Source organism: Scyliorhinus torazame, chromosome 1 (assembly GCF_047496885.1).
Source record: "Scyliorhinus torazame isolate Kashiwa2021f chromosome 1, sScyTor2.1, whole genome shotgun sequence".
Classification (NCBI taxonomy): domain Eukaryota; kingdom Metazoa; phylum Chordata; class Chondrichthyes; order Carcharhiniformes; family Scyliorhinidae; genus Scyliorhinus; species Scyliorhinus torazame.
Window position 1 is genome coordinate 96,824,608 of NC_092707.1, and position 103,012 is coordinate 96,927,619.

At 47.1% G+C, this 103,012-nt stretch overlaps 1 protein-coding gene across 1 annotated transcript; it reads right to left on the minus strand.

Annotated features, from left to right (window-relative positions):
* Positions 1-4,264: 4,264 nt before the first annotated feature.
* Positions 4,265-98,110, minus strand: rab35b (RAB35, member RAS oncogene family b). The gene is made up of 6 exons (XM_072498417.1): positions 97,937-98,110; positions 59,037-59,087; positions 51,556-51,679; positions 19,561-19,685; positions 4,981-5,105; positions 4,265-4,867 (listed from the first exon to the last, which is right to left on the minus strand). Exons 1-6 carry the CDS (start codon positions 97,986-97,988, stop codon positions 4,739-4,741), a joined length of 606 nt encoding a protein of 201 aa, XP_072354518.1. The 5' UTR covers positions 97,989-98,110; the 3' UTR covers positions 4,265-4,738.
* Positions 98,111-103,012: the final 4,902 nt, after the last annotated feature.

Sequence of the window (103,012 nt, forward strand, 5' to 3'; positions counted from 1 at the left end):
TTGAAAGTGAATCCGCAGAAAGCGACGGGCCCCGATGGAGACCTTGGGCGAACATTCAGAGCCTGCGCAGACCAGCTGGCGAGTGTATTCGCAGGTATCTTCACCACCTCACTCCTCCACTCGGAGGTCCCCACCTCCTTCAAGGCCACCATAATACCAGTACCAAAGAAGCCTGTCTCAACGACTACCGACCGATGGCCCTGACTTCTGTTATCATGAAATGCTTCGAGCGGCTAGTCATGAGACAAATCACTGCCCGCTTCCCAGATGGTCTTGATCCACTGTATCACCGCAACCGGTCCACTGCAGATGCTATCTCCCTGGCTCTACAATCAACACTCTAACACCTCAACAAGGACACCTATGTAAGACTGCTGTTCATCGACTACAGCTCCGCCTTCAACATCATTGTCCCAAGACTAATATCCAAACTCCGCAATCTTGAACTTGACTGCTCCCTGTGCAGCTGGATCCTCGACTTCCTTACCAACAGACCGCAATCTGTCAGGATAGGCAACAGCACCTCCTCCAAAACAGTCCTCAACACCGGAGCCCTGCAAGGATGTGTGCTCAGTCCTCTACTGAACTCCCTATACACACAACTGCGAGGCAAGATTTAACTCCAACTCAATCTATAGGTTTGCGGATGATACGACTGTGGTGGGCCGTATCTCAAACAACGACGAATCAGACTACAAGAGGGAGATAAATCACTTGGTTGCATGGTGTACCGAAAACAACCTCTCTCTAAACGTTGGAAAGACCAAGGAACTGATCATCGACTTCAGAAAGCGTAGCACGACACACACTCCCGTCTGCATCAATGGCTCCGAAGTGGAGATGGTCAATAGCTTTAAGTTCCTGGAGGTCACCAACAGACTGCCCTGGTCCACTCACATTGATGCAACAGTCAAGAAAGCCCAACAATGTCTCTACTTCCTACGGAAGCTGATGAAATTTGGCATGTCTGCATCGACTCTCAAAAACTTCTACAGATATGCGATGAGAGCATCATTATCCGGCTGCATCACAGCCTGGTATGGCAACTGCTCGGTCCAAGATCGCAAGAAACTGCAGAGTGTGGTGAACTCAGCCCAATGCATCACACAAGTTTGCCACCCCCACATTGATTCTGTGTACACCTCCCACTGCCTCAGGAAGGCAGACAGCATTATCAGAGACCCCTCCCACCCAGGCATTGCCTTTTTCCAGACCCTTCCATCAGACAGAAGGTACAGAAGTCTGAAGCTCCGCACATCCAGACATAGGAACAGCTTCTTCCCCACAGCTACAAGACTCCTCAATGACTCCCCTTCGGACTGATCAGTTCCCTGTAAGAACACTATTCACGGCGCCCTATGCTGCTCTTGCTCATGTATTTGCTTTGTTTGGCCCCTTGTTCCACACTAACCAATCACTGTTTGTCAATGTACCATTTGTCAATGTTCTTTGTTGATTATTCTTTTGTCTACTTTGTACATACTGTGTACGTTCCCTCGGCCGCAGAAAAATACTTTCACTGTACTTCGGTACATGTGACAATAAATCAAATCAATCAATCAATTGCGCACACTAGGGTCACGTATAAACCTTCTAGGAAAGTCATGATCAAATCATAGAATGACGCAGCACAGGAGCCGTTTGGCACATCATTCCTGTGCCTGCTCTTTGAAAGAGCAATCCAACTCATCCCATTCTGCTGCAATTTCTCCCATGGCCCTGCAAATCATTTCACTTCCAAGTATTTATTTAATCCAGCTTTTGAAGTTGTTGAATCTGCTTCCATCACCCTTTCACATAATGCGATCCAGATCATAACTGTGCCAATTTTATTTTTCCTTCCCTTTACCAACCCGTGCTGTGTGGTTAACCCACCCTTTTGGCACTGAAAACAATTTCCCCTTGTTTACTCTGTCAACATCCTTCGTGATGTGGAGATGCCTGCATTGGACTGGGGTGAGCACAGTAAGAAGTCTTACAACACCAGGTTAAAGTCCAACAGGTTTGTTTCAAACACTAGCTTTCGGAGCACTGCCCCTTCCTCAGGTGAATCTCCTCACCCGAGGAAGGAGCAGTGCTCCGAAAGCTAGTGTTTGAAACAAACCTGTTGGACTTTAACCTGGTGTTGTATAACATCCTTCGTGATTTTGAACACCAGTTCATCTCTCTGCTTGTAAGGAAAGCCACCCCAGACTTTTCACTATCTCCACATAATCCCAAATCATTTATCCCTGGCACTATTCTAGTAAATCCCTGCAACCTCGCTAACACCTTGGCATATTCTTCCTAAAGAAATGTGGTGCCCAGAATTGCCCACAATATCCCCAGTTGGGGAGTACAATATCTAGATTCACACATGCACAGACGTTCAAGCAGCAGGTACATTTGTACACTTGTGCATGCATCACCTGCTCCCAAGGCAAGTTAGCACCAAAAGATATAATGCAAGTTTGACACCTAAAAGCATTTGGCATACACCCATACTTGAGCATGACAGACAAAAAGGGTCTTGCGTAGATGGAAGCAACATATGCAAGAACTGTGCGCACAGAAATGAACATGTCTTACATCCAGGTGCCACATCAAGGGACACATGACAAACAGATGACATTGCAGCCTTTACCACATTTTGCAATAATTTGTTTTAATACATAATTGTCATTACGAACAGTTGCATAACCAATTGCCACAAGATTTCAGATATTTGAAGATACTTTTAAACAGAAGGGATTCCACAATATTACACCTTGCAAAGTAGGCCTTCTCTTTTGATATAACGTCTACCTTGTACACAAATAAAGAATACATTTTCTTTAAAACAGTCAGTAAATGGTAACCCTTAAAATAATAGTTATTTAAGTTACTTTTATTTAACATCCCATTAAAAAATATTGGCATCCATGATTCCCAATCAAGTACTTGCATGGTTAGATACATAGTTCTTACCCAGGGTAGAACTCCCAGTGCAGTGACCAATGAGGCTTCACTCTCCCACCAGGTTACCCTTTTATTCCCCCACAAAGACCAACTCCATGGCATTAGGTTCTTGACTTCATGACAATCAGCACTCAATTTTGGGCAGTTTTCTGCTGCAGATTCCACCCACCCAAATTGCACTTGGAGCTCTTACAACCAATGACAAACCATTTTCCCAACAGGATTGGCTATATTTCTGCACATATCAGGTGATATTTAATTGGCGTATATTTTTGGGGGAAGGGGTTTGTGGGTTTGCACATTCTTTAAGGTCTAGGATGCTAGTGCTGGGGGAAAAAGGACACTTCCATTTCAGGCACCCCATGTTAACATCAAGCAGGTACGGTATATATACTAAGGTTAGACAATGTCAAGCTCTCTATATTTCTCCCTCCAGCACTCCCAAGTCAGGGGCAGACACAGAGCAAAGCTCCCTCGACTCTGCTCCAACCTCAGCACAGCCTCTATACTTCAATATGACATTTTGTCCATTTCCCAGTCACCTTGTGACTTCTCAGGTGGTAGCTGCCAAAGTGATGAAGTGGGGCTTTCCGATTAGAAACTGGATCAAGATTGCCCAAACTCATTCCATGCAAGGTCCCTCATAGCTGGCAGTGCAGACTTCGATTTCACCCATATGGCCTAGATATAGACTCAAGTCTCAGCAGTTAAAAGACCAGTGTACAAGAGACAGAGTTATTTTTAGCCCCTCCCATATTAATATACAACAGCCCCACCCAGTAAAAGGTGCACTTTTGAACACTATGTGCTGTGGGATACAAGTTTTGTGCTATTTGCAGTGAGACCCCCGTCATTAATCAATCACCTGCCTTCCAGACTGAAGGTCTTGAGGCATTAACGCACATGATCAACGAGCTTAATAAAACACTGTTCATTCACCTTATCATTTCACACTATTTCCTTACGTGTTTTTCCCCTATATTTCCTCCCCCCCCTTTCATTATAGTACAAGGCTAATTACCATTCTACAGAAGATAAACTCGTTAACCAAAATTTCTGGACCCACTTTTGGTATAAATAGCAGAGCAGTTAATTGATGGTAAAAATTCCAAATCAAAAGGGGCGCTTGAACTCAGTTCATAAAAATGCCTAGTCCAATAGAGAGCCCCTGCCCCTTCATCTCTTCATGACAGTTAGCTTCCCTCCCCCATCGCCCCCAAACACGAACTACAAATCGGGTAATGTCAAGGGGAATCTAATACAGCAGGAACAGTGCAAAAATGGAGGGAGCAAGTGGCCTTGTGTCAACATTAGTCAGCAGCTTGATTCGAAGTTTGCTTTCTTTATCAAAAAAAAGAAAATGAAGGTTCATAATTTCTTGCCATCTGAAAGCATTAGGCGAAGCGTTGATGAAAAGGGGGTGGCGTTAGAAGCTGAAAGGTGTACATTATGTACAGGGTTTTCAAACCCTCAGGCGAGACAAGTCACTCGTTGATCTTCTCTGTACATCCACACAAATCAAAATTGGAATGAGACGATCTGATCCAATCTTGGCACTGAGCTACTTCGGCGCAGTCACTTTCATTTGGGGAAAAAAAATAAAAAAATTTGGAAGCTGAAATCTGGGAGCAACGCCACCGAGCCGGCAAGATTCCACATCTGCTGTCATACATTATCCTCCTGGGGATCCTTCCGAGGGTGGGGGTGGGATGTGTGAAAAAAATGTCCGTTTTTGACTTCATGATACACAAGTCCAAGTGAAAGGGACTGTTCATTGCAAAGAAGTCTTTTTTTTTCCTCGTTAGCAACACTTTCTCTTCTTTTTACTATTTTTGGACAGTTTGACGACATCATTCTGCTGCTGTTGCTGTTGTTTGGCTAAGTTCTCTTTCTTGGCCCGCAGAACAAGCTCTGTGATGCAGTTGAACATCTGAAAAGAAACACAGAATGTGAGCTCGACATACAGGAGCGGAACGTGACAAAGTGGCAGCAGACAAAGAGGTGGCCAACTTATTCGCCCAACCCCTGCGCTGGAAAGCCTACCTCTTCAACGTTGAGGTTCTCCTTTGCACTGGTTTCAAAAAGCTGAATGCCCATCTGTTCTGCAAATTTCTGTGCGTCATTCGTCTCCACCACTTTACGCGCTGGGTCATCGTTCTTGTTGCCGACTGAAAGGGAAGAAAAACCTTGAACATTCCAGACAAAGGGTGCAACACCAACTGAGGCTACACTGGGGGGAACATGAACAGGGGGATAAGAAACAGGAACAAAGGATGGACAAAACAGGGGTGTGGCAGGATCCCTTCCAGATGTGGAAAGGGACAGGAGCCATGTACACTCCACTGCTGTGGATATTTACACAGACAAGGCAGCCAAACCCATCCCAGAATCATGGGCTTGCTCTCAGCCAACTATTCCAGAAGGAAATCCTCGATCAGCATCCTGAGAGTACAGAATTTTTCTCATACCCTTCTAGGTGCTGTCCCAGACATCAATTTGCAGGTTGCTCTGTGGAATTTGCATGCAGACACTCAGACAGGACAGCAGCTTTTACAATGAGGAATGCTGAAACTAGCACTTCATGCCAAAGAATTTATTACACATGTCAAAATGAACAGCAAAGAATCCCATCCTCGAATGATGCTTTATAAGGAAGTTTGTCCTAATCCCCCTCAATCGGAGGGTTTTAAATTGTGCTGTCCTCATTAGGGAACCTCCAGGGGATTGAGAAATACAGGACACAGTGCAAATTACTCTGATTCACTTAAATTATTTTTGTTTTTTTTAAAACAATCTTGAGATATTTTAGACATATAGAAAAAGTGACCTTGTACAGTACAAAAAAAAAGTCAAGACACAAATTAAACATCGTGCAAACCACGGCTTTGTTCACGCAAGGACCTGCCTCAATATCCCCCTACTCTACTCTACCCCCCACCCCTGCTGAAGCATACTCCTCTGCGAAGAAGTCAATAAATGGCTGCCACCTTCGGGCGAACCCTAATCGCGAACCTCTCAAGGCGAACATGACTTTCTCTAGGCCAAGAACACTCGCCATGTCAGATAGCCATACCTCAGCCCTCGGGGGCTTTGAGGCCCTCCATGCTAACAGTATTTGTCGACGAGCTACCAGGGAAGCAAAGGCCAGAACGTCGGCCTCTCTCTCTTCCTGGACTCCCGGGTCCTCCGAAACCCCAAAGATTGCCACCTCAGGGCTCATTACCACCCCAGTTTTCAATACCCAGGACATGACATCTGCGAATCCCTGCCAATATCCCCTGAGTTTAGGGCACAACCAGAACATGTATACATGGTTAGCCGGCGCTCCGGCGCATCTAGCACACTTGTCCTCCAGCCCGAAGAATTTGCTTATCCGGGCCACTGTCATGTGGGCCCGGTGCACGACCTTAAACTGGATCAGGCGGAGCCTGGCGCATGTTGCGGTCGTGTTTACTCTGCTCAGGGCTTCTGCCCAGACACAGTCCTCCATCTCTCCCCCCCCCCCCCCCCCCCCCCCCCCCCCCCCCCCGAGCTCCTCTTCCCACTTAAGCTTCAGGTCCTCGGTCTGCATATCCTCAGCTCTCATTAGTTCCTTGTAGACATCTAAGACTCTACCCTCTCCCACCTCGCCCCATGAAACTACCCTGTCCTGCCTCCCCTTCGGCGGGAGACGTGGGAAGGACGGCACCAGTCTGCGTACAAAATCTCGCACCTGTAAGTATCTAAATTTGTTCCCCCTCACCAGCCCAAACTTCTCCTCCAGCGCCCTCATGCTCGGAAAGCTTCCTTCCAGGAACAGATCCCCCATCCTCACAATCCCCACCCTCCTCCACAGTGATAACCCCCGTCCATGTTCCCCGGGGCAAATCGGCGGTTGCCGCAGATTGGGGTCCACACCGATGCTCTTACCTCCCCTACATGCCTCCTCCACTGGCCCCAGATCCGAAGAGCCGCCACCACTATCAGGCTGGTGGAGTACCGTGCCGGCAGAAGCAGCAGAGGCGCCGTGACCAGGGCTGCTTAGCTAGTGCCCCTGCACGAAGCAGCCTCCATCCGCTCCCAAACTGACCCCGCACCCACCATCCATTTCCTTATCATCGCTATGTTGGCCGCCCGGTAATAGTTGAAGTTCGGCAATGCCAGCCCCCCTTCACTTAAATTATTTTCACTTGAGCTTACTTCAGAAGTTTCTGAAGATCAGTTGGCAGAATAAAATACCAGACGCCAAGGTGCTCACCAGAGCCGACATGCCGAGCATCCACTCCATACTGAGATAGTCACAATGGAGGTGCACTGGTCATACAGCCAGAATGCTTGACATTTGCTTACCAAAACAAATCTTCAAATGAGAGCTTTGAGGCTGGAGTGCATTTTCATTGCGGTCAGAGGAAACACTACAAGGCAGCTCTGAAGGCATCACTTAGGAGTTTGATATCGACTTACGCATCCTGGGAGAAACTCGCCCAGGATTGCTGCACCTGGCACAACCAAATAAAAAAACGGTGTGGCTTCCTTCAAAAATAATTGCATTTCAGAGACAGAGGAAATCCCTAGCCAGCAACTCATCTAAAACTTCCACAGTGTCCTGTTTTTGCAGCAGAATCCTCCGGGCACAGATTGGTTTTAGCAGTCCCCTACATACCCATGGGAACCTTACCAAACACCCCAGAATATGGGCAACTTCACCTCAAAAGGACAAGCAAGACAGAAGATAGATTTCAGAGCTCAAGGGATGGTTGACAGAGGTACTTCACATCTAAACTAATGCCCCACCCATGGCCCTTTTCTTAAAAAGAGGATAGGTCTCCACTATTGTGCATACCAGTTATTCCCATAAATAAATACAGTGGGGTAAATTCTGCAGACAGTAAAATCACAGTTTGAAAGACAAGGTAGACGATGCTTGTTGTATTTCAGACAACATAATGAGAGAATGTCAGGAAATAACTCCTGCAAGAACTATGCTGGTCCTCAGCCTTCTTCCGAGCTCTCACCCTGATGGCAAACAGTTAGTGATCAGGCTTCTGCTTAGACCCTGACTTTGGTCCTTGCATTAGCTGATAGTGTCAATTATTCTCTCTCAAGCACTTTTCCTTTTGCCTTCAAATCTACCCTTCTTCACAAAAGAAAACGTGACCCCCTCCATCTCCAACCTCCCTCGTTCCTGAAACACATTTGATTCCCCATGGATTTCTGCCTATCCAGTGCCAAAACAGTTCCTAAAGATCATAAATGACATTCTACATAACTGTACTTGTGGTAAACTATCCTTCTTTCCTGGCCTGGTTGCCTCCAATGACAGTTTAAACTTTTTTTTAAAAAAAAAAGAGTATCCAATTATTTTTGTTTTCCAATTAAGGGGCAATTTAGCGTGGCAAATAAACCTACCCTGCACATCTTTGGGTTGTGGGGGTGAGACCCACGCAGACACAGGGAGAATATGCAAACTCCACACTGACAGTGACCCGGAATCGAACCCGGGTCCTCGGCGCCGTGAGACAGCAGTGCTAACCACTGCGGCACCGTGCCGCCATCCGATGACAGTTGACCACATAATTCTCCTCCATTGCCTCTCCAGCTGGGTGGACTACACTCACCTAGTTCCATTCGTACCTATCCAGGTACAGCCAGAGAAACATCCAAAAAGGATCTATCCTTGGATTCTTCATGTTGCCCCTCGGCAACATCATATGAAGACACATTAATTTCTAGGTGACACCCAATTCTAATTCCTTATACCCAGCTCTCTCAATCCTCATTTGTCATAATGCTTGATCACCATGTAATATTGGATGAGCAATTAATTATTGGGAAGAGCAGAAGGGTGTTTGGTCCCCGTCACAAGCTCTGATCCTGAACCCCCTTTTTCTCTGGCAAGTGTCTGAAGCTAAACTAGAGTCTGCGCAACCTTGGTATCATATCTAACAAGAGCTTTCCACAACATATCTATACCATCATTAAGGCCGCCTATTTCCACCTGTCCCAACTCATTCACTGGTGAAATCCTCATCCATGCCTTTGTTCCAAATGTACTACTTGGCTGGCTGGTCTCCCAGCTACCACAAGATCAATCGGCAAACTCGCTGACCCACACTGGCTTCCAGTGCTTCTCTACTCTCTTCCAGGCCTACAATCCTCCAAGATATCTGCATTCCTCCAGTTCAGACGTCTAGTACTTTCACTATAATCATGCCGTCAGCTGCCAAGGATTGGACCACACATCTCTCCCCCCCCCCCCCCACTCTAGAATTCCCCCCCCCCCCCCCCCCACCCCCACCCCACTCTAGAATTCCCTCATTTCATCCTGCAAGATGCTCTGGAAAACCCACCTGACCTAGGTTTTCTTTTTAAATCTGCCCCAACATCTCTTGTGACTCAGGTGTCAAATCTTCTTTGATAACATCCCTGTGAAATGCCTTGAGTATTTCAAGATATACAAATGCAAGTTGTAGTTTGACCATTCTAACAGAGGATATCACCATTGCCATGTGAAGTACAAGCAATTCTTTTCATACAACACCAAGTTAAAGTCCAACAGGTTTGTTTGGAATCACTAACTTTCAGAGCGCAGCTCCTTCATCAGGTGAGTCAACCTGATGAAGGAGCAGTGCTCCAAAAGCATGTGATTCCAAATAAACCTGTTGGATTTTAACCTGGTGTTGTACGACTTCCTCCCCAAACAGGCGCCGGAATGTGGCGACTAGGGGCTTTTCACAGTAACTTCATTGAAGCCTACTCGTGACAATAAGCGATTTTCATTTCATTACTGTGCCCACCCTAGCCCAACACCGGCATCTCCACATCATCAATTCTTTTCAGTTACTCATCCCACTTGAAAAATCATGAAGATTTGCTCAGTGCTCTTGATTCTTCATTATTAATATTTTTCTCTTATCTGAAGGTTTAATTTCAATGCTGTCCTTGCATTCTGCACTGTAGAACAGGGAGTAGATTGCTCAAGTGCACTGGGATGCTGTGAAAGAAATGAGTTGAGTTACAGGAAATTCCCATGAAAGAAAAGGAAAGGCAGTCAAAGCCGGTGCTCAGGTGAATAACTAAAAAATAGAGATTAGAGAGAAAAAAAGTCCAGTGGTAAATGTCATCAGCCTAGCACAATGGAGATCAAAGCTGAATGTAAAAGGAAAGGGGAGAACTGAAAACAAAATAAGAGGGGATGAGATCAGATCAGCGAGTGGGATAAAAATATATTAGTAAAATGGTTGGTTAGCTCAGTTGGCTGAATGGCTGTTTCGTGATGCTGAGCGGCGCCAACAGCAAGGGTTCAATTCCTGTGCTGGCTGAGGTTATCTTAGAAGACCCCGCCTTGTCAACCTTGCTCCTTATCTGAGATGTGGTGATCCTCGGGTTAAACCACCAATCAGCTCTCTCAAAAATAAAAGTGGAGAGCAGCCATGGTCCTCGTAGACTACAGCAACTTTCATTTAATTTCAGCAAAAGGGTTGGCAAAGAAAGTGTAGAACTTATTAGGGATGCAAACAGACATCATCTAATAGAGATGAAGGGCAAAGCTGATGTGCTTATGGCTTAATGGAGGTGTTTATGATTCTGAAGAATATTAAGAGATGAATTGAGCAACAGAAGAGTCAGTAACCATGGAGACAGATTTAAGATAAGGCAAAAGAACAAGGTGTTTTGATCTGCAGTCCACTGCCTGCAAGAGTGGTGGAGGCAGGTTCAATAATCACTTCCAAAAGGGAGTTAGGTAAATTACTGAAGAGGAAAAAATTTGTTGGGCTGTGGGAAAAGCAGAGAAATGGAATAGCTCTTTTAAAGAGCCAGCACAGGAATGATGGGCTGAACAGCTCCTCAGTGTGGTATCTTCTATGATTCGACTTATGATATGCAAAACCTCTTTCTGGAGCAATGGCCAAGGTGGTTTTACTTGACTTTTAGTCAGGCAAGGTGAAAGCTGCTACATTTTGTGTCCAACCGGTTTTAGAATCGATTTTCAGTGCACGTGTGTGTTGGAATATTCAAACAAAAAGCCCTTCCTTCTCTTCGTTCCCATTTCTTTTATTTTGTCGTCATCATTTTGATCCATGGATGTTTAATGGACATACATTTAAGTCAAGCAGAGGATGTGAGGAACTAAAAAGTTACAATATAGTACACAGTGCGAGCTTTTGAACATTTGAACTCACACTTTCTGGCATCCAAGAGATAGAGAAAGTTTGGCTTGATTGGTTGGCTGGTGGCCAATGAATCGGCAACAGACGGTGACTTGGTCCTACCCAAGTGGAATGGTTATCAGAGAACCAAGGGAAGGACAGTCAGGTCCTGGATGCTCAAAGAAGCAGTCTCTCCCTTTCTCCAGATATGTGCATAGCTGCTGTATTTCTGAACCTACAGAGAACCTGGATGAATCCACAGTGAAAACCATTACAGACTGAAAGTAGAAACTTCTAACTGAAAGCCTAGATTGAGGGATGGTGTGCTGGAAGACATCCATCTGAAACAAAAACTATTATCCTTTACTTTCATCATTACTTTTACAACCCGTTTTCTCCCTCTGTTTTTTTTAATCGGTCTTGTGTGTTATATAAAATAAGACTTTGGGTGTTTTAAAAAAAAAAAAATTTATTCATTTCACTTGTGTTGTGACTCTGAGTCAAGTGGGACCGAAATTGACCATGCACTAGCCCAGGGGTTGTAACATAATTTGGGGGCTCGGGTCCATGATCTTTGGAATGATAAGACGGCAATGTTTGGGCTACAGTATAAATTAAAAAGAGACATCAGGTTTGTATTAACATAACAGGATGGCTCTGGAAGCTGCTAAGGTTTTGCTTCAGGTGGATGACTTGTCTTTGGTTTATTTATGAGTTTCAAAACAAAGCTTAATGAAAGGGCAGGTGAATTAAAAATAGAGGTACCAGCTAAAACTAGGACGGTAGAGGTAAGTGAAGCAATTGCTCAGTAATTACATTTGAAAGAAATGCCAGAAACACAGCTTGGGTAATGGCAACAATCAGTAGAATTATTTAAAATCCAGTTACAAATGAAACAAATGTAAATTCTGGAAAAACAGAGCTATTTAAAGATTGGTTCACTAGATTAGGGGAACTCAAAGAGAAACTGTGGCTCACAGATGCTGATGGGTTCAGGTATCTCCAGGTGTGCGGCTGGGTCAAAAAGTACTTTTCAGTATTTCCGATGAAGCAGTCTTCTACCTTGCTTGAAAGGATCCTATCCTGCTCTGGTTCAGAGATACGGTGGCATGGTAGCACAGTGGTTAGCACTGATGCTTCACAGTTCCAGGGTCCCAGGTTCGATTCCCGGCTTGGGTCACTGTCTGTGCAGAGTCTGCACGTTCGCCCCGTGTCTGTGTGGGTTTCCTCCGGGTGCTCCGGTTTCCTCCCACAAGTCCCGAAAGATGTGCTGTGAGGTCAATTAGACATTCTGAATTCTCCCTTTGTGTACCCGAACAGGCGCCGGAGTGTAACAACGCAGGGCTTTTCACAGTAACTTCATTGTAGTGTTAATGTAAGCCTACTCGTGACAAGAAAGATTATAAAAAAGATTATTGTTATAAAGGTGGCCAGCAAGTCGGGTATATACCAATGGATGATGGGGAGGAGATGGGCTCAGATGAGATTGTGAAGGCAAAGTGGACGGAGGAGATGGGGCCGCTCTTGGAGGAGGAGGTTTGGAGTGAGGCATTGAGGGGGGTTAACTCAGCCTTGTCCTGTGCAAGGCGGAGTCTCATCCAGCTGAAAGTGGTATTCCGAGCACACCGTACGAAGGCTCGATTTTTGATGATAGATGCGATAGGTGTCTGGAGGGGGGCCAGCACATTATGTGCACATGTTCTGTTCGTGCGCAAAGCTGGCGGACTACTGGAGGTCTTTTTTTTAAAGACTATGTCGGCAATCCCAGACATTGGCTTGGAGCCTTGCCCATTGGTGACGATTTTAGGGATTTTGGTTGTGCCGGAACTCCAGGCGGGGGCAGACTTCCTGGCTTTTGCCTCACTGGTGGCAAGGAGGCGGATCCTCAGAGGCTGGAGGTCGATTACATCGCCAAGCACCTCAGCGTGGCTGGGTGACTTGGGAGGTTTTACATCTCGAGACGGTTAAATTTACTGTGAGGGGGTCAGGGTGTGGGGGAGGGGACTCTTACAGTTCAATTGTTATTCTGTGTTTTTGTAGGTTTAGTATTAAAATTCTAAAATAGTTTTAATAAAAATATTTCCAAAAAGAATTTGCTACCTTCTGCGATAAGAACCCATGTTGAAGACCCAAGGGTGAAGACTGCTAGACAAGCAGCAATAACGGATGACAATTATGAGCTGATCCAGAAATTTAAACCTTTGTTCGGTCACCCCCATAATTTTGAAAAGGATAGGAAGTGGGTGATTGAAGGAAGGCAGGTAGCTAAGATAAGAAATGGAAAGCTGGAAATGCTCCAAGATTCCTTCCTCAGACCAGAAAGGAAGGTACTGAGGGTGAAGGGGAGACTCAAAGGCCTAGGTGTTACCATTGTAATCAAGTGGGACATGTTTGATCAGCATGTTAGAAGTTGTGAGGAAAGCCCATGGGACCTGTTGGGGTTCATAAGGATTCTGAAAAGGAAACCCAGATAGAGAATACGGCAGGGCAGACTAGCTCTAACTGGACTTCGAACCAGAGGTAAACACTGCTGTGGGAGCAAGTATGATGAATGAGGTGGATGAGAGATATATACACGGTTTTTGTCCAAGGGGAAGATCACCTTATTTTCCTCAACTGATGTAGCCAAACCCATAACTATTTTAAGAAACACAGGGATTTGGTTTTCCCTCCAAAGAGTTCAATGAAAGCTAAGGTATTAGTGAATGGATAAATGGAGATTATATGCCAGTTCCATTGTACAGAGTACAATTGGAGTGTTTTGTCAGGTCCTGTAGTTATCAAAGTGGTTAAGATATTACTAGTGGGCGGAGTAGACTTACTTTTGGGAATGATTTGGCAGGAGTGAAGGTTGTAGCTTCATCCACGATTAGAGAGAGTCAGAGGGAAGATAAGGAGACAGATCAGTTACAGGAACAATTTTGCGATATTTTTACATTGTGTGTGGTGACCAGGGCAGTGGCTAAACAAACTTCACCAGAGATTAAAGTCACACCAAAACCAGATGGTAGAGTAGCCAAAACTATCCTCGAGAATAAGGATAATTTTGATTAAGTGTTTGGTAAGGCTTCATTAATTGAGTCTCAGGAGGCAGATCCAGAGATTAGCACAGTCAGCTCTAATTGAGGGTGTTCCAGAGTGTTATTACATTAAGAACGGAGTTCTGATGAGGAAGTGGAGACATTCTCATCGACCTGTAGACGAGGAATGGACAGTTGTGCATCAGCCGGTAGTACCACCCAAATATCCTGGGGAAGTACTGTGGATGACACATCAGATACCAATGGCAGAACTTAGGAGAATTCAGAAAACTTGGGTATGAGTCAACAGGCATTTTTCTTGGCCAGGACTGCATAAGGATGTAGTACAACTCTGTAGAACCGGTCAGGCAATAGGTAAACCACAACAGGTGATTAAACCCACACCTTTAATACCCATACCAGTGTTTGAAGAACCATTCAGTTGGGTATTAGCAGATTGCTTCGGACCGTTGTCTAAAATGAAGGCAGGGTAACAGTACATTCTTACGGTCATGGGTAGACTACCCGATTTCCAGAAGCTATACCTTTGAGAACAGTTACAGCGGAGGTAGTAGTGGGAAGGTTTTTTTTTTAAAATTCCAATTAAGGGGCAATTTAGCGTGGCCAATCCACCTACCCTGCACATCTTGGGTTGTGGGGGTGAGACCCACGCAGACACTGGGACAGTATGCAAACTCTAGACGGACAATGACCCGGAATCGAGTCCTTGGCGCCGTGAGGCAGCAGTGCTAACCACTACGCTACCCGTTTGAGAAAAGTTGATGCAGTTTTTCCAGAATTTATGGCCTGCCCTTAGAAGTACAATCTGTCCAGGGTTCCAACTTCCATGTCTAAAATTTTCCATGACATAACTTGAAGTTCAGGTATCAAAGAATTATCAACTGTTTATCATCCACAAACTCAGGGAACTTTGGAGAGATATCATTAGGCTCGCAAAACGATAATTAGGGCCTATTTCCATGAATATCCAAGAGACTGAGACAAAGGATTGGATTTTTTATTGTTTGCCACCAGAGATTCTCAGAACAAATCTACTGGGTTTAGTCCAATTGAGTTGGTTAATGGCCATGAGAGATGGGGTCCATTAAAATTTATGATAAAGAAGTTTCTAAAACCAGATGACAAATCCTCAATATTGGGTTACATGTCCATGTTTCTGGAAAGACTCAAAGGAGCCTGTCAGGTAGCCAAAGAGCATTTAAAGGTTTCTGGGAGCCAGAATGAAACTGTGGACAGACAAACATGTCAGGTCCGGAACCTTCCAGGCTAGAGATGAGCTATTAGTATTGCTGCTGTTACAGGGTGAATCTCTGAAAGTGAAATTCAGTGGCCCCTATAAGGTGGTTATGAGGGCAAGGTAACTTAAGGTGGTTCTGAGGGCAAGGTAATTTAATTAATATTCCAGACCATAGGAAGAAAGACCGATTGTGCCATATAAACATGTTAAAGAAATATTATCGGGAAAGGGACAAGTGCATCAGGTGGTACAAGTATTGAAAGATGACAGTAATGGGAAGAAGGAGGTAGGAACAAGAGACGGACAGTACACAGAATGATCCCCTGGTAGTATGACTAACAAATACAGACATCTTAGGACAATTAGAGGCTCAGTTTGCCTATTTAGAAAATGAGGGGAAAGATCTAATAAAGATAGTGGAAAAACAGAGAGAGATTTGTCAGGCCACACCAGTGTGCCCTATGCTAACTAATCATGATGTAGACATAGAAAACTCTGAGCCAATAAAACCACATCGTTCTTGACTAAACTCACGGAGGCTGGCTCAGTGAGAGACTGAAATTTGATGCATCTTGGATATGTTGCAAAACAAGCAAAACGCTGTGGTCCACAGAACAGCAAGTGGAGTTTGGAAGTTGAGGGTCATATTAATAAAGAAACCAGTGCTGGCCACCCCAATCTTTTCCAGACATTTTAAAATGGCCGTGGATGCCAGTAGGGGGCAGTGCTACTACAAGACGCCAATGCAGGAATAGAGAGGAGAGTAGGATATTTCTCAAAAAAACGAAGTCTGTGCCAAAAAAGGTATTCCACTATTGAAAAGGAAGCCTTTGCATTGCTAATAGCCCTTCAGCACTGAAGTATATGTCAGGAATGGCAATAAACAAAGATGAGTTTATACGGACCATAGCCCACTTGCGTTTATAGAAAAGTTTAAAACCCGGAACACAAGAGTTGGGAGTTTATTATTACAACAGTTCAATGTTAAAATTGTACATATTCCCAGAAAGGATAATGTGATAGAGAATGCTTTATTACACCTTTAAGGGCTGACTAATTATCAATGCAAAGACTGGCAGGGGAACAGCCTGGGCTCGTGTGCAGTCAATTTCAGCCCCACTTGACCCGGAGTCATAACACAAGTGAATTAACTAATAATTCTTAGCAAAATACCCTTAGTCTTGGCCCTTGGCTGCACAATAATTACAGTCACCGGGTTTGTAAATATAAAAGCAATTACTTTTTATTAACAAGAACTGTAATGAAATATGCCGCAAATACAACTGATTAACTATTATCTAAATCCCCACTTTAGCACAGGAACATAGGAATTAGGAGCAGAAGTAGGCAATTCAGCCCTTCGAGCCTGCGCCAACATTCAATCAGATCATAGGTTATCTCTTCCTGGTCTCAAATCCACCTCCTTACCTGTTCCCCATTTCCCTTTAACGTGTTTTTAAAAAAATAAATCAGAAAATAATTTTTTCTTCAGAAATTACATATTTAATGACTCAGATTCCACTGCACAATGGGGCAGCCAGTTCCACAAATTCACCACCCTCTGTGAGAAGTAGTTCCTCCTCATTCAGTTCTAAAACCTACCACCTCTCAACCCATATCTGTGACCTCTCGTTCTGGATTGCCCCACAAGGGGGAACCTTTGATCAATGTTTACTTTATCAATCCATTAGTATCTTATATACTTCGGTTAGATCCCCTCTCAGCTTTCTAAACGCCAGCGAGCATAAGCCCAAACGGTTTAATCTCTCCTCGTACGTCAACCCTTTCATCCCCGGAATTAATCTGGTGAACCTCCTCTGGACTCCCATACCAGTCTCCCCGAACAGGCGCCGGAATGTGGCGACTAGGGGCTTTTCACAGTAACTTCATTTGAAGCCTACTTGTGACAATAAGCGATTTTCATTTCATTTCATTTCAATGTCATCACATCCTTCCTCAAATAAGGAGATCAAAACTGGACACGATATTCCAGGTGTGGTCTCACCAACACCCTACAATTGCAACAACACTGCTCTACTTTAAAAGGGGAAAAATGTCTTGGGTTCAGATGGTGGCTTCTAGCACCTTATTCCTCTTCATCAGTTTGAAGTTTTACTGTGATACATTCTGGTCTCGGTAGTGTCAGAAATGTAGCACTCACAGCCTTTCTGAAGAAAACACGGAGGAGAGACTGTATGTCCTTGTCCCTGTGTTTTCAGGGGTCAAACCGAGCTCCTTGGGACTCTGAAAATCATTCCACTGGGGCAGGATCCAATCACCACCCACTACCGGGCAGAGTATGGCCTTTTTGTCAATTAATCTGCCACTAGCCAATCAATCGAGCCGAGTCCCACCCCATCTCTCCATCTGGTGCCAAAGCTCCTGTTCAAACTAGCAGAGATTTCTCTCCTGCAACTTCGTAATTCCTCACTCCTCTCTGTTGCTCGACTTAAAGGCACATGTCTATTAATCATCCATGCATCAAAAATAACAGCAAAATAAAAGGGGAAATAAGGGAATAAACAGGAAGGACCCTTACAATATGAGGATGGATGAATGGATGTGTGTTTGTGATTTATGTCTCATAATGAAACATCCGTGCCCTGACGTTTCACTTCTTTTGGGAAGATAAAGGCTTTCCCTGTTGATTCCCTTATTTCCATTTCTTTTATTTTGCGATTATTATTTTGATCCATGGATGTTGAATGGGATATACCTTTAAGCCGAGCAAAGAAAGTGAGGAACTCAAAAGTTATAAAAAGTATGCTGTGCTAGCTTTTGAACAGCCGAACTCAGAATTACTGGCACGGGAGTGATTCAGTTCGTTTGATTGGCTTGTGGCCAATGAATTGGCAAAAGGCCGTATTCTGCCTGGCAACAGGCAGCAATTGGGTCCTACTCAAGTGGGATGGTTTTCAGAGAACCAAAGAAAGGACAGTCGGGTCCTGGACGCTCAAAGAAAAGGCGAGTCTCTCTCCCTCTTCAAATAGCTGCATAGCTGCTGTATTTCTGAATTTACAGAGAACCTGGATGAATCTACAGTGAAAACCATTACAGACTGAAAGCAGCAACTTCTAACTGAAAGCCTAGATTGAAGGAAGGTGTGCTGGAAGATATCCATCCAAAACAAAGACCCTGATCCTTTACTTTCATCATTATTTTTATACCCCTTTTTTCCCTCTGTTTCTCGATCTTGTGTATATAAAATACATATATATATATATATATTTAGAGGGTGGGGCGAGTTAAAGAGGGGGGTTAGGAGTTAGATAATAGTTAACCAGTTTTATTTGTTGCATTTAATTATAGTTGTTATTAATAAAATTAATTGTGTTTAAATGTACAATCCTGATGACTGTAATTAATGGGCAGCCAAAGACTTTGGGTGTTTTTCTAAGAATTGCGTGTTAATTTCAATTGTGTTAGAACTCCGGTTAAGTTGGGCTGGAATAGACCGCGTACTAGCCCAGGGGGTTGTAACAACAGTTATATGAGAAATCTGTACCTAGAGCACAATAGGTACTTGAATAGTGAAATATTTCTGTGCTAAACCCAAGGAGACCAATCGGAGGATCTCTGACACAGGTAATCCAGTGCTCACAGATTGTTACAAGTGAAATAGGACCGTTCACATGCTAGTGTGGCTTTAGGATGGAATTTAAAAAAAAACACTTTAGTCCAATGTTGGATGAATCCTAAATCGAACACGGAGATGTGTTAGGATTTGCCGATTGAACTGCATATTATTGGGAAAATGGATTTAAACTTTAGAAGTGGCTCCCTTGAGGGTTCAGGATACATTCGCACCCACAAATACAACAGAAGCTTGAAGAACCTCTATCCTAAGTAACAAAAGCTTCAAAGAACAATCAAAATGTTGCATTATTTCCTTGGCAGAAATGTTCCCTCTAGCTGCCTGTGACCCTTTGCAACACTGCATGGTACTGTGAAGACTAACTCATTTGTGCATGCCCACATCTTGAAGGGGCTCCTGGTCACCTTGGCCTAGTTTACCCTGCTCAGTAATTTCTACACCGACATCTGGCCATGCCCCCTACACAGCTCAGAGGGAAAGTTGCGTGGGAGTGAAGGGCCGCAAATTAATGAGTGGCATACCCTCACTGTGGGTGAAGCAAAATAAAAGAGGCAAGGACAGGTAAACTATCAGGCAAACCCCAGATGTTACCCTGGGGCGCAATGGCAATTTTATACATACCTAGTATCCGACACACATCATCACAGTTCTGGTTTATTTCGTGTAACCATCGCTTGACATTTACAAAGGATTCTGCGCTGGTGACATCATATACTACTATAACCCCATGAGTGCCTCTGTAATACCTGCCAAACAAGAAGAGGTAAAAGTTAGGAGGCACAGATTGCTTTTGGTATAGTCAATAGCCTATTACACTTTTAGTGGTGTACGTTTGAGAGACCATGACGCCGACACCTGCCCGTATTCCTTATGTTTATTCACAGCCAATGTGGATAGCCAACAAGTCATTGAGGGAATCAAATCTCATCTCTCAAACTTCAACCCTTTAAAGATGAACTTCCAATTGAGCACATATTCCAGATCGACACAGTGCAGTAACAAGGGAGCACTACAATGTTGGAGGCACTGTTTTTCAGATGAGATGTTAAGAGTTTGAACACATGATGTACTAATTATGTCATCGGCAGTTTGGGCAGACTAACAATCAGTCTATTCTCGCAGCCTGTGAGAAAACACCGTTCCAATAAAGTTCTTATTTGTACCTTTGTAATCTGAAAGCCTATCCTTCAACAATACCATAAAGAAACTGGCGATGAGAAATCTAGAAAAATAGTTGATCACTGCACAGGCATCTGAAAAGGATTAGGATGAAAAACTGCGCTAGACCAAAGCTGACAATGGAGGAGGCACCAAATAACAGCAGCAACCATCAAAGGAACCAAAATTTAAACAAAGATTTTGGTGAAAACAACATCAAAAGAAGCTTGCCACATGCTCTGGCTGGAAAGTCCTGGGACAGTGCTCCCTCTACTATGGGTAGCAAGTAACTTCCAACAAAAGGTTAGAACTGGGGGTGTTCCAAACTCGAAAGGGAACAGGCTATGCTCAGGGTTCTCTTGTTTGGATAGAAAAAAAAGTGAGGTATTGCTAAAAATTCAGTGGCATATTTATGCTTATGCAAGCCTTCATAAAGTAAAATGGCGGGAGTTTTCGACACGATGGAACCATATGATAAAGCACCAAGTTCTGGAGCCTATACACTGAAAGATTCAAACATTTTATCCAGGCGAAGAAAATTTTGGCAGACACAGTAGTCCCGACTTAAATGAGCATGATGGTTGGGAGGGGGTTGGGGGGGGCCTTCAACCTCCTGCGAGGTCTGGTGCAACAGAAAAAGCAGGCTCAAAAACCTATGGTGAGATTGAAATGAAAAAATGAAATGAAAATTGCTTGTCACAAGTAGGCTTCAAATGAAGTTACTGTTGTGGAGTTATTGCCACTTCTCATTTTAACCTTTGGTCATTGCAGAGCGGTTCAGATTCCATAAACGTAATCAACAAGATGGTGAATCGTTCACACAATTCATAGCTACTTTGAAGAAATTAGCTGAACACTGAATTTGGAGATAGCTTGAACAACATCACTAGAGACAGAATAGTGCGTGCGTTCAGATCTAAAATAGGCTGTTAACAGTAAACAACTTAAACCTAAAGAACATTTTAGAAGTCGCGATCTCCATGGAATTAGCAACTAAGGAAGTCCAACAATTAAGTCTGAGCATTAAAATCCACAAAATGTCGGCAGAGGCCTGAACACCCCTGACACAGGTTCAAAATTGCCATTAATGTGCAAAACCGGGCACTCAACAACGGTTTGCTGTAGTAAAGATGCAAAATGCAAGAATTGTGGTAAAATGGAGGACATTGAACCTGCTTGTTAGAGAAAGAACAAGTTTCAAACTAGAATTATAAAAAGCAAGAACCAAATACATGAAATGGAAAACTGGAAAGAGAAAAATATCCACATGATACAAGAGTCATAATCAGATGACAAACTCTCATTGAACGCGTTAGCCATTAGGGGCATCACAAACCATTACTGGGTCACTCCTTTGCTGGCAGACAACCGGTGAAAATGGAGGTGGACATTGGCACAGCCGTTTCATGGTACCAGAAACTGTTTACCAAGAGAAACTATGACCTATCGCCTTAAAACCGTCGCCGGTAACACTTAAAACATATACGGGGAAAATAGTGTTATTGAGGAGCCGCATTAATGTAAAGGTGCAGCTCAACGGACAGACTGCAGACATGTCGCTGCACATTATTAACGTTAACTATCCAGCCCTAATAGGGAGAAACTGGCAAGTGAGAATCAAGCTGAACTGGGCTGAGGCGACTCTCATGTCAGAGTCCAAAGCAAAAACTTCAAGGAACAGATAATAGCTGCTGAAAAAGCTCTAAAAGCAGCTGGGACCAAAACAAATGTGGTTCAATATCGAAAAACAAAGGATGAAAAGCTTACGGGAGATGCACATGAATGCTTTGACAAAAATGAAGGTCATATATACTGGAGAACTCAAAAGTGTTTTCAAGTTGATGGCTATTCACGTGGGCGAGAATCAAGGCTCAGGCTTGGCTCATACGAGCTGCACAGGAGGGAAGAAGTATCCATGAACAGTTTTGTTCAGTACCAGCAATAGGAGCTACTCAGATGGCATTCTGGTTATATACACCATGGCACAGAGCTGACTCATGCAGACCAGATGGTCCCAGGTTTGATTTGATCTGTGTAGAGTTCGCATCTTCACAGGGGCAGCAGTGACGGATTTGCAATCTGCATCAGTCAGTGCCCGAAGCTCAGGGTATGGGGGAGTGGGAAGTGGGTTGGGGAGGAGAAGAACCAGTCTTGGCTACTGGCAGCTTTCTTTAAAAAAAGGGCATTCAAACAAGTTGCAGAAATGGATTGATGTTAATATGCTGCTGGAAGAAATACCATTAAATTATAACTAATTGCTCAGTAAGTATTTACTGGCATCTAAATTCTAAGAACTATCAGCTATAAAACCCACAACAAATTGAGGCAGGGAATGCCTCTTTGCCACAGTTTGACTAAGGTAACGAGTCATAAGGGCAGCTGACTCCCTCACGGAATCTGGAGAAGGGGAAAGAGGGCTGTATGCTGCATAGCTTCACATCGGAACAGGAATTGGCCATTCAGCTGCTCAAGCCTTTTCCCACCATTCAAATGACACCTTATTCAAGTGTCTTAATTCCACATATCTGCCTTTCCTCTGTATCCACTAATAACTTCACCCAACATAAATCTACCTACGTCTTAAATTTCAATTAACCCCCAGCAGCTCAGCTCTTCTAGTGAATGAGCTCCACATGCCCACTACACTTTCGGACTTCATTCTCGATTAGCCTGGCTTCAATTTTAAGATTGTGACACACCAGCAGCGCAACCTGATGGCTGGGAAAAGCTGTACCTGCATTGACATTAGATATCCACAGGATACTGCTTTTTGAATGTCATTTTTAAGATATCTAGAGTTCCAGACTTGTGGATATTATCAAGTACATCAACATAGAAGTGTTAAATCATGATCTTTGTCAACAGTAAGTCAGTGAGTAGCACTCTCGGTTTGGAGTCAGAGGGCTGTGCACTCCCGACATCTCATCCCAGTGGTTTGAGCTCATAGGCCGATACTACAGTCTATACTGAGGGAGTGTCGTATTTCTAATGAGGTGATTAAACAGCCTGCCCCAAAATTTGGAGATATCCCATACTTCAAAAGGAGAGTGGCCAATATTTACGTCTTCAACCAACATCACTAAAACCGATTGTCCTACATCAGTCATTTTCAAACGGTGGGTCGTGACCCAAGGGTGGGCGCAGGCAGGTATCGGGAGGGTCGTGGGGCTGAGTGCCCCGACGGTCGCAATTGCGGGAAGTAGTGTCCAATGGCCGCAACCGGCTTTCAGGATGTTAACATTTTGTTAACAGCAAGCAAACAACAGGACTAAAGAATTTTAAAAGGATAATTTCATAATAAGGAAGAGAAGGCTAGAGACACAGGCCAGGATCTCTCAACTAAATCTGGAGAGAACTTCTCAGGAGAATCCACTCCAGGACAAAGCAGTGCTGATGTGAGCTCCAGGGCCTTTGGTGAATAGCCCATTACGAAGCTGAAATCAGGAACAAAGCAGTATAAAGATGTTTTTTTAAGGTATAGCTTTATTAATTGTGCCAATGCAAATCAGGATGCAAAGCCCATGTGCATTATATGCAGGGAAGTACTGGCAAATGAAATTTTTAAAACCTCAAAACTTCAAAGGCATTTGAAGACTAAGCATGACGAGTTTGAAGACAAACCTCTTAATTTTTTTCAACGGATGCAGTGAGAATTTAAATCGTCAGCTGAAGTCCTTAGCAGAAATGCAACATTAAATGACAAAGCAAGTGAGATCGTGAGCACCAAGCAGGCTCACCAATCACATTAAAGGTATGCAAAAATGGTGGATTGCGGAGTTCGGCTCGTGTGGGTCACGAAGGATGGCAGGTTGGTAAAAATGGTCCCGGGCAAAAAAGTTTGAAAAGCACTGTCCTACATCATCACATTGAGAAACTGCCTGCGTGCAAACAGACTGTGGCATTTCCTACATCAACAGTGACTACACTTCAAGAGTACTTCACAGGCTATAAAGTGCTGTGGTTCATCCTGAAGTTGTGAAAGGTGCTATACAAACGCACGTTCTTCTTTCTTCAGAAGTACACGCCCTTCCCTTGACTATAAACTAGAACCAAACAGAGGTCCAAGTAATAAGAAGCCAGTCACAAAGGAACAGAGGAGTGAGGATATGCCAAAATTACAGACTTTTCCACAGAGATTAAATATTAACATAAATGAGGAATATTTTTGAGAATGCAATTTTTGTTCCAATTTAAATGTCAGCCTCCTTCAATCTCGTTTCCAATTGAGCACAAGTCAAGTCTCACAAAGAAACTGAGCTCAGTGAGGAAACCACAAAGTCTGAGCGTATATTCTACATACCACAGATCTATGTCTGAACATCATTGGCACTTTCTGTGAATATAAAAATCTGTCCTTGCACCTGACCACATCCATCACTCAATGGCAGAGAGACAAAACAACAGATAACTCGCAATGCTGCAGAGGCCTCCTGTGTAACTTAATCTCTGGGCACATGGCAAGCATCTCCTCCATAAGTTAGTTCCTGATCAAGGCAGGTGCCTCAGTTATAAATTAGTTCCTGGGCACAGCGGGGATCTGCATTTCACGGTCTGCCTCACCATCAACAAGTACTGAACATCATGAAACGCAGACTGTGTTTGTGCAGTAGATAAGAATCAAATCTGCTGCAGACATTGAAGGCCAATACAGCAACACTGACATTCAAATTGGAGGATATCATAATCCTTATATACACTTTTGGTTCAACCTACTCTGGAGTGTTGTGCCTCTTTCTGGTCTCCCCACAAGGAGAGCTACAAGAAAGAATTCTATCTTAAATAATCATGGCTTGGATTATTGTATTGCAGACACCTGCAGCTGCTGTCCAATAGCAGCAATGCAAATTCACTTGGGAGTCTGCGGCCTGGATCTAGGTGGAGAAAGTGCTGGTTGGAGAAATCTAATTTAAAAAAAAAAGTTAAAGTGCCCAAATCTTTTCCCAATTAAGGGGCAATTTAGCGTGGCCAATCCACCTACCTTGCACATCTTTGGGTTGTGGGGGTGAGACTCACGCAGACATGGGGAAAATGTGCAAACGCCACACGGACGGTAACCTAGAATCGAACCAGAGACCTCGGTGCCATGAGGCAGCAGTGCTAACCACTGCACCACCGTGCCACCCTGGAGAATGCTAATTAAATGAGCTGAAAGTTATCCATAGTTGAAGAGTTCCTTAAGAAAACAATGCAGTAGTTCGCAAGGTGAAATTTTCCAAGCCATGCTTGTATAAGGAAGCTGCGCTGTAGCTGTTGAACATGGTGGTGGGTAACAAACAGTAGAGGGTCAGGGTGAAGAAATTGAGTTAGTTCTGTCCAGTCTGGTCTCAATCAAAAGGCTGAATTCGGATTTAGAAATTCCTTTAGTTTATTTCAAATAGCTTGCAAGCTTACACTCCCTCTGATGAAGGCAGGAGACCCATGTCTCTTGAAACTCCCAGAGCGAGTGAGACAAAGGGGGGCAACACATGTGGTCTCATATACATTCATGCAGTATCAAGTTCCACATACACAAATACAAGATTTCGATAGGCCCTTTCCTTGACCTGATCATACAATCTAACTGCCACTGATTCTGATAGGCTCATTACACATACCTTTCCTTCCTCTGGGCCTCTGCTTCCCAGCATCCTTTGTGGCATCCTTTGTGCAAAGAACCAGTCTCGATAGCCACCCCTCCCCCTCTCGCCATGCTTTGCCAATCTCTTTCATAGAAGGTAGTGGTAGTAGTGGTAGTAGTAGGGGACTTTAACTTTCCCAACATTGACTGGGACAGTCATAGCATTAGGGGCTTGGATGGAGGGAAATTTGTTGAGTGTATTCAGGAGGAATTTCTCATTCAGTATGTGGATGGACCGACTAGAGAGGGGGCAAAACTTGACCTCGTCTTGGGAAATAAGGAAGGGCAAGTGATAGAAGTGCTAGTGAGGGATCACTTTGGGACAAGTGACCATAATTCCATTAGTTTTAAGATAGCTATGGAGAATGATAGGTCTGGCCCAAGAGTTAAAATTCTTAATTGGGGCAAGGCCAATTTTGATGGTATCAGACAGGAACTTGCAGAGGTAGATTGGGGGAGACTATTGGCAGACAAAGGGACGGCTGGTAAATGGGAGGCTTTTAAAAATGTGTTAACCAGGGTGCAGGGTAAGCACATTCCCTTTAGAGTGAAGGGCAAGGCTGGTAGAAGTAGGGAACCCTGGATGACTCGAGATATTGAGACTCTGGTCAAAAAGAAGAAGGAGGCATATGACGTACATAAGCAACTGGGATCAAGTAGATCCCTTGAAGAGTATAGAGATTGTCGAAATAGAGTTAAGAGGGAAATCAGGAGGGCAAAAAGGGGACATGAAATTGCTTTGGCAAATAATGCAAGGGAGAATCCAAAGAGATTCTACAGATACATAAAGGGGAAAAGAGTAACTAGGGACAGAGTAGGGCCTCTTAAGGATCAACAAGGGCATTTATGTGCAGAGCCACAAGAGTTGGGTGAGATCCTGAATGAATATTTCTCATCGGTATTCACGGTGGAGAAAGGCATGGATGTTAGGAAACTAAGGGAAATAAATAGTGATGTCTTGAGAAGTGTGCATATTACAGAGGAGGAGGTGCTGGAAGTCTTAAAGCGCATCAAGGTAGATAAATCCCCGGGACCTGATGAAATGTATCCCAGGATGTTGTGGGAGGCTAGGGAGGAAATTGCGGGTCCCCTAACCGAGATATTTGAATCATCGGCAGCCACAGGTGAGGTGCCTGAAGATTGGAGAGTGGCGAATGTTGTGCCCTTGTTTAAGAAGGGCAGCAGGGAAAAGCCTGGGAACTACAGACCGGTGAGCCTAACGTCTGTAGTAGGTAAGTTGCTAGAAGGTATTCTGAGAGACAGGATCTACAAGCATTTAGAGAGGCAAGGACTGATTCGGGGCAGTCAGCATGGCTTTGTGCGTGGAAAATCATGTCTCACAAATTTGATTGAGTTTTTTGAGGGAGTGACCAAGAAGGTAGATGAGGGTAGTGCAGTAGACGTTGTCTACATGGACTTTAGCAAAGCCTTTGACAAGGTACCGCATTGTAGGTTGTTGCAGAAGGTTAAAGCTCACGGGATCCAGGGTGAGGTTGCCAATTGGATTCAAAATTGGCTGGACGACAGAAGGCAGAGGGTGGTTGTAGAGGGTTGTTTTTCAAACTGGAGGCCTGTGACCAGTGGTGTGCCTCAGGGATCGGTGCTGGGTCCACTGTTATTTGTGATTTATATTAATGATTTGGATGAGAATTTAGGAGGCATGGTTAGTAAGTTTGCAGATGACACCAAGATTGGTGGCATAGTGGATAGTGAAGAAGGTTATCTAGGATTGCAACGGGATCTTGATCAATTAGGCCAGTGGGCCGACGAATGGCAGATGGAGTTTAATTTAGATAAATGTGAGGTGATGCATTTTGGCAGATCGAATCAGGCCAGGACCTACTCAGTTAATGGTATGGCGTTGGGGAGAGTTATAGAACAAAGAGATCTAGGAGTACAGGTTCATAGCTCCTTGAAGGTGGAGTCGCAGGTGGACAGGGTGGTGAAGAAGGCATTCGGCATGCTTGGTTTCATTGGTCAGAACATTGAATATAGGAGTTGGGACGTCTTGTTGAAGTTGTACAAGACATTGGTACGGCCACACTTGGAATACTGTGTGCAGTTCTGGTCACCCTATTATAGAAAGGATATTATTAAACTAGAAAGAGTGCAGAAAAGATTTACTAGGATGTTGCCGGGACTTGATGGTTTGTGTTATAAGGAGAGGCTGGATAGACTGGGACTTTTTTCCCTGGAGCGTAGGAGGCTTAGGGGTGATCTTATAGAGGTCTATAAAATAATGAGGGGCATAGATAAGGTAGATAGTCAACATCTTTTCCCAAAGGTAGGGGAGTCTAAAACTAGAGGGCATAGGTTTAAGGTGAGAGGGGAGAGATTCAGAAGGGCCCAGAGGGGCAATTTCTTCACTCAGAGGGTAGTGAGTGTCTGGAATGGGCTGCCAGAGGTAGTAGTAGAAGCGGGTACAATTGTGTCTTTCAAAAAACATTTAGATGGTTACATGGGTAAGATGGGTATAGAGGGTTATGGGCCAAGTGCGGGCAACTGGGACTAGCTTAATGGTAAAAAACTGGGCGGCATGGACTGGTTGGGCCGAAGGGCCTGTTTCCATGCTGTAAACTTCTATGATTCTATGATTCTATAATTTACAGTGCAGAAGGAGGCCATTCGGCCCATTGAGTCTGCACCGGCTCTTGGAAAGAGCACTCTACCCAAGGTCAACACCGCCACCCTATCCCCATAACCCAGTCATCCCACCCAACACGAAGGGCAATTTTGGACACTAAGGGCAATTTATCATGGCCAATCCATCTAACCTGCACATCTTTGGACTGTGGGAGGAAACCGGAGCACCCGGAGGAAACCCACGCACACACGGGGAGGATGTGCAGACTCCGCACAGACAGTGACCCAAGCCGGAATCGAACCTGGGACCCTGGAGCTGTGAAGCAATTGTGCTAGCCACAAGGCTATAGTGCTGCCCCTTTTTTTACGCGCGGCCGAGGAACAGCCCCCTTTTGAACAATGCCCCCGTGTACCGACAGATGTGGACGCCATTGTTAAAAGGCGCTCCGATCTTCACGGCCCCCCAAGCGATCCCCAGCCCACACACACTATGAGAGGATCCCTGGCCCCTCCCAGCCCACACACTCCCAGCCTGCCAGGGCAGCACCCCACCCAAAGGGCAGGCATCTGGGGCCTCTGAACCCTTGGGAGACCCCCACGAGTACTGATTTGCCTGGTCTCCGATTGTGGGGACCAGTGCTAAACGGCACTTGCCCAAGGCCTCCGAGATCCCTGCGACCCAAATTAATGCCCATAATGCACTATTCTAACTGGTCATCCCAGTCTAATGCTCTTTTCTTTAGTTCAATTCCTCATTCTCTCCTTTTATCATTCTATGATAACTACTATGCCGCCTCCTAACCAACATTCCCTTCCGCTACCCGCCGACAATGGGACACCGGTGGCATTGTGGCAGGTGCATTGGTCTGGGTTACGCTACACCTCCGTTCCGTGCAGGTGGAGAACAGACATGTTATACTTTCTGTCACCTCTGCCACAAGGGTCTCTATCGCTAGAGAAAGGTGTGGGTAGGTATTCCCCCTAATGGTCAAAAAGTGTGCTAACAATTCGCCAGACCAACAATAGTCCTGTTGCTGTCTCGGTCCAAATTTGGAGTTTGGTTAGGCATACAACTCCCAGTGTCCATGATAAACATCCCCGGGTTAATAACCTGCATCAATGTCTGGTCTGAACGACCATCCCGCAATTCATTACATTCTGTACATAAACACCTCATCACATTTTTACAGCCACTGGCTCTCCGTCCGGGTTCCTTCTGGTTTGATGGTCGCCAGTAATGGGATGTCATCTTGGTGAGTGGTGATGGGCCGAGTCTATCGGCATCATCCGAGCCATAGTCATCTTACAACACACATTAAGGCATCCAATGATTATACAATATACAATTATAATAACAAGTATTATCAATCCATGCATCAGGTAAAACCCCATGACCAAGCTAGGAGAGCTGACTCTGAGCTGAATCCTACTGTAGGGTTTATATCCCCCTTCTGGTCGAACTGACTAGCAGCTATCCCCGATCCTTATCATGTGTGTGTATACATGTCGTGATTTGTAAACTGTGCCCGGAAATCAACTGTAAATTCATCCATCCCGCAGACCAGTGGCGATAGATTCTGCCTCAAGTCCAATCACCGTGAACCATAGCTGTCGCTGCTCAGGAAGGTAACACAATAGCTATATCCGTGTGTTCCACTACCTCCAAGGCATCTGATTACCTTGGGGTAGCAGCACCTTAAAGGCTTCCTCATGTCCCTTAGAAACAGCACACAACTCAGTCCATCAGCGACCAAAAAGGTTTTCATCCCTCACTGGTATTATTTATGATATCATGTACTATCCACTGATTGTCTTGCTTTATGAATTGCACAGGCTTCAATCAATCCTGTTTTTATTCCTGACTTCCTCACACTAACGTCCAACATTGTACTGAACCATGTCGTCTGCCAGCCCCGGTTTACATGAGACAATACTCAGTTTTCTTCAAATCCCTTTTGTCCGTTATCATTTTCCTTACAGCATGGAGTGTATACTTGCCAATATTTGTTTGTTTGTTTTTCTACTTTGCAATAACACCACTTGCACATTCAATACAGTCAACTTTTGGGGTTACAACCCAATTGAATCCATACATAATAGTCCCTAACAACTTACAGGGCATTTCGTCCGTAATAACTATTACACTCTCCAATGCAATATCGTTTGCTGCATTGGTTACAAATTTCCCACCATGGCATCAAGCTGCCAAAATTCCTAAACTATTGTCATTTAAAATGCGGGGGATCCTCGTCAGTCGCTGCTGTCTGCCAAGACACTGAATAACTCCACCGCGTAGTACATACCCCATGGAGCCCACAGATCATCCATCAGCTAACGTGCAGTTCGAGATGTCTGACCGGAGGTTTCACTATTGAGGAATAATTTGATATTTGAATTCCCTCCGTTAAATAGCCCTCAATCGTACTTATATCGATTGAAATTAGTTTTCTAATCCGCCAGACTGGCCTTTGATTTCGTCGAGACGACCTTACCTGACCATGTGTGAGTGATAAACTTCATCAGACTACGAGACAAAGGAAAACCAACATGGTCATTTTCCAGCTACTCACATCGTGGGCCCATTTCCTCTCTGTGTCCGAGATCAGTTTAATTCTAATTTCGCAGATGACCAGTGGTCGCCTGTAGAAATCCCTCCGCTGCCACCAAATGAAGAAATTGAGTTCTTTCTGTCCAGTCTGGTCTCAATCAAAAGGCCGAGTTCAGATTTAGAAATTCCTTTAGTTTATTTCAAATAGCTTGCAAGCTTACACTCCCTCTGATGAAGGCAGGAGACCCATGTCTCTTGAAACTCCCAGAGCGAGTGAGACAAAGGGGGGCAACACATGTGGTCTCATATACATTCATGCAGTATCAAGTTCCACATACACGAATACAAGATTCCGATCGGCCCTTTCCTTGACCTGATCATATAATCTAACTGCCACTGATTCCACTCATTACACATTCCTTTCCTTCCTCTGGGCCTCTGCCTCCCAGCATCCTTTGTGGCATCCTTTGTGCAAAGAACCAGTCTCGATAGCCACCCCTCCCCCTCTCGCCATGCTTTGCCCATCTCTTTGTTTATTCCCTGCAACCTGAATTAATGTCCTTAATGCACTATTCTAACTGGTCATCCCAGTCTAATGCTCTTTTCTTTAGTTTAATTCTTCAAGGGCACAGAAAGGGACGGAATTACAGATAAGCCATGATCTGACCAAATGGCAGAAAATACTCAAAGGGCTGAATGACCTACACCTGTTCCTACGTACAGAGACTGAGGGGAGGTGGGGAAAAAGAACACAGTCCGTGGAAAAGGTTGAAAACAAAATTGAAATTCGCCTATACTGTACCACCTGGTGTTTAACTTAATTGGGGGGGGGGGGGGGGGGGGGGGGGGGATGGGAGGCCTGGGAAGATCTGGGAGCACACCACAAACTCGCCCCCTTGGCAGTAAAAATGTGGAGACCAGGGAAATTAAAGACAAGGAATCACAAACTAGAATAGGGAGACAGATAATAAAAGTTGTTACGCAATGAAGGCAACCATTTACAATACCAGCAATACTCAATAGCTTACTGTTCACAATGATATGTGCTCGCCCAGCACCATGTAGTTGTCATGGACACCAATTACTCCTACTGACACTAGCAACCAGTAGGGATTTTCCCTTATTGACAACATACATCTGACGTACACCCAGGCTGAAAGAGGAAGAAAAAGACTTGCAGCGAAGGACATACACAAAAAGCATAAGCCAGCCTTGTACGTGGCTACTGATTTTCATTGATCTAGTAACCGTGGGAAAATAAAGGCAGCCAAGCTCAGGACCAGCTTGGCACAAAGCACAAAATCCACTTAATGCAGAAGGCAAGCGAACGAAAAGTGGGCACCAGAAAGTGGCTCCCTGCAACGGAGGTCACTTTGATTGTACCTACAATCTTTGGAATAAAAAAGGTTTAAATTGCTGTAATTATGTCTGAGATGCGCACCACAGATCAGCACAGGCCTTTGTCATCCTCTGCCATTGCCCTCAGCACCTCTTCCCCACAAACACAGACCCATTGGGCTGAATGATCTGCTACACGTTATATATCCGTAACAACACAACAAATCCTGCTATTGTTCAGTAGCTGATCTCACATTGTACTCGGTGGAATAACCTCCTGACCCCCATCCCTCAGGAACAACGAGAGGTTCAATTTTACAAACTGTCAGCTCTTAACTGCTTGGCAGAGGAAGGGCTGTAGCACTGGGAGCACATCTCATCTGATTTCAAAACCCACTCGCATGTCGTAAAACTTAATACCTTCGTCAGATTTTGATTTTTACATCTTGCTCAGATAAAGGCGAGCCTTCACGACAACACATCAACAGGGGAAATGATTGCTCAAAAGTGATGCAGTGGAATCAGTAAGGGGATGTGGAGGGTGGAAGTATGATTAAAGAAAAGCAAAAGGCAGTCATCAACCGCACTGCAATTTAAAACAATCCTAGGGTCACTGCTCAAGTCATTAACTTGGAGAGTTTAAGCCACTCAATGATGGTGTTGCCGATAAATTGAAATTTAAAGGAAACAAACTTGTGTTTCTGATCATGTCCGGGATCCCTGATAACTCTTGCTCAGAGAGGGTGATGCCAGTTAGCCTGCTAATAATCTACCTGGGACTAGTGGCACACCAGTATATATATATATATATATATATATAAAAATAAATTAATTAAAAAAAATATATATGTATCACTCACACACACACACACACACACACACACACACATACATATAATGCCCAATTGTTTGTCTTTTGCACCAATTTGAGATAAACAAGCATTTATACGCTTAGATGTGGTGGCTAATTGGCATTTGCACAAAAAGTGGTCATCAGCACATGGTGTTATTCATACAAAACAGGGAACAGGACATTTGGTAATCCCAGGTCTCTGAATGCTGCTTGCCTGATGCTCCAGACAATAATGCAAAAATGCCTTAAAAAGCATTTGTGCAAACAAATGCAGACAAAAGGTTGCATGCACTGAGTCAAATTGAGAATTAATTGCCTCCATGCTGCGTGCCACCGTCTCTCAAACTATGCTTAGCACTAGAAGATCCAAGGATTGAATTGGTCTATAAGCAACTGTTAATTTTTAAACTACTTAAAACCAGTAAGGGCATGCTGTAGTGGAAAAGCTAATAACATTTTGGTGTTTTGATGCCTATTCCATGCATTTCCAATTCCTCCAATTTGCAAGATAATTTTTTTTTTTTTTAAAGTGGTTTGATATGTCACAAAAGGATTTTAATTTTATAAGTTGCTCAATTAAATGTGACCTGTTAATTCAGGCAGGTACCACATCTGAATTGGGGATTTGCAGAGGGTACAGGGCACATATAGCAGATCTTCAATCAAAGTCTCCCAACCATAAGACCTTTTTTTTTTACACCAAGCTATGTGCAGTTCTGGAATCCACATTATAGGAGGGATGTGATAACACTGGAAAGGGTGCAAAGGAGATTTACCAGGATGTTGCCTGGGTTGGAGAGTTTTAGCTATGAAGACAGATTGGATAGACGGATTAGCTATGAAGACAGATTGGATAACCTTACAGCAGCGGAGGTTTAGAGGAGATGTGAGGAAACCTTTTCACCCAGAAGGTGGTGGGATTCTGGAACTCACTACCTGAAAGGGTGGTGGAGACAGAGACCCTCATAACATTTAAGAAGTGTTTAGATGTATACCTTGGCATCGCAAGTGCATAAGGCTATGTATGGGCTAAGTGCTGAGAAAATTGGATTAAATACTTAGGAGACTGTTTTTGACTGACTCAGATGCGATGGGCCAAAGGGCGTTTTCTGTGTTCTAGCCCTCTGATTATCTCTTGCACAGAACTGGTGATATATACTGAAAGGAAGAGGGCAGTATTTATCCTTTCTGGCATTCGGATGGCCATACGATTAATTCCGTATTTTATCATATCTGAAAATAATTCAACCAACAGATCCTAGAAGTGCTTTCAGATACTAATAATAATCTTTATTATTGTCACCAGTAGGCTTACATTAACACTACAATGAAAGTACTGCGAAAATCCCCTAGTTGCCACACTCCAGCGTCTATTATACAGGGGGAGAATTTAGAATGTCCAATTCACCGAACAAGCAAGCCTTTTGGGACTTGTGGGTAGAAACCAGAGCACCAGGAGGAAACCCACGCAGACACAGGGAGAACGTGCAGACTCCGCACAGTGACCCAAGCCGGAATCGAACCCGGGACCATGGCGCTGTGAAGCAACAGTGCTAACTACTGTGCTACCGTGCCACGCCTGTAAGAGTAGGATATTTGTAGAGTACAATAGGATTAGAAAAATTACACAGCCACGGGATACTAGTTAATTCATATTTTTAAGAATGAGAAGAGAAATTGTTTTTGATATTGATGCCACTTTTCCTTTGGGCTGTTCATACCTGATACCGACCATCAGTGGAAGGTCTTGCAACTTCCCACTCAGTCTGTGCCTTGGGAAGCAGAAAGAAAGCTGGCAGCTGAACACAGGCTCAGGCTGGGGAGGAGCTCATGTCTGCTTTATGGTTATGGATCATGTTTTTCTGTTTCCTGGTAACCATGGTGAGCACAGCACAACAAAAAAGACACAAGGCTCTGCAGTTAAAGATTATACCCATCACTGTTGGAATAAACTCAAACTATATGCATGGCTCAAGATGTTTTGTAAGAAGTAAGGATTCAGATCCATGAGGTGGTTAGGTAGTTTTTGAGCTGCACCAGTGGGAGAGGATGACACAGTGGTTAGTACTGCTGCCTCAGCGACCCGGGTTTGATTCCAACCTCGGGTAACTGTGTGGAGTTTGCACATTTCTCCGTGTTTGTGTGGGTTTCCTCCCACAGTCCAAAGATGTGCAGGTTAGGTGGATTGGCCATGCTAAATTGTCCCTTAGGGTGGAGCTGCAGGTATAGGGTGGAGGATTGGGCATAGGTAAGGTGGTTTTTCGAAGGGTCAGGGCAGATTTGATGGGCCAAATGGCCTCCTTCTGTTGGGATTCCATGATTGTAATTCAATGACAGTCACCACTGACCACTCTCCTGAACATGTTAGCTCAGCATCTTCTATTTTAATTTAGAGTACCCAATTATTTTCTTTTTCCAATTAAGGGGTAATTTAGTGTGGCCAATCCACCTAACCTGCACATCTTTGGTTTTGTGGGGGTGAAACCCACGCAGACACGGGGAGAATGTGCAAACTCCACACAGACAGTGACCCAGGGCCAGGATCGCACCCAGGTCCTCAGCGCCTTGGCAGCAGTGCTAACCACTGAGCTACCGTGCCGCCAGCTCAGCATCTTCAACACATGTCTCAAATAGACCACTGTTGAAATAGAGTAAAGCTCTACCTAAAAAAAAAAAGGTCCAATCCCGGGACTTCCGGTGACGGTGATCTGCTGAGCAATCACACATCAGATGGCTCTCCTCCAGAATACAACCAAATAGGCACTTTTTTAGCCCGGAAATTCGGACTTATTTCACCACAATTAAGAAACGGGAGAGAATAGGAACAACATGCCAGGAAATGATAGCTTGGTCAAAGGGGCAGTGACGGTGGCATGTTCGCAGACTGCTAGCAAGGGGCACTTTGCCTCCTACGCTAACACAGACCACCATAATCGCTGATATCCAAGAAAGACAAAGACCCGACGGAATGTGGATCACATAGATCCATTTTGCTGCTTAACGTAGATGCGACAATACGCGCAAAAGTCTTGGCCAAGAGACTGGAGGACCATGTACCAGAATTGGTCACAGAGGACCAGATGGGCTTTGTCAAGGGTAGACAGCTAACTGTGAACATCAGACGGTTGCTGAATGTGATACTGACCTCATCCGGAGAGAGAACACCAGAGGTGATCGTCTCCCTGGACGCAGAAAAGGCGTCGACAGAGTTGAATGGAAGTACCTTATTGGAGCGATTTAGGCTAGGGATGAGGTTCCCCTCGTGAAACTCCTGTACAACACCGCCAAAGTGAGCATTCGGACCCACACCACCAGCTCTGAATACCTCCAATTGCACAGAGGCATGAGGCAGGGATGTCCGTTGTCCCGCTTCTGTTCACCCTGGTAATTGAACCCGTGGCGATTGCTCTGCGAGATGAGAGAGATTGGAAGGGTACCCAAAGAGGAGGCAGAGAGCACAAAGTCTCACTCTATGCGGATGACCTGTCCTACACATCTCAGACCTGCAGAACGGCTTGAAGGAAATCATGAAGCGCCTGGAAGAGTTCAGGGCTTTTCGGGCGACAAACTCAACCTGGGCAAGTGCTAGGTACTCCCCGGTGAACCTGAACGGGGGAGGACAGAGCTGGAGGGTCTACTATTCAAACTAGCCCAAAACTAATTCCGCTACCTTGGAATCCAGATAGCCAGAGACTGGACATGGATCCACAAGTGGAATCTGACCAGCCTGGTGGAGGAAGTTAAAAAGGACCGACAGAGATGGGATGCACTCCCGCTCTCACTGGAAGGAAGGGTGCAGACGGTCAAGATGAACGCACTGCCAAGGTTCGTCTTCCTGTTTAGATCCATACCGATCTACATCCCAAAGGCCTTTTCCCCCAAGGAATAGATAAAATGATGATGGTGTTGTGTGTGCAAGCGTGTGTGTGTACACACATCCAGCTCAGTGATGGTAGCTACGCTAAAAACATCGGCTTAACCGAGGTGTCCACCAGAGCCCCCATCTGCGACAACCACAAATTCCCACCAGCCATGCTCGATGCCACTTTTAGGTGGAAACAGGATGGGCGGACGCTGGATAGCCTTCTTCGCGCACAACCTTGGACGAGCTGGAGAGACGGGACCTACTGAATGGTCAGGAGCTCCGGCGTCTACAAATCAAAAAACATTCTTCGCAAGGAGACGGCAACGAGGTACCCTAGGGCCCTAAGAGACACAATGCTGGAGGAACTGCTTGACGCAGACAGTATGGAGAAAGGGAACTGTGGGGACATTTATGGATGAATTTTAGAAAAGGCGAAACACCACTAGATGGAGCAAGACAGAAATGGGAAGACGAACTAGGGACAGAAGTTGGATGGGGACTTTGGAGCGAAACAGTAAGTAGGGCCAACTCTACCTTCTCCTGCGCAAGGCAAAGCCTCATGCAGTTTAAAGTGGTGCACAGAACACACCAAACCAGAACCTGAACGAACAGGTTCTTCCTGGAGATGGAGGACAAGTGTGAACGATGCCAGGGAGGCCCATCCAACCACACCCACACGTTCTGGACCTGCCCCAGACATGTCGGGTTCTGGATAGCCTTCTTCGAGGGAATGCCCATGGTTATGGGGGTGAGGGAGGAGCCATGCCCGAGAGTGGCAGTCTTTGGACCAGCCAGAGCTACATGTGGGGAAGAGGGCCGACTCCCTAGCTTTTGCTTCCTTAATCGCACGCCGGACAATCCTGCTCAACTGGCTATCAGCAGCACCTCCCACAGCTATGGACTGGCTGGCAGGCCTGTCGGAGTTTCTCCATCTGGGGAAGATCAAATACACCAACCGAGGGATGGACGAGGGCTTCCACAAAGCATGGGGGGCATTCATCAGCCTTTTCCAAGACCTGTTCGAGGCCAATAGCGGATAGGAAGTGAAGGAGGGCAGGGAAGGGATCAATGGGGGCAGATGGGACCACACAGAGCTGATAGGAACAAGGTGCGGGTGGAATGGGGGGGGGGAAAGAGCAGCAAGAGAAATATCAGAAGGGGACATGGAAAAAGAGCAAAGAGGGGGCCAGAGGGCCCCCAACAAAGCCATAGGGGCAACAACAACAAATACAAGATGAACGATAGACTATAACATATACGATGGAAGAAAGGGCCAACTTAAAGCTCAAATAACAAAAAGGGGAGGGACGAAAGGGGGGACGTTGAAAGAAAAACATGTAAATTGTACATAATAACCGTCTCAACCGCCTCTTTACAACACCTGTTGTATAGTGTACAGGTGTAAAAGTCAATAAAAATATTTGTAACAAAAGGTCCAATCCCTGCTCAGATTCAACTTAGCTATCTCAGCTGGGTCAGGTGGTCTGTGATCAAATAGCTGACACCTGCAGACTAAAGCTCGCACATTTAATTGGCCACTTGGTAGAAAACTCTACATTCCCACTGAAATGATCCAAAAAAGCTGATGAAGGACATTTTTTTTAAAATCCTGGAGAATAAATGGCGTTTTTCCGACCACTGTAGGTAGATAAAAAATAAATTCAATGATGAAATTCACATTTGAAGGAAGCTTGCATCTTGAAGTGCGAGGATGCCTTTATAAACCCCTGTTGTTACACTCCATCCCAGGCAGCAGGACTAGCGACAGAGATTTACGGTTTTGGCAAAGAGAGAGCGAGAGCATAGAGAAGAATAATTTTTTTATTAATGACCTGGAACTCTCGTGTCTAAGAAGGCTGGTGGAAGCGGAAAGCGAATCGGATAGGCGCTGGAGGGAAATAAACTTGCAGGGTGATAGAGTAGGGGAGTGGGAGTAAGTGGATTGCTCTAGAAAGCCAGCATAAAACCGATAGGCCAAATGGTCTCTCTGTGCTGTAATGACTAGCTTCATAACTACAGCACGGGCAGCACGGTAGCATTGTGGATAGCACAATTGCTTCACAGCTCCAGGGTCCCAGGTTCGATTCCGGCTTGGGTCACTGTCTGTGCGGAGTCTGCACATCTTCCCCGTGTGTGCGTGGGTTTCCTCCGGGTGCTCCGGTTTCCTCCCACAGTCCAAAGATGTGCAGGTTAGGTGGATTGGCCATGATAAATTGCCCTTAGTGTCCAAAATTGCCCTTAGTATTGGGTGGGGTTACTGGGTTATGGGGGTAGGGTGGAGGTGTTAACCTTGGGTAGGGTGCTCTTTCCAAGAGCCGGTGCAGACTCGATAGGCCAAATGGCCTCCTTCTGCACTGTAAAATCTATGATCTATGATCTATAACAACTTTCTCAAAACATGCAAAATAATTGATGCCTGGCCAGAATTTGTTTAGTTAGCCATTAACTACTTCACTAAATTAGCTCATAGTATACCAACATAAATTTCTAATTTCCTGAATTAGTTTGAATAAAACAAAACAAAAAGAAGACATTGAATAAAACAAACAAAGAAAAGAAGACATTGGCTTCCTTTCAATAACCATTTTCACATTTTACATCACATCTCTCCAGCCCAAAGCGATTGCTAGATAGTGAATGAGGGGGAGAGATTTTACAGTGTAAAAATTTGCTTTTTCAAAAAAGTAACCATTAGGCAGAAGATTAAACCCAATGGCGGAAAAAAATCAACACTAAAAATCCACCTAACCTGCACATCTTTGGACTGTGGGAGGAAACCGGAGCACCCGGAGGAAACTGCGAAAAGGTACAATTAGGTTAGGAGCAGTACACCACTTTCCAGTTCGAGGAACTCCCACGTGAAATTTCATGTGCTGTGCTGCTCCTAATTGCCCGTACATTAAAGATACTATGTGACATAGATTGGGCAAATTAAATATTTACAAACCAGACACAAACCTCCAAAAAAACAAGATGGAAAAAAGCCGCCAGAACATCCTACAATTCAACACTGATGAGGCCAAAAACATTTTGTGCATCTTGCTTCAGAAACTCCACGTCCTAACCAATTTCAATTTACCGATCGTGACACAACACAACATCATTGCCCGTCGTGAGCTTTGAACCCATTCAGGCCAGCTTCAAAACAACCAAAGTGCCTCAACCAAAACTTTCATCCATGCTTCCATCACTTCCAGGTTTGATTTCTCCAATGCTCTTCTTGCTACTTCCACTGAACATTCAAACACTACTTTACCCAAACCGCTGCCACGTCATATCGTGTGCGAAATCCCATTCACCTAGCATCCCTGCTCTTGTTGGCTCAGTGTGGCCCCAAAGTGCTGGGACTGTTAGAAACAGTCTTAGAAACCAAGCCATTCTTTCCAAGATGGCGCCGGAGCGAGGCGACTTCTTGCAAGCTGTGCCCACCATACCCTCTAATTCTATCTTTTACTCTTGTTATATTCTGCAGTCTCTCCTTCCTTCCCTATGTACGGTATGCATTGTTTGTACAGCATGCAAGAAACAATACTTACTGTATAACAATACATGTGACAATAATAAATCAAATCAAATCAAAAAGCCAGATTTACGAACACCACAAACTAGGGCAGTGGAATTGGATGATCAAGCTATGAAATTAAAGACTTATTTTAAATACAGTGACATTTGTTGCAGGCACTGAAATGTACTGCATGTAGGAACAATGGGCAAAATAGGTCACATAAATGGTGCTAAATAAGTTAATGAAATGCAAAGGTGCCTAGATGTTAGTAGACTTGGTGGTTATTGCAGAAACAAAGGCAGAACAGTAAAAACAGTGGAATTTGCACTTGGGAGTACTGTATCCAGCCCCTAATAGTTGAGACACAAGGGAGGTAATAAAACAGTGTTGTGTTTGGTCTTCTATATCTTATGAAGGAATCCACCAAACACCTCGACTTCTCCAAACCAGAATTTTTATTGGAGTCTTGTGTGGTAAGATAGGAATCTGTTACAGAGCATGTTACCATGGAGTCTGCTTATTACTCCTTTGGAATCTGCACCTAGCACTGACTATTGACTTGTATGTTTTGTTACCCTCTCAATCTTCTTAAGATGACCGGATGGGTCTCCCCTTATATGGGAGTCACTGGTCACATGACCCTGATCTCAAGACTGCATGGTGTGTCTCCACTGCCAGCTGCTGGTTGGAGGTCACACGCCATTCATCTATGATCTAGCCCATAAGCATATCACCACAGAAAGGAACCAAAAGGTTTGAGTTACGAGAAAGAAGGGGCATGACTTTGGCTCGTCAGCCTGTAAAGGCGGCACAAAAGTCTTCAGAAATGTTAACATTACCTTTGAGCACCCAAAGATCAGCTTTCCCTGATCATCCGGAGAAAAAGATCAATTAAGGGAGTGGAAAAGGTAAATCCAGACTATTATGAATTCAGAATACGCAACAGGAGCACTGGTTCTCATTAGTGAAAGGAAAATTAGGGCTGATCGTGAAGTCCTTTACACAGTCAGTGCGCAACACACAGAAAGGACCAACAGATAGAGAAGCAGAGAATCATAGAAAAGTTACGGCACAGGAGGAGGTCATTCAGCCCACCTTGTCAGTACCAGCACGAAGACATCCAGGTGCCCTTTCTACTCCCACCTTCCTGTACTGGGCCCACAGCCCTGTAGCTTAAGAGTACTTAAGGTGCAGATCCAGGTACCTTTTAAAAGAGTTTAGGGTCTCTGCTTCCACCACCAACTCAAACAGCAAATTCCAGACTCCCACTACCCTCTGCGTAAAAAAGCTCTTCCTCATGTCCTCTCTACACCTTCTGCCACTTATCTTGAATCTGTGTCCCCTGGTCTAGAATTCTCCACCAAGGGAAACAATTTTATCCTGTCCACCCTATCACTTCCCCTCATAATTTTGTACACCTCAATTACATCACCCTCTTTGTTCCAAGGAAAATAACCCCAATCTATCAAAAAAAAACATTGCTGAGGGGGAATCCAGGGCCTTTCAGGATGAATGGACCAAGATGGGTCAAATAGCTTTCTTTATTCATAATTACTATCATCGCTACATTAAAGACAGGTCATGCTGACTGCACAAATATTAGAACCAGACTAGATTTTAAGGCTGTTCCAGCCTGAAAATAAGGAACGGCTTCCTGGGAAGATTTGTCATCATTCTGCATTTTTAAAAAAATTTAATAATTGAAAATGAAAGTGCCAGCATCAACTGTAATTGGACACTCCTACTTTCAGTTCAGTTCCAGCAGTTGCAAGACTAAGCCCAGCTCAGGTCCTAATGTATGTACACTTTACCCTGCATAGCCACATTGTGGCTGATAACCACAGCCTGTGTTCACAAACAGTTTAATGATTCAAACAAAAAAATCTCCATTTACTATTCTAAATAACTCTCTAACTCTCCTTCCAGCTTGAAGACAAATGTAAAACATAAGGATCAGCCCAAAGGCTAGCTGGAGTCAGCAGAACGCACCCCAGTGGAGACAGAACTTCCTGTAACTGCACAAGTGCGGCTTTCACCAGCGGATGTCGACAAGAGGGAGTGCCTTTGAACCCATTGTGGAAAATGAGAATGAAGTGCCTGTGAATCTGATAAAAGCAAGTACTGAAACTCTTTCTGAAACAACCACATGAAGAGTTTAATCACTGGAGGTAAACAAGGGAAAAAATAAGAAACGGGCTAGTCAAAATTCTAATCACTCAGACCCTGAATTACTACACCTTACCCAACAGTGAAGCGTGTGAATGCACAAAATCAAGAAGGAAAACAGAAAGACCACAGATCCATTGCATGAAAACCAAGTGCCACATCACTGTGACGCGACCATGGTTAACCTTGCACAGGACAGCTATCTGCATTGCACAGCGATACAAATCAGCCCTCTTTTCCACAATCGCATGCACACGTTGGGCTTTCAACCAATTTCAAACTGGTTTGCCACTTTCATATGCTGCCTGTGATAGGACAGGTAGTGATCAGCAGAGTCTTTTATCTACAAAGGGATATTTTGATACTGGTGCATTCTAAGAATTAATGCTCAATCTCTTCGCAAGTTGTGAAAATGCCCATCACCTTGTTCACTCCCAGTCTTTAAAAATATTATGTTAAAACTACTTGAATGAATTTGGATACGTCGGTGGTTATCTTTCAAAATTCTGGAAAGGAGGGCAGCATGTGGCGCAGTGGTTAGCACTGGGACTGCAACGCTGAGGACCAGGGTTCGCATCCCGGCCTTGGGGCAATTTCCCCCATGTCTGCGTGGGTTTCACCCCCACAACCCAAAGATGTACAGGTTAGGTGGATTGGCCACACTAAATTGCCCCTTAGTTGGAAAGAAGAAAAATAATTGGGTACTTTAAATTTAAGAAAAAAATTCTGGAAAGGATCCTGCAGACGGGAAATCACAAATGTAACCCCACTAATTAAAAAGGGAGGGAGAGAGAAAACGGAGATCTACAGACCTATTAGCTTGATGTCAGTAGGAGGGAAAAGGCGAAAACCTACTATAAAGGATACAATAACTGGATACTTTGTATGATTGGGAAAAGTCAACATGGATTTATGAAAGGAAAATCATGTTTGACAAATCTGTTGGGAGTTTTTTTTTGAGGCTGTTACTTGTAGCATACATAGAGGAGAACCAGTGGATGTAGTGCATTTGGATTTTCAGGTGGCTTTTAATAACGTCCCATGCAGGAGGTTAGTAAAAGGAATTACAGCACATGGAACTGGGGATAATACACTGGCATGGATTAAGAATTGGCTAACACACAGAAATCAGAGAGAAAGAACAAAATAGTTTACTCTCATGATGGCAGGCTGTGGAAAGTGGGGCATCACAAGAATCAATGCTGGGGCCTCGGCTGTTCACGATCTTTATAAATGATTTGGCTCTGGGGACCAAATGTAATGCCAGGTTTGCTGATGATACAGAAGCAGATGTAACGCAAGTTGCGAGGTGGATGCAAAGGGGCTTCAAGGGGATCTGGATAGACTAAGTGAATGGGCAAGAAAATGGCAGATGGAATATAATGCGAATCAGAGTGAGATGATCCACTTTGGTAGAAAAAAAACAAAGCCAGAGTATTTCTTAAATGAAGAGAGGTTGGGAAGCATTGATGTTTATAGAGATCAGAATGTCCTTGTTCCCATGTCACTAAGTGCTCACATGCAGGTGAAGCAAGCAATTAGGAAGACAAAAAGTATGTTGGCCTTCACCGCAAAGGGAGTACAGAAGTAAAGATATCTTGCAGCAATTATATATAGCCTTGGTGAGGCCACACCTGGAATACAGTTTTGGTCCCCTTATCGAAGAAGGATATACTTGCCATAGGATGACAGGATTGTCTCATGAGGATAGATTGAGATCTACCCTGCAAGAATTTTGTACGTTTCAATGCGATCACCTCATTCTTTTAAAATTCTAGAGAATACAGGCCTAGTATCCTCAATTGAGGATACTAGGCCTGTATTCTCTAGAATTTTAAAAGAATGAGGTGATCTCATTGAAACGTACAAAAGTCTTGCAGGGTAGATCTGGGTAGGATGTTTCCACTGGCTGGTGCATCTAGAATCAGAGGGCAGTTGTCATGATAGGGAGATATTAGGACCTTGGGTCCAGAAATAAGGTCCAAGATGTAGCAGGCAAATTAGGGGTTAAACAGACTGAGGGAAAAGACTGCTAGCAGCAGAGTCAGAGGGATACATCCACAGCCTGAGTTACCTTGTTTGTGGGAATACACAGGATTCTCCGGGTTCAGCCAGATTGTCCTTTGGGAAAACCTTGTTTGACCAGCCATTAGCCCATCACAGACTCTGATGACCTATTTGACCATCAATGGACAGTTAGTTGCATATAAATGGTATACCTCTGTTCTTTTGTAGAAATGTGAGTGGGAAATCAGACAGCCAAGATAACAATAATGGATTCAAGTCTGGCCACCTCAGGGTGAATCTTTGTTTGAGGGTCTCGGCGGAGCTGAGAAAGGGAGAGGAGCAGGGGGAGGGAGAAGGAATACTGTTTTGAACAGTTATGGAAGGGGGGGGGGGGTTGAAAATCGACCTGAGAGGTCATGAAGGATGTCACAGAGGCAGGCTTTGGTATAGGGTTTTAAACAAAATGTCCCTTCAAGAAATATTGCTCCACAAATGCAAATACAGATATTGCTTTTGCCTGTCTGAGAAAGTGGCATGAAAGCAGCATGTTTATTTTATTTTTTTTAATGTTTAATGGGAACTGGTGTGTTTAGGTTAAGAAACTGCATGTAATCTGTTAGCGCTTAAGTAAACATCTAAATATTATTTTATTTTGTTTTAATAAAGTTGGTTTATAAAATAACCACGCCCTATTTCTTATATTATCACTCTTGGAATATAATTATCTTGCTGCACCGTCTTAAATCCTCTGGCTCTGGTTTAGTCTCTTACTCACAGCTGAGAGCTGATTAAGATCCGTAACACTTGTCTCAAAATAAGGGACAGGCCATTTAGGACAGAGATGATGAGGGTGGTGAAACTTTGGAATTCTCTACCCCAAAGGCTGTAGAAGCTCAGGATATCGATAGATTTCTCGATCGATTGACATAACGAGATATGGTGATTGTGGGGGGAAAAAGGCATAGAAATAGATGATCGGCCATGATCTGTTTGAATGGCAGAGTAGGCTCGATGGGCCAAATGATCTACTCCTATGTTCCCAATCCAAATATAGAACCCAAGGGATTAATTCTGAACTACCGAACACCTCGACAAAGCTAATTTTAATGATATAAACTCTTCACCTGTGCTCGTTCTGCTCTCTTTCTGCTGTTATTCTCCCCATTTATCAGCCTTAGTTCAGGTGGGAGCACTTTCACCTCACAGCCAAGAGGTAATGGATTCAAAGCCCACTCTAGACATTCGAGTTCACAATCTAGGTTGATCCTGTGGGAGTTCAGCAATGTGACAGATGCTGCCTTTTAGACATGATGCGAAACCGAGGCTCAGCCTACCCTCTCAGGTGGATGTAAAAGATTCTATGGCACTATTTTGAAGAGTGGGGGTTATCCCCAATATCCAGGTCAATATTAATCTCCCAATCATCACCAGCAGGCAGATTATTTGATCATTTATTTAATTGCTGTGAAAAATCTGGCAGCCCTGTTTCTCTATATTACAATATTGACCAGAATTCAAAAGTACTTAATTGGCTGCAAGTTGCTTTGACACATCCGAAGGTCTAAGGCACTGTATTGACCGAGGTTCTTTAACTTCCCTATTCGCTGTCCTTCTATTATCATTATTTTTTAAATGAGACAATAACTAACGCAGATAAATTAGCACTGAATCAGAAAGACAGGTTAACATTTAACTGTACTTTTCATTTGAAGCGACATTGTACATCTTTACCCATTTAAAAACAAAACTTTATAAAATCTACTACTACAATTTTGGTGAAACTACTAGAAGTGTGCAGATTAAAGTGCAAATTTATCACCAACATAGAAGAACATATGTAATAAGGATGTTGGCTGGGGATCAAAGCTTGGCCAGAACATAACGCAGGGTTGGGAAGAATACACAACCAGAAGACAATGACCAATCTGTTAAAAGAACCAGGTTCGAGGCAATGCAGTCAATTATGTACACCGGCTGAACAAACAAGAACGAATTATACTTCTCGCGACACCATAGTAAAAGGTGCAGTTCTCATCTTTTGCAGCGTAACATAAATGCTGTCACCAATACAGACAGGGCATGAATTAGGAACTTAGATTTAAAGGTAGTCAATCCTGTCTGGGTGGGGAGGCCTAGAGACGAAGGAAGAGAGGGAATGGACCATGCAGCCAATTTAAAAAAAAGATCCATCAGGCAGTCTCTCTTACACAAGGATTACAGTCAACTATAAATTCCAAATGCTGTTTTTCCAACCAGTCATGGGTTTGCTGACATGAGGGTAACTCCTTGACTTTTCACTAAAGTGCCAAAAACAAGGTCACTGCATAAACCACCTTCCCTTAAACTCGGGGGTGCTCTCCAGGATCTTATATCAGAAGTGAGCTAATGTTTGCCGATGGACTCTGATTAGTTGGGAAACCATAGATTTAAACCACAAAAGCTACACCCGGGTACCAAACTATTTGCAAGCAGGTCTAGAGTTTGGCCTCAAATTGTAATGGCAGTCTTCAGAAATGCTAACAGCTCAGAGGCCATCGGTTTCTCCTCATCATCCAGTGAAGAGATCAGAATTGATAATCTACCAGGGAACACACTTGGAATCTTTCCAGAGCTATTCTAAAAACGGCATGGTTTCAAGATAACCACTTAAAGCCAATTTACACCACTCTCTTTCAAACCTTCTGTTAAAGGGCACTTATACAGATAAGAGAATTAACATTTTTGTTAGAGAGGCAGTCAATGGAAACTACCAACTGTGAATCAAAAAATGTTAAAACATTGTTAGCAACAATTTGAGCTGCTGCTAAAACTACTTTCATTCTACCTATAATTTCCTGTCTGTGGTCCTAAACCAGGCTGCCATAGGAAGTGATGTCACAAAACCCAAAACACAGTATATTACCGAATCGAGCCTTGCAATGCTTCGGGGTCAGGTGGATGGGTTTATTCCAAAATGAACACAGTGAATTAGAAACATAGAAAATAAGGGTGAGCCTTTTCCACCATTCAACACAGTTGTGGTTGTTCCTCTATCTCAACGCTATAACTCTACTCTCTACCCATACCCTTTGATGCATTTAACGTCTAGAAATCTATTTTTTCTTAAATACACTGTGACTTGGCCTCCACAACCTTGCGGTAGAGAATTCCACATGTTCACCACCCTTTTGCATCTCAGTCCTCAATGTCCTACCCTGTAACCTGAGACCATGACTTGTTCTATTTGATTTGGTTTATTGTCACATGTACCGAAGTACAGAGAAAAGTATTTTTCTGCGGCCAAGGGAACGTACACAGTACATACATAGTAGACGAAGAGAATAATCAACAGAGAACATTGACAAATGGTACATCGACAAAGTGATTGATTACAGTGCAGAACAAGGGGCCAAACAAAGCAAATACACCAGATCACCCAGCCAGGGGACATCACCCCTGTATCCAGTCAGTCTGTCCTGCCTGTCAGAATCTTACAGGTTTTAATGAGATCCTCTCTCAACTCTTCTAAACTTCAGTGAATACATGCCCAGTCAACTCAACTTCTCCCCATATGACAATCCTGCCACCCCAGGAATCAATCTGATGAACTTTGGCTGCACTCACTCTATGGCAAATATATCCTTTCTTAAAGAAGGAAACCAAAAACTGTGCACACTACTCCAGATGTGGTCTCACCAAGACCCTGTACAGCTGCAGTAAGACATCCTTGCAATGAAACAAAAACAGAAAATACTGGACAATCTCAGCAGATCTGACAGCATCTGTGGAGAGAAAAAAGGGAGCTAACGGGGAGTCTGGATGACTCAAAACATCTTTGCATTGAAGGCCAATATACCATCTGCCTTCCGAACTGCTTGTTGTACCTGCATGCTTGCTTTCAGTGACTGGTGTACGCCCAGGTCCTTTTGGACATCAGCTTTTCAGATCGATCACTATTTAAATAGCACTCTGCCATTCTGTTTCTCTGTCCTAAGTGGATAGTTTCACATTTATCTATGTTATACTGCATCTGCCATGTACTTGCTCACTCTATTTGTCTAAATCGCCTTGAAGTCTCTTTACTCCCTCATCACCTCTCACATTTCCACCTAAAATTACCCCCAGAACAATATACAACTGAATCCAATCACTACTAAAACAACTGGTACCAAATGTGATCATCTAATACAATAAATAATGGCATATACAAACTGTACCAAGATACCAAACTCCAAAATTAGAGAACAACATCTGGCAGCATCTGGAGGGAGAGAAAAGAGCTAATGTTGCAAGTCCAGATGACCCTTTGTCAAAGCTTTGGCAAAGGGTCATCTGGACTCGAAACGTTAGCTCTTTTCTCTCCCTACAGATGCTGCCCAACCTGCTGAGATTTTTCAGCATTTTCTTTTTGGTTTCCAATTCCAGCATCTGCAGTAATTTGCTTTTTAACATACACCTTAATTTGCCCAACTCTATCACACAAATGCTTTAGTTCCACAACGTATTGAGAGCATCACTCTCAACTAATGAAGTTTACTTAAATATTGGGTTCCCAAATTTTAGCAACACACAAGATAATTCCTGTGTCTGTTCACCCGTGTGTTCAGAAAAAAATGCAGCTTGATAAAGAGGAGATCTTTTCAGCCAACTTGCTGGAGCCCAGAATAAAGGAGCATATGCTTAAAATTAGAGCTAAGCCATTAAGTATTAGTGTCAAAGGTTGTTGAGACAAGGTCAATTGTAAATTTAAAAAGGAGCAGATTTTGTGACAATATCATGGGCTAAGAAATCAAGTTGGCTAGATAAGATACAGATCGGTCATGACCTACTTGAATGGTGGAACAATCTCAAGGGACTGATGGTATCCAGTCACTATGTACAAGTGAATATTATATAGAAATCCTATTTGCAGCATAGATTAATTTTTTAATAATCTTTATTGTCACAAGTAGGCTGACATTTACACTGCAATTAAGTTACTGAGAGTGGCGATTGCACATTAATAAAGTGTCTCACAAACTTTCAGCAGCATAGAAAACGGCACCACAATGGATCAGAATACAAACATTTCCAGGGACAATGAGAAGTGTGACTAAAACAAAAAGGCCTAGATATAGGTTGAATATCGGACAATGCCCAAAGATCTAATTCTATGCTCCATGACAAAAATTTGAAATTAAAGATGTAATTGGGGGAGACTGTGGTGTAGTGGTAATGCCAAATTAATCCAGAGGCTCAGATTAATCTTCCAGGGGACAAGGATCCCAATCCTGCCATGGCAACTGGTGGAATTAAAAATGAAAGTGCTAATCTGGAATTGAAAAGCTAGATTTAGTAATGGCGAGCATGCATCATCGTTGATTTATTGTAAAAACACATCCTTTAATGAAGCAAATCTGCCATCCTTGTGGTCTGGCCTACAGGCTGGTTTAGCACAGGGCTAAAGAGCTGGCTTTTAAAGCAGACCAATGCAGGCCAGCAGCACGGTTCAATTCCCGTACCAGCCTCCCCGAACAGGCGCCAGAATGTGGCGACTAGGGGCTTTTCACAGTAACTTCATTTTGAAGCCTACTTGTGACAATAAGCGAATTTCATTTCATTTCATGTAACCCCAGACTCACTGCAATGTGGATGGCTTTAATTGCCGTCTGAAATTACCTCGTAAGCCATTCAGTTCAAGGGTAATTAGGAATGGACAACAAATGAGCGATGCCCACATCCCACGAAAGATGTAAAGGTTTCTTCAATTGCCATAATCTTCCAAAACTAACTGAACATCTTTGACCAAACAGAAACCCTTAAGATCATGTTGAAATCTCTGTAGAATACATAACAATTTAACAACTTGGAAAGTGTGCTGCATTTATATGCCACCTGATTTCTTCTGAGTGGCAAGTGCTAGTAACAAAGCCAATAACTAGTGGAAAGAATATTATGAGCGTCAATGCCGTTTTGTCAAATCTCTCAGTTCCCGAAAGCCAAGGGGACAGATCAATTAAGGTCTATTAACTGTGGCTCATGGTTTCCAGCAGCTGGTTCAGTCAGCTGCAGAATCAGTGCTACCAGATTCTCATTGCTACAGAATTACAGACAAGTGGAAATTTGAGATTTGGAAACCAAGCCTTCCAATGCACTCAGAACTACGCCGCCATCAATGGTGTACCATGAAAGATACCCCATCACAAAGTAAAGCATACATGAAGACATGTCAATTTTAGGAAAGCGCTGACTGAAATTCTGGATTGGTACTTCCATGTTCTCTTATGCCGGATAGTGTACTGCAGCACGACCATTGGAAGAGGTTCAACATGGACCAAAAATCTCCTGGGCGAGATTCTCCATTTTGCCGGTGCCCAGGGGTTTCCCGATGGCGTGGGGCTGCCCCACAATGGGAAACCCCATTGATCGGCCGGCCTAATGGAGAATCCCGCCGGCGGGTCGAGGCTGAAAAGTGGCGTGGTGGGGTGGAGAATCCAGCCCCCTATCTTTGTGCAAGCAACAAGGCTGGAGGTAAATAATTGAGTACTCCAATCCTCAGGAATTTTTTACTGTGACTTAGGAAATCAAATCACTTTGCACTTTTTGGATGAACTGATTTTTAGGATTACTGACAATTGTCAAGTAACCCCTACAGAGAAAGAAAAAAAAAATTGATTCCCAAGAGCACCTAATTTCACATTCAGTCACACGCTCCAGACATCACATGCATGTTTTCCTTGCCAGAAAAATGTAAAATGCACACTGATTAACCATTTTACAAACTTCCATGTGGAAATGGGCACACCCAATTTGTAGACTAATATATTAACAATTGTTTTGTCTTCTGAACTTTCTTGGTTCTCTCTACACAAAGGTAGGTGTGCCAGACAATGGAACAAACTGGCCTAAGCCACAGCATGTAAGCAGTTGACTGCTCTATTAGATAACCAATAAAACAAAACTTGCAAGAGGCAACAGGATTCGATCCAGATGTGGGATGGGTGGAAATTGAACTCACGTGGAGGTGATGGTTCGAAATCGTTCTTGCCCAGCTGTGTCCCAGATCTGTAACTTTACTTTCTCTCCATTGATTTCCACAGTTCTTATCTTAAAATCTACCCCTATTGTGGTAATATAGCTGCCTGCAAACATAAAGAAAAAAAGCGTGATCGCTCAAAATTCAAGACAAGAAGAAACATTCTCACCTATGTTGCAGACAGAGATGACCCTCAGTATGGAATGCAAACTAGCTCTGGGCAACACAATTCTCAAGGCCAACACTTAAAAAATTTTTTTTTAAGAGTACCCAATTATTTTTTTCCAATTAAGGGGCAACTTCGCGTGGCCAATCCACCTAACCTGCACATTTTTGGTTTGTGGGGGTGAAGCCGGGACTGGGATCGAACCCAGGTCCTCAGCATCGTAGACTGCTGTGCTAACCACTGCGCCACCCTTATGGCCAATACTTAAATTGAGATGAGGAGTTAGGCCTTTAACATTCTACTATATACAGCATATTTCCAGCTTGTGGTAGGCTATTACTTTATGTTTACATATCAGCATTCCTTTTACCATACAGGGCACAAAGAGGCTTATACCATTCAAAAATAAAGTTGACCTTCTGATGACTGGGTGAAGGCAACAGCTGGGCAATTTTGACACTGGACATTACACATGCATGAGAAGGAGGAGAGTGCGCGAGCGAGATGTTCTGTTCCAATCATGATATTTCTTGCCAAACTGGAACTCCTCCCAGCAGCATGAGAGATATTCCTCTAACTCAAGAGGCCTCAGAAGTGGATGACTGGTGTAATGAGTAATGCCAACATGGTGTAGCTTTACATCGGAGCAAGGTTAGAATTCTGAAGCATCATTAAAACAGCAGATATAATTTCTGAAGAAAGTGTACTAGCATTGACTGCATTCAAATTCGACAAAAACAAAAATTATTTGTACTCTTCCAAATCCATCAGCTCAACTATTAAACAGATTAGCGTTGAAAGAGTATAGTCGATCAAAAATCATCTAGCTCATTCTCGTGTAGTATTGTCATACAAAGTCTCTTCCCCACGGTGCTGGAGGATGGGGTTTGTCTTTTTATGGGGAAAAGGGAAAGAGAAGGCAGTAATATTTAGACAGGACAAAGGCACAACTATTAGTTTCAGAATTCATTGGGAAAACAAAGCTTAAAAAGGTCCCTTTCTGTACATTGCACATACTGATCATGTTGGAGGTGGTTCATTAAAGCGTGCACAACAGTTTCCTGCATGTGGGAGTACACTGTAGTGAGGAAATGCTCGCATCAGAATGCATTAATTTGACTGGATCAATAATTGTGCAGACTATTAAAAGTGCTATCGATATGACAGAATGTCATTCAATTGTGACCTTTAGTGTGTGTGTCTCCACAACCATGAGGTCACGCAACATTTTGTGAAGGCTCAAAAGAGAAGTGCCCAAACACTGATCAATTAGCTATTAATAAACTTCACACATACCGAAACCTAAATGTAGCAGGACCATTAAATAGACTTAAACTTGAGAATTCTTCCTTTAGACCCCCTATACGGGGGAGGGTTTAAACTAGTATGGCAGGGGGGGTGGGCACGGGAGCAATAGGTCAGAAGGTGAGAGCATTGAGGGAGAACTAGGGAATAGGGACAGTGTGGCTCTGAGGCAGAGCAGACAGGGAGAAGTTGCTGAACACAGCGGGTCTGGTGGCCTGAAGTGCATATGTTTTAATGCAAGGAGCATTACGGGTAAGGCAGATGAACTTAGAGCTTGGATTAGTACTTGGAACTATGATGTTGTTGCCATTACAGAGACCTGGTTGAGGGAAGGGCAGGATTGGCAGCTAAACGTTCCAGGATTTAGATGTTTCAGGCGGGGTAGAGGGGGATGTAAAAGGGGAGGTGGAGTTGCACTACTTGTTTGGGAGAATATCACAGCTGTACTGCGAGAGGACACCTCAGAGGGCAGTGAGGCTATATGGGTAGAGATCAGGAATAAGAAGGGTGCAGTCACAATGTTGGGGGGTATACTACAGGCCTCCCAACAGCCAGCGGGAGATAGAGGAGCAGATAGGTAGACAGATTTTGGAAAAGAGTAAAAACAACAGGGTAGTGGTGATGGGAGACTTCAACTTCCCCAATATTGACTGGGACTCACTTAGTGCCAGGGGCTTAGACGGGGCGGAGTTTGTAAGGAGCATCCAGGAGGGCTTCTTAAAACAATATGTAGACAGTCCAACTAGGGAAGGGGCGGTACTGGACCTGGTATTGGGGAATGAGCCCGGCCAGGTGGTAGATGTTTCAGTAGGGGAGCATTTCGGTAACAGTGACCACAATTCAGTAAGTTTTAAAGTATTGGTGGACAAGGATAAGAGTGGTCCGAGGATGAATGTGCTAAATTGGGGGAAGGCTAATTATAACAATATTAGGCGGGAACTGAAGAACATAGATTGGGGGCGGATGTTTGAGGGCAAATCAACATCTGACATGTGGGAGGCTTTCAAGTGGCAGTTGAAAGGAATACAGGACCGGCATGTTCCTGTGAGGAAGAAAGATAAATACGGCAATTTTCGGGAACCTTGGATGACGAGTGATATTGTAGGCCTCGTCAAAAAGAAAAAGGAGGCATTTGTCAGGGCTAAAAGGTTGGGAACAGACGAAGCCTGCGTGGAATATAAGGAAAGTAGGAAGGAACTTAAGCAAGGAGTCAGGAGGGCTAGAAGGGGTCACGAAAAGTCATTGGCAAATAGGGTTAAGGAAAATCTCAAGGCTTTTTACACGTACATAAAAAGCAAGAGGGTAGCCAGGGAAAGGGTTGGCCCACTGAAGGATAGGCAAGGGAATCTATTTGTGGAGCCAGAGGAAATGGGCGAGGTACTAAATGAATACTTTGCATCAGTATTCACCAAAGAGAAGGAATTGGTAGATGTTGAGTCTGGAGAAGGGGGTGTAGATAGCCTGGGTCACATTGTGATCCAAAAAGAGGTGTTGGGTGTCTTAAAAAATATTAAGGTAGATAAGTCCCCAGGGCCTGATCGGATCTACCCCAGAATACTGAAGGAGGCTGGAGAGGAAATTGCTGAGGACTTGACAGAAATCTTTGGATCCTCGCTGTCTTCAGGGGATGTCCCGGAAGACTGGAGAATAGCCAATGTTGTTCCTCTGTTTAAGAAGGGTAGCAAGGATAATCCTGGGAACTACAGGCCGGTGAGCCTTACTTCAGTGGTAGGGAAATTACTGGAGAGAATTCTTCGAGACAGGATCTACTCCCATTTGGAAGCAAATGGACGTATTAGTGAGAGGCAGCACGGTTTTGTGAAGGGGAGGTCGTGTCTCACTAACTTGATAGAGTTTTTCGAGGAGGTCACTAAGATGATTGATGCAGGTAGGGCAGTAGATGTTGTCTATATGGACTTCAGTAAGGCCTTTGACAAGGTCCCTCATGGTAGACTAGTACAAAAGGTGAAGTCACACGGGATCAGGGGTGAGCTGGCAAGGTGGATACAGAACTGGCTAGGCCATAGAAGGCAGAGAGTAGCAATGGAGGGATGCTTTTCTAATTGGAGGGCTGTGACCAGTGGTGTTCCACAGGGATCAGTGCTGGGACCTTTGCTCTTTGTAGTATATATAAATGATTTGGAGGAAAATGTAACTGGTCTGATTAGTAAGTTTGCAGACGACACAAAAGGTTGGTGGAATTGCGGATAGCGATGAGGACTGTCGGAGGATACAGCAGGATTTAGATTGTCTGGAGACTTGGGCGGAGAGATGGCAGATGGAGTTTAATCCGGACAAATGTGAGGTAATGCATTTTGGAAGGTCTAATGCAGGTAGGGAATATACAGTGAATGGTAGAACCCTCAAAAGTATTGAAAGTCAAAGAGATCTAGGAGTACAGGTCCACAGGTCATTGAAAGGGGCAACACAGGTGGAGAAGGTAGTCAAGAAGGCATACGGCATGCTTGCCTTCATTGGCCGGGGCATTGAGTACAAGAATTGGCAAGTCATGTTGCAGCTGTATAGAACCTTAGTTAGGCCACACTTGGAGTATAGTGTTCAATTCTGGTCGCCACACTACCAGAAGGATGTGGAGGCTTTAGAGAGGGTGCAGAAGAGATTTACCAGAATGTTGCCTGGTATGGAGGGCATTAGCTATGAGGAGCGGTTGAATAAACTCGGTCTGTTCTCACTGGAACGAAGGAGGTTGAGGGGACACCTGATAGAGGTATACAAAATTATGAGGGGCATAGACAGAGTGGATAGTCAGAGGCTTTTCCCCAGGATAGAGGGGTCAATTACTAGGGGGCATAGGTTTAAGGTGAGAGGGGCAAGGTTTAGAGTAGATGTACAAGGCAAGTTTTTTACGCAGAGGGTAGTGGGTGCCTGGAACTCGCTACCGGAGGAGGTAGTGGAAGCAGGGACGATAGTGACATTTAAGGGGCATCTTGACAAATATATGAATAGGATGGGAATAGAAGGATACGGACCCAGGAAGTGTAGAAGATTGTAGTTTAGTCGGGCAGCATGGTCGGCACGGGCTTGGAGGGCCTGTTCCTGTGCTGTACATTTCTTTGTTCTTTGTTTGTTTTGTTCTATACCAGTAGCATACAGGTAGCTGGAGCTCCCTGTGCTATTCACTGTACTTAAAAAAAAAAAAGGCAACACAGTTCTCACTGTCATCTTCTATGCCTACATCATAAGAGTAACTACATTTCCAAAGTACTCCATCAGCTGTAAGGGTCTTTAGGAACTGCCTGATGCTGTGAAAAGTGCAAGCCCTCTTTATCGGAGCTGTTCCAAATACAAAGACCACCACCCAGTTTGACACATTTGAGCTACTGAGAACCTGACCCACATTGACCCTTGACCATCGAGCACAGAAGAGATTTAAATTTTTTAATTAAAAAAAAAGTACCCAATTCATTTTTTCCCCAATTAAGGGGCAATTTATTGATCATAGAATTTACAGAGCAGAAGGAGGCCATTCGGCCCATCGAGTCTGCACCGGCTCTTGGAAAGAGCACCCTACCCAAGGTCCACACCTCCACCCTATCCCCATAACCCAGTAACCCCACCCTACACTAAGGGCAATTTTGGACACTATGGGCAATTTAGCATGGCCAATCCACCTAACCCGAACATCTTTGGACTGTGGGAGGAAACCGGAGCACCCGGAGGAAACCCACGCACACACGGGGAGGATGTGCAGACTCCGCACAGACAGTGACCCAAGCCGGAATCGAACCTGGGACCCTGGAGCTGTGAAGCATGTGTGCTATCCACAATGCTACCGTGCTGCCCCCATTTAGGGTGGTCAATTCACCTATCCTACATATCTTTTTTTGGGGTGTGGGGGTGAGACCCACGCACACACAGGGAGAATGCGCATACTCTACATGGAAAGTGACCCGTGGCTGGGATGGAACCCGGGTCCCCAGCGCCGTGAGGTAGCAGTGCTAACCACTGTGCCACCATGCTGCCCGCATGGAGGAGATTTTAAACCCGAATATCCTGGCTGCCCATTCAGGTGGGTGCAAAAGATCCCATGGCCGCATTTCAAAGGAAGTGTAGCGAGCTCTTCCAGTACCCTAACCAATAGATTATCTATTCATTTAGATCATTACTTTTTGTGGGCCTTGATGTTCTGTTTCCATACATTTACAACAATAAGTACTTCAGATGTATTGACAAGGCAATGAAATCCTTGCGATGGAGTCCTGAGGTCATGACAAGCATCCTAAAATGCAAGCCCTCTCTTGCTTCATGTGGTTTGCAAGAGATATCAGACTTCATTGTTACGAATAAAATGGAACTACATAAACAACAGGACAATGGTGTGTTTTGATGGCTGGTATGGATCCATGGTAATTTAGAGTTCAGAGTTCCTGACATTTTAAAAATCTATTGAAAGCCACACCCAGCAGCTTGAATACCGCAAACTGGCACCAACTAAGGGATTCTCACTCAATCCACTTCCTTCATTTCTCCCCAGCCCCATTGTCAACTTCTGCCTACTCACAATTAGTGTACGCACAAGTTTACACCAAGACAGCCTAATCAGCCAAGAGTGGTTCTGACTCGATAGCAGAAGTGTGCAGTAGATTATTTAACAGAATCAGCTTGGAAAGGTAGGGTTGGAGAAAGATCCTACATTGGACATCAATGCCAGGGACTCAACTTAATGGAAACCGATGAAGCAAATGACTAATAAATCGGAGGCAAAAACAGAGAATGCTGGAAAATCTCAGCAGGTCTGCAGCATCTGTAGGGAGAGAAAATGGAGTAAACGTTTAGAGTCCTATCGACTCTTCGTCAGAACGCAAGTGTGTTGGATAGTGTACAGCATTCCGCAGGGACCACTCCCTCTTGTGACGCCCTGGTACGTTACGCCCTGGTATGCTCCTCCACCACACCCAACTCCCCAGCCCCTTCCCTTGCAATAACAGAAGCTGCACCAACTGCCCCATTACCTCATCATCATTGAAGGCCCCAAACACTCCTTTCAGGCTATGCAGTGCTTCACTTGCAACTCCTTCAGTTTGGTCTATTGTATTCGCTGCTCTCAATAGTCTCACCGACTCTGGGGAAACCAAATGCAGACTGGGTAACCGCAGCATCTCATCTTCAAATTAGGCTTGTTACAGCCCTCCACACTCAACACTGACGGAGACCTTTCTCCTCTATCCTAACCTCTCCACCCACATCAAGCCACCTGTCTGAACTTAAGATTGCTACATCTTTGGTGCAATCTCTCCCAGCTACAGTATAATATCCAACATATTTTCCCTATCTTTTAGTTCCGATGAAGAGTCAAGAGCACTCAAAATGTTAACTGTTTCTCTTTTCCTACTGATGCTGCCAGACCTGAATTTTTACAGCATTCCCAGTTTTTTGTTTCAGATTCCAGCATCTGCAGTGTTTTGCTCATCTTAATAAATCAGAGGGTTCAGGGCTGCAGATATTTGGATAGTAAAAGGAAGTACAAAGCAGAATAGGAGAAGGAACCGCACGTTCATGCTTTGCCTCCAACAATGGGCCAAAACACACCGCAGTGAAGTATAGTCAATGTTTTAGTAGAAACCCCAGTAACCGATTGGAGCACAGCAAGCTCACACAAATGGAATGTGATAATGAGCAGGTAATCTCTTTTATTGATAGCAGTTAAGGGATAATCCTGCTCCTCCCCGGAATAGTGCCATGGGATCTTTAACATCTACACGAGGAAGCAAACAAGAGGTCTCCCGGGACTGCACTGGAGTGTCAGCCTGGATCGTGAGCGCAAGTTGGAATTAAGATTTTAACCCACAACTTTTGAAGCTCAGGCTAACATGGCTAACAGAAAACAAGAGAATGGAGAAGAGAAAAATCAACTTGCTTGGAAACCATAACAATTATTGTCACGGAGAAATTCCAGCATGCACAGGAATGAAAAACCGTGCATTGTCACAGAACTCCACAAATATAAATCGGACAAACCCAGTGTGCTTACCTGAAAATGTATTATCTGCGAATCGCAGCAGCAGACTACTTTTCCCCACACCTGCAAAAAAACAGAGCAAGCCAGTCAGGAAGACCGTACTCAATTAAATCAAACTTTGGAGTTAGAACCAAATCACACCAGTGATGCTAACCATTTTAAAGCAGAAATTCACTGATCCCCACCCAATTACAATCTGGTGAAGGGCAGAAGCAAGATTGCAAAGGTTTAACACACACAAACCAAAAACCCAGTAATTTCTCAACATTAACAACAGTGCTCAAAGAGGGAAGGGAAACTTAATTGTTGCACTATTACCATGGCGACTAGCACTGCCATGAAAATACAAAGAGGAATCTGACCACAATTGAGACACAATACTGATCAGCTCCAGGTTGACAGGGAGCTTCTGTTGCAAATCACCCAAATTAAAAGAATATATATTGTATTGTACTGTTGTATTGTTACATGCCTGGGCTTGTCCCTGCTGGCTCCTCCCCTCGGGCTCATGTATAAAGGTGCCCAACCTCCAGCCCTGCCCTCATTCTGGGGCCGGCTGCCAGCAGGTGTCTTTAAGCTGATTAAAGCCACAGTTTTTCTTCCGACTCCTCGTCTGTCGTCAATTGATAGTACATCAATTTAATCAGCTTAAAATTTTCAGACGGATCCATCGCTAAAACCCGATCGCCTGGAGCTGGACCCCCAAGCAGCCGACGCCACTATTACGTTTGAACACTGGCTACGCTGCTTCGAATCGTACGTCGAACCCTCCGCGATCGCCGAGACCCACAAGCTGCGAATCCTCAACTCCTGGGTGAGCCCGCAAGTATTCCTTATCATCAGGGACGCGGACACATACGAGGATGCGATAGCGCTGTTGAAAGGACAGTATGTTGAGGGAGTCAACGAGGTGTATGCTAGGCATCTCCTTGCCACGAGGCAACTGGGCCCCGGAGAATCGCAAGCTGAATTTCTGCGCGCATCGCGGGTACTCGGCCGGAACTGCAGTTGCAAGGCGGTATCCGTTGCCGAGCACAGAGTCGCTATGTCGCAGGCATAAAATCGAATTACATCCGCCACGCCTACTAGAAGGGGGTACACTCTACCTCCAAGAAACAGTACGGATTTTGGACTCATTAGAAGTGGCCTTCTGCAACTTGGATTCCGACACCTCCGACCACGAGGCACCCTCATGGCTACCTTGGCTACTTCGGTGGCCAGTGTAAGCACCCCAGGCAACACTGCCCAGCGAGGAGCACGATCTGCAACGGGTGCGGTAACAAGGGCCACTTCTCTAAAGTCTGCCAGGCCCGACCTGTTTGTAAGCCCAGCAGCGTTGCGTGTAACTTGTGGGGGCCGCCTTCTTCAACACCACCCGCCACGTGCGACCCGTGGGGGCCCCCATATTTGCCGCCATCTTCGACGCCACCCGCCACGTGTGACCCATGGGGGCCGCCATCTTCAACGCCACCCGCTACATGCGACCCGTGGGGGCAGCCATCTTTGCCGCCACCCGCAGGGGCCGCCATCTTTGATTCGCCCCGCCGCCTCCCGGAACCCCTGCTCATCCGATCGGCCCACCCACCTTACGAAGATCGCCTCCATCACCCTCGACCAGTCTCGACCTCATCACCTCGCCAAATCTATGATGGCAGTCCGGATCAACGGTCACGAGATGGCCTGCCTGTTTGACTCCGGGAGCACAGAGTTTTATTCACCCAGATATGGTACGGCGCTGCTCCCTCCCAATCTTACCCGTGACCCAGAAAATCTCCCTGGCTTCCGAACCTCATTCCGTGGAGGTCTGTGGGTACTGTGTTGCAACCCTTACAGTACGGAGCTTTGAGTTCAAAGGGTTCAAACTCTACGTCCTCCCACAACTCTGCGCTGCCGTGCTACTAGGTCTCGACTTCCAGTGCCACCTCAAAAGTCTTACCCTGGAGTTCAATGGACTCCTGCACCCCCCCCTCAACGTATGTAGCCTCTCGCTCCCAGTACTAGCCCCTGGAGAGCCCAAGTGGTGGTCGTCAAAACTGGGGAGAAGCACTGGATGGTCATCGACTACAGTCAGACCATCAACCAGTACACGCAGCTCGATGCGTACCCTCTTCCCCGCATATCAGACATGGTCAATCAGATTGCGCAGTATCGAGTCTTCTCCACTATCGACTTGAAGTCCGCGTACCACCAGCTCCCTATCCGCACGGAGGACCGCCAATACACTGCCTTCGAGGCAGATGGCCGCCTCTACCACTTTCTCACGGTACCCTTCGGCGTCACCAATGGGGTCTCGGTCTTCCAACGGGAGATGGGCCGAATGGTTGAGCAGTACGGGCTGCGGGCCACATTCCCGTATCTGGATAATGTCACCATCTGCGGCCATGAACAGCAGGACCATGACGCAAACCTCCAAAGATTCCTCCACACCGCCAAGCTCCTTAATCTCACATACAATAAGGAGAAATGCGTTTTCCGCACAACCCGCCTAGCCATCCTTGCCTACATTGTGGCAAACGGAGTCCTAGGGCCCGACCCCGACCGCATGGCCCCTCCTGGGGCTCCCCCTCCCCCACTGCCCCAAGGCCCTGAAGAGATGCCTGGGGTTCTTCTTTGTATATGCACAGTAGGTCCCCAATTATGCAGACAAGGCCCGCCCACTCATTAAATCTACCATTTTTCACCTGACGGCTGAGGCCCGTCTGGCCTTCAACCGCATCAAAGCAGATATTGCTAAAGCCGCAATGCATGCAGGAGACGAGTCCATCCCCTTCCAGATGGAGAGTGATGCTTCTGACTTTGCCCTGGCCGCTACCCTCAACCAGGCGGGCAGGCCCGTGGCTCTCTTCTCCGTACCCTCCATGTCTCCGAAATTCAACACTCCTCTGTCGAAAAGGAAGCCCAAGCCATTGTGGAAGCTGTGCGACATTGGAGGCATTACCTGGCCGGCAGGCGATTCACTCTCCTCACTGACCAACGGTCGGTTGCCTTCATGTTCAATAACACAGCGGGGCAAAATCAAGAATGACAAGATCCTGAGGTGGAGGATCGAACTCTCCACCTATAATTATGATATCTTGTATCGACCTGGGAAGCTCAATGAGCCCCCAGATGCCCTATCCCGCAGTACATGTGCCAGCGTACAAGTAGACCGACTTCGGGCCCTCCACAATGACCTGTCACCCAGGGGTCACCCGGTTCCTCCACTTCATCAAGGCCCGCAACCTGCCTTACTCCATTGAGGTCAGGATCATGACCAGAGACTGCCAGGTCTGCGCAGAGTGCAAACCACACTTCTATCGGCCAGACAGAGCACACCTGGTAAAGGCCTCCCCTCCCGCCCCTTCGAGCGCTTCAGCGTTGATTTCAAAGGGCCCCTCCCCTCCACTGACCGTAACGTGTACTTCCTCAACATCACTTATGAGTACTCGCGTTTCCCTTTCGCCATACCATGCCCTGACATGACCTCTGCCACAGTCATCAAGGCACTGTACGGCCTCTTCACCTTGTTCGGTTTCCCCACCTATATCCATAGTGATCGGGGTTTCTCTTTCATGAGTGATGAGCTCCGTCAGTTCCTGTTTAGCAAGGGCATCACTTCAAGCAGGACTACCAGCTACAACCCCTGGGGTAACAGACAAGTGGAGAGGGAGAATGCGATGGTCTGGAAGACCGTCCTTCTTGCCCTATGGTCTAGACATCTCCCCGTCTCCCGCTGGCAGGAGGTCCTTCCCGATGCGCTCCAATCCATCCGGTCGCTCCTGTGTACCGCCACCAATGTGACCCCTCATGAGAGGATGTTTGTTTTCCCCAGGAAGTCCACCTCAGGGGTCTCGCTCCGTCCTGGCTGACGGCCCCAGGGCCCGTCCTCCTCCGGAAGCATGCGAGGAGCCATAAGTCTGGTCGAAAAGGTCCTTCTTCTCCATGCTAACCCCCAATATGCCTACGTGGCACACCAAGACGGACGGGAAGACACAGTCTCCCTTCGGGATTTGGCACCTGCAGGTTCCGCAGTGACCATCACCACTACCCCCGACCCTACACCGTCTCCCCCCATTGCTACGAGACGCAGAAGACGACACGCTCCTGAACACGCAGGCCTCAACATCTCATCCGACACCAATATCCACACCACAGCCGGGACTGAGGCAGTCACAGCGGAAAGTCAAAGCCCCCGACAGACTCGATCTATAACTCAACCCGTCCACATCACCCCCGCCGGACTCTTTTTTAAAACAGGGGGTAAATGTGGTAAACCACTGTATTGTATTGTACTGTTGTATTGTTACATGCCTGGGCTTGTCCCTGCTGGCTCAGACTGTGGCCAACCTCCAGCCCTGCCCTCATTCTGGGACCGGCTGCCAGCAGGTGTCTTTAAGCTGATTAAAGCCACAGTTTTTCTCCCGACTCCTCGTCTGTCGTCAATTGGTGGTACATCAATGGTGCTTAAGGAAGCATGAAAAACATTTGTTTTGTTTTTTCTCAGTAGGAACATGCACTGTGAGCCCAGAAACAAGCAGAAAGCTGGTCTTTCAACCAAACGATATATTAGCCAATTACTCCAGCTACAAAACCACACCTACGTAAATGCGTGAACATTCACATTTAGTAAAGCAAGCTCAAAATGTGAAAATGGCACCTGCATATCTTTTGTCATGTATTCAATAGATTTGATTTCTCATGACAGGAGAAAATGGTTTCTTAAAGCTACTAACACAAGAATGATCCCAAGGTACGTTTATTTATACAGCAATAAATAACTGCACTTCAGGAGGGGCGGCTGTGGTAAAGCACTATAAATGCGTTTTCTCTCGAACAAACAAGCCAAGCAGTCATAGAATCCCCACCGTGCAGGAGGCTCTTCAACCCACCGAGTCTGCACTGATCCTCTGAAAGAGTACTCCACCCAAGCCTACTCCCCTGGCCCTATCCCAATAACCCCTTAACCTAACCTACACATCTTTGGACATGAAGAGGCAATTTAGCATAGCCAATCCACCAAACCTGCACATCTTTGGACTGTGGGAGGAAACCCACGCAGACACAGGAAGAATGCCACACAGTCACCCAAGGTCCGAATTGACCCTGGGCCCCTGCTGCTGTGAGGCAGCAGTGCTAACCACTGTGCCACCAAGTCAAACCATGATAACAGTGTAATTCAGGAGAAGCAAGCCAAACTTCCAGGAAATGGAAGTGCTCTACAACAGTGGAAACTCACTTATGATGTGAACCTGTTATAATAAAGTCATTATAATGTACATAAATTTTCCTATTGTGGTTTTACCAAGATAAAGTCTCAGTAAGCAAACTAATTTGGGACCGATGGAACTGTCGCACCAGCCCCCACCCTCCCCAGAATGCATGATGGATGTTTTCACCTCTTCCAAGAAATTAACGAAGAAGTCACTGTTGAAAATTAGGCTGCAACTTCTCATTTCTTGTGCTTCGAATATTAACAGCTGATGTACATTAAACAGTCAGCTATTTAACAGTTACCATGCTTAAAAGTGGCATTGAGCAGACTTGCTGTTTAATGCTCAGCAGCTGGTAAATTCAAAGATTGTTGGGACAGAGTAGGCAGCACGGGAATAAATTTAGTGGCTAAGAATTTCAATAATGAAACCTGAAATGGTGAAACCCAATCAGACTGTCATCGACATTTTTGAAAGCTGGTGCGCAGTCAGAAAATTAGGGTCAGATTGTAGCCACTGAATCGTAAATTACAATTGTTCATCCCAGTCTCTTCCATTAGCCATCACTTGTAATAGGCAACTGACACAAGAATCCTCTCCATTCACAAATGTACAGTATTACCCGGTTTTTAGTAGCAGTCCCCAGAAATCACTGCTTAATCAAAACTATTACACCGAAGCAGGTTTTCCTAGTCAAAATGTAATACAAGGAAATGTGTTCCCAATTCAAGATTTTCAGCACAAATATTTAACCTAACATTAAAATACACCTTATTCAAAAATTTAAAAAGCACAATACACAAAAACAATTAACACTCAAATGAGATGGGAAGGAGTTACTGGAAGACTTCTGTTGCACTTTCTGGTATCTGCACATCTTGGTGAATTGTAGGTTTGAAGAATGGATTGTTGAGCCTTGTGCTTTTGCTTTTCTTGGTACAAATCCCTATAGGAGCTGATGACCCTTTGAATCTCTCTGCTGACCTTTTGGCTTCGAAAATTTTCAGCGTTCCTTCAATGAGTTTGAAAGCCCCCAATATATGTTGCAGTGTTAGTTGCTTGACTTATGTTGCTTGTTCCTCCTTTTCATTGTCCCCGATAAAGCTCACTCACGCTCAAGCTGCATCAGCTCTTCGTCAGGCATGATTCTGCTGCGAGACTCCAGCATCTCCTCAATGTTATCCTGATACACGTCAGAAAATGCTACCTTGTTGGCCATAGTCACCATGTCTTGGTGAACAGATTCAATTAGTTTAGCGAAGCTGTGGAGGCATGAGCAGCTTCAGGGAAGAACTGCTGCTATACAACATTCATGGTTGACTGTTTTACCTCTTCCCTTGCATTTGCAATGTTTTCTTATGTGCTGCAGGTATCTTCATAGCATTTAAGGGTAGCAGTACTTTGGTCACTCATCTTCGTCTTTTCTTTACTCTTTTCGAAGGTGCACCATTGGTAGAAGTCCAATGAACTCAGTGGTTGGCGCTTCCTCACCAGCATCATTATGAAACACCTCTAATTTCTGTTCCAAAGTAATGGTTTGCCTCTTCCTTTTGGGATAGTGGAATTGTCACAATGCATATTTGCTCATCATTATGCAGACTTTACGCTCATATTAGTTGAAAACAGCGAAACAAAATAAAGCAATACCAGCTCACATACCTTGGACAATATGCAGATGTGCAGAATCTTGTTAGTTGTGCGACTTCTCGAAGACTCAGTGGGCATGCGCAGAATGTTGCCTGTTGAATAGTGTATTGAAGGCCTTCTCAAACATTCCCTATCGAGTCCAGAATCTTTAACTCTATCCACAATAAGGAAGGGTATCGAGAATTTTGACGAACTACTTTTATAAAACAGGGTAAGCTGTGCGTACAAGTTATTATCTACTTAATGATGAAACTTCCCTATCCAAATTGACTCAAAGCAGGATATGGATGTTGTGAGGGGACTAAAACCTCACTGTATATCTTTTATCAAATAGATAGAGATATCCTCATGGCGATTTCTAAATTTTTAAAAACTGGACAAAGATATTTTAAAATGGCAAAATCCATGTGTATCTGCGAGCTATGTGGCTCTATCAGGGAAACTGGCAGATCATTACAGCCACTAACAATACATTGAATTTGGTTTGTGCAGTCTACAAAGAGAGCCACACAAAGAACATCTGCATTTCATAACCCAAGTTGGCCAAAATCTACTCGTCTGCTGGGACAAAGGGGGTCGCAATCTTTCTTTCAACAGTCGAGACATTTAACTATTACATGGACCCAGACAAGGGATACATATCCCTTGTCAAAGACAAAGTTGAGAGGTGAGAGTTGTGTGACATGGACCTCTTAGCTGGAGTAACCAGTAATGTTGTCTTGCTGCACTGAAACAAATCTCAGGCTGCTGTTTACCATCCTACAAACAGCTTCACAGAAAAGGGACTCTGCCCAGATTTAATTCCTGGCCCCATCTACACGGCTTCTGCTGGAACCTCTGTACTATCGCCAACAAGACCAATTCATCTCTGCATGCCGATCTCATCATGTTAAGTCAGCTCCTCCAGTAAATCATGCAGCATCGGTTTTCAATCGGCAGATGACAGTGAAGGAATACCTGATTGGAACCCATGTCAAACACCACTTATTTTCTGTGGTCTTTGCACTGTAACTGCATGGTGGCACGTGGTTAGCACTGTTGCTTCACAGCGCCAAGGACCTGGGTTTGAGTGACTCTGTGCAGAGTCTTCAGGGGTTTCCTCCAAGTGCTCCAGTTTCCTCCCACAAGTCCCAAAAGACATGGTTGTTAGGTGAATTGGACATTCTGAACTCTCCCTCAGTGTACCTGAACAGGCACTGGAGTGTAGCAACTAGGGGATTTTCATAGTACCTTCATTGCAGTTTTTTAAAATAAATACTTATTAGGGTTTTCTCAAAATATCAACAACAGAATGGAAAAGAAACCCAATAAAATTAAATGCAGAACAAATTAAAACAACCCCCGTGCCCCCCCCCCCTCCAATACATAAATAATAAATTAACACCCTGAGTTTAACACAAAGCAAACGTAGCAAATATATACACCCCCTCAGATCCCCCAGGGCAAATAAACAAAAATAGAGTTGAACCCCCCCCCCCGCCCCGCACCCAGTGTTGCTGCTGCTGACCATTGTCTATCGTTCTGCCAGTAAGTCCAAGAACGGTTGCCACTGCCTTAAGAACCCTTGTACCGATCCCCTTAAGGAGCATTTCACCCTCTCCAATTTAATAAACCCCGCCATATCGTTGATCCAGGATTCCACGCTTGGGGGCCTCGCATCCCTCCACTGAAGAAGAATCCTTCGCCGGGCTACCAGGGACGCAAAGGCCAGAATACCGGCCTCTTTCGCCTCCTGCACTCCCGGCTCCTCTGCCACCCCAAATATTGCGAGCCCCAGCCCGGTCTGACCCTGGATCCTACCACCCTCGACACCGTCCTTGCTACGCCCTTCCAAAATTCCTCCAGCGCTGGGCATGCCCAAAACATATGGGTGATTTGCTGGGCTCCCTGAGCACCTAACACACCTGTCCTCACCCCCAAAGAGCCGGCTCATCCTTGTCCCGGTCATGTGTGCCCTGTGCAGCACCTTAAACTGTATGAGGCTGAGCCTCGCACATGAAGAGGAAGAGTTCGCCCTCCCTAGGGCATCTGCCCACGTCCCCTCTTCCGTATTGGAGTCCACACCGAGGCCCCAACTTCCCCCTGTGCCGCCTCCACTGCCCCCAGAGTTTGAGGGTAGCCGCCACCACCGGGCTCGTGGTATACCTCACTGGAGGGAACGGCAGCGGCGCCGTTGCCAGCGCCTCCAGACTCGTACCCTCACAAGACACCGTCTCCAGCCTCTTCCATGCAGCCCCCTCCATCACCCACTTACGCACCATCGCCACATTGGTGGCCCAGTAGTACCCACAGAGGTTGGGCAACACCAGCCCCCCCCCCCCCCCCCCTACTCCGCTCCAGGAACACCCTTCTCACCCTCGGAATCCCTCACGCCCACACAAACCCCGTTAAGCTCCTGTTGACCCGCCCAAAGAAGGCCCTCGGGATAAAAATGGGGAGACACTGGAACAGGAACAAAAACCTTGGGAGCACCGTCATCTTAACTGACTGCACCCTACCCGCCAAGGACAGCGGCAGTGCGCCCCACCTCTTGAACTCCTCCTCCATTTGCTCCACTAACCTCGTGAAATTGAGTCTATGCAGGGCCCCCCAGCTCCTGGCCACCAGAACCCCCAAGTACCTGAAGCTCCTCTCCGCCCTTTTTAGTGGGAGCTCGCCAATCCCCCGCTCCTGGGCCCCTGGGTGAACCACGAACAACTCGCTCTTCCCCATGTTGAGCTTGTGCCCTGAGAAATCCCCGAACTCCCTGAGGATCCTCATTACCTCCGGCATTCCCCCACCGGGTCTGCCACATACACCAGCAAGTCGTCCGCATAGAGCGACACCGTGCTCCTCCCCGCCCCGCACCAACCCCCTCCAGTTCCTCGACTCCCTCAGTGCCATAGCCAGGGGTTCAATCGCCAGTGCGAAGAGCAGGGGGGACAGGGGACACCCCTGCCTCGTCCCTCGATGCAACCGAAAGTACTCAGACCTCCTCTTGTTCGTGGCCACGCTCGCCATCGGGACCTCGTACAACAACCTAACCCACCTAACAAACCCCTCCCCAAACCCAAACCTCTTCAGCACCTCCCACAAGTACCCTACTCTACCCTATCGAAGACCTTCTCCACATCCATCGCCACCACTATCACCGCCTCCCCCTCCCTCACCGGCATCATAATCACGTTCAGGGGCCTCTGCACATTCGCGTTCAACTGCCTGCCCCTCACGAATCCCGTCTGGTCTTCGTGGATCACCTGCGGCACACAATCCTCAATCCTCGTGGCTAAGACCTTCGCCAGCACCTTGGCATCTACATTTAACAGCAAAATCGGCCTATAAGACCCACATTGCAGGGGATCCTTCTCCCGCTTCAGGATCAAGGAGATCAGTGCCCGGGACATCGTCGGGAACAAAGCACCCCCCCCCCCCCCCTCCCTTGCCTGATTGAAGGTCCTAACTAGCAACGGGCCCAACAGGTCCACATATTTCTTGCAGAATTCAACCGGGAAACCATCCGGCCCCGGTGCCTTCCCCGCCTGCATGCTCCCTATCCCTTTGACCAGCTCCTCCAGCCCAATCGGGGCCCCCAATCCCGCCACCAGTCCCTCCTCCACCTTCGGAAACCTCACTTGGTCCAGAAAGCGGCCCATCCCTCCCTCCTCCCGTGGGGGCTCGGACCAATACAATTCCTCATAAAAGTCCCTGAAGACCCCATTGATGTCAATCCCACTCCATTCCACTCTCCCTCCCCTGTCCTTAACTCCCCCGATCTCCCTAGCTGCGTTCCGCTTCCGAAGCTGATGCGCCAGCATCCGGCTTGCCTTTTCCCCATACTCATAAATTGCCCCCTGGGCCTTCCTCCACTGCACCTCTGCCTTCCTGGTGGTCAACAGGTCGAATTCGGCCTGGATGCTAGGCCTCTTCCTCAGCAGTCCCTCCTCCGGCACCTCTGCATACCTCCTGTCTACCCTCACCATCTCCCCCACCAGCCTTTCCCTCTGCTCTCTCCTCTCCTTGTGGGCGATAATGGAAATCAGCTCTCCCCTAACCACCGCTTTCAGCGCCTCCCATACCATCCCCACTCGGACCGCCCCGTTATCATTGGCCTCCAGATATCTCTCTATGCTTCCTCGAACCCACTCACTCACCTCCTCGTCCGCCAACAACCCCACCTCCAAGCGTCACAACGGGCGCTGGTCCCTCTCCTCCCCCAGCTCCAGGTCTGCCCAATGCGGGGCGTGATCCAAAATGGCTATCGCCAAGTACTCGGTATCCTCTACTCTCGCTATCAGCGCCCTGCTCATAATAAAGAAGTCGATCCGAGAGTAAGCCTTATGGACATGCGAGAAGAATGAAAATGCCCTAGACCCCGGCCTTGCAATTCTCCAAGGGTCCACCCCTCCCATCTGGTCCATAAATCCCCTCAGCACCTTAGCCGCCGCCGGCTTCCTACCCGTCCTAGACCTGGAGCGATCCAGTGCCGGATCCAACACAGTGTTAAAGTCCCCCCCTCCCCATTATCAGGCCCCCCCACTTCCAGGTCCGGGATCCGACTCAACATGCGCCGCATAAAACCCGCATCATCCCAGTTCGGGGCATACACGTTGACCAGCACCACCCTCTCCCGTTGCAGCTTACCACTTACCATTACGTACCTGCCGCCATTGTCTGTCACAATGCTCGACGCCTCGAACGACAGCCTCTTTCCCACCAAGATCGCCACCCCCCGATTTTTGGCATCCAACCCGGAGTGAAACACCTGACCTACCCACCCCTTCCTCAATCTTACCTGGTCTGCCACCTTCAGGTGTGTGTCCTGGAGCATGACCACATCCGCCTTCAGCCCCTTCAGGTGCGCGAACACCCGGGCCAGCTTGATCGGCTCGTTCAGTCCCCTTACATTCCAGGTTATCAGCTGGATCGGGGGGCCACCGGCCCCCCCCTCCCCCGCCGATTAGCCATAACCCCTCCTTGGCCAGCCACTCGCCCACACCCCACACCTGGCCCGTTCCCCATGGCGGCAGACCCCCGTCCCAACACCCTCTACTCGCTCCAGCTCTCCTCCCGTACCCTCCCCCCCCAAAGCTAGGATCCCTCCTAGCTGCTTTACTCCCCCCATTGCACTCCCGCAAGTCAGCTGACTCCTGCTGACACCGGCTACTCCCGCCTCTCCTTCGACACCTCCCATTGTGGGACATATCCTCCTCCTCCATTACCCATCCACAGGCTCTCCGCCTCTCCCTTCCATCCCAAGTGCAGGAAACAACCCTCGCTTCACCCGCTCCCTCCAGCGCGGGGAAAAAGCCCGCACTTTCCACCTGCCCGGCCCCGCCACCTCTGTCGCCGTTCCTTTTACAGGCCCAGTCCCCTCACCCCCGACTCGGGCCTCCCCCTCCCCCGCGGGGCCCCATCCCCCCCAACGTCTATCCGCCCTTACTCCATTTACTTACCCCCCTCCAAGAGCCCTCCCGACAGATCCAACCAAAACAGTGCCCAACCCACCCGAACCACCCTCATCGAACCAAACAGAAATAAGGGCAAAGAACCCCCCCCTCAATGTATAACACCCAACAACAATCCCCGACCAGCTATCCTGACCCTCAGTTTGTGTCTAGTTTCTCGGCCTGAACAAAGGCCCACGCCTCCTCCGGAGACTCAAAGTAATGGTGCCGGTCCTTGTAGGTAACCCATAGCTGCGCTGGCTGCAGCAGGCCAAACTTCACCCCCTTTCTGTGCAGCACCGCCTTCGCCCAATTGTACCCGGCCCTCTTCTTCGCCACCTCCGCGCTCCAGTCCTGATATATCCGAACCTCCGCGTTCTCCCACCTGCAGCTCCTCTCTTTCTTGGCCCACCTGAGCACGCACTCCCGATCAACAAACCGATGGAACCTCACCAGCACCGCCCGCGGTGACTCATTAGCCTTGGGCCTCCTCGCCAGCACTCTATGGGTCCCTTCCAGCTCTAGGGGCCCCTGGAAGGACCCCGCTCCCATCAGCGAGTTTAGCATGGTGACCACATAGGCCCCCACGTCCGACCCCTCCAGCCCCTCCGGGAGGCCCTGAATCCGCAAATTCTTCCGCCTCGACCGATTCTCCATCTCCTCGAACCATTCCTGCCATTTCTTGTGGCGCGCCTCATGCGCCTCCACCTTTACCGCAAGGCCTAAGATCTCGTCCTCGTTGTCAGAGACCTTTTATCGGACCTCGCGGATCGCCACCCCCTGGGCCGTCTGAGTCTCCAGCAGCTTGTCTATAGAAGCCTTCATCGGCTCCAGCAGGTCCGCTTTAATCTCCCTGAAGCAGCGCTGGATAGCCTCCTGCTGCTCCAGCGTCCACTGCATCCACACTGCCTGGTCCCCGCCCGCCGCCATTTTGCTCTTCTTCCCTTGCACCTTCTTTGGGTTCACCACCACTATTTTTAGTCGCCCCGCTCCTGGTCCAAGCCATACACTGTCGGGGAACTATTGCAATATCCTTCCCACACCGGGAAATGTCGAAAAAGTGCCCTTGGAGGCCCTGAAAAGAGCCCAAAAGTCAGTTTTTAGCGGGAGCTGCTGAATGTGCGACTTAGCTCCGCATAGCCGCAACCGGAAGTCATAAAAAATATTATTAATTATCACTATTAAATCCTTCTTTTCTCTGCCTCATTTATATAGTAAAAGAGGGATAATGTTGTGACTCACACACCGTGTTTGGAGTGCTCTCAGATAAAGTAATCCTTTGAGATAACCTTTTGAGCTCATCCCATCACACGTTTGGTGAGAGGTTATTAATAGATGTTGGATCACACAAACTGAGGGGTTGGGAAATATGCCAACGTTTATAAAGGAGTGAGAACTTCAAAACACCTTTCTGTTTACGGATGCGTGGAGAGGGGAGAGATTAGTGTGTTTAAATTAACCCCCACTCCTGTCCATAACAGTGTACATATGTTATTTTGGTCTACCAGCAGCAAGCATCATGCTCTTCATTCTTTAGTTACTCAAAAATAGAGAAATTAAGATAAAATTACTTAGCAGTATTGTTTCTTTAAAACTTATGTTACTGTGTGGCCAAGTGAATCAACTGATACTTTTTCTCCTATTCAAAGGGCAGCCTGTGTGATGCACTATTCCAGCCAAACATTCAATATTTTTATATCTCTTTGCTCCCTATCTGGTCAGCATTGGAGAGGGGTTGATAGTTTTGTCTACTTAGGGCTTCAAAGCAGGATAATCCAGATCACAGTGGCGTTATAGCCAGGGGTAAAATGTTGACAGCATCCCAGGATGAAGATTCCTGGAAGGAGATGACAGAGGTATTCAACCACAAATCAGATTTTGGGTAATAGTTCTTTAATTGGTACAGTCCTTCCTAGTTGCATCTGCTCTTCTGGCAAGAGGCTCAATGTGGACCAGACAACAGGCTGGTTTAGTTCTTCCAGTGGATAGATCAGCATCCAAAAGGGGTGACCTAACTAAGGACAATAGATCTTTTAACATTTGATAGGGTAAATATGAAGGTGTTTGCACTTGTGGTGGAATCCAGTACTGGAGGAATCCAGTACCGGAGATTGGAAATATATAGATAGCCCAAGAAGGAATTCACACAGAGTCGAGGTGCATAGATGTATTCAAGGGGAAGCTAGATAAGCACATGAGGATAAAGGACCCTTGATGTCCCTGAAGATCTAGATCTTGGTGTGTATGGCGAAATTTCAAAGTTTGGGAATGATACGAAACTTGGAAGTATTATAATCTGTGAGGAGGACAGTGTAGAACTTCAAAAGGAGTGGGCAGCAGATGAAGTTCAATGCAAAGAAGTGTGAGGTGTTACATTTTGGTTAGGGGGAACATGGATATAATAAAGGGGTAAAATGCTTAATGGGGTGAAGGAGCAGAGGGACCAGTGTGTGGCTGTGCATTGATCATTGAAGTTAACAGGACAGATGCAGAAAGCAGTTAAAGCAAACAGTATCCTGGGCTGGCTTTATTAATAGATTACAAGAGCAAGGAGGTTATGCTGAATTTATACAAGCCACTAGTTAGACCTCAGCTGGAGTATGGTGGACAGTTCTGGGCGTCACACTATATAGGAAGGATGTGAATGCATTAGAGAAAGTGCAGAAGAGGTTTACAAGAATGGTTCCAGGGATGAGAAGAATAGTTCCTTGAAGAGAAGGCAGCTAAGAGGAGATCAGATAGAGGTGTTCAAAATCATGAGGGGACTGGACAGAGTCGCTAGGGATAAAATGTTCCCACTCGTAAAAGGATCAAGAACACGAGGGCACAGATTGAATCATTTCCAAAAGAAGCAAATGTGATGTGAGAAAAAACTTTTTCACATAACGAGTGGTTCAGGTCTGGAAAGCACTGTCTGGAAGTGTGGTGGAGGTAGATTCAATGGGGGCATTCAAAAGGGTCTTAGATGATTATCTGAATAGAAACAATGTGCAGGGGTTTGGGGAAATGACAGGAAAATAGCACTAGGTCATGATGCTCATTTGGAGAGTTGGTGCAGACATGGGCCAAATGGCTTTCTTCTGCATTGTTACAATTCTGTGAAAGATATACCGATAGGATAAGATTAACATGGAGGTTTTTAGTGTATAGCACCTGAAGTGAGAGACAGACAGAGAGTGAGATGAAACAAAATGGGAGGTGTATACAGTGGAGCATAAACACCAGCATCGACCAGTTGAAGCAAATGGGTTGTTTCTATGCTTTAAATGCGATGTAGATCACATTTCTGGAGTCTGTATCTCAATAAGGGGGGCTACCCCAAATACTTGAGGCACTCATTTGTTAAAACTAACTTTGACACTGACATTGACACTGACATGGAGCCTCTTGTTAAAAGTGTGATCGCATTGCGATTGCGGCGATGCGGAGCTAAGCCGCACATTTCGGCAGCTGCCGCTGTAACGGACTTTTGGGCTCTCCAGAGGAGCCCCAACGGAAATTTTTTGATTTAATCCCGTGTGGGAAGGTGAAGTAAGGTTCCCCCCCCTTACGTTATATGGCAGAAATTAGCGGTGGAGCGTCGGAAAGAGAGGCTCTGGAGCAGCGGCAAAAACGAGGGGGGAAAAAACAAGATGGGGGAGGGCGGAGATCGAGCAGCATGAGGGCCGGACCAGCAGGAGTTCCTTAAGCGCTGTGTGGAGGAGCTTAAAAAGGAGGTGCTGGCGCCAATGTTGTTGGGGATTGAGGGGCTGAAGGAGACCCAGAAGGCCCAGGCGGTGGAGCTTTGTGAGGTGAGGGATAAAACGAATGAGAATGAGGACGAGATCCTGGGCCTGGCGGTAAAAATGGAGGCGCACGAGGCGGTGCACAGGAGGTGGGCCGAGAGACTTGCGGTCCTGGAGAACAGGTCGAGGAGGAAGAATCTCCGGATTCTGGGTCTCCCCGAAGGAGTGGAGGGAGCTGATGCCAGGGCGTATGTGAGTACGATGCTCCATTCGCTGATGGGTGCGGAGGCCTCTCCGAGCCCCCTGGAGCTGGAAGGGGCTCACCGGGTTCTGGCGAGGAGACCCAAGGCTGATGAGCCACCAAGGGCGATAGTGGCAAGGTTCCATCGCTTCGCGGACAAAAAAAGTGTTCTGAGATGGGCCAAGAAGGTGCGGAGCAGTAGATGGGAGAATGCGGTGATCTGGGTCTACCTAGATTGGAGCACGGAGGTGGCAAGGAGAGCTGGCTTCAACCGGGCCAAGGCTGTGCTGCACAAAAAAGTCAGGTTCAGCATGCTGCAGTCTGCGCGGCTGTGGGTCACTTATCAGGACCGACACCATGATTTTGAAACGCCAGAAGAGGCTTGGACCTTTATCCAAACGGAAAAATTGGACTCGAACTGAGGGGCTGCGGTTGTGGGGGGGGGATGTTGGTTGTATATGGGGTTGTAAATATGGGTTAAGAATATTTCGTGGGTGGGATGACGGATGGGGATAGAGTTCTGGTTAAAAGTCCCCCAATCCGGCTGATCACGTGGAATGTGAGAGGCCTAAATGGGCCGGTTAAGAGGGCCCGAGTGTTCGCGCACCTGAAGGGACTGAAGGCAGACGTGGCCATGCTTCAGGAGACGCATCTGAAGGTGGCAGATCAGGTCAGGTTAAGGAAGGGATGGGTAGGACAGGTGTTCCATTCGGGGCTGGATGCGAAGAATAGAGGGGTAGCAATATTGGTGGGGAAGCGGGTGTATAGTAGCGGACAATGGAGGCCGATACGCGATGGTGAGCGGTAGGTTGCAGGGGACGGAGGTGGTACTGGTGAATGTATATGCCCCGTGTGGGACGATGCTGGATTCATGAAACGGATGTTGGGGCGTATTCCAGACTTGGAGGTAGGGAGCTTGATAATGGGTGGGGATTTTAACACTGTGCTGGACCCAGCATTAGATCGTTCCAGATCTAGGATGGGGAAGAGGCCGGCTGCGGCCAAGGTGCTTAGGGGGTTTATGGATCAGATGGGGGGAGTAGATCCGTGGAGATTTGCCAGGCCTTTGGCCAGAGAATTTTATTTTTTCTCCCACGTACATAAGGCCTACTCCCGGATAGATTTTTTTGTTCTGGGCAGGGCATTGATCCCGAAAGTGGAGAGAATGGAGTATTCGGCCATAGCCATTTCAGACCATGCCCCGCATTGGGTGGAGCTAGAGCTGGGGGAGGAGAGGGACCAGCGCCCGTTGTGGAGGTTGGATGTGGGACTGCTGGCAGACGAGGAAGTGTGTGGAAGGGTGCGGCGGTGCATCGAAAGGTATCTGGAGGCCAACGACAACGGGGAGGTGCAGGTGGGAGTAGTATGGGAGGCGCCGAATGTGGTGGTCAGGGGAGAGTTAATCTCCATCAGGGCTCATAGGGTGAAGAGAGAGGGCAGGGAAAGGGAGAGGTTAGTGGGGGAGATTGTAAGGGTGGACAGGAGATATGCAGAGGCTCCTGATGAGGGACTACTCAGGGAGAGACAAAGTCTCCAGACGGAGTTCGACCTGTTGACCACAGGGAAGGCAGAGGCACAGTGGAGGAAGGCACAGGGGGCGATATATGAATATGGGGAGAAGGCGAGTCCGATGCTGGCACATCAGCTCTGTAAGAGGATGGCAGCGAGGGAAATAGGTGGAATCAAGGATGGCAGGGGAACTACGGTGCGGAGTGCGGTGAAAGTGAATGAGGCATTCAAGGCCTTTTACGAGGAGCTGTATGGGTCCTAGCCCCCAGGGGGAAAAGAGGGGATGCGACAATTCTTGGACCAACTGAGGTTCCCGAGGGTGGAGGAGCAGGAGGTGGCTGGTTTGGGGGCGCCAATTGGGGTGGAGGAGCTGGTTAAAGGATTGGGGAGCATGCAAGCAGGGAAGGCCCCGGGGCCGGATGGGTTCCCGGTGGAGTTCTATAGGAAGTTTGTAGATCTATTAGCCCCGTTGCTGGTAAAGACCTTCAATGAAGCAAGGGAGGGGGGGACCCTGCCCCCGACAATGTCGGAGGCGACAATCTCCTTGATCTTGAAGCGGGATAAGGACCCACTGCACCGTGGGTCGTATCGACCGATCTCGCTCCTTAACGTAGATGCTAAGTTGCTGGCAAAAATGTTGGCTATGAGGATTGAGGACTGTGTCCCGGGGGTGATTCACGAGGACCAGACGGCATTTGTAAAGGGTAGGCAGCTAAATACCAATGTGCGAAGGCTCCTAAATGTGATAATGATGCCATCGGTGAAGGGAGAGGCAGAGATAGTGGCAGCCATGGACGCGGAGAAGGCTTTTGACCGAGTAGAGTGGGAGTATCTCTGGGAAGTGTTGAGGAGGTTTGGGTTCGGGGGAGGGTTTATTAGTTGGGTCAAGCTCCTGTATAGAGCCCCGGTGGCGAGTGTGGTCACGAACCGGCGGAGGTCGGAGTATTTCCGGCTGTATCGAGGGACGAGGCAGGGGTGCCCCTGTCCCCTCTGCTATTTGCATTGGCAACTGAACCTTTGGCCATGGCGTTAAGGGAGTCAGGGAAATGGAAGGGTGTGGTCCGAGGGGGAGAGGAACATCGAGTGCCGCTGTACGCAGATGACCTGTTGCTGTATGTGGCGGATCCAGTGGAGGGGATGGTTGAGGTCATGCAGCTCCTAAGAGAGTTTGGAGATTTTTCGGGCTTTAAGCTCAATGTGGGAGTGAGCTCTTTGTGGTGCATCCGGGGGATCAGGGAAGAGGGATAGACGACCTACCGTTGAGGAGGGCGGAAAGGAGCTTTCGATACTTGGGGATTCAAGTAGCTAGGAGCTGGGGGGCACTGCACAAACTTAATTTGACGCGGCTGGTGGAACAGATGGAGGAGAATTTTAAAAGGTGGGACACTCTCGTTGGCGGGCAAGGTACAGTCGATTAAAATGGTGGTCCTCCCAAGGTTTCTTTTTGTGTTCCAGTGCCTTCCAATCGTGATCACCAAGGCCTTTTTTAAGAGGGTAGGCAGGAGCATCACGGGTTTTGTGTGGGCGAGCAAGACCCCGAGGGTAAGGAGGGGGTTCCTGGAGCGTAGCAGGGATAGAGGAGGGTTGGCGTTGCCGAATTTGGGTTGCTATTACTGGGCAGCCAACGTGGCGATGATCCGTAAGTGGGTGATGGAGGGAGAGGGGGCGGCGTGGAAGAGGTTGGAGATGGCGTCCTGCAAAGGAACGAGCCTGGGGGCGCTGGTGACGGCACCGCTGCCGCTCTTGCCGACAAGGTACACCACGAGTCCGGTGGTGGCGGCAACGCTAAAGATCTGGGGGCAGTGGAGACAACACAGGGGAGCGCTGGGAGCCTCGGTGTGGTCCCCGATTAGGGATAACCATCGGTTTGTCCCAGGAAGGATGGGCGGGGGGGGGGGGGTTTCAGAGCTGGCATCGGGCAGGGATTAGAAGAATGGGGGACCTGGTCGTCGATGGGACGTTTGCGAGCTTAGGGGCGCTGGAGGAGAAATTTGGTCTACCCCTGGGAAATGCCTTCAGGTACATGCAAGTTCGGGTGTTTGTGAGGCGGCAGGTGAGGGAATTCCCGCTGCTCCCGGCACAGGGGATTCAAGACAGGATGATTTCGGGCGTATGGGTCTGGGAGGGCAAGGTGTCGGCGATATACCAGGAGATGAAAGAAGAGGGGGAGGCTTTGGTAGAGGAGCTGAAAGGTAAATGGGAAGAGGAGCTGGGGGAGGAGATCGAGGAGGGGCTGTGGGCTGATGCCCTAAGTAGGGTTAATTCCTCTTCCTCGTGTGCCAGGCTTAGCCTGATACAGTTTAAGGTAGTGCACAGAGCGCATATGACGGGGCCGAGGCTGAGTAGGTTCTTTGGAGTGGAGGACAGATGTGGGAGGTGCTCAGGAAGTCCGGCAAACCATGTCCATATGTTTTGGTTATGCCCGGCACTGGAGTGGGTCTGGAGGGGAGTTGCGGGAATAGTATCCAAGGTGGTGAAAGTCCGGGTCAAGCCAAGCTGGGGACTAGGACTATTTGGAGTAGTGGACGAGCCGGGAGTGCAGGAGGCAAAAGAGGCCGGCATTCTGGCCTTTGCGTCCCTAGTAGCCCGGCGAAGGATCTTGTTAATGTGGAAAGAGGCGAAGTCCCCCAGCGTGGAGGCCTGGATAAATGATATGGCAGGGTTTATCAAGTTGGAGAGGATAAAGTTTGCCTTGAGAGGGTCTGCGCAGGGGTTCTACAGGCGGTGGCAACCGTTGCTAGACTATCTCGCGGAGCGTTAGATGAAGGTCGGACAGCGGGGGTTTGTTTGTATGGTTGAAAATTTTGTTAAAAAACTCTTAATAAATATATATATTTTTTAAAAGTGTGATCGCGTTCAACACTGAATGATTCACGTATTAAGATATTTCATGAGCAGGTCTGAAGAGCAAGTGTCAGCAAGCTATTCAACTATGGGCTGTGCTTATGGTCCTGATGTATCATGGGTCTCAGAACATTCTTTCTGAATCTACCCTGTCTAATCCTGTTAGAACATCTGGACTGATAATTATGACTTTGGAGATTGAAACTTCTGTACATTAAAACTTTCAAAGCCATAATAGCTCTGAACTGGCAAAGTTACAGGCTAGTCCATGTTAACCCTGTGATACTGAAGACTCGATCAGAAGCACAGTGCAGTTGGTTTTCAGCTGGCAGGATCATTTTTTGTCTCCGTGCTGCCTCACTAACTTAAATCCTATTCTCTCCAACTCAGTTTGTACCACCTCACCAAGAGTCAGAACCCTGTTCTGCACATTCCATTCATCAGTTCTTGGCGTCCTTACTCTGCTCCCCAATACGAAACTCTACTGACAAAATTCAGCTTAAAAATGTGTGCACTTGCACACCAATACCACACTGGGCAGCTTGGACAACAAAAATGACCTCTCCTGAATTTCACATCACAATCCCTCTTGGCAAAATCTCCATGCTCTGCAAGCTGGGAGAGTTGACAACCCCTCATTATTAACTAAAAGGCTGCAGCACTCTGACTGGAGAAATGCGCTGAAAAGCATTTGTACAAATCATGCATTTACTCCGATCCACTGAGAGTAGGCAGAGACTCCAAAGATGGTGGCAATCAGCCAGGGTTCCAAACTCCTATGTCCAGTAACCTCTTGTTGAGAAATTTGTTGAATAATCTGGACTTAAAACAATGAGTCTCTAAATAAACATAGAAAATAGGAGGAGGCTGTAATGAAGTGAAGGGTTAATAATTACATCTGTGTAAATCAAACACTAGAGGGCGCTACCACTTCTCTGTATTTAAGTCAGACTGAGGGAATTCTGGGAATAGCATAAGGAGAAAGCATGATGAAAGCATAAGATCAGAGCAGATAGAGTTAGCACGAGGTTAGATCATAGTGTAGTTAGTGACTAGATTGAGTATTGTAAGACAGATTTAAAATCACTTAATTATTATCTGCAGCTCAGTAGAGTGTGCGAACTTCATTTAATTAGTATGTAATAATAAATTAGTTTTTTTTCAATCTTTTGATTGGTATATTCTTTGGCAACATTACATCGGGTCATTCTGGAAGAAAGGACAAAGAATACAACATATTACCAATCGTGGTAATATAACATGGTACCTGGTGACTGCTGAAGCCATATAGATAGATTAGTAAGAATCTAGTCAACAAAAAACTAACACGCAACTCGAATTTTGAAGAACACACCTGTTGCTGCGAGACATCGAAGAATCCAGGACTCATGGAGAAAGCTCCTGCTCCACGACAACTCCGGATCACTGGTAAACTAGATGTTAACTGGCGAGTGTTCAAACAATAGTTTCAGTTACACCCGTTGGCTTCTGATTTAAATGATGCAAGTAATGATCAGAAATTAGCATTATTTCTAATGATGGCTGGTCCACAAGCCATGGAACTGTATAATTCATTTCAATTTGCTACAGTTGAGATCTGATGTAGTCATAGCAAAATGTGATCTTCACTGCAAGATACAGATTAATGAAATATTTGAGCGTTTTGTCTTTAAAAGAAGAATGCAAAATAATGTCGCGCAAAGATTTCTTTTATAGCCTTTATAACCGATCGGGAAGTTAAGTCTGACAACTTGATGACTTCAGGATAATTCGCAAAGTAATCTACGATAACACGTAATCACGACCATTGAAATGAAACAAATACCCTGATCCTGCCTCCCCTAGTCATCACACTACGGTGCCTGTTCGGGTACACGGAGGGAGAATTCAGAATGTCCAATACACCCAACAAGCACGCCTTTCGGGACTTGTGAGAGGAAACCAGAGCACCCGGAGGAAATCCACGCAGACATGGAGAGAACGTGCAGACTCCGCACAGACAGTGACCAAAGCCGGGTATCGAACCGGGGTCCCTGGCGCTGTGAAGCAACAGCGCTCACCACTATGTTACCGTGCCGCGCTTACTTGCTGTGGTAGCGAATTCCACAGGTTCACCACTCTCTGGGTGAAGAAATTTCTCCTCACCTCAGTTCGAAACGAAAAGATTTATCCCTTATTCTCAAACTATGACCCCTAGTTCTGGACTCCCCCACCATTGGGAACATTCTTTCTGAATCCACCCTGTCTAATGCTGCTAGAATTTTTGTAAGTTTCCATGAGATCACCTCTCACTCTTCTAAACTCCAATGAATATAATCCTAACCAACTTGGTCTCTCCTCATATGTCAGTCCCACCATCCTAGGAATCAGCCTGGTAAAGCTTTGTTGCACTCCCTCCATTGCAGGAACATCCTTCCTCAGATAAGGACACCAAAACTGCACACAATACTTCAGGTGTGGCCTCCCCAATGCCCTATACAACAGTAAAACATCCCTATTCCTATACTTAAATCCTTTTGCTATGAAGGCCAAGGTACTATAATAATAATCACTTATTGTCACAAGTAGGCTTCAATGAGGTTACTGTGAAAAGCCGCTCGTCGCCACATTCCAGCGCCTGTTTGGGGAGGCCAGTACGGGAATTGAACCCGCGCTGCTGCCTTGTTCTGCATTACAAGCCAGCTGTTTAGCCCACTGTGTTAAACCAGCCCCGTAATTTGCCTTCTTTACTGCTTGTTAAATCTGCGTGCTTATGCTTTCTATGCTTGGTTCGAGCAGGAAACCAACAATCCGCTGTCAAGTGCCCCAGCAGCACCCAAAATTCACCCATGCCCACCATCACAACTTCCGAAGTCAGATCGGCCTTCCTAAAAGTGAACCCTCGGAAGGCAACGGGCCCGGACGGGATCCCTGGTCGTGCACTCAGAGCCTTTGTGGACCAGCTGGCAGAGGTGTTCGCGGACATCTTTAACCTGTCCCTACGCCACTCCGAGGTCCCCACCTACTTCAAGAAGACCATCATCATGCCAAAGAAGAACCAGGCAACGTGCCTCAATGGCTACCGTCCGGTGGCCCCGATTTCAATCGTAATGAAGTGCTTCGAGAGGTTGGTCATGAAGCGCATCACCTCCATACTCGCAGAACGCCTTGATCCCCTGCAATTCGCTTACCACCACAACCGGTCCACAGCAAACGCCATTTCCCTGGCCCTACACTCATCCCTAGAGCATCTCGACAATAAGGACTCCTACATCAGACTCCTATTTATTGACTACAGCTCTGCCTTCAACACCATAATCCCAGCCAAGCTCATATCAAAGCTCCAAAACCTAGAACTTGGCTCCTCACTCTGCAACTGGATCCTCGACTTTCTGACCCACAGACCACAATCAGTAAGAATAAACAACAACTCCTCCACAATAGTCCTCAATACCGAGGCCCCACAACGCTGCATACTTAGCCCCCTACTATACTCCCTGTACACACACAACTGCGTGGCAAAATTTGGTTCCAACTCCACCTACAAGGTTGCTGACGATACGACCATAGTGGGCCGGATCTCGAATATCGACGAGTCAGAATACAGGAGGGAGATAGAGAACCTAGTGGAATGGTGCAGCGACAACAATCTCTCCCTCAATGCCAGCAAAACTAAAGAGCTGGTCATTGACCTCAGGAAGCAAAGTACTGTACATGCCCCTGTCAGCATCAACGGGGCAGAGGTGGAGATAGTGAGCAGTTTCAAATTCCTAGGGGTGCACATCTCCAAAAATCTGCCCTGGTCCACCCACGTCAACATTACCACCAAGAAAGCACAACAGCGCCTATACTTCCTCAGGAAACTAAGGAAATTCGGCATGTCCACATTAACTCTTCCCAACTTTTACAGATGCACCACAGAAAGCATCCTATCTGGCTGCATCACAGTCTGGTATGGCAACTGCTCGGCCAAGGACCGTAAGAAACTTCAGAGAGTCGTGTACACAGCCCAGTCCACCACACAAACCTGCCTCCCATCCATTGACTCCATCTACACCTCCCGTTGCCTGGGGAAAGCGGGCAGCATAATCAAAGACCCCTCCCACCCGGTTTACTCACTCTTCCAACTTCTTCCATCGGGCAGGATATACAGAAGTCTGAGAACACGCACGAACAGACTCAAAAACAGCTTCTTTCCCGCTGTTACCAGACTCCTAAACGACCCTCTTATGGACTGACCTCATTTACATTACACCCCTGTATGCTTCATCTGATGCCGGTGCTTATGTAGTTACATATGTATTTTCTTTTATTCCCTTTTCTTTTCATGTACTTAATGATCTGTTGAGCTGCTCGCAGAAAAATACTTTTCACTGTACCTCGGGACACGTGACAATAAACAAATCCAATCCAATCTTTCAACAACTGATGCACGAGGAATCCAAGTTGAGTACCCACCTCTCTCAATTTGCACCCAAATAATAATCTGCCTTCCTATTTTTGCTACCGAAGCGGATAACCTCACATTTATCCAGATAATACTACATCTGCCTTGCATGTACCCATTCACTCAGCTTGTCCAAATCCCACTGAAGCATCTCTGCATCCTCCTCATAGCTCACCCTCGCACACAACTTATCTGCAAATTTGGAGGTAATATATTAGTTCCCTCGTCCAATCATTAATATATAATGTGAACAGTTGGGGTCCTAGCAGATTCCTGCGGTACCCCACTAGTCACTGCCTGCCAATCAGAAAAAGACCCATTTATTCCAGACTTGGTGATAGAATTTACACACCCCAATTTCTGACACGCGTCCCATAAGGCGAGTTCATTCGCATTAGAATTCAGTGCATGCGAATCTGTTCAATAAACAAGGCACTCCACAACTAAATTAATGTTTTCATTATTTTCGTCGGCTTAAATGGTAACATTTAATTTAAAAAATCTTAGGCGCTCCTCTGTGGGTACAATCATAGAATCCCTACACTGCAGAAGGAGGCCATTCAGCCCATTGAGTCTGCATCGACCCTTCGAATAAGCTATCCATTTACACCCACCCCCCTATCCCTATAATCCCATAACCTAACCTGCACGTCCCTGGACACCAAGGGGAAATTTAACATGGCCAATGTACATAACCTGCACATCTCTGGCCTGTGGGAGGAAACCGGAGCACCCAGAGGAAACCCACGCAGATACAGGGAGAACGTGCAGACTCAACACAGTGACCCAAGGCTAGAATTGAACCCGAGTCCCTGGCGCTGTGAGGCAGCAGTGCTAGACACTGTGCCACCCATTCAAGTGGGCAGCCACCACTTTAAAATTAACTCTTGGCATCACTGGAAAGGCTGACATTTATTGCTCATCCCTAGTTTCCCTTCAGTTTCGTTGGGCTGCCTTTTTAAAACGGTGAGGTTTGTGTGGTGAAGCTGCTCCATGTAATTAGGTTGGGAATGCCCAGATTTCGATGTCAACATGATATATATCCAAGGTGGAACAGTGTGGGACTTTGGAGGGGAACTCGCAGACGATGGCAATCCAATCAATGCACTTATTGTCCTTCTTGGTGGTGAAGGTCGCAGATTTGGGAGATGCTGTTGTCGACGGACTGGCTTGTTCTTGCAGTGCATCTCGTGGGTAGAACACAACGGAGGCCATGCTATAGCAATGATGAATATTTAGATTGATTTAGACTGATGCCAATCAATCAAATTGCTATATACTGGACAGTGTTGAACTTTGAGTATTTGTTGTATCTGCACCAAATAGACAAATAGAGAGTATTTTGATCTGTACTTTGTAGATGGTGGGGCATTTTGGGGAGCCAAAAAATGAGTCATTCAAAACCCAAGCCAAGACTTGAACTAATCACCAAGGCATTTATGTAGCTCTTCCATGGTTATCTCCACCCCAAGAATGTTGAAGGATGGGAACCTGGCAATGGTAAAGTCATAAAAAATCAAGGAGGGGTATTGGGGGGAGGTGGAGGTGTGGGAGCAGATGGAGGCGGCATCATGTAAAGACACAAGTTTGGGAGCACTGATAACGGCACCTCTCCCGTTCTTGCCAGCCCGATACTCCACAAGTCTGGTGGTGGTGGCGGCTCTGAGAATCTGGGGGCAGTGGAGGAGATATAAGAGAGTGGAGGGAGCATTGGTTTGGACCCCGATTTATAATAATCATTGGTTTGTACCGGGTAAGTTGGGTTCCGGAGATGGCAAAGGGCAGGAATTAGGATGGGGGATCTATTTATAGACGGAGCTTCCCCAGCTTGAAAACCTTGGAGGATAAATTTGAATTGCCAGCAGGGAACGGGTTTAGATATCTGCAGGTGCGAGACTTCTTGAGAAAGCAGGTTCCGGCCTTCCCACTGCTGCTGCCATGGGGGATACAGGACAGAATAGTCTCTAGTACCTGGGTGGGAGAGGGGAAGGTTTCAGATATTTACCAGGAACCTTTGGAATTGGAGGAAACTCCAGTGGAAGAGCTTAAAGGCAAGTGGGAAGACGAGCTAGGAGGAGAGATAGAGGCGGGTCTGTGGGCGGATGCCCTAAGCAGGATTAACACATCCTCATCATGTGCCAGGGTTAGCCTGATACAATTCAAGGTAGTTCACCGGGCACACATGGCGGTGGCCGGGATGAGCAAGTTTTCTGGGGTGGAGGACAGGTGTGCGAGCGAAGCCCAGCAAATCATGTCCACATGTTTTGGGCATGCCCGAAGCTTAGAGGGTTTTGGCAGGGTTTCGCTAAGGCAATGGCCACGGTACTCAAAACACGGGTGGTGCGGAGTCCGGAGGTGGCGATCTTTGGAGTGTCGGAAGAGCCGGGAGTTCAGGGGTGGCCTTTGCCTCCCTGGTAGCCTGGAGACGGATCTTATTAATATGGAGGGTCTCGAAGCCCCCGAGTGCAGAGACCTGGGTTAGTGACATGGCTGGGTTTCTCAGTCTCAACAAAATAAAGTTTGCCTTTGTAGGGCTCACCCGGAGATGGCAGCTGTTCATCGACTTTCTCGGGGAAAATTAAAATGTCAGTAGAAGCAGAATTCCAAAAGTGGCAGATTGTTTTTTTTTCTTATTGTTGGGGGGGGGGGGGGGGGGTGAAGATTGGGATGGGGGTGAAGATTGGGATGGGGGTGGATATGATTATTGTACCATATTTATGTCGCTGTTATTGTTATTATTGTAAAAACTTACACATACCCTGATAAAAATATTTTTTTAAAAAAATCAGGGTGGAGGGGAAAGTTTAAGTTCTCTCTTGTTAGAGAAGGTAATTTCCTAGAACCTGAGACCAATGTTGCTTACCACACAGCAGCCCACACTGGTTGTTGTCCAGATCTTGCTGCATGCGGTCATGGATTTCTACAAATGGTGGTGAACACTCATGAACAGTGAATATCCCTACTTCTGACCTGAGCGAATGCCATTGATGAAGTAGCTGAAGGTCGAAAATGCCACCTGTCAGAACTTCAGCCGCAATGTTATGGAATCAAGGTGTTTAGCATCCGACAACCATCTTCCTTTTTGCCAGATCATGATTCCAGCCAGTGGAGAGTTTCTCCCGTACCTTCGTTTCAGAAGGGCTCCAGGGTGTCACATTCAGCCAAATGCTGCCTTGGTGCCAAAGTTCTCATATCACCTCAGGAATTCAGCTGTGGTCGAGGTTTGGACAAAGACAATAATGAAGTCTGGAGTGAGTGGCGCAGAGAAACCTTAAGTCTGAATGAATAATCCATTAATATAACCGCATGATCATTTGGGGTGGAGGAAAAACACTCCGATTTTCTAATTCAATCCACCCCTCTGTACACCTGGTGGTCCTCCTTTGCAACTTAAAAGAGCTGTCACTAGTGCCTCATATAGCTAGTCACTAGGAGGGAGCAGATGTCATCCAAGCTAGTTCCCGGTCCTCCAGAAGGAAGGAGCATTCATTTGACTTCAAAACCTGGAATCAAGATCATCTCAATGGGGGTTAGTGTGCTACTTTTCAGCGCAACAATTTTATTTGGAGCTTAAATAATATTGCAATAATTGGACTTTGGTGTTTTTGCATATTTGGACTGCATTAGTTTATGTCCAAACCAAGTTTGCTCAGCTGAAATATGGCATGATTGTAACAAGCATTTCAAAAGCATTTGAACTTCCCTTAACAGCCTACTGAGCATCCTCTTGAGGATTGCCTCCAAAACCCCATTCAAATCAAATAAAACTCCAGGAAAGTGACCTGCAACAGCATAACTGGCAATGGAGCAAAATCACTGAATACTCAAAGCCCAAATATATTCGCCAAACTGACTTTATTGCGGGTGTATTTTGCCAAAAAAAACAACTCTTGAATTAACGAGCAGATTTCACAGTACTTAACTAGGTTAAGACCTAGCCTCTGTTTTCAATTCAGCCTTTGCCAATCCATCTTCCTGGTCTGACCTCATTCTCCTCTATCATTTTTGCAATCCACTGGTCAGTTTTCCTCCTACCTCTCCCATTCATTTAATCAAACTGAAACCTATCTTTGCTGCAAAATTAAAGCATGTAATGGTCGCTGGTTTTCTCCTCCTCCTGTCACTGCCAACTCTTCCTATTTTAATCAAAATAATTTTATCAATTAGTAATGCATTGCATTTCATCACAAACTTAAGCTGAGACGGACATATTTCAAAATCTCTTCTTCACTTCCCATATCTCACCAACCCCATGCCTGCAAAAGTCATGGGCTGGCAGGTGATCTGTGAAGGCCACTGGAAGAGAGCAGGATCATTTCCCATTGAGACTTCAAGAAGGTGGTCTTTATTGTAAGCTTGTCTCCTAGGGAAGACAGGTCTGTAAACCCAGCTTCAATTCCTTCATGGGATGTGGGCATCGCGGAAAAGGCCAGCATTTCTTGCCCATCTCTAGTTGCCCATCTTACTGGGCCATTGCAAAGGGCAATTAACAGTCAACCATACTGTTGTGGGTATGGAGTCATATGGAGGTCAGACAGGGTAAGGGTGGCAGATTTCCTTCCCTAAAGGACACCGAGACGAGCTTTCAATTCCAGATTTATTAATCGAATTTAATTTCTACCAGCTGCCATGCTGGGATTTGAACCCTCGTCACCAGAGCATTAGCCTAGGCCCCTGGATTACTAGCCCAGTAACTATACCACCAGGCCAGCATCTCCGAAGCACAGACAGGGTTGGTTTTAAGATTCTCTCTACTTGCTAAATTAATTTCTTTTTTTTTTTAAAAAGGTTCACGAGAGAGCAATCACATGCTCCGAATCCTCACTTAAAAATTTTAACCTTGCCACTAAACAAGCACGACCACTTACTTATTAAACCGTTTTAACATAAAAGCAATGGTCGCCCCATCCTTCTCCAATTTGAGTAAATAGAAGAGCAAATCAAACAGCAGTAAATAGCAATAACCTGTCCTTATTTGGTTGAATTATTCTGCTCTATTTTGCCTTGGTGGGCCCTATTATTGACTCCGGATCCAGCCAGATTGAAGTCAAATCTCACAACATTGCCTCCTACCGACTCTTTCCTTCTCACAACTCCACTCCCTTTTGGTGGTTAAACTGAAGCTTCCTGTCACCAAATCATTACTTTCTGATTATTCTCCTCCATAGTTCAGCCTGGCCACCTGCAGTAAACAGGAGACACACAATTCCCCTCATTTAAGACTAGTAATTGGATTAGTCAATGCTTGACTTCTTAAATATTTTCAATTCAACATACTTTTTTAAAAGTTCCAGCTTTAACCATGGACTCAGCCAAGATTTAGGCGGGTCAGATTTATCATCTTTTCAACACTTGGAACTCCTGCATCTTTATATTACGATTAAAGCCATATTGTAAAGTCCTTTGATACTGGACCATTCCTCGAATATTTGTTGCAAATGTTGATACTAGACAGTGGTAGGTACCAAAAAAGATATCACAGACAGGTCAATATACTTTTATTGTGACACTCATACTGCTCCTCACCTCAAAACTGCTCTCACCATCAGTGAGCAGCCAGTAACCACCTTGTAACCTGTCCCGTCACAGAGACCATTCATCTAGAATTGCACTGCTGGATATTTTCTCCACATCCCCTCAAAGTACCAATAGATGTAGCAAAATGATTTCACCACCCGCAACCTCCAACCCCCCCGCCCCCCCCCCCCCCCACCCCCCGCACAAATGAGAACTGGATTTTGTAGTTTTCTCCATTTTTGGACTTGAATCGTATTATTCTCAAGATGTGGGGGCGTTGAAGGTAAGAATTGGATTTGAGATTCTGGGTCTGTCATTGACTTACATGCTTAATAATTGCCCTGTGCAAGAGGCAGAGTCAAATATATTGGTATGGGACTGGCGTCACACAGTCAGGCCAGGGAAGGACAGTAGGATTCCTTCCCCAAAGGACAGCAGTGAACCAATTGGGTTTTTAAACAGCAGAATGATAGCAGCTCCATTTTGTTTTAAATTAAACTACAACTCTCAAGCTGGCATTGGGGTGGGGATTTTAACACATTCCTTGTGTTATTAATCCAGTGACAAATACAGTTAGTCCTGGGATAAACCAGACAATCAAACAAGTCTTGGTCACAGTTAGCTGTATGGTCGTGTTCACACATCAATGTTTTACACAGCAATAGGTTCTACAGATCTTAGTCTTACGTGATTCAAAGAATGCTCCTGATCAGAAAAAGAATATCCTGCAAAGTTCAGGTCATTGGGGCATCAAGGTCTATCACTGACCCCACTGAACTGAGAGCAAACATTTCTGCAGCATTCTGTTACACTGAAATGAGAGTTAAAATATAGTCACAAATGGACAGTGCTACCCCTCATCGTCTCAATCCGTCTGCAGCCTTCGCTACAGTTGGCCACATCCTGCTCCAACAACCAGTCTCGTGTATTGGTTAGCTGAATGGAAGTACCCTTATTTGGTTCCACGCTTAGCTGTCCAGTTTTAGCCAGAGAATTTCCTACAACGGCTTCCCTTCCCACTTCACTACCTCAGAAGAGGCCCAAAGACATATCCTTGGCCCCTTACGTTCCTCACCATCCACAAGCTGCTTCTTGGTGATATCAAAGGTGGATCCAGACACTACGAGTATGCTGCTGACACTCAGCGCTCCGTTTCCACCATTCCCGCTGCAAGGTAACGGGTTGGAGTTCCGATAAAAAAGATAAGCCAATTCACTCACCTGCAAGGTGCTCGCAGGGACCCAGAGTGATTCACGAGCTTTAGCTGCAGATACAGACCCTCACACTTCCGGTTTTGAGTCCGTGCAAGTGCACGGTGGCGGCCTCCAGCGGCCGCGACGAGCCCATGGCGGACTTGGACCGCGGAGGCAGCTGAAGAATGGAGGCAGCTGAAGAATGTAGGCGCCCCCCCCCCCCCCCCCCCCGATCAGCAGCGCGCCCGAAGATCCGAACGGCCCGATCTGTCCCACGACCGCCCAGAAGGCCCACGCCGGTGCCCGATCCCCACCGGCCCCCACCAGGACACCCGTTGACGGAGTCCGCAGCCGGCAGGCGAGCTTCCTGAACGGCAATAGGTGGTTAGAACCAGGCCGTCAGGAACTCGGCCAGGTGGGAGCGGAGGATCGCTGGGCGGGTCTCTGACAATGGCCCCCTCAGCCACGCAGAGTACTCCGCGATCACGCCAATTCTCAGGTCCTGGAGAATCGCCGGATCGGCACCAGGTCCGATTTCGGCGTGAAATTGGATTCTCCGCCCCCGCGCCAAACGCAATTTCGGCGCAGGGCTGCGGAGAATCCAGCCCAAAGTGTCTGATAACTGGTTCTGAATGAGCCAAAATCTCCTCCAATTAAATATTGGGAGACTCAAACTTTAGCTCCCATCACAAATTCCACCGAGCAACCAAATCCACTCCTCTCTTTGGTTATTGCCTCAGGTTGAACCACATTAAATTCTGCCCCTATACATCTCCATCTCACGTTGAAGCCCACCTAAAAAAAATGACCGCCTCCAATATTTGGTCTATTATGCTCCTGTGAAATTCCTTGGGATGTTTTAGTTTTTTGGCAGGGGAGAGGGGTCAGTGTGAGAGTCATTTATGAATTATTAAGATTTGACCAAAGTTCCCCATTCTGAATCATACCTGACTGACCCTTGTGCACCTTTCACTATAGAAATCACTGTGTTCCCTCTTTCTGTACAGTCTGCACAATGGGCAGCACGGTAGCACAGTGGGTAGCACTGTTGCTTCACAGCTCCAGGGTCCCAGGTTCGATTCCCAGCTTGGGACGCCATTTGTGAAGAGTCTGCACGTTCTCCCCGTGTCTGCGTGGGTTTCCTCCGGGTGCTCTGGTTTCCTCCCACAAATCCCGAAAGGCGTGCTAGTTAGGTGAATTAGACATTCTGAATTCTCCCTCAACAGGCGCCGTAGTGTGGCGACTAAGGGATTTTCACAGTAACTTCATTGCAGTGTTAATGTAAGCCTACTTGTGACAATAATAAAAATTATAATAAAGATAAAGTCTAATTTTATAGATACTCCCAATCATGATGGGTAGGTACCTCCGGGCTCTCACTCACCGACATGCCATCCCTACCCCTCACACCTAATCCCTGGATGGATAAGAGGGGGAATCTCACACAATCCCTAGGTACCTGCATTCAAAAACCACAATCCTTGGATTCACACAAACCGACTCTATTCTAGGGAGGGGGTGGTGGTGGGGAGGCAGACACACTGGTCCCAATCCTAGGCTCCCTCACACTCAGTCCCCATCCTTTATTTCACTTGTTCATTGGTTTTAGACCAACTGTTTTTCTTGATCTATAGAAAATGACATAGTCTCGGGTGTACAGGGAACAATTTCAAACTTGGGACTGTTGTGAATTATGGGGAAGATAAGGGTCGACTTTGAAAGGCCATAGTCAGGCTTGTGGAAAGCAGGGGCATGAGACATAAGAAACCTATGCGGAAGTGTGAAGTGATACATTTAGATAGGTAGGAAGGATGAGGAGAGGCAATATAAACTAAAGGATACAATTATTATAGGGGTTCAGAAATCGAGAGGCTTGAGAGGATTCCATGTCCAGAAATCACTGAGGATGGAAGGGCAAACTGTGATTGCGCTTAATATCAACATGCTTCTGGTTACCATTGATCACAAACTGAACTGGACTAACCATATTAATACTGTGGCTACCAGAGGTCAAATGTTCGGAACCCAGGGCAAGTAACTCAGCTCCAGGACCCCCCCCCCCCCCCTCCCAGCTTGATTGCTTTCACAAACATTCAATCCCTCCACCATTGACAAACAGTGTCCCATTTCCAAGATGCAATGCAAGAATGGCAGCGCCTTTGAAACCCACAACCACTATCATTTAGAAGGACAAGAGCAGTAGATACCTGGGAACCACACCAACTGGAAGTTCCTCACCAAGCCCCTTACCACCCTGACTTGGAAATGTATGATATGATCCTTCGCTGTCACTGGGTCAAAATCCTGGAACTCCCTCCCTAACAGCACTGTGGCTGTACCTACACCTCGTACTGCAGCGGTTCAAGGCAGCAGCTCACCACCACCTTCTGAAGGGCAACTAGGCTGGGCAATAAATGCTGTCCTAACCAGCGATGCCTAAAACTCGTAAATTAATTTTTAAAAAGGCATCAGCGATCATGAGCTTTATAAAGACAAAGAAGTTATTAATCTTTATAAAATGCTGGCTCAGCCTCACTCGGAGTATTATGTACACACTTCAGGATGGATGTGAAGGCTTTATAGAGGGTGCAGAAAAGATTTATGAGAATGGTTCCAGGGATGGGGGTCTACAGTTAAGTGGATAGATTGGAGAAACTGGAATTATTCAAAGAAAAGGCTGAGGGAAGATCTCAAAGCGATATTCAATATCAAGAAGGGTTTAATCAGAGGAGATATGGAGAAACTTTTTCCAATGGACATAGAGCCAACGGACAACAATTTAAGGAGACTAGCAAAGATCTGCCCAAGACCGCAGGAAATTACAAAAGGTCATGAATGCAGCCCAATCCATCACGCAAACCAGCCTCCCATTCATTGACTCTATCTATAATTCCCGCTGCCTCAGAAAGGCAGCCAGCATAATTAAGGACCCCACGCACCCCAGACATACTCTCTTCCACCTTGTTCCGTCAGGAAAAAGATACCAAAGTTTGAGGTCACGTACCAACCGACTCAAGAACAGCTTCTTCCCTACTGCCATCAGACTTTTCAATGGACCTTCCTCGTATTATTTAGTTGATCTTTTCACTACACCTTGCTATAACTAACATTATATTCTGCAGTCTCTCCTTCCTTCCCCATCTACGGTATGCATTGTTTGTACAGCATGCAAGAAACAATACTTTTCACTGTATACTAATACATGTGACAATAATAAATCAAATCAAAGATACCAACACTAACATGAGGAAAAGCAGCCTGCGGTTCGGATAAGGAATGCACTGCCCGAGTTTGTGGTGAAGTCAGATTCACTCACTGCTTTCAAAACGGAATTGGACATCCAGAGAAAAACTTTGTAGGGCACCAGGGAAAAGGCCTGGTAGTGTGGGTGACCCATTTGCTCTTGCAGAGAGCTGGCACAGATAGGTCACGCCAAATAGCACCATTCTGTGCTGATTTGCTGACACTATCCCAAGGCATTCACTCACCAACACAATATTCCAACACTTGTGGAGACTACCAAGCTGCTTTACATTATTATTGGTACACAGACACACACATCACCATCCCTGAATTTTGTCACAATAGTATAATCATCTAATCCTCATACATTTACACTCCTTTCTTCCATGATCTCTCTTATTTTACACACTGGCTCTATTCACTGATATATACACACCAACACACATTTGCTTTATATCCAGTCTCTCTCCATAAATGGAATGCTAGATTTCCCTCACTCATCCTCTCAAACTCGTCCCGACCTCATTCTGCACTCACCAACCACTGCCCTCTGGTATACCTGGCCCCCTCTCCCCAGCCCTCGACTCATTCACCACTTGAACTCACGATACCCACTCCCCTATCTCCTCACTCCCCAGCAATCCCCCACCTCCACCCACTCCCTGGACCCTATCCACCCCCCCACCCCCAACTATCTCACACCCACTCCCCTCGCCACTGCCACCTCTCATGCGTTCATGCTCATTCCCTCCCCCCTTCCCACCCTCTCACATCATTCCCTTCTTCCAACCTAGATTTCATAGAATTTACAGTGTAGAAGGAGGCCATTCAGCCCATCAAGTCACACCGGCCCTTGGAAAAAGCACCCTACTTAAGCCCCATGCCTCCACCCCCATTCCCTTCATCCCATAACCCCACCTAACCTTTTTGGACATTGAGGGCAATTTATTATGGCCAATCCACCTAACCTGCACGTATTTGGACTGTGGGAGGAAACCGGAGCACCTGGAGGAAACCCACGCAGACACGGGGAGAACGTGCAGACTCCGCACAGACAGTGACCCAAGCCGGGAATCGAACCTGGGACCCTGGAGCGGTGAAGCAACTGTGCTACCATGCTGCCCTCTCGCGCTCATTCCCGACTGCCCACCCTCACTCCTCCTCTCCCACCACTCACGCCCCCTCTCCTCGCCCACCCCCTCACGCTAATTCTCAACTCCCGATCTCTCTTGCCCACCCTCACTGCTCCTCTCCCCTCCCTTTCCCACCCTCTCACTCACTCCCCCACCCCCTCACGCTTATTCCTCACTCCCCCACCCCCTCACGCTTATTCCTCACTCCCTTGCCCACCCTCCCCTCCCCCTTGCCCACCCTCCCCTCCCCCTTGCCCCCCTCCCCTCCCCTCTCCCTTGCCCACCCTCCCCTCCCCTCTCCCTTGCCCACCCTCCCCTCCCCTCTCCCTTGCCCACCCTCCCCTCCCCTCTCCCTTGCCCACTCTCCCCCCCCTCCCTTGCCCACTCTCCCCCCCCTCCCTTGCCCACTCTCCCCCCCCCTCCCTTGCCCACTCTCCCCCCCCTCCCTTGCCCACTCTCCCCCCCCCTCCCTTGCCCACTCTCCCCCCCTCCCTTGCCCACTCTCCCCCCCCCTCCCTTGCCCACTCTCCCCCCCCCTCCCTTGCCCACTCTCCCCCCTCTCCCTTGCCCACTCTCCCCCCCTCCCTTGCCCACTCTCCCCCCCCCCTCCCTTGCCCACTCTCCCCCCCTCCCTTGCCCACTCTCCCCCCCCTCCCTTGCCCACTCTCCCCCCCCTCCCTTGCCCACTCTCCCCCCCCTCCCTTGCCCACTCTCCCCCCCCTCCCTTGCCCACTCTCCCCCCCTCCCTTGCCCACTCTCCCCCCCCTCCCTTGCCCACTCTCCCCCCCCTCCCTTGCCCACTCTCCCCCCTCCCTTGCCCACTCTCCCCCCCCTCCCTTGCCCACTCTCCCCCCCCTCCCTTGCCCACTCTCCCCCCCCCTCCCTTGCCCACTCTCCCCCCCCCTCCCTTGCCCACTCTCCCCCCCCCTCCCTTGCCCACTCTCCCCCCCCCTCCCTTGCCCACTCTCCCCCCCCTCCCTTGCCCACTCTCCCCCCCTCTCCCTTGCCCACTCTCCCCCCTCTCCCTTCTCTCCCCCTTGCCCACTCTCCCCCTTGCCCACTCTCCCCCCTCTCCCTTGCCCACTCTCCCCCCTCTCCCTTGCCCACTCTCCCCCCTCTCCCTTGCCCACTCTCCCCACCCTCCCCTTGCCCACTCTCCCCACCCTCCCCCATGCCCACCCTCCCCCTCTCCCATGCCCACCCTCCCCCTCTCCCATGCCCACCCTCCCCCTCTCCCATGCCCACCCTCCCCCTCTCCCATGCCCACCCTCCCCCTCTCCCATGCCCACCCTCCCCCTCTCCCTTGCCCACTCTCCCCCCTCTCCCTTGCCCACTCTCCCCCCTCTCCCTTGCCCACTCTCCCCCCTCTCCCTTGCCCACTCTCCCCCCTCTCCCTTGCCCACTCTCCCCCCTCTCCCTTGCCCACTCTCCCCCTCTCCCTTGCCCACTCTCCCCCCCTCTCCCTTCTCTCCCCCTTGCCCACTCTCCCCCTTGCCCACTCCCCCCCTCTCCCCCTTGCCCACTCTCCCCCCGCTCCCTTGCCCACTCTCCCCCCTCTCCCTTGCCCACTCTCTCCCCCCTCTCCCCACCCTCCCCCTTGCCCACTCTCCCCACCCTCCCCCATGCCCACCCTCCCCCTCTCCCATGCCCACCCTTCCCCTCTCCCATGCCCACCCTCCCCCTCTCCCATGCCCACCCTCCCCCTCTCCCTTGCCCACTCTCCCCCCTCTCCCTTGCCCACTCTCCCCCCTCTCCCTTGCCCACTCCCCCCTCTCTCCCCCTTGCCCACTCCCCCCTCTCCCTTGCCCACTCTCCCCCCTCTCCCTTGCCCACTCTCCCCCCTCTCCCTTGCCCACTCTCCCCCCTCTCCCTTGCCCACTCTCCCCCCTCTCCCTTGCCCACTCTCCCCCCTCTCCCTTGCCCACTCTCCCCCCTCTCCCTTGCCCACTCTCTCCCCCCTCTCCCTTGCCCACTCTCTCCCCCTCTCCCTTGCCCACTCTCCCCACCCTCCCCCTTGCCCACTCTCCCCATGCCCACCCTCCCCCTCCCCCATGCCCACCTTCCCCTCTCCCATGCCCACCCTCCCCCTCTCCCTTGCACCCCCTCCCCATGCCCACCCTCCCCCTCGCCCCCCCTCTCCCTCGCCCCCCTCTCCCATGCCCACCCTCCCCCCTCTCCCATGCCCACCCTCCCCCCTCTCCCATGCCCACCCGCCCTCCTCTCCCATGCCCACCCGCCCTCCTCTCCCATGCCCACCCTCCCCCTCTCCCATGCCCACCCTCCCCCTCTCCCATGCCCACCCTCCCCCTCTCCCATGCCCACCCTCCCCCTCTCCCATGCCCACCCTCCCTCCCTCCCATGCCCACCCTCCCCTCCCATGCCCACCCTCCCTCCTCTCCCTTGCCCATCCTCCCCTCCCTCGCCCACCCTTGCCCCCTCTCCCCAACCTCCCCCTCTCCCCCCCTCTCCCACCCTCTCCCCAACCTCCCCCTCTCCCACCCCCTTGCCCACCCTCTGCCCAACCTCCCCCTCTCCCTTGCCCACCCTCCGCCTCACCCACCCTCTCCCATTCACTCTCCTATTGGCTGTCCCTCTGCCCGGGTAATTACACACTAATCCCAGCTCCGATTTGCTTCCCACAAGCCAACCCCTGACAGGATAGAATGGAGGCCCTGACTGTATCGGACTGTCTGCCCTCGGCCTGACTGACTCCGGCTCCCCTTCCGCAGTCTTTGCCGACGCTGGTGTCGGGGCCTTGGGCTTGGCCTGTTTCCTGCCGCCGCCCCGGTTCCAATGCTGGGGTTCCCCCGGCTGCTACTCACCGCTGTCCCCGATGATAAGCAGCTTGAAGAGGTGGTCGTAATCCCTGGCCATGGCGGGGGCAGCTCGGCTCAGTCTCAGTGGCGGCGCCGCTTCCTCCGACTGTTTGTGCAGGGCGGCTGCGACTATCCGGCTCCGCTCGGCTCTTTCCGGAATCGCTCGGCTCACAGCGCCCCTGCCGCCTGCCTTCCGGAAATAGCTTCGGCCTCCTGAACGTCGCCTCTTTCCGGAGACGTCAGCCCCAGCCCCACCCCGCCGGAGGTCGGCTCCTTCCGGAGCCGTCTGCCCCGCCCCGCCCATACCCGCTGGAGTTCGGCTCTTTCCGGAGGCGCTCAGCCCCGGCCCCCGAGAGTTCCGCTCTTTCCGGAGGCGCCCGCCATCTTGGGCTGGGCCGTTTCCTGTCAGTGCTTGGGGCAGCTGGTGGACATAATTCAATTATGGTGGGATATGATGGTTCTTGACATCGAGTAAATATCTTTATCAGGGAAACAACAACTATTGAGGAACCACAGGTGGAGGGTTTAAAGTTACTCTCTGAGCTAACCCTCATCTTCAAAGATCAAGAGATGCAGATTTCATAGAATCATAAAATTTACAGTGCAGGAGGCCATTCAGCCCATCGAGTCTGCACCGGCCCTTGGAAAGAGCACCCCACAAGCTCACACTTCCAACCTCTCCCCACCTAACCTATTTGGACACTAAGGGCAATTTAGCATTGCCAATCCACCTAACCTGCACATCTTTGGACTTCATAGAATCATTGAATGGTTACAGCACAGGCCATTTAGCCCATCATGACCCAACAGAATCTGCGAGAGAAACGCAGCTAATCCCATTCCTCCACCTTTCCTCATGCCCCTGCAATTTGTTTTCTCTTCAACTGCCCATACTTTTCAAAGCCATCAACACCAGCGTTTTAAGAACTTTTTTGCATGGGACCCATTCTTTTTAAATAAATTTAGAGTACACAATTCATTTTTTCCAATTATGGGACAATTTAGCGTGGCCAATCCACCTATCCTGCACATCTTTAGGTTGTGGGGGCGAAACCCACGCAAACACAGGTAGAATGTGCAAGCTCCGCACGGACAGTGACCCACAGCTGGGATTGAAACTGGGACCTCAGGGCCATGAGGCAGCAGGACTAACCCGTTTGCGCCACCGTGCTGCCCCTATGGGACTCATTCTTACCAACCGGCCATCCTTTGGGACCTATGCCTCCTGAACTTGGTGACCCACCATTTTCTTATGCCTTTAATGCAAAGGTGAGCCTGCTTGGTACTCACACTCTCATTCGCTTTCTCATTCAATGTCACATTTCTGCTAAGGACTTCAGCTGATGATTTAAGTTCTTGCTGTATCCTTTGAAAAAAAAAATCAAGGGGTTTGTCCTTGAATACGCTATGCTGCGTCTTCAAATGCCTTTGAAGATTTGAGGGTACAGGATTGGAGGGTCGAGGGTACAGTTCCTGTGCTCTATTGTTCTTTAATTTGCGAGTAGTTCTCTGCATTTAACACACATGGGCTTTCACCCTGATTTGCATTGGCACAATTAATAAAGCCATACCTCAAGAAATTATATTTATACTGCTTTGTTCCTGATTTCAGCTTCTTAATGGGTTGTTCATCAGAGGCCCTGGAGCTCACACCAGCACTGCTTTGTCCTGCCGTGGACTCTCTTGAGAATCTCCCTCCAGCAGATTCAGTTGTGAGATCCTGGTCTGTTTGTGTCACTGGCCCTCTCTTCCTTATTACAATCTAATTCATCTTCAGTTCATCACACACACTTGTTGCTTGTTTGCTGGCAGCACCAAAATGGAGGAATCTCTCCTTCATAATTTTGGAATCAAAGCACAGATCGCAGGACTTCACTGTACATACCGGGCCCGTGACCTGCTCTCTACTGCCACTTCCGGTGGGAAGACTCTGCCATTTTCAAAAAGAAATTTGGCCCCGGGACAGCGAGCTGACGTCAGGAGGAGACGATACTGGGACAGGGCGCTGACATCAGGAGGTGGCACACTGCCAGATCTGCCTGAGGGGGCACGCATGCAGATGGCATTCGCTTTTTTATTTAAACAGCACAAGGAGTCCCATGAGTTTTAGTTGTGACGACCGATAACTTATAATACACCTTTATAGTGGGTTGCGAGTTTGAAAAACACTGACCTGCAAATTCTCACATTCTAAGCATTGTCTGGCATCTTTGAATTTGTCGATATATATGTTTCTGGAACATATCTCTTCATTCACCTGAGGAAGGAGCAGTGCTCCGAAAGCTAGTGTTTGAAACAAATCTGTTGGACTTTAACCTGGTGTTGTCCGACTTCTTACTGTGCTCACACCGGTCCAACGCCAGCATCTCCACATGACACCTCAATAAATCAGTTTTATACTTTATTTCTGATTTCTGTTTATTTGTTGGGTGTTCACCAGAAGCCCTGGAGCTCTGCATACAGCTCAGGCCAGCACTGCTTTGTCCTGCCGTGGACTCTCCAGAGCTCTCTCCTGCAGATTCAGTTGTGAGATGCTGGCCTGTTTGTGTCTCTGGCCCTCTCTCCCTTATTACAAACTGACCCATCTTCAGTTCTTCTCACAGTCCTATTGCTGGCAGATACAAAATGGCAGAACCTGCCCTCCGTGATTTCACGCCCAAAGCATGGACGTACAGGGCGCGTGATGTCTCACTCAGAGGCTTCTTCAATAGCATCTTCCAAATCTACCTAGGTCAAGGGTACCAGGCACATGAGAACACCAACATCTGCAAGTTTGAGCCCAAAAATCGCACACCATCCTGACTTCAAAATATTTCACCATTCCTTCACAGAATTTACAGTGCAGAAGGAGCCCATTCGGCCCATCGAGTCTACAACAGCCCTTGGAAAGAGCACCCCACCTCCACCCCAGCAACCCCACCCAACCATTTGGACACTAAGGGCAATTTAGCATGGCCAATCCACCTAACCTGCACATCTTTGGACTCTGGGAGGAAACCGGAGCACCCGGAGGAAACCCACGCAGACAAGGGGAGAACGTGCAGATGCAGCCAGTGACCCAAGCCGGGAGCGAACCTGGGACCCTGGAGCAGTGAAGTCACAGTGATAACCACTGTGCTACTGTGCTGCCCTACAGTGGAGATTTGTGTGTGAAGTTGGATGAAAGAAATAAAGGTGTTTTGTGGACAAGCAGAACTCAGGGGCATCATTCTCCGACGCCCCGCCGGGTTGGAGAATCGCCGGGGGCTGCCGTGAATCCCGCCCCCGCTGGTTGCCGAAGTCTCCGGCACCGGACATTCGGCGGGGGCGGGAATCGGGCCGCGCCAGTTGGCGGCCCCCCCGCTCGATTCTCCGGCCCGGATGGGCCGAAGTCCCGCCGATAAATTGCCTGTCCCGCCGGCGTGGATTAAACCACCATTTGAACGGCGAGACAAGGCGGCGTGGGCGGGCTCCGGGGTCCTGGGGGGTGATCTGGCCCCGGGGGGTGCCCCCACGGTGGCCTGGCCCGCGATCGGGGCCCACCGATCCGCGGGCAGGCCTGTGCCGTTGGGCACTCTTTCCCTTCCGCCTCCGCCACGGTCTCCACTATGGCGGAAGCGGAAGAGACTCCCTCCACTGCGCATGCGTGGGAAACTGTCAGCGGCCGCTGACGCTCCCGTGCATGCGCCGCCCGTGGATGTAATTTACGCGCCAGCTGGCGGGGCAACATAGGCCGTTTCCGCCAGCTGGCGGGGCGGAAATTCCTCCGGCGCCGGCCTAGCCCCTCAATGTTGGGGCTCGGCCCCCAAAGATGCGGAGTTCCGCACCTTTGGGGCGGCGCGATGCCCGTCTGATTGGCGCCGTTTTGGGCGCCAGTCGGCGGACATCGCGCCATTTCGGGAGAATTTCGCCGCATGTCTCCTTTACTCTACAGCAATCCGGAAGCTTAAACACAGGTGAACTCCTCCTCCGACCCCCGCAAAACAAACTTGACTTTCTCCAACCACAGGAATTCTGCCAGCTCACTTACCCATACCCCCGCCTTCGGCAGCTCCCATTCCCACCAACGCAACAAAATCCACCTGCAGGCTATCAGGGAGGCAAAGGCCAATACATCTGCCTCTCTACCCATCTGGACTCCTGACATAACAAATATTGTCACTTCAGGACTCGGAGCCACCCCCACAGTCTCAGACATAACATCCAAGAACCCCTGCCAGATCCCGACTGGGAATCCTTCAGACCCCTGGACTTTTCCTGCCTGCATTGCACCCATGCTGTCCATCACTTCCCTCAACCCAATCAGAGTCTCCAGCCACTGCACCCTCTCCTCCGCCACCTTCGGAAACTCCAACCCATCCAGGAACCGTCTCATCCCCTCCTTCCCGGTCGGAGGCTCCGACTCTGTTTTCTATAGAAGGCCAATATCTTTTATCATCTGGTATACCTCAATTAAAAAAAAAATATATATATTTATTCAAATTTTTCAACAAATTTTCAACAAACCCCCCCGCCCCCCCAAACAAAAGAAAGAGACAACAGAACAATCAGAAATTATACATTAGATTTCCCCCGTATACAATAACCCCCCATATAACATTTAAAAACACAAATAGGGAACCCCCCCCACCCCCCGACCAGAACATATGGACGTGATTTGCCGGGCTCCCCGACAACCTCCCACATCTGTCCTCCACCCCAAAGAACCGACTCAACCTCGCCCCTGTCATATGCGCTGTGAGTAACTTTGAACTGTATTAGGCTGAGCCTGGCGCAAGAGGAGGAAGAATTAACCCTACTCAGGGCATCAGCCCACAAACCCTCATCTATCTCCTCCCTAAGCTCCTCCTCCCACTTGCCCTTTAACTTCTCCACCGAGGCCTCCTCCTCTTCCTTCAGCTCCTGGTAAATCGCCAAAACCTTGCCTTCTCCAACCCATACACCCGAAATCACCCTGTCCTGAATCCCACGTGCCGGAAGCAGCGGGAATTTCCTCATCTGCCGCCTCAAAAACGCCCTCACTTGCATGTACCTGAAAGCGTTTCCCGGGGGTAGCCCAAACTTCTCCTCCAGCGCCCTTAAGCTCGCAAACGTCCCATCAAT

Coding starts and splice junctions, on each gene's coding strand:
- rab35b (XM_072498417.1), bottom strand. CDS start 97,988: ATGGCCAGGGATTACGACCACCTCTTCAAGCTGCTTATCATCGGGGAC. Junction 51,680..59,036: donor CGCAGATAATACATTTTCAG/GTAAGCACACTG, acceptor TTATGTTTGCAG/GCAGCTATATTACCACAATA. Junction 19,686..51,555: donor TTTCGAACCATCACCTCCAC/GTGAGTTCAATT, acceptor CTTGTTTGGCAG/GTATTACAGAGGCACTCATG.